The 103,520-nt window shown below is 38.9% G+C and overlaps 3 protein-coding genes across 3 annotated transcripts; 1 reads left to right on the top strand and 2 right to left on the bottom strand.

The window, feature by feature from the left end:
* Positions 1 to 26,150: 26,150 nt before the first annotated feature.
* Positions 26,151 to 101,318, top strand: LOC139721902 (breast cancer anti-estrogen resistance protein 3 homolog). Its single transcript, XM_071633229.1, has 10 exons — positions 26,151 to 26,582; positions 31,230 to 31,346; positions 64,238 to 64,341; positions 79,566 to 79,689; positions 82,227 to 82,332; positions 88,108 to 88,135; positions 88,940 to 90,418; positions 93,353 to 93,453; positions 98,114 to 98,282; positions 98,962 to 101,318. The coding sequence occupies exons 2-10, from the start codon at positions 31,328 to 31,330 to the stop codon at positions 99,505 to 99,507; spliced, it is 2,676 nt and encodes an 891-aa protein (XP_071489330.1). The 5' UTR covers positions 26,151 to 26,582; positions 31,230 to 31,327; the 3' UTR covers positions 99,508 to 101,318.
* LOC139721865 (peptidyl-prolyl cis-trans isomerase-like) lies at positions 39,903 to 40,397 on the bottom strand. The gene has a single exon (XM_071633187.1). It carries the CDS (start codon positions 40,395 to 40,397, stop codon positions 39,903 to 39,905), a length of 495 nt encoding a protein of 164 aa, XP_071489288.1.
* Positions 41,105 to 41,599, bottom strand: LOC139721866 (peptidyl-prolyl cis-trans isomerase-like). Its single transcript, XM_071633188.1, has one exon. It carries the CDS (start codon positions 41,597 to 41,599, stop codon positions 41,105 to 41,107), a length of 495 nt encoding a protein of 164 aa, XP_071489289.1.
* Positions 101,319 to 103,520: the final 2,202 nt, after the last annotated feature.

The raw sequence follows: 103,520 nt of genomic DNA on the forward strand, positions 1-103,520 counted from the left end.
GTTATTTCAGCAATTTGTTGTTGTTGTTTTAATATGTTTCTATTCTTTTTTATTTATTTATTTTTTTTTCATAAGGAAGGACAGCTGGCAGCATGGCCGAGGGAGTTTGTTCTGCACAGAAACTACAAAATTCATTATACAGCCTGTACATCAAGTCAGAACTGAGTTCTTGTGAAATGATAATGGCACCTTGAGGTGTCCTTTTTCATTTATTTTTCACCAAAATTGATTCGAGTTTTAAAAGAAAAAAAAAAATGTATTGAAAGAAAAATGTGAAAGTTAGCAATCAAGTTGTGTGAATGAATGAGTTGTATTGAGAGGCCTTTTAGTGACTTGTAAGCAATATTATCCACAATAAGTACAGTTATCAATGATAATGGCACTACTACCTCTATTAATTCTAATTCTGAAGAACATTTCATGGCCATTGCAATTATCACTGCACTTTACATTTGATGATGAAACAGACCATTGCATATCTCTACACCATGTCCTAACAGTCAATTGCAAGAATTGGGAAGAGGGGGTGGGGTGGAGTGGTGGAGGAGGGGCTGTTGTTGGTTCAAATATTATCCATCAGGCTCACCAGTGACTGAGTGAGAAGGCATCTGTCAATTTATGTCGCGAATCCATTCCGTGTCAAATTTGAGAGTGACGAATGCGCACAAACTAATTCCCCATTACCGCTGTCAGTATAAATCAGGGTGTTGCAGTGTGTGTGTTTGCATGTGAGAACCAGCATTGAGCCGGACAGTTAGGGTGCACCACACAGCTCACTGCAGTTGGTATGTTCACACTGGGACGTTGATCATATTTTCAGCAGAAATTCAGGTTTGTGTCGAAGAACTGAACGTTGCGGAAGAGTGTCATCAGGAACCAGTGAAACTTGACGGGGGGGGGGGGGGGGGGGGGGGTAGTCTGCAAACCCCACACTTTCGGTTCTTTAAAAAAATCTGAAAAAAACCCACAACAGAACAGAGCCAATGGGTCATGACGAACCACATACATAGTAGACAATATGGGCTTTACAGGGAATGCCTAACTGGCTTGTTGAGATATGAACATACTGGTAGTTACCAAGGAAGGAGGCTATGCTCTCATCGGGGTTGGTTTGTTTGTTTTTCTGTGTGCAAAACAACTCATAAAGTTGTTAACCGATTAAGAAGAAACTTACATGAAAGATTGAGAATAACACAAGGAACAGATGATTACATTTTGTCAGGAATCCACAAATTTTTATGGATTTTATGAAGGATTTTCAGTGTTTTGGTAGGTAGGGTAAATGAACTTGGGAGTTCAAGCTGCGCATTTTTTAAGGTTGACATATACGCATACCAAAGTGCATGCTAGTGCATCTAGTTTCTGCTAGGGCAAGGCACTGGGCAGCTTGAAGTGGATGACGTAATAAAAGGCTTCTAAATTGGGAAATCGGGCAATTTTCAGCATGCATATAATATTACATAACGTTATTAGTGGAAATCACTGATCTCTATGGAAGAACAAGATCAGTTGTAGAAATGAGCTGCTTGGCAGAGGTTTGTGCTCTCAGAGTGCTTCTCTATTTTGCCATTGATTTATTCTAATCACATAAACTTGATCATGTACCACACTGAGTACATGAATTGATCAAGTATGATAAAATCTAATCAGGTATATTTATCTTTGTGAGTGAAAAGGCCGGGCTCGGCCGCGGCTGAGCCCGGCCTTCATTTCACTGTAAACGCGCAAAAGGCCAAATGCGGTACCAAAATAGGCCGCTCATTTGGCCAAGCTCTGGAGGTAGGTGAGCCTGGCCTTTTCTCACTGTAAACGCAAACTGGGCCAAATGCGGTACCAAATTGCGACTAGCGGTCTCTCAATAATAGTCGTTTATTTACAAGCAGAGCGCCACTACAACAAATTTTGAAAGGCTTGAATTAAAAGCCCAGGCCGAGCCCTCCACTGTACAACGAAAACGGACAAAATTGCGGGGCCGAGTACCGCAATTGAGGCCGTGCTCAGCCTGGGTTCGGCCCGGGCTCGGCCCAGCCCTGCACTATACAAAATGTAAGCGGGGTCTACAACAGCTAAAACACTTGGAAGCTGCATTTACACAAAAGAGTAATTGGTTTTTGTATCATGATGCAAAAGTCAAGTTTATTTGCCACTGTTCACACTTAAAAAATATAAGAAATTATAAATCTCTTTGCTGCGACTGAAACACTTTGAATCTTCAGACTGCACATGCCAAAACAGTGACCACATGTCAACCCTGACCACCTGCATGTCTTTACCTACTGTGAAGAGTTGTATTTTAGAATGTAGAGGAATTACGGTTTCTTTGTGTGCCTTTCACACATGCCACACAGGGCAAATTATTGCAAGAGTTAAAAAAAAAAATCAAGCTGGACCAGTTTTCACATCATTCATATCATGAGAGTGATTAACATAACATTCTTTTTTTGTCCACACCATATATTTACAGACTTTTTCACATCATGTTGTAAAAATTGATATTACAAGTGTAAAAACCCTTTAAATCTCGGATGTGTGTGAATTGGGCCTACATTGTAGAATGTTTTAATATTGTACTTAAGTGCAGGATGCTACAAACTCGCTTGTCTGCTTTCCCAGGGGCAACTAGATCTCACTGTTGGGTAAGTGTCTGACACTTGCATAATAAATCGTATGAGACACTTACCCAAACTCCCAAGTGGGCAAGTTGGGTGTAAGTATAGTAAGCAAATAATCAACGTTGGTGAAGGTGATGGGACAAACTATCACTTCCGAGGCGATCTGGATGTAGCTATCTTTCCGAAGCGCAGCTGAGGAAAGATAGCGTACACATTCAGATCGCCGAGGAAGTGATAGTTTGTCTCATTGCCTGAAACTAAAAGTTGATCATTTGCATTATAATCCACGTCTAGGGTCCTAGAAATTCCCATTTTATTCCACATCTGAAACCATTTTAGCTGTCTTTAGGTATCCTTAGGGCTTAGGCTACGTGTGCGCGTAGATGACAAAACAATGACTTTGCTGCGCGCACCGCGCGGCACCGAAGTGAAAGTGCGTTGCACTGTGTACTATCAAATGACCTAGGTCACATGATAGTCCACAGTGCAACGTACTTTTATTTCGCGCGTACTCATCTTGCGTTAGGACTGTATGGACTGTGTGGAGATCAGCGAAACAAAAGGGACTATCAACATAGAGTGTAACGAACTTTTCTTCTCAGGTGATGTGATGGGCAAAACTACGCTTCATCACGTGATCAGCTCTGGACCAATCCTATTGCAACATTCTTAGTATGTGGAATATAATAGTAAACGTGGACATTTTCATGGTGTGGAAATTTTTGTGCATTTCGAGCAACTGGAAACTAGTGCAAAAAGAAAAGCATGCTGATATTGCTTGCTACTACAACACTACAGTATTTACCGGTAAGTCTGCAGAATTAAAAGCAAGAAAATTTCATCTGACCATGATGGCTACTTGCAGTTTTCCTCTTCATGGCTTAAGAAACGACTTGTGAGCACTTCTCTAGATTTTTATTTGAAATCATGCCTTTCTTTATATTCATATAGTGTACTTTTTTTTTTAGTGGGGGTGGGGGTCTAATACATTTGTATTTCACTGCATCTGACTAACCTATTACTTGTGTAGTGCTGTGTGCAAACAAGAAAATCTCTTAAAAAACAACAACACACACACTCACTAAAATGTGATGCCAATAGGCCTATATGGTACCAGGTACATCCGTTTCATTTTGTACAGCATTTATGTGTTCCTTTTTTTTTTGTTCCATGACAAAGGCTACTGTTCATGTAGGTATACACCTGGAAAAACATTCCCTTCAATAATAACATGCAGGCTATAATGCGAAGAGGAATTTTCAGAGTTTTGAAGCAACATGTCTTTTTTTTTTCTTTTTGAATGAAGTGTGATGATTCATGCCTGCACAAATGAATGACATTCTGTGAGGATTTGCTGCCTTTTTCACTTCTGGTCACATGCCCAATTCCAAGCAGTGCCTGACAATTTAAAATCTCCCCCCTTTTCTTCTGTGTGAGAAAAAAGGCATGGTGCTCAGCTGGCAGACAAAAGCACCATGAAATCCCCAGTGTAAACAGGACCCTGGGTGAGGCATCCAGTGTAAACAGCACCCAGAAGAGAGAGAGAGAGAGAGAGAGAGAGAGAGAGAGGGGGAAAAAGAAGCTGTACAGTCAAGGCTGTGAGGTTTGCAAAGCTGCCTGGATGACTCATTCACTCCAACGAGTTGCTGTGGAGAATGAGGGATTGCCGTGTGTGCAGGGAGAGTTGTACCTCATCCAATGCTAATTCGGGGTAAATTACATAGCGGGCGGCGTGCACTCAGCGCCCAAGCCCACCACACCAGTGTTCATCCTGCGATGTCATCTGTATAAATTACCAGCTTGGATGCGGGAGCCGTAATAAGCCGACCAGACAAGGCCCCACAGGTTGTTGTTCTTTTGATGACAAGGAATGTTGGTAAGCAATTGTTCGCTGACCCTTGAGGCAGTTTCCTTGGTTTTGCGTCTGATCAGAGTACATGCTCATTGCTATGTGTGTGTGTGTGAGTTTGCATCTCTCTTGTAAATGTGGCGGATGTAGTATACATGTGGAAAGTGGGAGGTATGGCGGTTTGCCCAACGGCCAGAGATGTTGGGAGGTAACAGATGCTAGGATGCACAGAGATCGAGTATAATAAAGCGGCATAATTTTGCAATGATGGTTCTGTCATTGTCCAGTCCACCTTCGTGTCGCGCCTGAGATACTTTTTAGCCCGCAGATCCTTTTTAGCCGGATATTACAGCCAGAGGGCGCACATACATCCTCCAGACGATGAATGTTGTATATTAAGCCTCAACACGGTATTAATTTGATGCGCAGAGATCTATGTATACATGCAATTCATTGGCATTGACATTCTCTTGCAATGGTACAGATTCGCCCTGACTGCCCATATCCAACATTGTCTGCTCAGACGTCAAAGCAAACTGTTGCTTCTCATTGTTTCATAGGGGTCTGCTGTGGCTCAGTGGATTTAAGTTAAGGCCACAAACTGTAAATCACAAAGCCCCAGGTTCGAGTCCCTTGGCTGCAGCATTTGTGCCCCTAGGCAAGGTACTGCACGCACCCTTGTTGCCACCTTTGGCAGACCTTGTAGAAGAGACTTTAAGCCATCTTGTGCATGCTTGCTTAATACAAGCACTCGTTTCCTTAGCAGCCATGTAAAACAATTCGATTCATTTCAATTTTTTTCCCATTGACCCACTGAGGATGGGCTAATGTTGCTACTACAAGCATTTCCCATGGACATTTGCCCGAGTATACTCGGGACTCGTCCTCGAATGGGTTAGCATTTGGTTGATCCACACGCACTTGACCTCATGTTAAAATTGAATGGTCCTCTCATGTAAAAACAGCATATCTGTCCAGCGGAAATGCTGTTTTGGCGCCAAAGGGATTGGGGAGATTAAAAAGAATGTTTGTAGAAAACATATTCCGTAACTTCTTATTCCATGTAAAGTTTGATGAAACTGTCGACTCTTGACCAGTCCTAAGATTAGAATCTGCATCACCATTTCATGATAGATTATTGACCTTGTTCAGGTGTACCTGATTTTTTTAAAAAAAAACAGATTTGTCCCTAGCTTGATAGTGAAACTGTCGTCTTGCCAAATTTCTTTCTACATTGTATGTGGTCATGTTTATCTCACAGACATATTTTGACAATGATTTGCATGATGATGGAAAGTAATGCCTGTTATTCAAAACAAGTTCTGTGTTTATGATAAACAGTATAATATGACTGTATTCATGCAAGCATTATTTATTTTGAATGTGTGGAATAAAGTCCATATTTCTCACATAAAAGAAGATTAGTTGTGGCGTGAAGTGGTCTCCTGATGGCAAGCTAAATTGGTTTGATATATAAAATTCATGCTTCATTAACCATGAAATAAATGCACCTCTGATGGCCAGAGATGTTTACAGCCATCAGATTTGTTTTGGACAATTTACGAATGACATCATCACCAGTCCTAGCAATATTTGGGGCAAGGAACAAAGGGAAAAAAAAATGGTTGGTATCCATATTTTAGATGTTGGAGAAATAATGCATAATTAAATTAATGATTCATCTGCCATTAAAGCTTGACAGTGATCACTCATAAGCCATTTACTGGGAACCGCAATGTTGTACTGACCCTGTGGAATTGCATTCACAGTGAATATTACAGAAGCAACTCTATACCTGTGACAGTACTAGGATGATTTAAATGCAATTTCAAAATGTTAATTGTGTTTACCAGAACCAAGAATCCATGTTAAAAACAATAACAAAAGTCCCAAAGCATAGTGAACAATATTGCAGAGATGCCATCTGTTCCCCTTTCCCCCCCCCCCCCATAGTACTTATTTTTGCAGTTACTTATTTAGCACCTTTTTAGCAAGAAATATTGCAGGTTTTGTGGAAGATACTGTCGTCTCAAATTGTATATATATTATGTCTGTAGCAGGAAAACTTAAAATACTGTTTTTCCACATGCATTTTCAGTTGTCAGATTGCTGCAATGCTGTTTGTAAGGTTGGCATCTCTGATATTGGCGTATACAACGTATGTGTACATGTAAGCCATTCAGATGGGGTAATTGATTGGATGAATACATTATAATCATGTGATTTTATAGTGGACCATTTGCAATGTTCTTCCTGGGATGAAACATTCTTGGGGATGTATGTCTTTGGGAAAACAGTTTTTTGGATAAGTTCAAGTGATAATGAAGAGAAGCAGTGCATGATAGAATCATGGCACTCAATTTTAGCTTGCACTGCGCTTGTGAGGTGATGTAAGACACTGAAGCTTGCTTCATAGTTTCCACAATACTGTAGCTATAGTTGTGTGTACATGTAGCTTGCTACTTATCCATGTCTGATGTGGGCTTGTTGATATTGCTTTGCAAATGGCTTTGTGGAAAATTCAAGCTGAAGGTACGTGTATGCATTACTCTCCAACTCCTTTGGCTACCCCACAGAGTATACAGCTGAACAGATGATAACTTCTTTTTTTGGAAATATACAGAATGTTCAAACCTCAGGATTAGAAATTATGCTGTTTGGGGAGGTTTAAGTTAAAGTCCCTCACAGGCATTCCAAACCCATAGAATGGATCAGTCTATATAATGCTCCTTTCCTTGCCATACATCATCTACTGTTACATCACATACCGTTACATCACGTACGTTACATCTTTGTACTTGTAATGACTACTAATCTAGCTCCATCCCAGCAAATGACTTCCGTACAAATGTTATCAGTACACAAAGAGAGTGAGTGAAGCATTAAATTGTGTGTTTAATAGTAGATTCCTCAACACTTTGATTATTGAACCATATTCTTTTAGTGAAAGTTTAGACCCCTCATTCATGAAGAGTGATTTACTTTAAAATGAGAACTGCAAAAATGACGGAGGTGATATGCATATTTGTAAAACAGATAATAGAACCATCATTTAACTGGGACAACTTGGGATGAAGACTTCTGTCCCAACTAAGCCACCATTCCATTTAAAAACAAAGAGGTCAGAAAATTTAAACTGTCATGTGGTGGGCTTGAGATGGTGCCAGGCTTGGCCAACTATGCCAGGGGGCTATGGGATGCAATCTGGCAATAAATTCTATTTTTATGCAGTTACAGTGATTGACAAGATTTTTTTTTCTTGTTAATTTTGGTGCTGGTTTCGTTACATGTTCCTCAAATACTTGATTGATTTTTTTTTTTGGTTTTTCTCAGAAATATTTGATGAAAGAAGATGTCTCATTAGTAAACCAATGCTTTGTCCTCTTTTTAAGTAATAATGAGTTATGTGCCTTGGAAATATTGTCATTTCACTTGTATTATCCCATAAGAGTGTTGCTGCTGTTTATGAAAGTTATGATTAAATAATTAGGGTGGTAATTCCGTATCGTACAGTTTAACCTAGTGTTGTAGCAGGTCTGAGCACAAAACTGAAGGTACAAACAATGTGTCACTCTGTGAGTCACATTTTGCAAAGTGTAATGGTTTGATTACTGTTCAAAGAATGAACAATGTTGAGGTGAAACACCGAACTGTTGCTATTTGCTCAATCACTCAAGAAGCTTCTACCATGATTACTCAAAATGAGGTACATTATAAACTCATATCTGATGGCAGAGCAGTAACAGATTTTGGGACAAATGAGAGTGATTGGTAGGGTTCAAAGGTCAAATTTCACTGCTGGCCTTTAGGAATGAAACTGAGATATTTAACTTTTCAGTATAAAAGAAAAAAAAAAGATATCATTACTGTTCTTTTTACAGATAGGCAGGTATTTGTTCCTGCTGTCTTGGCTTATCTAACAACTTAACATCTTCCCTAGATAAATGAGCATTACTTCCATTGGATCAGTGTATTGGTATTGATAAAACACATACAAATCAAAGAAGACTTTGCCATTCAATAAAGAAAATATCTGATTGAAGAACAGTCTATCATCAACCAATAATTGCAGAAAGAAGAGACACCTTCAAATACCATAAAACAAGATTTTTATTTATCTATTTTTTTATTGTGGCACGAAATTTTAGCGAATTGGAGCTGACGACCTTTTGTGGGCATGAAATTTTGGCATGTTGTCACTGGCATTCAATCCATATAGTGTAGACAAGAACTTATGCGGGCATTTTTAATTTCGTGAATCTTAGCTCACGCAAAATGTGCAAAATTGAAATGTACATGAACATTCCTCATTTTACAATATACTGGTGTATGATATTCATTCATGCTAAATGATATAGATTTTTTTTTTCAAATATAATGCGTTTTTCTTGAAATACATAGGGGAGCTGTAGATTTATGACGTGGACATTTAAGATGATTGCGTTGACCGCTCTCCCCTCTCCCTATGTCATTTTGCAGAGTAGCTTGAGATTACACAAGGACGCAACCTATAAAAAGTAAAATGGTGCCCCCATGTGATCAGTGCATCAAATAGCTCTCCGTGTTGTGAATAGAGCGGACGTGAAAATTGCGTAGAACATGTAATGAAAACTGAGTTGACGCAAGAGATAGATTTTGATTAGCGATTTTGTGCATGCGCAGAACAGGTATTTTTCCTCTGAGCATCCATGTTGCGAAAATCCAAAGCTTTCTAGTATGAAAACAGGTGGCTTTCATGATGATGGCCAAGGAAATTATTTCATTGTCAATTCTGCAGTGTGAACACACACTTTACCTAAATAATTTCACCAAGTAGAGGTACTATGCTTTTATGTAAGAATTACAGCTAATACATAATGTTTTTCCATTTTAAACAATTCTTTAATGATCTTCAAGATCAGCATTTATAAATGGATGTGACATTATATTGTAAACCCTGCTAATGTTCATGACTACCCTCGACAAAACAAAGGTTTAGTTTCAAACTAATTATATACTGTATACGCCATATATTTTGCAAGTCTAAATTTTTGCGAATCGGGAATTCCCAACGATTTCGCGAGTGGTTAAATTCGCGATCGTGGAGTCCTGCACCGAACAGAGAAACGCACATGCACACGTCACATTCACATTTGGATCAGAGTCAATATTTTCGCGTGTCTTTAATTTCGTGAATTGCACCTGATTTGCGAAATTCGCAAAAATAAAAACCTTGCAAAATATTCTGCGTATACAGTATTCTTTATACCCCCGCCAAACGAAGTTTGAAGGGGGTATATAGGAATCAGCGGACGGTCGGGCGGTCGGGCGGTCGGTCCGTTGCAAATCTTGCGTCGCGAACTACTTCCTCAGTTTTCAACCGATTCCCATAAAACTTGGCACAGATGTGTGCCTTGGGTTGTAGATGTGCAAGACGTATTTTTTGACAGTACCCAAAAGTATGTTGCCATGGTAACGGCATATTATGGGCAAAAATGGGTACAAATCTTGCGTCGCGAACTCCTCCCACAGTTTTTGATCAATTTTTATGAAATTAGGTACAGATGTTCATCTGAATATGTTCATGTGCAAGACACATATTTCCGCAGTGGCAAAAAGTGCGTTGCCATGGTAACGGCATGTTATTGGTAAAATATAGGGCAAAATGCTTCATGGCAAAACTGCTTCATCAGTGTTCTTCCAATTCTCATAGAATTCATATTGAATGTTTGTCTTAGGATATAGGTCAGCATGACACATTTCTTGACAGTGACATAAAGTATGTTGCCATGGTAACAGCTCACATATTATGAGTCAAAATGATGGAAAATTTTGTGTTGCAAAGTACTTCCTCAGTTTTTGCCCAATTTCCATGAAACTTGGTACAGATGTGTGCCTTTGGTTGTAGATGTGCAAGACGCATTTTTTGACAGTACCCGAAAGTACGTTGCCATGGTAACGGCATATTAATGGCAGAAGATCAAGGAAAGATCTTGCGGATTTGACTACTTCCTCAGTTTTTTGACCAAAGCTTATGAAATGTGGCACACACCTTGATCTTGGTGGGAAGATGTGGAAGACATATTTTTCGGACGTGTCGGAAGCTGCGTTGCCATGGTAACGGCATATAAATGGCAGAAGATCAAGGAAAGATCTTGCGGATTGAACTACTTCCTCTGTATTCGACTGAAGCTCATGAAATGTGGCACACACATTGGTCTTGGTGGGAAGATGTGCAAGACATATTTTTTGGACGTGTCGGAAGCTGCGTTGCCATGGTAACGGCATATTAATGGTGGAAGATCAAGGAAAGATCTTGTGGATTGAACTACTTCCTCAGTTTTTGACAAAAGCTTATGAAATGTGGCACACACAATAGTCTTGGTGGGAAGATGTGCAAGACATATTTTCGGACATGTCGGAAGCTGCGTTGCCATGGTAACGGCATTTAAATGGCAGAAGATCAAGGAAAGATCATTCCTTGGGTAAGACTGTCGTCACGGGGCGGGGGTATTAATCACCTTCAGTGATATTTCTAGTTTTATTCATTTTTGCTGGATCTTATCTCGTCTGTGTGTAGGTCTCTGTCTCTCCTTTCAAAATGATCACACACACGCTCTCACACACACACACACACACACACACACACACACATGTACAGAAAAGGTAAAACTAAACCTTTCAAATGCTGATTATCCGCATGCGGAACATTTACTAGTACACACTTTTTATTGATCTGCTTATACATTAACCAATTGAGGATGGGCTGATAATGCTACAAAACGCATTTCCCATAGACACCTACCTGAGTATACTTGGATCTTGTCTTCAACAAGTTTTTACATTTTATCCTGTCTTTTTCGTATAGAATTGCAATTACGCAATAAATCTCCAAGAAAATTTGATGATAATTGATATGGTATATAAAACAACACAATGACTGAGTAGATTTTAAGCAAAGACAGTTACATGTGTCAGATCAGAAGTCTAGGTCATTTTCCAAAGTGTCACTGTTTATGCAACAATGTTTGCGAGTAATTAAATATTAAACCTGTTTTATGGAATGAGTTCAACAAAAAAGGTAAAAAAAAAAAAGAACTTCCTTTATTACCACAAGAGAATTTTGAGAAAAATTGCGGAAAAGTCAGGTCATGACTACATTCATGTAATTTATGTATGCGTATAGGTAGTTCCCTCAAACTGCGTACATGCTTGAGAAGGACAGTTAGGGAATGCAGAAGCTTGGAAAGTCATAAATCTTGATGATATGTTGTGAGAGTACCATCACTTGACAAAACGAGATTAAAAGACAACACTCAAGCCTCTGATATGAACAACCTATGTAATAAGGAGAGATGCCAGGAATTCCACCTTGACACTGAAGTGCCGGAACTGAACTAATATGGTGCTAGTCAGAAAGCTGTGAAGACGCCTCAGTATTATTAAAGGGTTTTCAGAGACTGCCTGGGGGAGCGTTCACATCTGTGCCCTCAGTGAAATGTGTGTTGTGATTGTGCCAGCATCATGCAGTATACCTGCAGATATAAGAGTTTGACCATGCCAGCTTCCTGAAAATGATGGCCTGCTGAAATCTACATTGAACAAAATGCACCAATTTCTCCCAGGAACAAAGAAATTAACCATTAACTTAGCCAAAACTGCACCAAGCCCCCCCCCCCCCCCCCCCCCCCCCCCCCCCCCCCCCCCCAAAAAAAAAAAAAAAAAAAAAAAAAAAACAACAACAACAACAACAACACACAAAACTAAACAAAAACCAAACAAACAACAAAACAAAACAAAAAACAACACAAACAGAACCAAAATCCTTTAGAACATCACAGTTTTTATTTTAGACGTGGAGGATTTAGTCCTTATAATCTATTATTTATCTACAATGTAGAAATTGGAGTTATAAATAATAGTGGAGTACATGTTGTGTATTTCGAGTTACAAGTTGTATACATCGTGTATTCTTAGTTCAGTATGCATAGATTGCTATGGTTGGAATAAAAATCTTGCAAAACAAATCAAAGATGGTTGTATCAATGATGGCTGTATTATGGGAGCAAATGTGGAAGGTAATCTATGAGCATGAACTGTCAGTGCAAACATTAGACCTAGTACTGAACCAGAAGTATGTCCTGTTGTTCTATATTTTTAAACTCAATTTGCCTTTCCATGCCACCAGGAATTCAGACTAAGATGCAGAGTGTGCCAAATTCTCTGTGTCAAACACACTCTGGGTGCCTCTCTTTTAGGTGCAACTTTGCCATTGCTTTCGGCATCCCTCTGTAGAGACTGTGTGGAAGTTATCAGCCTGATATTAAAGGTTTTAATACTCTTCAGGACGCATCAATTTAAGGAAGAATTGGGTGCTTGACACAGAGTTAACCCAAATAACACAAGTGTCATAATGGGTGACATCTTTCAAAGTTACATTATCATTTATAATGTCACTTACGTAATAAATGACAAATGCGGATTAATTATGGAATGAAAAAGTATGTATTAATCTATATTTTATGAGGAATGAGAATGAATGTTAGTAGTTTGAAAGAAAGGTTTTGCCGTGCATCGCGCATAGAGGGCACTTTCACACCTTTTGAGGCAGGCTTGAGGAAGTGAGGGCATAGTGTAAACGAGCCCCTAGCTTCAACATGGCATCATGTTTGGAAAACATTCCGTGAGCAGCGTGAGAGGAGGAGGAAAATCGCTGCCTCCTGTGTGAAGTCACGCGGAGAGCCGTCGTCCCCGGGAGATGTGCTGTGCAAGCCGAGATGGGCATGCTTGAATTAGCATAGATGCAGCTCCAGGAAATAGACGGGATTGCCAATGCATGGCAACGGGAGATTAGACTGGAAGGCAGCAGTCTTGTGAGGGGAAAGCCACGGCAAGGAAAAGGTTCGACGCAAAACTTTCGAGGAGTGAGGTCATGTGATTGATGATGTCGCCGATGAATAGGACAGGGATTGAATGCCTCCTGATTGTTAGCACAAATTAAATTTGCCATAAAGGGGAACAAGGATTAAAAGCAAAAACTGATTACAAGGGGGAGGAAAAGATAGTGATTCAAAGTGAGGGTTCAAAAGGATCCATGTTCGTGTTGCTGCGTGCAGTTGTCACAGTTAATTAACTCAGATTACCTTGGAGAAGAGGATTATATTAACACTTTTGCGCTCCTTGCTGAAGCTGCTGACAGGGATGTTAAAGGACAAGTTCACCTTCATAAGCATGTGGGTTGAGTGAATGCAGCAATATTAACAGAACACATCAGTGAGAGTTTGAGGAAAATCAGACAATCCATTCAAAAGTTATGAATTTTTGAAGTTTCTGCTCAATCATGGCTGCATGAGGAGACTACTATAGCTTGTGATGTCACATGAATACAATGATATAAAGAAAGTGTAAAGAAAATTCAACATATTTTCACTTTTCTCATATAACAAAAGAACACTTGACTTCTCTCTTTCAGAAGGCAAGGGGAATAATATTAACCGTAACATATGTCAGTAACAATTCGAAGAAATAGGCACTTTATTCAAAAAGTAAAGTGTTGTGAATTCTCTTTTTAATAATTTTCCTTATATTGTTCTACGCATGTGACATCAACTCTGTAGTAGTCTTTTCATCCAGCAGTGATTGTGCAGATACTTTAAAAATTCATAACTTTTGAATGGATTGTCTGATTTGCGCCAAACTTTCACTGATGTGTACTCCTAATATTTGCTGCATTCACTCAATCCACATGTATATGAAGGTGGACTTGTCCTTTAAACTGATGCTGTAAACTGCAGATTAAATGGACTTTGGATTTTAGATTTAAAAAAAAAAGGTGGAAATCAAAGGATCAGAGACTAATGCAAGATAACCTGAAAAAATGCGTGCATTAAAAAGAATCTCAATATGAAATAAGATTATTATAATATTTACAAAAACACATTTTAGATGTCAGGTTTCTATACTTTGTCATAGAACGGGAGTCCTTTAAATCATTGTAAATATTTGTCACATGATACCATTGATAAAGACTAAGTTAGTCACGTGACTTGATCAATGACATCACCCAATTTGTCAAGTAGCTCAATCATTCACCGACTCAGGTTAATCAAACTGGGTAGAGGGTAACAGAGTAATCTAGTTTTTAGGAATTCAGTGTCATGTATAACTATGTAGCAGGGAGTGGGGTGGGGCTAGAGTTCCAAGGTCAAGAATAAGATTAGGCATATCGTGACTTAAAAGTGTATAATCTTTTACATGAAATAGTGGTGTAGGGCTTAAATTTTTTTAACTGAACAAGTAAAAGCATTTTAGACAAGGGTTCAAAGATCATGATGAAACATCTGAACCCATTGAGGATGGTTTGATTTTGCTACAACACACATTTCATATCTAGACACTTGCCTGAGTATACTCGGACTCATCCTCAGTGGGTTAAACTGGCTGAGAGGTGACTGCTTGATGTGGGCAGAAGAGAAATGCTTTAGGGGGAAAGGAAAAATTTTATAAACTGTTTATTTTGTCTTAATAAAGTTTGTAAAGAGAAATACACTGTGTATGTAACTTGTTATACCATGAATTCATGTTCTTTAATTGTTTCAGGGTGATTGTTACATTACAGTTGACAACTGCAGTGTTTCCTATGACGATTTGATGTGAAGAATTCCCAACTCTACATGATGATTGGTATATTCAGTGCTTGCTGCCCCAGTCCCAGTTCTCACATACAAGGAGTCTTTAAGAAAAGGGATTATCAAACACAGGGTCTGTACCATCAGACTAAAGGATCCTTTGTAATCTATCTATGCACATAATGTGTATGTCATATTGGAGGAGTATCTCTACTAATTCCCTATTCTCAAGGGCTATTGTTGACCAGGTGCTAATGCTATTCACACTCTCTTGTCCAAGCTCTCATCTTCTTGTCCTCCATTAGACTTGGAATCAGACTGCATTTGCAACTTTCTCTCTTGTGAGTATGTCAGTGCTTGGGAAGCTTTATGAAAGGGTGTAGATAAGCAAGAAGAGGGTACAACCGTGTAGGTGAAAATTCCACAAGGCCTACCTTTGACAGGTTTTGAAAATCCTGTGTGAACAGACGAAACCTTCAATGTCTTTAGATCCCACCACGGAGTTTCGTTTGTAGCTCCATGATCCCATGATGCATCTCGCCACACGAGGTTAGCACACTGAAGAGCCTGGGGTCACGCTCTGGTCATAATAGGCATGTGCTTTGTCAGTGGACTCACGGATTTTGAAGAAAAAAAAAAGAAAAGAAAAATGAAACCACCTCAAAATGTATGAATTATACTGCGTACCAAGCGGTGCCGACAATTATTTTATTCTGCGTCTGTCAGCGATCAAAATTTAATAAAATTATAGTAGACTTTTAATTGCGTGGATCTATGTTTTATTTAGTCTGTAAATGTATCATACTCCATATCCTGTCATTACACATACAACATAAAACATTTAGGCATGAAAAATGACAACAACTAAAAACCCAAAACAAGAATCATGATCGACATGTCATGAACTTTTGTACGTTAACATTACCCTCTGTCATTCCATATTGTGAACAGCTCCAGAAATATTATAATTGTTTTGAAGAGTTGTGAATGAAGGAATATTCAAAATGTGTGCTATGAATAGCATGGGAATTAGATCGATGCAGGCAACATTTCAGTCATGAGACCTTGATGTATGACTTGTTTTCCCCAAAGGAAGCCATGTTTTATGACTCACGCTGATATTTAAACAGCCATAAACTTTATATTTTTGTGATTTTGCTGAAATCTGCTGCTTTTCTTTGTTTGTATGTTTGTATTTGTTTCCTTGTGTTTTTTTTTCCAAACCATCACAGTTGTGAAAAGACTTCTTATTGTTGGTGACACCTTGTTGATATTATAAAAATTTTTCTCTTGTAATCATCGCTGGCTGCTTCACCCACTTTCTCACAGGGTTGGTCGAGAGATATCAACAGTGCAGGGTCTGAACATGCAAGACTAATCTATTGGTGCTCTGTGCACGCTTATAGCCTTATCTCCTCATTCATTTTACTCTTCCACCGTTCTCTTTCACTCTCCCCTCTCCCTTTGGACTCTGCATGCAGCGCTAGCTTGTGTGCACACAAGGACGAGAGCCTTCATCCCTGTTGCTACACAGAGCTCCTCTCCAGTCGGCTCACGAGTTGCAACATCCCTCCTCCTCTTCCTCCTCCTCCTCCTCCTCCGCTCTGCTCCATAGATGACACCGCAGAGCTTAGCTGAGATGAGATGACACCACTTTATCTCCCCCTTGACCTGTATGTTGCCATGACAACAGGATATCTCATCTAGAAAGCTGCACCCATACCTGGCATTCCAGTGGATAATATTTGGAGTCACCTCGTGGCCTGTGCTTACCTCCCTTATCTAGGTAAGTGTTGGATAAAGGTGTGAAGCAGTGTTGGTTTCCATCATGCATATTGCATGCTTAAATGTGTACAAAGGTGTATTACACACAAAAAAAATTGTTATAAGCTGCAAACTTTTTAGCTGTTTTCAGCTTGACAGATTTTTACTCAAGTCATTTATATTTATTTATTTATGTATTATTATTATTATTTTTTTTTTGTTAGGTAGATTGACTGTCTGAATAAAATTTGCTACAGTCACTGGAATGGAATGGGACAGTAGGAACAGTATGGGAGCAAAATATGTGAAGGATCGGTTAGCGAGCGGCAATGAGAGGATCAGATTTCGAAGATCACTCACGTGTAGTTCCCCCAGGATACAGTATGAGCTGACTCACTGATGTACACTGTACAAGCAGCCATGATTTTTGTGATCTAGTTTGTGCGATCCTGCTCAAATCTTTATTTTCACTTTGGATTCAACAGTCTGCACACCTAGGAATACTGGTACTGCATCAGAGCTCTCAAACAGCATGTTTTAATGATAATGATATTTTTTTTTCCTCCTGAAATTAGATTTGATGTGATTACTGTATACCATACAAATTTTCTATGTCTTGATAAGGGTATGACTTGTGCCTTCAAAATATTTCTTTTTTTGTTTATCATTATTTGTTGTGAATTATTATCCCTGTTATTGTAATCATCATTTTTTTTTTTTTAATCTGCAGAGGTTGGCAGCCCTGCTGTTTTTAAATATTTAAAAGCTGAGAGATAGATCCGCATGGGATGAATGAAACCACATAAAACAAAACCACAAAACAATGGTAGACAAACAGGGTGTTCAGACACAAAAAATTTATACTAGAACTGTAAAGCTATACCAAAACGGTATAGTGATACGATGAATTTATATGTCTGAACGCTGACTAATGAAACGATGTATAACAAAATGACGTATAGCGAAACGACGGTCAGAGCATCATTTCGAACTAGAACTCGATAACAAATCAGCATTCCATCGTGTCCATTGTGCGTCTGAACATATGGCGACCATAAAACGGTATAACTGGGCGGGGTTTAATGGGAGCGAGCACAAAAGGTGACCTTGTACCTGTCACTCATGACCATAACAACATGCCCAGTGAGAAACTGCACAACTATACAACGTCTTTCCGGAATGGTCGAAATTTAGAGTCTGAACGATCTGTCGGCTATACGATGATCCTTTATACGTCGTTTCTTTATTGAATTTTGGTATTAACTGGCTTTCGTCTGAACAGGGGGTTTATGTGCACAAAATATCAATCTGTGTCAGTATGGCATGGTCAGACAGTATAATTTATGTTTTGTGGTATTTATTTTCTCAATTAGCAAATGCACACACACACACACACACACACACACACACACACTGAAATAGGGAGAGAAAAAAGAAAAAAAAATGAAGGCATGATAATAATCCGTATGTTAGGCAAGGAATGTGAAGCAGTCTTGAAATGCGCTCCATCTTGTTTCTTCAAGCTTGGGTATGTGTCAGTTTGGTTCAACTGAGAATCTATCAATCGTTGCGGAAAAAAGGGAGCGGGTAATTAGAAAAAGACAAAAACTCCAAGAACACATGATGGAAATTTATGGAGAGTCTGTGTCATAACCAGGGAATATTGTCTCCAACATGTCTTTGATAATTTTTGGATTTATTCTCAAGCTGTAAATGTGTGGCAGATTACACTCGTAATCTAGACTTGTATACCAGACTTGGAATGAAAATTCATACCGTATCTGTCATGTGCTGAAAACGAAAGACCAGATGGTGATTAATGGTAGACTCAAACCATTGTGAAGTTCTTGAATAAAAGTCATTGTATACTGGGAGTGAATCAGGAAATTGTGCTTTGGAGAAATTATTCCGCGTAGACATGAAATCAAAGAGCGTCTGACATACATGTGATTGAAGTGAGAATTATTGATCTATCTAGGGTCATCAAGGATCCATCTTTTGAAAAAAAGAAAAGAAAGAAAAAAAGCCCCTGAGGTTTAACCTCTGACCCCTGATTGATTGGTGAAAGGGAGACAGACGAATGCTCTTTTCACAGTCATCAATTAAGCCAAGATATCAAAAGAATGTATTGATCCGGACTGTTGCAGTATCAATTGATTAAGGTCAGGGTATTTCAAAGGTACCTGCCTCATTCTTAAAGCTTGGGGGAGGGGCAGGGAAGTATGCACTAATATGGCCCTGCACCTTTAGGTAGATAGAGAGTGTGTGGTGGACGTTTCAAGGCATTTAAAAAACTACTGTCAGCCATGTAACATACAGCTATCAAAAGCTATTGCTTTGTACTCTTTAAGTGTACAAAAACACATCCATATTTGAGAATAGCACCAGTGGGCTAGGTACATGTACATTTACATGGAAAATGTGTGTAAGAACATGTTTTGCATAAATTTCATTATTATTTGTTTCAGACCTTGTAGAAGTGTTGTACGCTGTTTTGTTGATTTGATCAAGTTTAGAACTTCGTCAGTGATGCAGAAATTATTTTAAAAGTAAATGCAGAACTTTCAGCCAGACATTCCCTACTTGTATCCTGAATGTGCCTGTATGGTTTGCTCATGAATTCATCAGATGATAAGTTCATATTTGATGTTGGTTGCAATGGCATGGAGGGGGGGGGGGGGGAATAATTCATCCCCAAGTAGAATTATCCTACGGGTTTATGCCAGGTTTAAATATATGCGTTTGTGTCGCGCAAAGACACACTGCTATAGCTTCTGACCATTCAAGCATTGAGAATTTAGGTTTTCTGAGACCGAACGCTGAACTAGGGCTTTCTATAGCTCAGTCGGGAGAGCACCGGGCTAGCAATCTGGAGGTCTGGGGTTCAAATCCTGATGGAATCCCATTTTCTGTGCTCATTTTTCCACTAATAAATAATATTCATTTCTGGTCAGTTTTTCTGTTTGCGTTTATGATATAATCACAATACCGTCATGATACAATCACGATACCATCATGATAGTACAATCAGAGAATGATAATAAATGACAATAACACAGAAGCTTTGCATCTCATATATTCTTATCAAAAGAAAAAATAATGAAATAACATTCTTCCTTATTAGTGACTCCCTGGGAGGTGCTTCTTAATTCGTTTTCTTGATTAAATGAAATTGAACATACCAATGCACAGACAATTGTATGCACTTTTAAACATCTAGACTAGAAAATCACAATCCCATCATGAAAATGCACCCCAAAGATATGATATGCTTTCAATCACTCACTCACTCTCACTCATTCACTCACTCACTCACTCACTCACTCAATCAATCAATCAATCAATCAATCAATCAATCAATCAATCAATCAATCAATCAATCAATCAATCAATCAATCAATCAATCAATCAATCAATCAATCAATCAATCAATCAATTGATCGATCATTCATACATTCAGTCTGTCAGTCAGTCAGTCAGTCAGTCAGTCAATCGATCGATTGATCGATCGATCAAATCACACTTCAGTATTTTGTACTTGTACTGTGTCACGGCATGAATGGTAGTACCTTAACCCGTTGAGGACGAGTCCCGAATATACTCGGGCAGGTGTCTATGGGAAATGCGTGTTGTAGCAAAATCAAACCGTCCTAAACGGGGTAATGGTGATAACAAAATTTGTCAGAGTGCAGAAACTGCAACCTATGCCTGTATATTCTACTGCAAGAGCTCCTAGAGCTAATTTCTTGTATCGAATGACTAGGATAAAGTAACATTAACTAAAATGTTAATTCCAGTAGACACAGTAATCTACCATGTACCAATAGCTCAACAGAAAGAATGAATGAATTAATAAAAAGGAATAATACCATAGACTCTGCAAGAATGCATATTTGATATGAGATAAACATATATCTCATAGTGCAGATTCATTTTTTTTATTTTTCAATTCAAATCAAACTGATCTGTTCATTGGGCATATATTTGGGCCGAGAAATGGCTTCATCACAGTATAGATACAGATCTGATTGAGTTTCAGCAAGCCTCTACTGCCAGAGAGCCTGAGCTGCCCTCTTCTCAGAGTCCGTGGATGCAACACAAATCATGCGAGCTGATGATGATGAGGATGAGTGAATGCATAATTCCTCGATGAACCGTCTCATTGTGTGGGCTGCTTCGAATGCATGGCTTTCACTCGTGTGCCTGCACTTTCTCTATCCCTCCTGGCTGTGGATATAACATGGTGTTTGAGTATGAGCTGTGTCTTGAGAAACATCGTCAAAACACCACTGCGAGCTCTGGATTTTAATCCCATCTTTGATATAAGTTTTCAGCAGACTAGGCCAAATTAACCCATGATGTTGACAAAAGACTCCATCACAGGAAAAAGGAATATGGGATTGCAATGGTGGTTGGGACATCTCAGCAATGCCATCTTTGTAGAATGTATTTTTTTTTAAATCTCCATGATATAAATGTCAAAAAAGGCACAATTTTCAGGCTAAATTAGACAAACATCTTAGACGGTAGACAGAAGAACATAAAAGTGGAAATTCCACATTATTCTATGTCACACAGAACAACACATAGGATACGTTTTGCAAAACGGTACAATCAGTTTATGTCAGAATACGTAGCAAATTATATGCAAAACCTGTGATTGCTTTATTTTACAGACTTTTGTATGTGTAATGTGTGCAAGCACCAAGGCCATGGTCAAGTTAGCCTTATGTCAAGGCCCTTTCGCTGTAATGAGCGAGCTAAGCAAGCCCAGCCGAGCGCGACAGCGCGAGGGCCCAAAGAGATCTGCTTTACACATTATTATTCATAACACATGAACCCTACTGAATATTCATGTTGACAGGTGCCAGTCAACCAATGGAATGGCGTGCTCCCCACATCCTTCACCTTCAAATTCGCATGCATCACTGACCACCAGTGGAGGTCTGTGGCGTGCATTTGCTGTATGCGATTCAAGATCGGGCAGACAGACACACAGATTGGTAGACTTTTGCTCATGAAATCAGGAGCACAAGTTGGTAATTCAAAGGGCTTGCAAAAGGATGTGAAGCAGATCTCAAAAGGCCCTCGCGCAACCCCACGTGGCTGGGCTCTTTTCACCATACAGCGAGAGGGCCTTGACAAAAGGCTATGGTTAAGTTTGAACACCTGCACTTAGATTTATTGGAGCATACAGTACGTAAGCCTACATTGTACTATTACATATGTGTACATTGGCTGCTTGGCGATGTTACCATACAAAATAGTTACCAATACCATTGTAGGAAGAGCATTGACGCAGGCAGTGCCTGGCCACAATAGAGAAAAACTTCTGCAATGACCTTGATGTAAGTTCAAATACTACCGTATCATAGTAGGCCCAACCTTCAGGATGTGTATCCTTGAGGCTGCAATAGTTATACACTGTGTGTGTTCATAATGTTTTGTTTGTGTGGATATTTCTAGATATGTACCCGGTAGTGTTTGCGTGCAAGTTTGTGAAGATAGTGAGCATTAGTAGTTGCATATAATTTACAACTGAGACATATGGCATTGAAAGGTTAAATCTTATATAGTGACAGAAATTTTGGAAAAATGTATTACTTAAGAGTCATCATTATATAAGATACAAAATGATACAATATTTCATAATTCCCATTGCAACTTGGATGTTAGCAATTTAGCCTACGTATTGCAAAGTAAACAACACCAGAGAAGATTGTATTTTGCTGATTTGTGTTGGAGGGTAATAGTGAGAGTGCTAACCTAATGCTGTAGAACATTTGTTATACGATATAATATTGACTGCTTTGAAGTATTGTGTGCTGTTGTTGAGGACGAGCAGATTGTGCTACAAGCATTTCCCATAGACACCTGCGCAAGTATACTTACATGTGGGACTACCGTCAACAGATTAATGGACCAATCTGTTCTTGTGATGTCTCTTACTAATTTGAAATAGCATCTGTCATCATATGCTGCACTGTGTTCATCTAAAAAGATCTGTTTATATCTCTTTTGAATACTATTAAAATGATTGGCACTTTAATACCACTACATGTAGCAATAAGGATGAGAATTTGGATGAACTTTGTAGATTTTGGCCTAAATTAATATTTGACAGAACAACTCTAAGTAAAGCCCCCAGCAACTTATTTATCTATCATGTACAGCATTTACAACTATGTCGGTATGTGAGTATGTGCATTTATCTGTATGTCTATGTGCATATTTATTCATCTATCTATTTATCTACTTAATACTTACTTATTTACTTATTTATTTATTGAAAACTTAATTTTTGAAGAGCATTCACATTCTCTAACTTACTTGACCACAAGTTAATCAACTGATATGTATAAACATTTGAGATAAGTGAACCAAAAGTATCATGATCACATGTTTTCTAATGCTCCTTGTCATTGAAGCCTTTTTATATCATTACTTTTGACCATGACATTCCTTGTACGACCTTTCCTTCTTGTTTCTATTCACTGGACTGATGTTATCTTTTCAACTGGAAGGCTATCTTCCAGTGGCCTTTACACTAAAAAAGAGGTATAGTCAGGTCGCCTAGTGAAATTACCGTTACATGGTGGATAAAAGCACCAAATTTGGAGAGATGACCCCTCATATTTGAGTAGGATCCCGCCCTCTGCAAAATTGTTATTTTCATGGTATGAATGCTGAATTTCATTTTGAAGAAAATTTTGCGGGCATGAAACTTTCACAAATTTCGAGAGGAGCTGATATTCGCGAAAGCGAAATTCGCGCTATTCTAAACAATGCATTTGATGCTAGTGGTAATTCGCAGAAGTTTCATACTGCGAAAAAGACTGTGTGCTCCAAGTCACGAAAATTTCATGTTATCATAGATATTGTCATCATCATATCTGTATCTCATTGCAAAAATAGTCTCTTTCTTTTCATTGAAAGAAATTATGATATTGTTTTGAGTAATTGATAAGTAGTCAACCATAAGAGTTTGTGTGTTATTCTGTTTTGGGAATGCTTCCCTCCAATGAAACAGATTATTAATTATGAATGTGTGGAGGTTGATGTATCTTTTGAGTACCAATAGGCACAAACACACTCACACATGCACACATACACACACACACACAAATACTTTTATATACCCACAGTAGCTGACAAGCCATCAGAGGGCTTTATTGTTGATTTGGAAGCATGAAAAACTGTGTCACAAATTATATGCATGGCTCCTTATGAGACATAGGATAGGGACCCAAAAAGAAATATTTAGCAGCCACAGTCTACTGTGGTGTTTATATTGGGGAGGGTTCCGCGGCTGCCAAAACTTTCGGTTTCTCTAACCAAACATGTGCTTATTGAATGCAAACATGGAACAGAGTAACTCAATAGACTCGTGCATTCACTGCCTCTCAATGAGGATCTTTTGTTGTGTTTTCCAATTTTGCCTTGCGTCATGTAAGGTGCTTCGATGAATTGACATGGGGGTCTATTAGTTTGTAACTAGTATTCTAGTAGTCATACCCTATCCATGCTTAACACGTAGGGCTTCAACCAAAACCCAAAATAGCCACAGAAATGCCAGTGTTCAAGACTGATATTATGAATGACATTAGAACCACAGCGGATCATGAGAATATGGAGACATTACAATGTTATTTTTTGTTCTACATTGACAGAAAATACATTTCATGTTCATGTTTACTGTCATTGAAAGAATATACAATAGATATGCAAAAAATAGAGTTTCTTGTGATTAGTTATAGATATGAAAGTTTTAAAAGTTTCATGAAGCATAATGTTGACAGTGAGATATAGTGAACAAATTAGTTGAGGTTATGTCTGATTTCAATGAGATTTGTACTGTCACTCATTTGTGTGGTAATTTATTCTATTGGTTGAAATCAACTTGCTATTTTGCTGAAGGTAAACATTCAAACAAATTTGATGACATGTAAAGAAAGAGAAAGAGAAAGGGAGAGAAAGAAAGAGGAAGCAGGCAATGTCTTTTCTCTCCCTTCCACTTCTTCCCCAAAAATTAAAAAAAGGATAAAATTGTAGACATAAAGCATGTTGTTTGGTATTAATAACTGTTGCAGTACATACAGACAATTGAGGAAATTGAAATGTGATATTGAAATACATGTATACTTGCATTCAATGCCTTCAGGTTCAATAAAAATATCAATAGTTAAAAGTCATTAATACAAACCATGAAATAGCAACAACAACAACAACAACAACAACAACAACAACAACAACAACAACAACAACAACAACAACAACAACAACAACAACAACAACAACAACAACAAGAGTTGTTGATATCTTGTACATCAGTCAGATTTATTACATTAAAAAAAAAAAACACTTTGAAGTGCTAGGCCGATGTGTATAGCAAGCAGTGGAATTTTTGCCTAGGGCCCAAGTGAAATTAAAATATAATGGAACCCAGGTTTGTGCCAATCAATGCTTATCAAATGGGATTCCAGTTGTATGTGCTCCATACTTTGTGTCCTGTCAAATTTTGCTGATAGGGTCAAAAGTATGCTGTTACCATGGAAACTGACCTGTGAACCCATGGACTTGTTTAGAAGTATGCCTCTCTCTACCACCCTTCCCACACAACAGAAATCCCCTGAGCATTAGAGGTAGAAACTATTTTTTTTTTGAAAGCTAGAAATGAAGAAGATAGAAAAAAAAAGAGTGACGTTCACAGAGGAGAGATGCTAACACTCTAGTCTTTCGAAACAGACTGTATTTTGTACTTCATGTTGCAAACATGGTTTTCCCTTTTTGTGAATCAGAGCTGGTTTCCTGCTTGTGGATGGAATCAATGGCAAATATTACTCCCCTAATATATAATCATTGGCATTATTTGTGGAGATGCATGTAAAAAAAAAAATGTCAAAAAAGTATGATCAATAGGCTCTGTAGGCCTATATCTTTACCAACATTCACTTATTTGCTGTAAAAAAACCCATTATTTTCTTATTTGATTTTTTTTTTTCAAAGCGTGGGGCAGGATGTTATGGCCTTGAATTGCAGGAGTTATTACAATTCTAGAGGAGAGAATGGTATAACAACTGAAGAGAGTCTGTGGGTGTATTAAATCATCAATTTATGGGACCTTGACCAAGATTGGAGATGCTATAGAAACCCTTGCATTTGAGCTGGCAAGACTTGAAAGTCTCTTGGACGGTAAAGCAAGAAACATTTATGGCATGAAACTTTCAGAATTGGAACCAACTGCCTTTTTTTGTGTCATAAAATTTTCATGAAAAGCCACTGGCATTCAACACATTGTGTAAACAACACTTTCTGTAATATGCACCGTACTCTCATGAATCTTGGCTCTTTGCGAAATGAACGAAAGTTTCACACACAAGAAAATTTCTGGTTGTACAGTAGGACCTATGTCTACCAGTACCAACACCTCCCTGCAGAGACTTGGCAGTGAAAGCTGTAATATGGTCTGAAATGAAAGTCTAACCCACAAGCTGGCAGGAGAGGTAGGGCTGGAGAAAGCGAACAACAAGTTCAATTGGTGATGTGGGGTTGAAAGGGGCCTGTCACACTTTCCTGACCCTCCTGCTTCCAGCCCCAGGTTACATACACCCCATGCTCTCCAGAGGGGGAATTCTTTGGTTGGAGGACTCTCGTCTGTGGTGTACCACACAAATCCTTGAATGTTTGCATGAAGAAGGCAGTCAATGACAGGCACTGGCTCTTCTGTTTGGAAGCCTACAGTGATGCGAGGTAGGACATTTTGCTCATTTACTGTATTTTTAAGTGTACAAACTAGCTGCTATGGCATTAGATCTTAAGAAGACCTTCCACATTCATCTGAAACTGTATCACCACTACAGTTGCTCACTGGTGAAAGTTCATGGATTTGTAGCCATATTTATGGTAGGTGCTCAGTGATTATGCTGGCAATTTCTTTGGCTTCTTCAATTCTTCTTCCTTTTTTTCCCCCGTTGACAGCTGGAATGTGTGGCTGCATTCACATATTGCTTGTACTTGTAGGTCAGTCATTCAGTCATGGGCAAATTCCTGCCAGAGCTATTATAGATAGGAACCCTAACCATTCAAAGGAATCATATTTGAGACTTAGACCCCGTGTACAGTGCAGGGCTGGGCCGAGCCCATCCTCAATTGCGGTACTCGGCCCCGCAATTTTGTCCTTTGCAGTGGAGGGCTCGGCCCAGACTTTTAATTCAAACCTTTCAATACTTTGTCGTAGTGGCGCTCTGCTTGTAAACAAACAACTATTATTGGGAGCGCGCCAGTCGCAATTTGGTACCGCATATGGCCCAGTTTGCGTTTACAGTGAGAAAAGGCCGAGACTACCTCCAGAGTTCGGCCAAATGCACGGCCGATTTTGGTACAGCATTTGGCCTTTTGCGCGTTTACAGTGAAATGAAGGCCGGGCTCGGCCATCCGGCCCTTTCACTCACTGTAAACTGGGTCTTACAGGGCAGAACTTTGGAAGGTGGCAATATCACACCAGTAGGGCCATGTATGCTGTGTATCATCAGAATAAAGCATCTACATGAGAAGAACTGAAAACATACTGCATTTTGATGATGCTCGTTTTAGTTAGAAGCTTGTACTCCAAAGACAGACTCTTCTATAGTTACGTTCAGACGGCAGGCCCTAAACTCGAGGTTAGGAAACCTCGAGGTTTAGCTCTTGCCCCCTAACTATGTGTGTCCACACGACGAATCTTAACCTCGAGGTTAAGCTTCTGTCCCCCCCGTAACTACGAAAACCACGAAACCGGAAGTTTTAGCCCACACTGCTAACAAGGCGTCTATTTCTTCTTTAGTCCAACCCTGTCGGACTCGCTTACCGGTACTCTTTTCCCCACCAGTTGCACCAGCTTCCTCTGTCATGGTATGCAAAGATAGCACTGCACTGATGACTTTATGCCTAAGTTATGAAGATATTTGTCGAAAACAATTTTTTAGCGTCGGAGAAGAAAATAGAATACAGTAGCGAGTTCGACGTGTTAAGTTTCAGAGATCATGGGAAGAAAAGATGATGTTGTTGTGATGTACGTCATAGGTTTTCACCTCGCACGCACGTGTAGTGTATTTGTGGTGTATTTACGTTTGGGAGGTTGACGCGGAAGCAGAGGGAAATTGTGGGGGCTGGAGTTCACGGCGAGGTCACTCTTAACTTCGAGTTCGTGGTTTTTGTGTCCACACGGTGCTTAACTACGAATGGGGACCCCCCGCAGCTCATGGTTAGAGCGCTAACCATAAGATTTCTCGTGGCTCGAAACATCGAGCAAACCTCGAGGTTTGCTAACTACGAGTGCGTCTTCACGGTCCCTAACTACAAGCTCTAACCTCGAGGTTTCCTAACCTCGAGGTTAAGGGCTCCCGTCTGAACGTAACTATTATTGCCTAGTTAAAAGCACAGGTTCAGTAAAACCTAAAAAAAAAAAATTAACAAAAGTTGAAAAGCAGTAAAAATCACTTTGGTAGAGAAAAACTATCTAGCATGGATTCAGTACTTAGTATGTTGTTTATCATGTGTTGGTGGATTGCTCAGGTATCATTGTCATTTAATTCTCACAGACCAAGACTTGAGAACCTTTACTTCTCACATCAGACTTGTTATTTGTGATCCTGTTGAAACTCCTGACGAAGGGTTTTATTGTACGTCACATGCATACCAACATGCCAACACAGGTACAGTAAATGAAAAGTGCAGCGTGTATTTAGCGTGGTGTTGTGGCCATGACAGATCTCACAGTGAAAAACTGAGTGTTGTTGTCATGTCAGAGTTCCAGGTAAAGTTTCTGAACTATGTCTGAGGCGTACCGCTTGAAAGCTCAGTGATTCTCTCTTAAAGTTTAAAGAAACATTTCAAAAACTTGGTGTTGTCTCTTGGGCAGAAGTGTAAAAGTACAGTGTTTTCTCCAAGGCATAAGAGTTAAAAGCTCAGTGTTGTATCCACTTCAGAATTGAGAGATTAAAGCTCTGTGATGTGTCTGAGGCAGAATGAGAGGTAAAAGCTGAGTGGTGTCTTCAAACCAGGAAACACAAAAGCTCAGTGTTGTCTCTAACAAACGAGAGTTAAAAAGTTCAGTGCTATCTCCCATTCAGAAGATATAGAAACTCAGTGTTATTTCCAGTTCAGAAGAGTTTTAAAAACTCAGTGATGTCTGTGTGGTAGAAGAGATAAAAACTCAGTGTTGACTCAATTTCATGAGAAATAGAGTCAAGCAGTGTTATAATCGGCACTTTATAAGAGGCAATAGCTCATTGTTGTCTCCCATTTAAAACTAAAAGAGATAATGGCTCAACGCTATCTCCAATTTAGAAGAGGTAAAATCTCAGTGTTATTCCCAGTTCATAAGAGTTTGAAAGGCTCAATGTTGTATGAGAGTCATACACAAGGCAGCTCGTACCCAGTGTAGTTGCTGCAACGCTGATCTAAAAGTTCAGTGCTTTATCCAGGACAGAATGCATGAAAGGCAAACAAGTTAAAAGCTCACGTTAAATTTATCAAAGGCAAAGAGATGAAAGCTCAATACTAGTCTCCGAGGCAAAAGAGTTTTATAAAAGCTCAGTGTTTTTCTGTAAGGCGGATGAGTTTAAAGATCAGTGTTGTCTCATGAAGTGAAAGAGTATTGCTCAGTGTTGCCTCCCAAGGTTAGATAGTTACAATCTCATTGTCATCTCATAAGTTAAAGTGGAAGAGTTATAATCTTGGATGTCTCTCCAGGGCGGAAGAGTTCAACACTTTGTTTTGTCTCCAGTGTAAGAGTTCCAAGCTCAATGTTATTTCCAAGTAGGTGGAAGAGGTCAACGATTTGTCTTGTTTCCATGGCAAAAGAATAAGTGCAGTGTTGTCTCCAAGGCAAAGAGTTAAAAGCTCCATGTTGTCTCCATAACAAAAGAATTATGAAGTGCAGTTTTGTCTCAAAGGCAAAAGATAATAGTAGTGCTGTCTTCATAGGAAAAATTTAGTGTTGCTCTCTAAGGCAAAAGTGTTTAAAATGCCAGTGCTGACTTTAAAGGGGATGGCTAGTAACTGATCAGTGGGAATCAGTCGGAATGCTGGGGGATGATTGTTCCAATTCTTGTGGGATTCATTTTAGGAGTATATTATATATTGTTGTGTGAAAATTATTTGCTTCAGAACGGTCTCATATTAAAGTAATGTGCAGTTTATTGCCCCGTCACTGTACAGGCATGCTAACCTAGAAACATTAAACTTCACATTACTTGAATATGAGACCATTCTGAAGCACATGATTTTCACACGCCAAATGATATATAATGTACTCTTAAATGAATCCCACAAGGATTGGAACAATCATCCACCAGCATTCCCACTGATTCCCACTGATCAGTTACTAGTCATCCCCTTTAAAGGCAAAAGAGTTTGATTCATCCAGGGAGGTTTTTGCACCTCCCTGATTCATCGGTGTGAGATCCAAGGTAGAAGGATGACAACTAAATATGAAAGTGTCTGTCACAGCCAAATGTGGAAGAATTGAAACCAAAAATGTTTTTCTCAGAGATAGGTGGAAGAATTTGAGCTTGGTGTACTTGATACTTCAAAGCAGTGATAGATCTGTGAATTAATGTTATATTGGTGGCACGTGGCAATGCTTTTCATACGTTCTGTTATGGGTACTATACTAGTTCTGTTTCTTATTCTCAAGGGAATTTTGCTTCGTCCGTTCATGTAGTTTTTCAATTGAGATGATCTTATTTTTATGCGGTTACACTTTTTCTTTTTTCTTCTCTGAATTCTGCAGTGTAAATCTCTAAAAAGGATAAAATCTAGATTTTGTAGGTCTTTTGTTTTTTAGGAGGCTCTGTTCACAATCAACCTTGGCAAAGATTTCTTATAAGCAAATAAAGTTAAGAGGTGATCAGACTATTCTTGGCAATAATGTTGTCTCTTCTAGACGTCATCTCATGGATTAGTAACAGAGTTACTCAGTACACTCACATGGCAGACCGGGACCCCGTTTCATAAAATTTGTTTTCGGTGACAACTGCCACATTTCTGTAACATTATCTGCTCGTAACCAATCAGATTCAAAGATTTAATTAGCTTGTAACAACTATAGCAACTTGTCAACGATAACACGTTTTATGAAACAGGGCCCTGGACACATGGGATTGTAGTATCTGTCTGCACACCATTGACATTGACACCTACCCATTGAAGACGGTCTGATTTTGCTACAACATGCATTTCCCATAGATAGATACCTGCCTGAGTATACTCGGGACTCAACGAGTTAACACTTTATCTTCAAAGGACAATCATCTCAGATTTCAATCGTGCAAATGTAACATGAACAAAGTGTGACCTTTGTCGCTGTAGATGCTATCTCTTAAAGCATGCTTTTTTTTTCATCTGTTCTAACAGTGTGTACAGATTCAAGCATGTGACACAATCATGTGATGTGACCTTTAACCTGAGGACAATTGGATCTAAGCAAAACAAGTTTTGTACAGTCTAGCATCATGTCTTCTCCGTACCAAGGTAAGTGATGATTTGATGTTAATAGTTTGGTTCACACGCTGTTCCTAAACTTTAAGTTTAGATTGAAAACTTAAAGGGATCGTATAGTTTTGGTTGAGACCTAATTTCAGGTTTCTAACATTTTTTGGTGAGATAATGAGAAACCTCTTATAAAATATGAAAGAGCATGTAATTCTATGAGGAATTCAATGTTTATTTGATGAAAATTGGTTTTGAAATGGCTGAGATATCCAAAAAAGAGCAATTCTAATAAAGTGTGGGACCCACACTTTATTACGATCGCTTTGTTTTACTTTGTTTTTGGATGTTTCAGTCATTCCAAACCCGATTTTCATCAAATAAACTTTGAATTCCTCTCAAAATGGTATGTTCTGTACTATATCATAAGTGTTTTCTTGGTATCTCGCAAAAAGTTAAAAGCCCAATTCTCATCTCCACCAATACTGTACCATCCCTTTAACTCTGATGATTACTTTGTAGCTTTGCACCGTGTGGACGCACTCCAAAGTTTTATAGCAATCTTTGTTTAGTTCTTAGATCTTAGGGTTTACTCTCTCTCCATGAGCCACTGGGGTCCCCCCCCCCCCCCCCCCCCCCCCCGCATTTTAGGAAAGAGGTTTTTCTGCTGAAGTGGTTGAAAGGTCGCTGTGAGCTCCGCCCGGCCCTAAAAGTGTGATTTGGAGGTCAATCCATATGATTATAAAGTCTGTTTTGTTCATGATTCTGGAGAATCGTGTTTGGCACTACCTCTGGACTCTCATTTGAATGACAATTGGAATTATGATTCAAGTCACCCTCCATGATTGCAATTTGCATTCACACAGCCAAAATGCATGATTTGAATCACCATTCTAGTGATGCATCATCAGAATCGTGATTCAAATACACACTCTCGGTGCATGTAAAAACAGCCCATGACAAGAGAATGGGACACTCTCCCTGAATTCTGAATTCTAGCCTATTGAGGTCACGATATCTTTAAGTTCATTATCGCTCGTAGTTGCCTTTTTGGATTCTCTTTGTTTTTGATGTGTGAATGTTTCAAAATCTGTGTGTCTCCAAAAGTGGCAAAATTCAACCAGTTGGTCAGAAATGCCAAAAGAGTTGTACCCTACCCCTAAAGACCAGTGTTGCCATCCAAAAAAAAGCTGATGAGCTAAAGTACCAATAAGGCATTTGTCTTTACAGAGTTGTTCAAATTTTGGTTCTTACCATCATATTATGAAAAATGATTAATTCCATAATTTCCTAATGATATAATTTACCATGATCTGTAGATTGGTCTGTGTTTGACTGGCATGTGAATAAAGTTGAGAGCACTTGTAACAGCCAGTGCCTTTGCCGATTGATGACATTTTTGTTGGAAGTGGGCAGCACTTTAATTTGGTGAAGATTAAATGCAGCCAACAAGTGCCCTAAAAACATTAACTCCTCAGAGCTCTCAAAGAAAGCAGTGACTTTCCCTCTAACATTTTTTTTTTTTAAGGGGGTGGGGGTGGGGATGGGAGAGGGTAGTAGGGCTAGATGAATGTGGAATCTGGGAGCTTTCTAGCTGAAATTAGATGTGCTCATTTGAGTTGAATTCAATTTACACCCATCACTCACGCATGGAGATGGGTGACTCACTGATATGTCAATATGGCCCGATCTTTGTTGCAACTTTTGTGGCAATGTGGATCTGTCTGTACAGTGCGTGACCAGCTATTCCTCCTGTCACTGAGTATAGCTTTCATTGGAATTCACTGCTGTTTTTTTTTTTTTTTTTACCTGTTGAAGACTATAGTCCTGAGTATACCCTGGCAGGTGTCTATGAGAGATCCATGTTACAGCAAAATCAGCTTGTTCTCAACATGTTAAAGAGGTTTGACTGTCATGTGACCTTGGGATGGATTAACTGAAGAGGAATTCCGACAAAACATCCAGGGCCTATCGTAGCGCACAACCGGCCCTACATAGGTCCCTTTTTATGTTAGCTTGTAAAATAATCATTATTGCCATGGCAACAGGCATTAGCTAATGAGCTTATGCATGTTTTTTAATGATGCCACTCCATCATCCTTCAGTGTAAGGAACTACGGCATTGCCTCCTCCTGAGCGTGAAAAAATAAAATAGATAAGCATACTTTACACTTGTGAAAGGGGTGTATTCCAGCTACTCTTTTGTCATTGTGTGTAGGTCCTATTCAAAGAAAAATCATCTCCCCAATTACATCCTACTACTACAGTAGTGCAGATAAAGAATTATTTCAAGGATTTAAAAAAAAATTATAGTGAGTATTTAGTAACAAACCCCATGTAAGCCAAATTGCCAAAAAATAAAAAACCATGCAGGATGTATGATAAGATAATGACTGTTAAGAAGCCATGTAGGCGAGATGATATCTTATAGAAGGCTTATTGAAGATACACAAAATTCACTCTTTTTAATGTTGAATCTAAGGCAGTGCTCGCTGTAGGTGTAAGTTTTCAAACTCTCATTTCCTGGTACAATGTAGGCCTACATGTGTCTTGTGGTACGTTTGCCATCACATCTATCAGCCTTCAGTTGACCATTTATGATATTTGCTGATCTTGCATTCAAAGATGCAAACACAGCAACTAAGATATGGTGTTCTTGATAAATCATAAAAAGGTCAGGTGCTTTATAAAAGGTCAGTAACCCACAAGAGGAAAAGTGCCTTAGTTTTCAACAGTTACCATGGTAATGAATTTCAGCCAAAGCAAGGTTGCATCCATGGGCATTAGTCCTTTTCCTGTGTTGCCTACCTTCATTTGCATGTTGTAATAGCCACCTTAGACATGCAAATGTTATGTACACACGCTCACACACACACACACACACACTCACACACTTATGCACACACAAACAAACAGACAGACAGTCTAACAGACACATGTATATACACAAACCACTTTAAAAGAAGAATCCACTCCAAAATTTTATTAATTTCATATGAAAGAGAAAACAATTTCCTGCAGATCAGTGCAAAGATGATCAAAATCGGATAAGAAATAAGGAAGTAATGACATTTGAAAAGTCAAAATTGTTCGGAGGTCCGTAGGGATTTTTTTTCTCTTTCTTTAAGAGTTAATTTTTTTTTGGATGGATTTCCTGTTTCATAGTAGAGCGCAGCAGCTCTCTCACATGGCCCATAAAGTGTCATTTTCTGTGGAATGAATTACAGTAGACAGCCACCTGTTAGGGACTTACATATGCCCAGTGTTGTTATTGTTCCCATAATTTTTGTAAATAAGTGCATTCTCTGTATTGTTTGAAATTGATAGCATGCCATTATACTACTTAATTTGTTCCTTACAATATGTGCCATGGGTGTCCCCCCCCCCCCCCCCGAAACAAATAAAATATTAGTGTTTATGCTTCTACCACAAGTGTCTCAATAAAAGGCATTTTGTTTTCCAGTTGTCCTCTTGTTCGTCTGTCCGTAATAGATTTTGTGGACAATGTAACTTAATCACTTGAGGTATCCAAATTAAACTTCTCATGTTATATTCGTATGAGTCGATAAAGTTGAGCTTAGCAACTTTTGGGCACACATGCTTTAGGTTAAAGGTCAAAGGTCAAAGTCAAATGCTAAAATTTTACTACTTACCCCTATCTCTGCAATGCCTGAATGTTCTTTTTTTTTCACTATACATGCATTATTTACCACATTGTGATTCGCGAGGAAAACTTTTGGGTCGTAAGGTCAAAGGTTTGAGGTCAAGTGAAAAGCCTAGAATTTCACTTCAGATCTCAGTAATAGCTCATAGTGTATCTATGAAACTACAAGTGTACTTTGGTTATATGTATTGCCTGATATTAATTCTCTGTGGGATTTTGTGGTCATGAGGTCAGAGGTCAAGGATCAAAAGTTATGCCTATATTTATAATTACATATATACTGCTGTTGATGGTTGACAAATGATTATTTGACTTGCTTTGGTGCACAAAGAAATGATCAAACTGGCATCATGTATTTTGTGTTTTGTAATCATACTTTACTCTTGTTTTCACACACAGAAATAAAGATAAAAACAAACAATGAGGTTCTAAGTAGCCTGTATGGAACTTTAGACAGCATAAAAGAAACTTGATACTTGTGTGACCATCAGAGGCCACTTGCCTGCCTATACCATTTAGGAGGATCCCCAGTAAGCCACGCTTAATATTTGGGGCCTCATTAAATACACAAAGGAATAAATAAACAGTTTTAACAAACCAGCGACATACTTTATTACGGCAAACAACAAACTATTTCACACAACAAAACATTAATGGTCATGTACACAGGTGATGCTAAGAGAAAAAAGAGAAGAAAGGGATAATAATGCAGACCTCCTAACCATTCTGAATTTGGAGGAAAGAATCTGAATTCTGACCATTCCCAGCTCTTTTTTCAGTTTAGGGTTTCCTAATTTTCTTGATAATTTTACTACACACTCCTATGGGAACTGCTCTTCATTTCCTAGTTTTCAGCCAGATCATCCCTATTTTTCAATCAGAAATGTTGGGAGTTCTGATAATGGAAGATTATGAGAAAGATCGGGGAGGGGGGCTGGGGGGCATTTCATGAAGCATTTTGTCCGACAAAGTTGTCGGACAAATTTTCTTTCAGCCAATCAGATGCAAGGATTTGAGTAGCTTGTAACAGTTTGTCAGAAAAAATATCCGACCGAAACGCTTCATGAAAGGCCCCTCATGAAATTAAAATGCATCCAAAATGTTATGAACTCTCTAATCATTTTATTTCATTTCACTCAATACAAAATGAATAAAAATATTGTAGCTTTACCACTAACAAACTTTAAAATGTAATTCAACAAGTAGTGATTAAATTTCCTGTAGCAATGATTTTTGTTTTGATTGCCTAGTTACAAGAGCTCTACAATAATGTTGTGATTACATGATATACTGGTTACAGTTCATTATTGAGAAGGTTTGTTTATCCGTAAAATGAAAAAAAGTTTGACTGTTTCAGTGGTTTGATATCTGAAAGTGACATACAGCTCATAGTTCTTAAGGTTTATTGGCGTGCTCTGTCTTTACATTTTTCGGATTTACAAATGTTACTTCATTTTTTAATTAATAAACCTACATGAATGGAATAATGACCCTTCAAAAATAGAAAAGCACTCTGAGATCGCAGACCTCCATCAAGCAGTTCCTTTTCGCCGATGATCTTACTCTTCCCAAAGAGATTTTTCTCATCTCCACCACTGGGGAAAAGCTCTTTGGGCTCTTCCGTAGAGATCAGTAATTTCCACCCATAGGTATACGCGCTGAAAAATCACCCGATTTCCCAATTTTATAGAAGCTCTGTTACGTCATAAACCTTTAACTGCGCGTCGCGTGCCTCGCCCTAGCAGAAACTAAAGCACGCACTTTAGTGCGTGTTTGAAAACCTAAAAAATTCGCAGCTTGAACTCCCAAATTCATTGACCCTACCTGTCAAAATATCAAAAATCTTTCATAAATTCCCCCCAAATTTCTCGAATCACTACCAAAATTTAATCATAATTCATCACTTGTGTCATTCTCAACATTTCCTGTAAGTTTCATTAAAATCCATTAACTACTTTTAGAGTTATTTTGCACATGGACGAACAATCAAACAAACAAATAAACAAACAAACAAACAAACAAACAAACAAACAAACTAACTAACTAACTAACAAACAAACCAATGGTAACGAAAACATAACCCCCTCCCTTGGCGGAAGTATTAATGGCACAGATGTTTGGATTAACAAACCTGTTTTCATCTTTCTTTTTTATAAATGAACATCTATAGGTAAACAGAATTTGTTGCTTCAGAATAATGATCATCACTCAAGTTACCATTAAAGGTACAGTTTACCATTGGGAACAGTGATTTGAAAAATGTTTGAGTTATCACATTTGATGCATATATATTTGTATGTTAGTTGTATCACAAAACATCCTACCATACCATACCATACATATCTCCTTATTGTCCCCGCCGAACGAGTTCGAGCAGGGGACTATGAAACGGGCTCCGTATGTGTGTGTGTCCGTGTGTCCGTCCGTCCGTGTGTCCGTCCGTCCGTGTGTCCGTGTGTCCGTGTGTGCGTCCGTGTGTGATCAAAATCTTCAATTTGCTACTTCTCTGTCATTTATGAGCCAATTTTGATTCTGTTTGCTTTATATGATAGCACTACATGGGAGCTTTGAAATTTCTACACAGAATTTCAGTCGTGACCTTTGACCTTGACCTTTGACCTATATTGTACATTTTGCTACAAAATGCTACTCCTTCGCCATTTCTAACCCGATTTCGATTCCGTTTGCTTTATATGATGGCACTAGGTGAGGGCTTCAAAACTTGTACACAGAATTTTGACCTTTGACTTCTTTGACCTTTGACCTTGATTTTTGACCTATATTGTACATTTTGCTACAAAATGCTACTCCTTCGCCATTTCTAACCCGATTTCGATTCCGTTTGCTTTATGTGATGGCACTAGTTGAGGGCTTCAAAACTTCTACACAGAATTTTGACCTTTGCCTTCTTTGACCTTTGACCTTGATTTTTGACCTATATTGTACATTTTGCTACAAAATGCTACTCCTTCGCCATTTCTAACCCAATTTCGATTCCGTTTGCTTTATGTGATGGCACTAGGTGAGGACTTCAAAACTTCTACACAGAATTTTGACCTTTGCCTTCTTTGACCTTTGACCTTGATTTTTGACCTACATTGTACATTTTGCTACAAAATGCTACTCCTTCGCCATTTCTAACCCGATTTCGATTCCGTTTGCTTTATGTGATGGCACTAGGTGAGGGCTTCAAAACTTCTACACAGAATTTTGACCTTTGCCTTCTTTGACCTTTGACCTTGATTTTTGACCTGTATTGTACATTGGCTACAAAATGCTACTCCTTCGCCATTTCTAACCCGATTTCGATTCCGTTTGCTTTATGTGATGGCACTAGGTGAGGGCTTCAAAACTTTACACAGAATTTTGACCTTTGCCTTCTTTGACCTTTGACCTTGATTTTTTACCTGCATTGTACATTGGCTATAAAATGCTACTCCTTTCGCCATTTCTAACCCGATTTCGATTCCGTTTGCTTTATGTGATGGCACTAGGTGAGGGCTTCAAAACTTTTACACAGAATTTTGACCTTTGACTTCTTTGACCTTTGACCTTGATTTTTTACCTATATTGCACATTTTGCTACAAAATGCTACTTCCGGCGGGGACATATATTACGCACCGCGTAATTTCTACTTTTCCTTGTATTTTAGAAATATAAGGAGATGTCAGTACTTTTTTCAATGAACCATAACTGTAGATGGTTTAGTCCAGAAACAATTTCATCATTGTATTGTTCACATTTTGTATGTTATTTAAAAGTAGGGTACTTAGCATTGATTCTGCAGATTCAAATTGTGGATTGAGTGAATGCAGCAATATCACATCAGTGAAAGTTCGAGAAAAATTGGAAAATCTGTTCAAAAGTCATGACTTTGTGAAATTTGGTGTGAAACTGCTGGATAAGAAGAATACTGTAGATCAAAACATCATATGTATTATGATATAAAAAATGTAAAGAAAAGTACCAGTACACAAAATATCATTTCATATGAAAATACATATTTTCTGGTTTTGTCCCGGTCATGTCAAGGGTGATATAAACCCCTGCTTTTCATTACTATGCTAGAAATATGGATAAAAAGACTGAATTTTCTTTAGTGATACTGCATAATGTGATGTCATGATCTGTAGAACTCATCTAATCCAGTGGTCTCTTTACCAAATCTTCAAAAATCCATAGCTTTCGAACTGATATTAGATTTTCCTGAAACTTTCACTAAAAATATATTCTCGTAATATTGCAGCATTCACTCAATTAAATTTTTTTTTTGTTTCATTCAAAGAAAATGATGTTTTACGCGCTGCCACATTAAATGATAGCTTTGCCACTGAGATCAAACCCAGAGTTAAGGTGCTCAGAAATGTAATCCTTGGATGATAGAGTAGCTGTTTCATAACTTGTTATAGCCAGCTGAAGTCACTCAAATTTTCCCATGTGTCAGTATGATCTGTGTGAATTTTGTTCCACATGATCACTGATTTTAAAGGGATGGTATAGTATTGGTGGAGATGGGAAGTGGGCTTTAACTTTTTGCAAGATATCAAGAAACCACTTATGAAACCACTTATGAACTAGTACATACAGACCATACCATTCTAAGAGGAATTCAAAGCTTATTTGATGAAAATCAGTTTTGGGCCAGTTGGGCCTGCTAGGGCCTGCTTTTGGTGAGCAGTATAAGGAGACAAGAGGCTACTTTTTCAGAGCAGGCTTTCAAACTTTCTTGGGGAGGCTCTGAAACCAGCTCGCAGTAAGTAAACGGGATATCAGTAATGTTCATTTTTCATGGAGTGAATCTACAGTCACTTCTCTACGCAGATGTAATACCGCAGTACAAATCACCTTCTCAGACATATATTGAGACCTTGCATGTGATCTTGATGGGATGAGATGACTTTTGCTGAAGGTTGACGACTGAAGACTTGGCTTTCTACAGCTGACCACAGTGTTCGATTGTGATCTTCTTGGAAGTTTTGCCACTCATGCTGCCATAGGACTCCATTTCCTTGATGACCTCCATTCCTTGGAGTACAGATCCGAACACAACATGCTTTCCATCCAACCAGTCTGTTATGACGGTGCTAATGAAGAACTGGGATCCATTGGTGTCGGCACCATGGTTGGCCATGGACAAGATTCCAGCCTTAGTGTGCTTGAGGTTGAAGTTCTCGTCAGCAAACATCTTGCCATATATGCTCTTTCCACCAGTTCCGTCATGGTTGGTGAAATCGCCTCCCTGACACATGAAGTCCTTAATGACACGGTGGAAGGTGGAGCCCTTGTAGCCAAAGCCCTTCTCACCGGTGCAGAGTGCACGGAAGTTCTCGGCTGTCTTTGGCACAACGTCAGCACGCAGCTGCATGACTACTCTACCCAGGGGCTTGCCATCAGCAGAAATATCAAAGAAAACAAGGGGCCCAGCCATGGTTATTTTTGCTATTAAAATGGCGTTGTCAGATGCTAAAAATTGCAATCCCGGCTTTGTCTGTTGGACTACAGTTCATGACCACGGTATGAGTTATGAAAGGAATATAGATAGAAATCAAGCAGCACCATTCTCTCCTTGTGTATCTCAAAGCAATATTGTTTTTGTGCAGTGATCCAATTACCTGACTTTTCTCAAAACATTGATACACGGCCAATCACTAACTGGTGCTAAGTGGTCCAAAGAGTGACGTTGTTATATCCTCACCCACACAATGTTTGTATTGGGGTATTTTAGGCCAAGTAAAAAACAGAATGAGGGAGATGGCACTTGCTTGTTGTAGTTTGTGATTAAGTAGTTTCATTACGGGCTAAGTTTAAATGTTTTAACCAAAACTAGCTTAGCTTGAAAGCAAATTTAATGCAATTGGCAATCAAACTTAAGTGTTGCTTTGTCTGTCCACTTTTTGATCAATCAAGTCACTTGTATAAAATTGTACATAAGTATACAATCAAAATTTGTCACCTTGGACATTTAGTTACATGTGTTTTTCACCAAGTGAATCTACAGAGACTTGTCTTGAAGGTCAACTAGCAAACATAGTACCACAATACAAATTACCTCCTCCATCATATGGAGACCTTACTACCAGGTACCAGTCTTGATAGGATCAAATGACTGACCCTTTTATGAAAAGTGTGGGCTTTCTATAGTTGGCCACAGTCTTCGATTGTAATCTTCTTGGAGGTTTTGCCACTCTGGCTACCATAGGTCTCAATTTTGCTGATGACTTCCATTCCGCCAAGTACAGATCCGAATACAACATGCTTTCCATCCAACCAATCTGTTATCACGAAGGAGATGAAGAACTGGGATCCATTGGTATTGGCACCACTGTTGGCCATGGACAAGATTCCAGCCTTAGTGTGCTTGAGGTTGAAGTTCTCGTCAGCAAACCTCCTGCCGTAGATGCTCTTTCCACCAGTTCCGTCATGGTTGGTGAAATCGCCTCCCTGGCACATGAAGCCAGGAATGACACGGTGGAAGGTGGAACCCTTGTAGCCAAAGCCCTTCTCACCGGTGCAGAGTGCACGAAAGTTTTCGGCTGTCTTTGGCACAACGTCAGCATGCAGCTCCATGACTACTCTACCCAGGGGCTCGTCACCAGCAGAAATATCAAAGAAGACTCGGGGGCGGACCATAATTATTGTTGCTAAATGGGGTTAACGTGTTCTATTTGCTAAAAATCACAATTTTGCCTTGCCAAGCAGGGGTCGCACTTAACTTTTTTTTGAACTAGCCAGGCGGACTACTTAGAATCAATTTTGACACTGTAGCAATATTTTGGCTAGCCAGACGGACTAGTAACTTCAGAATTTTATGATTTTTGGCTAGTCCGACGTGATTTTGGGTGGCCAATGGCCAGCGGACCATCGCCAATTTCGAACCCTGCTTGCCTGATGTCAATCAGAGGTCACGGCCAATTTACAAGGAGTAGTGTGAGAGATCTGTCTGTCTTTGGATGCTTGTAGAAGGGAGTGCTTTTGTGCAGCGATCTGATTTCCTGACGCTGTTTCATTGTAGCACGCACACAGACAATCGCTGACTGGTGTAAAGTATTCCAAAAAGTGGCTCATTGTTGCTACTGATTAGCATTGGAAGACACACCTTGATTTTCAGGAAGGCAGTGTTTTCATAATGTATGTTCATGTGCATGTATTTGTATGAGTATGCATATTAAGGTGTGTACGATGCGTGTCTTCTTGTTTTTTCATGGTGCTTGTGTGTTCGTACTTTATGTGTGCTTACTTATGTGTGTATGTACTTTTTTTTTTTGGGGGGGGGGGATATGTTGCATGTGAGTATATTATTATGTAAACGTTTGATTTGTGTGTGCATGATATGCAGTGCTGCAAAGTTTCCCTTTTACTTCAGGAGGCTTTTTGATAATGTCAAAATCGTGTCGTGTCTGAATAAGAAAATATTAAAATCTTTCTGATTTGGGAATTATTTTTGCCCATTGAGTTGCCTTATATCAATTAACACAGGTATCTCCCTGGTTGCTCTGTGCAGTCTCCCTGATTTGGATGTGGGAATATTGGCAGCCCTGCTGTATCAGAGCAATTACCCCCCCCCCCCCCCTATTTACTGGTTAGTGATAAGGTTAGAGTAAAGATTAGGGTTAGGTTTAGGGTTCGGAGTTTGGGTTAGGGTTAGGATTAGGTTCAGGATTAGGATTAGGGTTAGGGTCAGGGGAATGCCTGTGTGTATGTGTGTTTTTGTTATTTGTTTGTCTGGCGCATTTGTGTGTGTGTATGTTTGTGTGTTTGTGACATGCATATATGCTCTTTAATATGTGTATGTGCATATTTGGATACATATGTTGCATCTGTGTGTGTTTGTGTGCATGTTTGTGGATAAGAGTGTGTTTCTAGTGCTTGTGGGTATGAGAACACGAAATAAAGGCTGGATTTTGGATGAATTTTCATCAGCTCCTAAAGGTTTTGTTTGACTGGACTTGTGCCTTGTGTGTGTGTGTTTTTTTTTTTTTTACTTCCTTACTTACAGTTTACATAAATTCCTCATATTGGTACTACTATTTGAAGGAAGTAGTCCTTGAAAGAGGCAAATGGACACCATGCTTTGTACCATATTATCGGTGGAATTTGTCTGCCTTCTCTATTTGATTAGTTTTTTTTTTTTTGTCCATAGGATATGATATACTGTATAAGCTGTTATTTTCGTTAGGGTTTTATTTTCGCGAATTCCGAGAATCACAGTTGGATCGCGAATTTAAAGGGGAAGTCCGGACGATTATCAGCCGTTTCGTGTGTAAAGAACAATATTTCATGAACCTATTACCCTTTTCCCGACGAGAAAAGACCATCAGATACATTTACTATGATTTTTTTTTAAAATAAGGTAATTCTTCATGTTCGAATCCGTCGCGAGCTGCCCTTCGTACTATCTGTCCCAGGATGCATTGCGCGTGACGTATCGGGCGCAGTTTCCTCTGCTGAGAGCACCGCGAGCGATGCCCAGCTACGCATCGATCTCCCATTGCACTGCTGACTGCGGGCGGTATCTGCATGCCTGCATAGGTGTGCCTTGTCGGCGCTACTGCAGGAGACCGTACACCGATTTAGGAGTGCTGTTGCCAAACTCTGTATTCCTTTATTCAAATAATCTTCCTTATATATCTATATAAAATCTTCAAAGATTAATGTAAAATAGTTGCAATGGTATAACATTTTCGTTTAAATTGAAATATGTATGTATTATAATACTGCCGTACTTATTAGTGGTCCACCCCATCACTTACAATGCATTAGCTGTTGTGGGCTGTGCAGGCATACATTTACGTCTGCTGCTGCCAAGTGCTATCACAATCCGCGATCGTTTTTTCGACTTCTGAGTGTGAACAATCTGAAATCAGTCTGTCAATGTCAGAATTATTGCCTCTTTTGTTGTCCGAGACTGTTGAAAAGTGTGTCTGACGGTGATAAAATACGACAGTATACATGTAACTTGAACCGCGGAAGAAACGCCAGCGCCAGCTTGGTACCGCCGCCGCGCTGCGCCGGTAACTACGACCAGCAGCCCAATACACACAGCGTAATCGGGCTGCGTGTTGTAGCATTCAGGATCATGTAAAGGTAGTATCGTGGATAGATATCAATTTAAAATCGAAATATTTTTTTCAATTTGAAGACTTACTAGTAAAGTTGAAGTATTGACAACACCCTAACACTTGACACATCGGCATTTTTTTAATGAAGCAATAGATCATGCCGCGTGCATCCGCTGTGTGGTCAGAGACTGTTGAGCGGTACGCTACTACTGCTTGCTTGGCCCGTATCACCGTTGCTCAAGCAGGGCTCCCCCGAGCCAGCTGACGCTCCAAGCAAAAGCAATGTGAGGATGAAACGTCACGCTGTCACGTGATCTTTCTCGCCGGCGTACAGAAATCGAACGGTTACGATTCAAAATTAGTGATGCTAAAAAATCGATTGTGGCGAGTTGGGAGGGTCTTTTTCAATGAAACTTAGTCATTATGGTCCTTTATTTATGTAGATTTTGGTTATTTTTTTTCAAAATCGTCCGGACTTCTCCTTTAACAACATGCGAAAATGTCGCCAGACGCTCTAGAGTAATAGTGCATTTAAATTACCGTAGGTGTCAATTCGCGAAAAAATCTGTAACCTCCTCATTCGCAAAAATATCTGTACGCGAAAATAACAGCGTATACAGTAGGCCTATGCTGTATGTGTGTTGTGAATATATGATTGTAAATATGACATACAGGTCAAAATTGAACAGAATATGTAATACCTGCTTGGATTTTTTGTAAACTCTTGACCCAAAAATGGGGATTACATAGATGAAATTTCTTAGCACTTTTGTGTGATAAAATAAGGCACTCTTTCGGCATTGTTGAATGTAATGCTGCAAAAATTATCTGTCCACAATGTTCATTTGTGTCAGTGCCATAACAGCTTTAAAGGCATAGTTTACCATTTGCAGATGAAACAAATATCCAGCATTAGTACTTTAAAATAGTTCTAAAATGTGAGTTAGGGATAGAAGCAACCACTGTTAAAATTTGAATCCGTAAAACGATGTTAAGTATCGTTAGATATACAAAACGTGAACAATAGTTATAATAAAAATGTTTCCGGACTAAACATCTACAGTTACTGTTTATTGAGAAAAATACAGATATCTTTCTATGTTTTAGGCTTTATCGCTAAAAGATTTATGTGATAGGATGTTTTGTGGCACAACAGACCTACACATACCAGGGAGGTGCCACACCTCCCTGCACATATGCATTAAATATCGTATCTTGAAATTTTTTAAAATCACTGTTCCCAAAGGTGAACTGGACCTTTAAGGACCTCCCACTCCTAGCATTGGACACACCTACACAAAAGTCATGCATTATTCATGATTGAGCTTTTAACACCACCCATTGGACCATGCACACTTGTGTGCTGTGATGTGTCAGTGCCATAAAAGGTGTGAGGACCTCCCACTCCTAGCATTGGACACACCCACATAAAAATCATGCATTATTCATGATTGAGCTTTGAACACCACCCTTTGGACCATGCACACTTGTGTGCTGTGAAGTGTCAGATCAGTGCCATAACAGGTTTAGCACCTCCCACTCCCAGCATTGCACACACCCACACAAAAGTCATGCATTATTCATGATTGAGCCTCTTAATACCACACATTGGACCATGCACACTTGTGTGCTGTGACGTGTCAGTGCCATAACAGGTTTAAGGACCTCCCACTCCTAGCATTGGACACATCCACACAAAAGTCATGCATTATTCATGATTGAGCCCTTAATACCACCCATTGGACCATGCACACTTGTGTGCTGTGACGTACGTTAGCCGTGACTGAAGCCAACTTTTGTGTAACCTTTTCTTCTCTCTCTCTTAGTCATAGCAGGTGTATTTAAATGTGTGCAATTATCCCTGCAGCTAAGAGAACAACATTAACTTAAGAGCAAACCCAGCATGAGAGAGAGAGAGAGGAGGGGAAAAAAGCTACAATAACCTGAACTCCATAAAGCCGATGATTATATGTACTGTATGCTTAGCCATTTACAGCCCCTTGGGTAGAGAGGCCAAGGTAAATAATTCAGGCCAGTCTGAGCACACAGTGTTGCCCTCCATTGATAGAGTAGACAGTTGTTTTGGTGCTGCTAAGGGGGGCGACCCACCAAAATTGCATGGGTGAGCACGCTCTTTTGTGGGCACGCATTCGTCATCCCCCTCCAAACTTGAACCGTGATTTACCGCGCTCTGCCCGGCACGCTCGGCATTGGAAGATTAGACCACAACACCAGAAGGGGCATTTGTCGCAGACAGCCGCATTGTTGCTACTTCCAAGTCAGCAACTGTGACATCAGCAGGGGGTCAGCCTTTATTCTCTGGAACTTTTATTCTTGCCGGATGTCCTTCTCAGAGAAGGTTGTGTGCCCCATTGTTCAGGTTTTACTGAGATTTTACTGAAGAAACTCAAAACGCATGTTTGCATTGGGCAGTTTACCCCATGTTCTCAAGGAATAGATCTCTAGCAAAGCGTCTTCTCCGCATCAATATATAATTCTAATTGTTGCTTTTTTCCTTCACAAAAGCTCTAATTCGTGAGTGAGACCAGTGCTGTGCATTCTTTAATCTTGTCTGTTCTCAGCATAATATCTGATGGAGTAAATGTTGTAGACTCTGACCAGTTTGTTTTGCTATTGACCGAAACTGTCAAATTTTGTTGGTATTAAATCACAAACATTGAGTGATAATCGTACAAGAGAAGTGTCCGTCACCTCCTGCATCGGTGACTCTTGCTGTTCATAGACTGTCTCCAAGACGCCTTGCTCTCTCAATATCAAGGATGCCTGGCTCATTGTGCTAGCTCCAGCCAAGAGGATTACTCAATCAAAATCGGATCGAGCAAATTTCCAGAGGATCGCAGTTTTCTCCCGTCAACTACCAGGAGATTCTGTTACCATGGAGATGAGTGACTAGTGCAGGTAAAATCTGCAACCTCTGAGGAATTTTAAAGAGAAATCCTTGTACAAAGAAGAAGAAAAAAAAAGGATTCTGCGAGACATTCTTCACGATGTACAGGGAAGGGACAATGACGTTGGGGCGTGTGAAGGGACGGAGAACGCATGCCGACTACAGCAGCTACGTGGTTCAATCCAAACCACCCGGCAGCCCACGGCTCTATGGTAAGGTTGCTGTTTGTACTACAATGCCTCTGACCATTTCATTATGGGTTGTGTCCAACTTTTCTCCATCAGCTCCATCATGTCATCCCACTTCCCACATTGTTACATCAACTTGATCGCCAATGATTAGCTCAAACCGCTGTATGTTTTTTTTTGTAGGCTGAAATGATACAGCCCACATTGTTTAGAGCTCTAGTTTATTTATTTTTTTTTTTTGCATGTTTGTCTGTGACAGAACAACATGTGGGTACAACAGATTTTTTTTTTTTCCATAAAGGCCTGTACAAATATTCTTACCTTGCAGCTATTGCTATGGTATATTTGATGCTAGTTACAATAGATGCTAAATTGGAAATTGCCTGTGTTCCTAATATTATATTGTATTCTAATTCCCTAATACTAGAGATTTTTGCTCTCAGAAGAAAAAAAAAACAGGAGTTGTATCTGGAAATAGAACATACCATGTTCAAATTAAAGTCATCTCAGCAGTGCTATAGTTGTATGTAGACAATGGAAAAAATGGCAATGTATAAAGTGATTGATAGTATAGGCATGAGAGCGATGTCAAATTTAAATTGTGAAGGGAACATAAGCATGGGGCAGGGAGGATTGCATGCAAAGACTGTTGTTGGTATTGTTGCTGAGTGGTGCTAGAACCCAGCTCACCTTTTGCTGTGGAGATGCATTTCATATAGATACACCTGCTAAGCTGAGTCTTCAGATGTCAGGGCCCCATTCACACTGAAAAGTAAGACCAATCTTGAGTGTAAGTCGTACCACTCGTACAAAGGTGGGGTTTGCTGACGTGCACTGCTTCTGAGGTTTTTCCCCCAATATGCAGTGCTAAAAGTTGCATTGCATTCCAAATCGATCTCCAGCTTGGCAGTTGACTGATGCTGTCGTAGCAACGAGTCGGCATGGCATCACAGTGGCGGGAAGAATTGCAAAAAGGGAAGCTTGCCGGTGTAATGTGTGCCTGGATGGCTGTCTTTATAGCAGTATTGATTAGAAATCAATGTGAATCGGGCCCCAGTCTAGAATCACGGTTCAATCTTGCCCAGGGTAATGGGCAAGATCCAGTCCCAAAGGCTCCAGCTCACATTAGCAATGTACAGGTACTGCCTGTGCATAGCCTACACTCTTCCCTTTCCTATGTGTTATGCCATAATACTTGCTGATGCAGAATTAGTTGAGCTTTTGAAACCGGATCTATGGGGCGTACATTGTAATGTGGAGTGAGATGCCTTTGATATATATGTCCATATGGCTTGTGTAAGTTGCCCTTGATATAATCCTTGGAATGTTTCGTCAAGTATGCATGGTACTTGTTATTGGTCGTTACATCTTTCACTGGTTATCAGCTGTCTTCAAACTGAATGTCTTACTGTGTATGATGATTCACAAATGTTCTCCAGGGAAAATTTTGTCTGATTGGAATTACTTGAACTACATATCAGAATGTGTATGATCAAACAAACTTTTTAGTTTGCTGTCTTTGTCCATTATATGAAGGAAAGAAGACTTTTTGTAACATGAACACAGGGGAAGTTTTGACAGGAATGCCAGATGATAATATCTCTGTTTCACAACTCTCAATGGCTTGCATACAGGACTTCTACCATCAATTTGATTATTACCAACAATGATACAAAGAATGTAGGCATATCTACGAAAGTACGGTGTTGGCCTATATTCAGGCCTACTGTATATGCTGAATATTTCGTGAGGTTTTTGTTTTTGCGAATTTTGCGAGTCGGGTGTTGTTTGCAAAATTAAAGACAAGCGAAAATATTGACTCTGATCCCGATGTGGATGTGAGGTACGCGTAGGTACATTTTCTACTCCGTTCAGTACAGGACTCCATGATCGCGAATTTAACCACTCGCGAAATCGTTGGGAATTCCCGCTTCACAAAAATTTAGACTCGTGAAATATATGGCGTATACATACAGTACACTACAATGGAGGAAGTGAATGGAAGATGAACTACATGTGTCTTAACCCATTGAGGAAGAGCTGATTTTGCTACAACATACATTTCCCCTTGACACTTGCCCGAACATACTCAGGACTAGTCTTCAATAGGATTTATGTGCTTGGAGTACTGAGCTTGGAGTTCCTGAGCTTATTAACCCTCTGAAGACTAGTTCTGAGTATACTCGGGCAAGTGCTTGTGGGAAATGCGTGTTGTAGTAAAGTCAGCCGGTCCTCAACGGGTTTAAACGTGCCAGCCTTTTTCATTGGCATTTCCATCCAAACTTGACCTAGTTGTAAAGTTAGCAAGCCCACTCAGGTGTAACATTGTGCCTCAGTCCTACAGGAAGGCAATGGTGACACCATAGGGATTAGGAGGATTAGGGGGATGAGGGGGATTAGGTAATCTCCATTAATTGACAGTTATTTCCAGATATCTGTGCTGGGTGCCAATCAACAAAGGAAGTGCAGTAATGCTTTAGAGGTCAGAGTGTTGAGACTACAACTGAGCAACTGTAATCAAGCAACGCTCGATTTGAAGACATCTCTTGACCCTGATTAGCCAAACACGATTTTAGAAACATGATTGCTAGGTACCTGGTTCCTTGCTTTCAGACTTGGGAAAATGATTAGACCAGCATGCAATGTATTTCTTTATCAGTTACTCAAATAAGTTTTTTTTTTGAAAGTCTGAAACAGCTGCAAGGGAGAACCACCACTACCCGTGCAGTGAATACAAATGTACAGCAGGTTTGGATAAGAAAATGGGAGCAGTTGAACTTGCTGTCAGAGAAAAACTCTGGAATAATGGTTGCCACTAAAAGGTTAAAGTCATTGTACTCCATACCTCTAGGGTACATTTTCTTTGGTCCTTTCTTTTCCTTACATTTTTTTTTTTTACTTTCTAGAGAGTCCATGCAACATAAAGCTCTTTTGTCAATATTGGATTTTTCCCATTTTCCTTCCATGGCTTCAGCGTAGAAGCTGCTGTGGATTTTCTACTTTTTTTCTTTTGAGGGGTGGGGGGGGGGGGGGAGGGTTTAAATTCATGTTGAAAAAGTGTCGTTGGTATTTCTCATGGCTTGCTCCTGCACTGAACAGATTGCTGTGCGGTTTAACAGAAGGGCACAAGGCGGAAGTCTCGACTCTGCAACAAGCATGCAGTGGGAGCTAATTCAATTAGTGTTCTGCAACGGTTGCTTGATTATGACATCAGCGTTACCTTGATCTGACAGAGATTAACCACAGGGTTATGATAGAAGCTCCAAAAACTGTCAGTCAAAGTTCCGAGAAATCGATTTTGGGTCAATATTTGAGCACCCTTCTGCCAGCTGCATCTCACCCTCTCTCAATCGTATGTCAATTATGACATCACCGCAGACAACTTGCTCTTACACATTCAGTTGTTACATTCACACGGTGCTCCTAAACTTAAAAATGCTAGTCCCACAAAAAGTTGTAAACTTTCTTGCGTATCTTTTAGTTTAGTACCATGTAGATGCACTCGAAAGTCAACTTATTTTCTTCATTTTATTACAAATCATTTAAGGTGAATATGACCTTTGAATGTTGAGCAATGTATCATTCTATTCCTTGGGCACCTAAAAAGAAAAGTGATTTCGTTACATGATTGTTGAGTCAGTCATCGCGTATATTAAATTCCTTCACTTCCTCCCTGGCAAAGGAAGTTCATTCTTTGATACGGCTTTATGCATGCAACATATACCACCAAATAAGATAAAAGTTATCATGGTCATCACACAAAGATGGCTATTTCGGGCTTTTCGAATGGCAGCGTAATAGGTGACTCACTGATATTTGAACTGTCACATCATTCAAGTAATTCATCCAGTGTCGTTCGACTTTTCCGTACCTTGTGCATCAATTTTGCCGCCTCTGTAACAGGTTCCTTATTTGAGGTGAATTCCTCCATTGATGCTAGCATTTTTAAAAGAGCCATTATGTGGCATTTTATCACAGAGAGGAAGTCTAGTGTGCACTGACACTTGAATTGATGTTAAAAAAGATATCTTCAGTTATTTTGTGCGGTGCACTTTGCATCTAGTTGGAAAATTGTATGCACATTATTAAATCCTACTTCACTATGAACTTAGACCTTGTCAATGTTTGCATTGCTCCTGAGGTTATTTGTGCAGGTAGAAAAGAAAAGAAGAAAACTTAGCAAACCAACAAATGCTATAAACACTCACCCATTTTACATGAGATATAGATGTCTGCCAACATTCTCACATATAGTTATGAAATTGATAACAGTACAAATATTGTGTCCTGTAACAGAGGTACAATGTAGATTATCTCCAAGATGGGAAGTAGTGTACTTTCTCTTAAATGTGATAGATAATAATATGTGCTTCTCATTTCATTCCACAAGTTCTTTATTTGTGAATTCAACCACTAGAGGAATCGGGTCATTAGTCCAGAGTCACAAAATGTTATGCCTCTGAATAGAATTATGATATATGCAGGGATAAACCCACTTCTTTGTCCTGCTTGTCAATTTCTAATGTAGTGCGTCTATTATATGCTACATTCCAAATTGATGGATGCATATTATGCATTTTTTCTTTATTATTTTCATCTTATTTGTTGTTTTACCTGTTATTTGCTATTTACGAAGATATTTTCAGCTATGAAAGGATGTAAACCTTTTACTGTAGAAATGGAAATTTTCTTGTCAGTAATTTTTCGCACTCAGTTGGTTGAAATGAATTGTTAGTGTGTTTGTGATTCAAAGATAAATGAATATATTTTATGAATAAATGAATAAATACAATTTTACTTATTACAAGCAAAAAGGTTTGAGCAATTTCATCATCACACTAATTAAATGATGCGAGACATGTGAGAAAATTTCCACACTGATAATTTCCACATTTCTTTACAGTAATTCCAATGTGCAGTGAAATTTGGGGAATAGCAGCAACTGGCCGAATAAAGTCCTTTTTATATTACTAAGTGATCTTAAATAAACTGTTGAAAAGAAACAAAACAATAACATGCTTTGAAAGCTGCTCCATGCCTTTCAAGCTCTTGGCCCTGCCGTTGCGCAGAATTTCCGTTGGTATCCTGAGCGGAGAGAGACCTTTATCCTGTTTCATTACTTTCTTAATATTCTGGAGACACGGCAGACTCTTTTTCTTGAGACACATATAACAAGCCCTGCTAGCTGTAAGCCGGGGGACCATCTGACATTTAGAGACAAAATGACAAAATCTATTTGGATTGCCACCAGCTACAAGATGGATTTTTTGGAGAGATGCCCTCTCTCCTCTTCTATCCCTCCCTCTTCATCTCTTTTTTTTTTCGATCTCGATTTTTGTTCATGTTTCTTGTCATCTCAGATTTGCTCTTCATTTTCCAGACTGTCTGCAGGCAAATTCATTCTGCTTTTTACAAATTTTTCCTCTCGGTTTGTTGTGTTACCGATGTTTTTAAAAAATATTTTTATCATTGTTTTATATGCACCGAAAGATGTGATGAAGGCCATGATATGGCTGATCCTGTAGGTTTGCATTTTTGTTTGTTTGTTTGTGTGTGTGCATGCTATGTATGGTTATGTATGTGCATGCTATGTGTTGTTGTGTGTGTTTGTGTTATGTGTGGTTGTTTGTGTTTGTGTTTGTGTGTGTGTATCATTACGTGTATGTGTGCTTTTAGGTGAGGGACCCTGGAGGATCCACTCTCATGGCCTGATTTCAAACATTCAAGGAGATTGAAAATGGTATTTGAGCTATTGTTATCACAACTATAACTTTTTAAATAGCATTACTGAGAATCTTGAAACATATTGCAACATTGTACAACATTTCTGCAGTTACCATGCTGTCCCTATCTGTGAAAGGAATAGTATAGTTTTTGTTGAGATTGGGCTTCAGATTTTTATCTTTTTGTGAGGTAATTAAAAATCTTATATGAAATATGAAATAGTATACAATTCTGAGAGGAATTCAAAGTTTAATTGATGAAATTAGTTATAGGATGGCAGTGATATCCAAAAGCAAAGAGAGGTCCAAATAAAAGATGGGACCCACCTGTTATTAGGACCACTTTGCTATACCTTATTTTGGAATATCTCATCCATCTTAAAATGGATTTTCATTCATTAAACTTTGAATTTTTCGTAGAATTTTATGTTTTTTTTTTCATATTTCATAAGTGGTTTCTAATTATCTTGCTCAAAGTTAAAAATGTGAATCCCAACCTCAACCAAAACTTCACCATCCCTTTAAGGAAAAAGAGGGGGAGAATAGAATCAACTGAATGGCAAACTGGGATTGGACCATTTAAAAAAGAAAATGGTCCTAACTATGAGAGACCGAAGAGTGAGACAGAGAATAAAAGATAAACAGTGCTATGTCAGTAAGTAATGAATCAAAGATAGGATATTGGCTTCTTATTGGCTACTCTTCAACGAGAAAAAAAGAGTGAGGGAGAGAGAGAGAGAGAGTAAAGGACGTATTTTTTTCTGTACTCGACTGAATTAAAGATAGGTATGGACTGCTTTCTTGTCTTAAAGGTAGGGAATCCCATTTGCATGCCTTAAATGAAGAGTTGTATAAATACAGTGGTATGTTGAAGAGAGTATCATTTTAGAAACTCCCATAAAGTATTGAAAGTGGAAGGTAACATTTAGTACATTTTTATTGACCGTTAGATTTTGAATTGAATTTTTTTCGGGGCTCACCGTAAATTCCAGTACATTACTAGGCTACCTTTGCAGACCCATGCACTGCATGTGTGTCCATCATGTATATTTTGTAAAGAAAGTTCATCAAAACATTTCTATATACATTCTTGCCACGCACTCTATATGTCATTACATCAGCTTTTATACTTTTAGATTTGTGTTTATAGATAAAGAATATAGAAGACTACAACAAAAAGGCTTAAGTGTGGCTGACACACAGAACTACTGAGTAGTTGAGTTTTGTGCATTATTCAAATTGTAGATAACTGTTGACTTCCAAATTTCTCAGCAGTGGCCTAAACAAGTCCCCTGAGGTTCATATTTAATGTTTTGCTGCATTTTGGGAGGTCTGTAAAAGGTATCCCCTACCTTTAATGGTCGTAACTATTTGCCTTTGTGCTGTAATTGAGGATATTGTCGATGGACTTACCCTTGAGTTCGCCTTTGTGGAGTTCTATGAGTCACTGATTAACTGGTGCTCTGCTGGGCAAGACAGGTGATAAAAGACCATCCCCCTAGGTCCAGGCGGTTTCCTTCCCCCTTCACCTCAATACAAAGCAAACAGATTTGCATCCCAAGATATTGGAATTAGGAGACCCCATTTGTTGGAGTCTGCCCGTTTGGGGAAAGTGTGTTGCCCCCTCCCCCAAAAATGACCGACTTCCTGAAATGCATCGGGTGATTTGTAGGGGGTTATCATGCGGGGAATTGATTACTCAGAAATTAACTCGATTTCGGGCGGTGATGAGAAACCATATTCCCCTACCTGAAGTGGGAGAGACAGTTGGCGGCTTGGTGTGTTCTGACTGGGATGGGGGTAGGTGTAGAGGTTTTTTGTTTTTTAACATTTTAATTTTTTAATGTTTGATGTATTTAGCAGCAAATGCTCAAGAAGCTGCCGAATCTGGAGGATGAGTCACACCTACAATCTGTGATTGCAATGTAATTTACACCTATTTGTTCTCGGTCTCTTTTTTTTTCTTCTTCTTCTTCTCTTCTCCTTATTATATTTCCCACAACTGCATTTTCTTCAACTGTATCATTTTGCCTTGCTCTTAATTTGAGTACTGTGGTAGAATAAAACAGCTTTGTGTGCAAATAACCCACAGGGAAGACAAGCAGGGGGGTAGATGTCCGTCCCCCCCCCCCCCCCCCCCCCCCCCCCCCCCACTGGGTGAAGCGCAGCCATCATTCCATCATTCCATCACACCAGCGCTTAGGGCTGTTGATCCCTCTCCCTTCCTTTCTCTCCTGACCCACAACCCCCCCACCACAAATAGGCAGTTTTAAAGGCATTATTTACCATTTGCAGATGAAAAAAGCCCCAGTTTTTTGTGCTTCAAAATAGTTCCAAAATGTGAGTTAGGGATAGCAGCAACCAATGTAAAACCGTTATTAATCAGTATTAATCAGTATTAATCAATAATAAGTATTTTTAGATATATGCAAATTTGAACAATAGTTAGAATTAAATTGTTTCTAGAGTAAACCATTTACAGGTATGGTTCATTGCGAAAAATGGTGATATCTTCTTATATCGTCTTTAGAGAATGATAAGGGCGTTAAGTTGCCACAAAACCCATAGTGTTCACGACCACTTAACGCCCTTCTCATTCTCAACAGACGATATCATTTAGGCATTATTGCAAAATTTTTATATGTATAGGATGTTTGTAATACAATTAACCTACACATGCATCAAATGCGATGGGATAACAAAACAAGAACATTTTTTTAAAGATTACTGCTCCCAATGGTAAGCAATACCACATCACAGTCAAATTGCCTTTAATACAGATAGTTAAAATAGAGGGATGATGATATGTTTTGTCATAAATCGTAATTTCTGTAAAATTAGTAGGTGTTAGAATTTTAAAGTTGCACATGCAACATGTAAAATTGGCAGAGGTTGGCCTACACATTTATAAGTCTTTTAACACTAAATATACCAAAAGAAAACTCCCAGTTCTGAGGACTTTGTTATAATGGGAGTCCCGACTGGCTGTGATCAATATCATGATAGAACAGTTGAAAAAAGTTGAAACATTCATATTCATATCATTAAAAAAAAATGGTCCTAATAGTCATGGCCTGTCACATTTTATTAGGATCGCTCTGTTTAGATGTATCTCAGTCATGTAAAGACCAATTTTCATCAAATAAACATTATTTTAAATTCCTCTGGGAATTACATATTCTTTCATATTTCATAAGAGGTTTCTCATTATCTCACAAACATACAAAAACGAAAGTTGGAAACCGGCTGTCCCAACTGAGCCCAAACTGTATCATCCCTTTAAAGGGTATGTACAGTTCTGGTTGAGGTGAGGGTTTAGCTTTTAACGTTTTGCGAGATATTCAGAAACCACTCTATGAGATGTCAAAGAGCATGCAATTCTAAGGGGTATCAAAAGTTTATTTGATGAAAATTGGTTTTATATCCAAAAACAAGGTGAAACAAAGAGATCCTAATAAAAGACGTGGCCTGTCGCCTTTTATTATTATCACTATTTTGGATATCTCAGCCATTTGAAAACCAATTTTCATCAAATAAACGTTGAATCCTTCTTAAAATTATATGCTCTTTCATATTTCATAAGAGGTTTCTCATTATCTCACTTAGGAATGTTCAAAACATGAATCCCCACCTCAACCAGTACTGTACAGTCCCTTTAAATGATGTCCTGCAGGCAGGGAAGAAAGTGTGAGGGGGGAGAAAGAGTGAGAGGCATGTTGTGGCAGAAAGGTTTCTCCCAAAATGAGGAAGCAGAACCGAGCCCCAACTACCAGAGTTGTTTTTCTTTTTTCTTTTTTTTGTCTCACTCCAAACATTATGCATGCTGTATGATGTCTTATATATATGCGGCATCTACCACTCAGCTAATTACCACACAAAAATGAGAGACAGAGTGAGCCGGTGCGATCGTGGAACGATGAAGTGAGAGTTTTGTTGGATAATTTACACCTCGTTAATCATCAGATAGAGATTGATGATGAATGACTAATTGCTTTCACACAGATTGGAATATATACCGTCCAAATACATCTTCCAAATTTTGTCACATATCGTGGAAAAGATACAGGTCTGTTTTCGTAGGGGCTGATAATATTATGTTGAATATGCCTTTATTATTCTAATTTAAGCTGTTTTGATTAACTTTCATCTAATCTATGTTTATTCCCCTTTTCCCTTTCTTGTCCTGATGAAATGTAACCTTTCTGCTTTTTCATTTTTTTTTTTTTTTTTTTTTTGGGGGGGGGGGGGGGGGGGGTTAGGCGTGTATTTCTCCTGGTTTTTGCCCCTAGACTTTATGGTGGGAATTTAGATATCATTTTAAGATTTTCTGTATATATTCACTGCAGTCGTGCTGAAAGATTTGAAGAATGGCAAATATGTATGTAACAGTGGATCAACTTTTCTTGTCACATAACCTGTAATTTTTATTATGTCTCCGCCACGAAGTGGTGCCGGAGGCATTATGTTTTCGGGTTGTCCGTCCGTCCGTCCGTCCGTCCGTCCGTACGTCCGTACGTCTGTACGTCCGTACGTCCGTCCGCTTTCGTTTACGCGATAACTTGAGTAATATTTACTGGAATTTTACCAAACTTGGTCCAAGTATGAATTATGATGGGGCAATGATTTGATTAGATTTTGGGTGAAATCGGCTAAAGGTCAAAGGTCAAAGGTCACGGTCAAATCATGAAATTGCATCCGTTTACGCGATAACCCAAGACTGGATGGAGCAAATTTCACCAAACTTTGTTGGAGGATGATGTATGATAGGACAATTACTTGATAAGTTTTTGAGTGAAATCGGACAGAGGTCAAAGGTCAAAGATCAAGGTCAAATCCTAAAATTTATCTGTTTACGTGATAACTCAAAACTGGATGAAGCAGCTTTCACCAAACTTGGTCCAAGGATGATGTATGATGGGACAATTAGTTGAGTAGATTTTAGTGACATTGGCAAGAGGTCAAAGGTCAAAAGGTCAAGGTCAAATGCTAAAAATGTTGCTATTTCCCCCATATCTATGCAATGCCCGCAGTTATTTTCTTGAAACTTAGTGTAGACATGTACTACTGCGTAAAGATTCCCCAGAGAGAGTTTCATGTCATAAGGTCAAAGGTCAAAGGTTAGGTGAAAATGTTGCAATATCACTTTTCTCGCAAATGGTTCAATGTATCTTCATGGAACTTGGTACATATGCATGTACTGACTGGCAGAGATTATCTAGGAAATTTAGGGGTCATGGGTCAATCGTCAGGGGGTCAAAGGTCAAGGTCAACTCCTCGAAATGTTACTATTTCCCTCATACACTAGTTTATGCAATGATTGCATTATTAGTTTTAAAATTCAATATATGTACATGTATTACTTAATTGAGATTCTCTTGGAAATTTCCAGCCAGAAGGTCAAAGGTCAAAGCTTAAGGGTCAAAGGTCAGGTTTAAATGAAAAAAAAAGATATATTTTGTACTGTAATTACACTCTTTCTTCATACCTTTGAAATCATACTCAATGCATAAACTTATGATAAGGTCGGTCAGAAGTCGAGTAAAAATTTTCAATTCCCCAAATATGTGTACCTGCACTCTTTAATAGACAATTAGAGCAAACCCAGATCATGGAAAGTGAACATTCAAGATATTTCTGACAAACCTGTCATTTCAATATTTTGCCAGTTATGTGAAACTGTCATCACACATTGTGAAGACATTGTACTATACACCTATTGGGAGAATCATGCATTATGGCGGAGGCATCAGTCGCCATAGCGACATTTCTAGTTCTTGATGAAGTGAAGGTTGGATAAATTGTCTGAATCCTAATGAAAGAGCATGGAAAGTTAGCGGAATTTTAGCTAAAGAGCTTTAGTGCATAAAAGGTCAAACAAAAGTCTTCTGTCTAGTGGGCTTGTGTGTATATTTGCATGCTGAACGGGGCTTTTTGTGCTGGTGATTCATTTCATCAAGGTCATCTACAATTGTACATGTAGGCCTACCTCTGTGGGTGATTTCTCATTTTTAAGTTATGATTATGACTAATGGAACCATCTTGGTCCTGCAGTTGTCTGTAGGTCCTATGTTAAATTTGGGCCAGATTTTTCTGGCTTTAACACAACTTTGATTTCACAAATCATGTATAGGTTGTTGTTTTCTTCTTTATCATTTTGAGCTGGATTTCCCTGTAATGATGCTGTCAGAGTTCGATAAACTAAATTGATCGATGATGGTGATGATGCTTTGTTCCCGTGCGTAGTTTGAAGCCACTTGAGCTCCTCCTGTATATGACATTATGGTTACAGCTCGTTATTCCGAAGGTTCGTTATTCCGATGGCTCTTCAGCCCGAAGATTCGTTATTCCGAAGGTTTGTTATTCCGAATTTCATTTTCGGATTAACAAATCTTCGGAATAACGAACCTTCGGAATAACGCCACAGATGTTAGGATTAACGAACCCTTTTTCATTTTCGGATTAACGAACCTCTAGGTATAGGGAATTTGTGTGTTTCGGATTAACGAACCTTTGGAATAGTGAACCTTCGGAATAACGAACAGCACCTGATATTATGTAGAATCACTTGAAGGATTTTCTGTGTAAGCTTCATAGTGTTATCCTGTAGATAAAAGGCCACTTGCAGTGTTTACTACATTTCATGGGAGCATTTTCAAGTACATTTCCTCCCTAACCTCCATGTTACCTTTGGTGTATTTGCACCCCCAGCTGGGCCCAGGGATGTGCAACATGACCCCCTGATGGGTCCTGTTTGCTAAGCGGGCACCCATGCCTGGTGTGAAGAATTGGGGAGTGTTGGGTGACAATTCTCCTCCACTGGAATGAATGAGAGGAGTTTGAACCATTGAACCCTTTCCCCATGATGTTTTTATGGTACATTTACTCTATTGTTGGGTACAAGAACCCCCCGCAGCTATTGATGATACAAAGAAGGTGCCATTGGGGTGAAAACAAGCCAGAGAAGGTTTTAGGACCAATTTGAGCGAAAACCAAAACAGTAAGTCTTACTTTGTGCTTCCCCCTCCCTCACCTTGTTTTCAAGTTATACACTAGCAATATCACGGAATGAAGATCTTTATACCACTCTATCACCTGTTCCTGCTCCCATCACCCCACCCCCACACCCCCCCCCCCCCAATCCAACTGGGGTAAAATAAAACAGCCAGAGTAGGTTTTTAGAACCGTTTGGGCAATAATCAAAACAGAAAGGCGTTAAAGACATAATTTACCATTTGTAAATGAAACAAAAACCCAGTGTTACTGCTTTAAAATAGTTCTAAAATGTGAGTTAGGGATAGAAACAGCCAATGTAAAAAATTGAACCAGTATAATCAATGTTAAGTATTGTTAAATATATTATACAAACTTTAAACAGTAGTTTTAATAAAAGATGCTTCCAGACTAAACCATCTACAGTTATGGTTTGATGAGAAAAATAGTGATATCTCCTTATATTTTAGGCTTTATTGTAAAAAAAATATATATATATGGTTGGATGTTTTGTGATACAACTGACCTACACATATGCATCAAAAGTGATATCTTGAACATTTTTTTTTTTAAATCACTGCTCCCAAAGGTAACAGGACCTTTAAAGTCTTTCTTTCTGCATCCTGAACCCCTTATCCCACTCACCTTGTTTTCAAGTTCTACACTAGCAACATCACAGAATGAATAAGGATAGTAGGACTCATCCCCTGTCTCTACTCCCACCCCACCCTATAAACAACCCCCTCCCCCTCCCCATTATCATTACCCCAGTGGTTGTAGTACACTAGAATTACAGTAGCTCTTTCTCAACCCCCCCCCCCCCCAACCCCTCCATACTGGCCATTATTAACCCTGTCACAGCCACTTGCAAGTGTTCAACACGAGATGTCAATGGTATTTGACAGCAGTGGCTGGGTCAGAAAAGGTTCATCGGGATATCACTAACTTTATGAAGAGGCGCAGTGGTCTGAAATGGTCACTGTGTACCCAGTATGTACCATGATATTCCATTGGGTTATTTTTTCTCACGAATTTCTCTAGTTGGGTGCTATATGTGAGTGTAACAACATGTGAAAGTATCAATTCCGGCCACAACATGAAGAGGCTTCCATACTGTACATTTCTCTATCCATTGCTGTACCCCACAATCGCAAATGTTATAATTCATAAAATTGGTAGGAAGTCTAAATTCACAAAAGAAAAAAGAAAAAAAAATTAGACTCACCAAATATATGACATACATGTACAATGCATTTGTATAATAGTACTGTATAATAGACTAAAGGTAGATTAGGTCTTGAAATGAGGGAAAAAAGATGAGATGATAAATTCAATTGGTGTTACATTCATCAAGATCCATCGAATCCAAGGTCAGATCCTAGTGTACTGTATGCTGGGCATAATGAGATGCGTGACTTTCTGGAATAGAATGATTGCATGTGCGCAGCTGAATGCAAAATGGTGAGGGGGGAATTAGATTTTGGAGCTAAGAAGGGTGAAGTGAAGGTTGTGATTTATTCATGATGCTCCATTATCCCTGGCTTGATCGTCAAGCGAGTTTGAATACTTTGAAAGCAGCCGCTGAGGCGGCACGGATTGCCTAATCACCGGTAAAAGTCTGGATAAAGACGGCCATATCATTATTGTGGATACACTCCCAAGACATACCCGTGATTTATGCATTGACATTTCTCCAAATGCCCTGCATAATTTTAATGTGACTATATATACGGATACATCAGCGCAACCTTTGTACACATCTAGGTATTTTAATTTTGATAGTTTTGTCGGTAGATTTGGTACATTCAGCTGTAATCTTCTCACTTTTTCACCTTGAATCATTATTCTTTGTGAATTAAATATATATCAATCATTTTAAGAAAACCTTGCGGTGAGGTCTGAATTCTCTCAGAGAATCTAAGAAATTAGATGTTGTTTGTGCTTTTAAATACTTTATTTTGTTTATTTGAATATTTTGTTTTGCTAATTTTCTGTTGTTCTGTTGTGATGATGTGGTATTCTAGGAAATGAAGTGAAATGAATCTAGATGAATAGCTAGCTACATTTAGCTAGACAGATGTACATAGAAAGGTCGATTAAAAGATGGATCAATAGATAACCAAATAAAAACACAAATGAATGTATGAATGAATAGATTGATAAAGGGAGTAGCCGCCGTGGACGTGGAATCCTTATTTGCATGAAACATAGAAAGTGGAATCAAGGAGATATGACAAACTTTTTGTTCCTTGTCTCCTTAGTGGAATTTAGTGACTTTCATCCAACAGGTGTCCATGGCAATGGAATTGATGTGAATGTTGTTAGCAGTAGCACTGCTAAAGCTATGCATACCAGCTGCTAGTTGTACATTTCCACTGGCACAAGTCAATGTAGCGGAATTCCGCGATGCATAGGCATACCGTTTATTGTCTGACAGTCTTCGGTTCATGCGGCATCGCTGCACAGTTACCTTGGTTTCTCGCTGCATGAATTCACATTTACGGTGAAATACCTCGCTGCATTTTGCATAGTGATTCGCAAGGGTAATGTGAATACACTACAAAATACATTACAAAATATCAAAGATATTTAAGGTTACGATTCAAACATTGCCCAAAATAGGCATGACAGATTTGAGAGTGAATTTTGTTGCAGAATACCACCGATTGAACAGCAGTATTTCGCTAACCTGATTTAACACTCTTTCTGTCCTCCCAGCACAGGAGATGTGCACATGCGTAGTGCTTTGGTACCTCAGAGAAGTTTACTCTCACACCAGATTTATACTGTATTGTACCGTTGTACAGTAAAACCAGGAATGTTCATATGCATTGTTTTTTTTCGCTAATTTCGCGAGACAAGATTCGCAAAATTAAAATGCATGTTAACATTCTTGTCTACACTATGCATTGAACGATAGTGACAATTCACAAAAATTTCATGCCACAAAAAAGGCTCTTGGCTCCCGTTCTCTAAAATTTCATTCCGCGAAAATATCTTGCTTACAGTACGTTGCTATAATGAGAGCAGTACCGACTGAATTACAGCGGTATCTATTACGTGGTAATTTGCCAGTGAGATTGCTGCAAACAACTTCCTGTGGTATTTTATACCACAGTAATTCAAATCTGAATTCACCTTCTGTCAACCATTGAAGTCAATTTGCATTTTTATTTTTTTGCATTACCCAGCTCTGAAGCTCGCGACTCAGTTGGAAACACTCTGATCACGAAATCCAAACAGATGAAATAACCCCTTGTTTTTTCTGTGTGCCGCTTCTGTTTACGCGGTGCAAATAATGCTGCCCCCAGGGAATGAGCAACGGCCCTACATCAGATCAGGGACGCACAAACACAAACACACAGACCAACCGATGATATAAAGATTTAGGAAACTCTGGATACGATATGTGCATAGTGCATCATACGTCCTTGTTTTTCAGATGAGTCATGGCAAAACTTTGTTTTCCTCTCGGTTTTGAAAAGAAGAAAACAAGAAGATTAGGAGAGAAAAAGGATTTGAAGGTATCCTGGCTCTCTGACTCACTTGGTTAATCCCCCTTCAAAGGCTTGTAATCCCAGGCTAACTAGGGATCGGATTATCTACAAGCACTTTTCAAACCAGACCAGCTCTCTTGCAACCCCCCCCCCCCCCCCCCTAATTTTCAGCATTGGCTTTTCAAAATGGCTTTCTTTACAGACGTGGATTTTGTGGTCTGGAGTTTGCTATTGAGTAAGAGTGATTTAGAACTCTTCACCTCAAGCCATTTGAAACCCGAGAAATGCATTTTGATTGAAATCCTGTTTTGATGGAAACTAGCAGACAGTTTATTGTTTACTTTATAAAATGTGATTATTCATGAGATATTGAAGTTGGAAAAGCCAACTGCTGAAGACCATTTCAGTCGTAGACGGTGAACATGTACATACTGGTAGGCACGTAGGAAAAGTACAATTGTTTACTTGTTTTGTGGATAAAAATTTGGCTGGCAAAACTTGTACTGTAATTGATTTCTTCGATGTTGTTTCCAGATTTGTCTTGAGCATGGATATCAAATGTAAGATCATTTTGCGATCCTACAAGAAAAGAGTTTGAGGTGAATTTTATGATATATTTATGATATGTTTGGGTGTTTTTAGCTTAAAATGTACTGGTCCATTAAATAGAAACAGGACTTCAGTGTTGAGGACCAGTTGCATGGAACTATTTGATCAATAATGGTCCTTTTCCTTGTCTGAGTTGATTCAAGCATCATTGTGGGTATCATTCTCCTGTGATGGTAATGAAATAAGTCGGAACTGTTACGCACCGAGGAATTTATCCAAGTGCCATCTGGGTTTCTGAGTACGAGATGACGGAATCTAACATTGTGATCTGTTTGTCTCCTTTTGTTGCTACAGGAAGTCCTACCAGAATGAACTTTCATCTGGAGATCTCCGTCTGGCTCCAGAAGTTGGAGCTGGAGGAATACGCGCATCTTTTCAAGAGTGTGGCAACCGTCCAGGTAAGGAGATGCATGTTGAACTGCCTTGAGCTCTACAGACTTAAGGGGGGTGGGTGGGGCTAGGGGGAGCATTGCTGGTCCTTTAGTTTGCAAAATGAAGTGTTGGGCCAATAATGTTTGTCATAATAAGGCCAGCAAGTAGCCTCTTATCGTCTGTGTGTTTTTGTGTGGTTGTATCTGTGTCTTCTTGTGGTACCCTAATATGTATGTTTCTTGTCTGTATCCAAGCATTTTGAATATTAGACCCAGACTGGTGTAATCAACAAGTGATATTGATCAGAAAGATCTCGAGATTTCAATATTGATTATTTTTGTAAGTAGCATTAATTTTTGCTTGCTGTCTGTTTGTTTGTTTATTTGTTTCCTTGTTGTGGGAAAGGGTAGAGTATACTCTGGTAAAAGACACAACTATCTGATGCCATTTTAAAATTTCTGCTAGGGTGGAAGTCTACGAATACTGCATCACTCAAGCAATTACTGATTTGTTATGTTATTGAAATCAATTTAGTTTTTGTTTAGCTATTAGTTTCACTTATCATCAGTTAGTGATATCCTAAAATGAGAGAAAAGCCACCGTTTCAAAGAAATAATCTCTGAAAGAAAATTATCAAAGCCCACACTGTTCGGCGGCAACATGGCGTCATGCTGCCTGCTCCCTTTAACCTTCCGCCAGAGCGATATCGAATGCTCCCAGGCCGATGACGACGCACATTCGGGCGTTCAAATGTCACCGCCAGTCCGGCTCATGCCGAGGAGATGAGGCAAGCATCCCGATTTGGGCGATGCACTTCGCCTCCTTGGAGAACCGGTCTTTCGCCCTCTCTCCCTTTCCATCTCTCCCACTCAAGATGTCTCTCTCATTTTTCTTTTCTCTTCTGGGCCATAATGTGTCTGCACTTTGGTGACAATCCCTTGTATCCCACAAGCCTCGCCATTATTCATGTAAAGCGAACAGCTCGGGCGTAATGGATTTTTTGTTGCGGGGAGGTCTTTAGTGACAGATGACTTGTGTGTAGAACTTCAAGATGCAAATTAGCACTCAACTCGGAGGACATGCAGGTAGTTGTCGACCTCCATGTAATATCGTGTGTCTCACATACAATGTACATACGTATATGCATACTGCACACTGCTTAAGTTTCAATACCACACAATTTTTGTGGTCATTTTTAGTTCCTGATCAAAGACAGAGAATGCATCGTACATTGCAGGATTTAAGTTAGTCTTGATTGATTCAATGAAAATCAAACGGAGTGATAAAGGTAAGGATGATCACTGTTATGAATAATTGTTCAATGTCTTTTATTTGTGGTATTTTCTCTCCATTCAGTAAATTGCTAAATTGAGGAGTTTTGTGGTGAATCTTTCATTCTCTGGTTGCAAGTATTTTGGTACTGTAAAGTAAGATGTTTTTGTGGCATGAACTTTGCTGTGTTGAGAGCGGCTCTATCTTTCACCTTGTGCGAAATCTTGTACCATTGCATTTGTGACCATTCCACAATGTGTATGATAGAAATGTCATTCAAATTAGACATGAATTAGCAATGAAAGGAATTTCTGAATTCTGCATTTCTTTTTTTCACAGAGCATTGATGCGAGTTGCAATCACATAAATGCGGTAGGCCTATGTCCTACATTAAAGTGTGGACAATTGATATGATATCACCCTCTCACAATTCTTCCATTGGCTTTTACTACATTTCCATTTCTAGAATGATTTCAAAAGTGTTATGCAGGTGACTCTCATATTGAATAACACAGTCCTCGGGACTGGTAGTTTTCTTTTGTTATATTGAAATTTAGTTATAACCAACAGTAAAGTATATAAAGAGATATACATGATAATATTATTCTCACTTGAATTTTTACTTTGTTGTTACAAGAATTTCATTTTAACTGTATTAATAATAAACGGGATAGATCTAGGCCTATGTCCATGATTGACTAGACTTCCTTTCTTCCTCTACCTTTCTTTCTCCCATCTCTTATTCTCTGTACATTAAGGATGGATATGTGTGTGTGTGTGTGTGTGTGTCTGCCAACAAGTTAAGCTAAGGTATGTCTTTATTACATTATTGATATAAATGATTTGCATCTGATGATTTTTTTGAAGAAACAAAATAAAACAACAGACGCTTTAAATCTGTCATATTTGGTATTTTATTCTCACATGAAATAAGACATACACTGCTGTCTGCTTTTATGCAGCATCAACTTTAACCTAAGTTGGTAATTGCTACCGTTAAGGCATCCTTTAAAGGGATGGTACAGTTTTGGCTGAGATCTAATTTCAGGTTTCTAACATTCTTCGTTGAGTTAATGAGAAACCTCTTATGAAATATGAAAGAGCATGTAATTCTACGAGGAATTCAACGTTTATTTGATGAAAATTGTTTCTGAAATGGCTGAGATATCAAAAAAGGGCTATTCTAATAAAGTGTGGGACCCACACTTTATTACGATCGCTTTGTTTTACTTTGTTTTTTTTTTATGTTTCAGTCATTCCAAACCCTATTTTCATCAAATAAACTTTGAATTCCTCTTAAAATGGTATGCTCTGTACTATTTCATAAGTGTTTTCTTGGTATCTCGCAAAAAGTTAAAAGCCAAATTATCATCTCCACCAATACTGTACCATCCCTTTAAAGGACAAGTTCACCTTCATAAGCATATGGATTGAGAAAATGCAACAATATTAGTAGAACACATCAGTGAAAGTTTGAGAAAAATTGGACAATCGATGCAAAAGTTATGAATGTTTTAAATTTTTGTGTTGGAACCGCTGGATGAGGAGACTACTACAGCTTGTGAGTCATATGCGTACAACAGTATAAAGAAAATGTAAAAGAAAATTCAACATATTTTCACTTTTTTCGCATAATAAAAGAGCACTTGACTTACCTCTTTCTAAAGGCAGGGGGAATAATATTACCCATAATATTTGTCGGTAACGAGTCAGGGGAATGTGTACTTTTTTCAACAAGATGGAATTTTGTGAAATTCTCCTTATATTTTCCTTATATTGTTGTACGCATGTGACATCTAAGTTATTCATACACTGCAGTAGTCTTCTCATCCAGCGGGTACTGTACAAAAACTTCAAAAATTCATAACTTTTGAATGGATTGTCTGATTTTCCTCAAACTTTCAATGATGTGTTCTACTAATATTGCTACATTCTCTCAATCCTTATGTTTATGAAGGTGAACTTGTCCTTTAAGGTATTCGACAATAGAATTTCATGGATCCAAGCTTTTTTTTTCTTTCTCTCTCTCTCTCTCCTCCTGCATCCCAGCCCCGCCCTGGTCGTATTTGCCACACGGTCACTCTCAAGGGGAAGTCATGCCCAAATTAGGAAGCTTGGTAGACAGAAATACCACAACTTCCCTTTAAGGGGGTTTACAGGGAGAGAAAAGGTCCCCCTCCTCTTCTTACAATCATCTCTCTGCATATCTCTTGTATTCTTATTGAAACGGTATAGAAATGGTAGTCATCTTATTTGGGTCTTCCCTCAATGTCCTCCAAATTTGGTCCTGGGACAAGCTTCGCATGCATGTGTGAAATTAGGGTGAAATTACTAACAGGCGTAGCTAAAGTAATGAGAAAAGCAAAGTGCCTTGCCTTATGACAAGACTATGTCTGTCCTCTGTAATCTTGGGATGTGGTGTTGAGGTGTACGTAGTGCTTCATTATGTTCCAGAACGTTCATCCGGCCAGTAGTGTTATGAGGACATGAGATGTAGACACCAAGGAAAGTGGATGAAAGTAGGCTTTAAATACAGGATATGTGCAATGTTGACATGATGAATCCTGAGGACATTGTACTGTGACAGACAGTTTAATATAGGTGCTTTCAGTGGACTAGACCCTGAGACAATAATTCCGAGGTCTGTCTTGTAGAGAAAAAAAATGTGATTTTTGAGTCATAGGGGGGATGACTTCATTCAACATTTTATTCTCCAAGGTAAAGCCAACTGCCATCATTTCAGTGCCCTGTTTTATCAAAAGATACAATCGATTATAAATTTCCCTACCACAAAGGCTGCCATACTTGCCATAGAAATGAACTATATATAATCAATTATAACTCTTCATAAAGCAGGGCCCAGAGGTGCCAAAAAGCACTTGGATGGACAAAATCAACAGACAGGCACAATTGCATTGTAACAATGTGCAAAAGTTCACAAGAGACAGGGAGGGCACTATTGATGAAAGAAGTAACCAGCCTCTGGCAGTGTGTGGCATTTGATGGTGCACATGGCCATGTTGATAACGATGATAACAATGATAACAATGATGGTGATGATGAAGATGATGATGATGATGATAACGATGATAACGATGATGGTGATGATGAAGATGATGATGATGATGATAACGATGAAGACGATGATAACGATGACGACGATGATGATGATGATGATAATGATGATGATGAAGATTTCATTATGGTTTGCCTGCCAACTCTTTCACAATCAGCTTGAAGTCACAAAATTTATGCAATTCTCAATGTTTCACTCTGAACCCCTCCCCCCCGAAAAAAAAATGAAAACAAAAGAAATTGTGTCCAAAATCCCTCACATTCTGAACATTTGATATGCCCAATCCCAATTTTCAAGATATTTTGACAGGTGCACCCACTCTATGGACATTGTATATATTAAAATCTTGAGAATAAGTATGTACCAGATTACACTATAATCAAAGTGTAAGATTGTCAAAGCTCCTTACCATGAAAAAAGGGAAAACCCCTTTCCACCCCCCCCCCCCCCCCCCCCCCCCGCTCCATCAGGCTTTGTTGCTCTGCTCCCTCACAGTGTCTCGCTCCAAACTCTAGCTCAAGTTAAAGGGAACCCAAATCCAAAGAGCATTGTGGATTGAGTAAGAGTAGCAACATTAGTAGAACACATCAGTAAAAATTTGAGGAAAATCACACAATTGATGCAAAAGTTATGAATTTGTAAAGTTTTGGTGTTGGAACTGCTGGATGAGGAGACTACTAGAGGTTATGACATATGAGACACAACAATAGAAAGAAAATATAAAGAAAATTCCACGAAATTCATTTTTCATGAGAAATTACACATTCCATCAAGTTGATAGTGACATATGTTAAGGCTAGCAATTATTCCCCCTGCTTTCTGAAAACTAATTTTTAAAGTTTTGTGCTCTTTCATAATACAAGAATAGTTAATTTTTGTGGAATTTTCTTTATATTTTCTGTATGTTGTTGTCCACTCATACGTCATAACCTCTAGTAGTCTTCTCATCCAGCGGTTCCAACACCAAAACTTTAAAAATTCATAACTGTAGCATCGATTGTCTGATTTTCCTCAAACTTTCACTGATGTGTTCTACTAATATTGCTGCTTTCACTCAATCCAAATTGCTCTGTGGGTTTGGGTTCCCTTTAAGCAGCCCTGTCATGGTGCTCTCATTCAAAATGATCTGATTTCAAGATACAAACATACAAATGTAGAAATGATTAGTATAGCATATTTCTTGAAACAGTTCTGTCATAATCTGAATTTCCCAAGCTGCTTCATCGTCATGACAAATGTTTCTTTTTTTTTGTGTGTGTTTTTTGAGAGAAATCTTGCAAAATCATTGGAGTTGAAGAAGCATTGGTCATCAGCACCTTTTTTTTTTCAAGATAAGAGGCCCATAGTTTTGTTTTCCCTAGATTGTGAGGTTATTTTTAAAAATATTTTTCAGTTTAGCTCCTCTCAAAGTTCATACAGTATACTAAACTATCAAATTTTCAGCTTATTCATGTAAACAGAAAGTCTATACCAAGTTTTTGCATGCAAGTCATGTGATTGTCTTTCTTTTTTTTCAGTTTATCATGTGACTTGTTAGCATCGGATTGGAGCTAATCCATCTGAAAATGAAGCAAGTGCCAATAGTGTGAAGTAAGGTGATGGGATGGGGGAATAGGAGGGTTGTGGCTGCAGTAGGGCTTTGCAAGAGTGTCTGATGCTTTGATTTCTAGCTGTGTAATCTTTGTGCGTTGTGATGATTATTATGATATGATCTATAGTATATTTTTTCTTTCTTTAAATTTTACCAGTTTGGTACTGTAATCAGATCAAATCGATGGTTATTGCACTAGCATGCCAGGTGTGCAAGAAAGGAAATACATGAAGGGCTTCTAGTAACCTTTCTTATATCCACAATCAAATGGGGGGAGGCACCCAATGATGCTAGCGAGTTGACACTCGCTCGGCATTGCTAAATTGAAAGCTTTCGGTTCTGTTTCATACGCACTTTGAGATCAGACTTGTGTAAATATGGGTTCAGTGACTGGGTGACCGCCAAACACGCTGCGATGATTTCAACAAAATATTGCCATTGTGACTGAACCACTGAGGTGGGCCAATGAAGCCATTCCCTGCGCAAATTTGACAGTCCTTGACTTCCAGAGAAATCGCTAAATGGCGGAGGTGTTGACAAACAAAGATAAATCGATCATCCAGATGAAATCCTTGCTTTGCTATTATTCTTCCACAGCGGTAGAAATGCAAAGTCAGAAAAAAAAATTATGAAAAGGATTTTTTTTTAAAGGTCAAATATTGTAGTGAGGCCAAACAGAGGAAGGGTGTCACTGAAAAGCTGTACTTATTCTTTGTGGAATGGCAAAGCAATAAACATCAACTTTGCCTGCAAATGTTGTTTTGGACTTTGGACGTACTGGTATAGTCAAGTCTTAAAAATCAAAGAACCTGAAAGCATCCAAATCTCTGAATTGCTGCTGAAGTAATTAGTAAAAAGAACAAAACGGAATAAGTACATCTAGATGAATTGGAAAGAATTGAAAATGACTGACTGAATGAATAGTAAGTGAATACTGTCAATGATTTAATTGATAAATTAATATGTGATTAAACCCCAAGATGATGATTTCCTCTTGAAACAGTGCCTACAGTTTGTGTTTGAGGAAGCGATTGTGCTGCAAAAGTGGGTTTTCATCTGAAGATGTTGAAAAGGATTCATGGAACCAGCCTGATATAGGTGAACTAATATTAATTCACTCTGCAAGCTGTCATTACAGATTGTAATAGTCAGTGGAACACAATTGAGTGGACTTTCGTCATTTAAAAAAACAAAAAACTTTTGACCAGTGAAATCACCTCTAGTATCCGATATATCAAAGGTTGGTTTGATCAGGGCTTGGAAAACGATAATAATCCAGAAAAATATGTAACTTTTGGCCATCAAGAGTGATTTTGTCATAGGTTTTCCTTCTGATGAGGACTTTCAATCGTGTGTTAAATTGGTGAAGATGATCCAATTTTAACATAATATAATTTTTATATCTTTTTAAAGCTTAGAGCTTACTCTTTTAAATCATGTAGGAAAGAGGAAATCAATTTTGACCTACTTCTCTCATGAATTTTGAGCTGGGTGGTCACATTTGCCATCTGAAAACGCTCTAAGGAGACAAAACGAACGCCTCATCCTCCCCCCACCCACCCCCTCCTGCCTGGCAGAGTCTAGATAGAAACTGGGATGAGCCCCTGGTGATGAGGGCAAGGAGTAGACAGCATCCCCGTCTGTCTAAACAGATCAATTACTGGGTGAGATGGTAGAGATCTGTTTAGGGCTCCTCAAGATCCATTAAAGTCTCTGCCTGCCAGTGTTATTTGGCGACAAAGTGTTGACCGTCCAGTCTCTCTCGGAGACCTTTAAGTGCTGGTTTGCTTCATATTTTATTACAAAAAAAAAATGTAATAAAAAAAAGCTAATGAAACTTTTCCTCCCTTCCTTAACTATTACCCCATCTGCCCTTTTTTATTCTACTCTACTCTTTTTTTCTATCTGTCAGTCCGTCAGTCAGTTTGTCTGTCTGTCTGTCTCTCGCACTGCTCTATATTTCTTCCACTCCCTTATTGATAGTCTGGTTTTGAACTGGACTGAGGACAAGGCCCTTGTGGTTGTCAGACCACAATATGGTGTGCTTCTCTCTCTCCCCTCCCCTCCCCTCCCCCTCCCCAAAACCTCATTTTCTCATGTACAGGAGAGTGCTTAACCCATTGAGGATGAGTCCCTAGTAAACTCAGGCAGGTGTCTATGGTAAATGCGTGTTGTAGCAATATCAAACCGTCCTCAACTGGTTAATTTGAAGCACAGTAATGAGGCATTACTAGAATCGTGATTCAAATTAAGCACTCTTGACGTATGAATGCAAACTGGAATCATGGAGGCTGATTTGAATCGTACTTTCAATTTTGTTTCAAATAATGGTCCGGAGGCATTTTCCAATCACAATTCGTCAGAATTACATAATGAAATAGTCATGTGATGGGATTGGTCTTAAAAAATCATGTTTTGGGGGGCAGAGCTTACGGTGACCTTTCAACTGCTTCCAACATAGAAAATGCACTCCTCAAGTGCTCACACTGCAGTCAAAGCGCAGGCTACTTTCTGCTCAAGAGTGATGAATGGGAACTTGGAAAGAAGTCTGAACGCCCCTCCTTGCTCTGAAATTCAAAACTGCAGAATCCGCGAAGCCTTCCTTAGTTGTATGAATGGACAATAACTTGAACCATAATTATAATTCTGCTTGTAATTCAGCATTATAATCAGGGACGGATCAAGGAATTCTGTAAGGAGAGGGGGGTGCAGCTAATATTTCTGGGGCCACTTCCGGGTTTCATTTCATTTTTAAAACATTATTATTATTTTTTATTTTTTAGTGAAAAATAAAGGGGGGGGGGGGGTGTGTGTGCCGGTTGCGCCCCCCTCTGGATCCGCCACAGTTATAGTTACCTTTCTCAATAGGTGTGAAAACGACTTAGATCTTCAACAGAGCATCGTGAAGTATTTTGGAGTTAAAGGTCTGTTTCTGCAGACAAGGGAACGGCAACAGTTAACATTAAAACACTAGTGATTGATAACATGGTAATCATTACCCTGTGTTGATTGTGATTTGTTCTGCTCGAAATGGTATTAGTGCCAGGATGTTATGAATTCGACTTTACTTGCATTCATGGATTTAATGATGCCTGACAAGCAAGAGGCTGACAAATCGTAGCTGTAATGAACAAACCTCAAATATTTTGTGCTCTAGTATCCTGACATTAACCCGTTGAGGACAGGCTAATTTTGCTACAGCACACATTATTCCCATGGACACCTGCCCAAGTATACCCATGTACAAATGTACTTGGGACTCATCCTCAACAGGTTAATTTTCCCTGTGGAGCCTACCAGAATACTGTACAAGCATATGATCCTTTTGATATGGTAATTTTTTTTTATTTAGTTTTTTCATTATGCACTGCATTGTTTAAAACCTACAAGGTGTACTTGTAAACATAAAGTGTGAATAAAGCTCAATCCACTGTTAACTCACTGAATCTGACTATTTCTATTAAGTCACTGTTCTCAGTGATTCTTACACAGAGATCAGTAGTGTTGGCAGATGGGCAGGAGATCTCCAGCGCTGAGGGTAGATATCACTTGACCAAACACTAGAATAAAACTGGTGAGCCAGGATGACAAGCATTTACACTGGCCTATAAAAACCCCAAAACAACAACAACAAACAAATGGACAAACAAACAAAACTCCCAAACACCAACCCTGAATAAAACTTCTGAGTGTTCAAAGATGTCTTTTCTTCGGAGAATTTGCAATTTTTGCTCACATACCAGTTGTTTTATACTTGGAACTTTTAACGAAAAAACAGAATGTGCAGAAAAGCTGTGGTTTTTTGATGGCAGTGTGAGTTAATGCTCCAATTGTTACAACATGTCTCTTGGTGATTGCCTTATGGAAGTAAACCAAAAATCTGTTGGGTAGAAAGGTTTGCTCATATCATTGTGCCTTTGATATTGAAATCGAAGTACAAGTACTCTGCTTATAGCCTCTGTGACTGTGGGCTGTAAGTGTCCCCAGACTTTCCTCAGTGGTGGAGAAAAACTGGTTAGTCAGTTTGTTGGGAGTATCAATGTCTAGCACTGTGCATGTAAACAATATGCAGCAGTGTGCCTCGGAGCGTGCTGCTTGCGTACTTCCGCAAGTATTTGTCAACAACTCGCAACTGCACTTTATAGCGTGAATTGCCAATAACGGATTAATTGAATTATTTATACTGCCTCCTTTCCACATAGTACACGCACACAGATCTACAATGCAGTGATTCATATGACAGCTCACAAACCACAATGTGGATGCTTTGTTTCTTGTGAAATCTACTGCGAATGTGATGCAATATTGACTGAACGTAACAGGAGTTGCATATTATACAGTATTTATGCAGTTTTTTCTCCCTTCTATCAATGATTTTTCCGGATGCTGGGGCATTCATGCTCCACAATGGTGCTGTATTGAACGGTACTGCAAAGCTGCTAATGATTGAAGAAGCAGCATCAACTAGGCATGTCTTACCAGACAATATTATATGTACTTAAAGAAGAAATCCTAAAACTAGTAAAAGGGCATTCCCATCAGGGGGACCAAAAAGAGTAGAATGCCTTGAAAGCTAGTATCCTGCAGCACAAGATAATAGTATGAATCAGAAAAAAAGAAGGTGTGGTGTCTTTTTCTTTTTCATTTGTACTTGCAAAGTGGATTTTTTTTAAAATAACTTTTTGACAAGAGTTTGTTGTGTGGTTCTAGGAATGACGCTGTGATTATCAACTTAGCACATATTTAAGGAGTGGCCACTGGCAGTTGATTGCCTGTGAAACATATGAACTCAGTAAGTTGACTGAAGAATTCATTCCTCAGAGTAAGAAATGAATTGCAACCTCATACTTCGGGGGGGGGGGGGGGGAGGGGGGGATGAATTAAAACCTCACATGAATGTTTGCTTTTCTACTGGCAAACATTCTTCATGGTTAAAGGTGAACCTATTCATTTCTTTTTAAATGAAAAGCACACATTCTCTGAGGCCGATGTCAATCTCCATGCATTCTAGAAGATCAAGGTCAAGTGCCCTGGAAGCATTGAGGAAAAGTTTTGTGTAATTCCTGTTTTATTTCGTTGATGTTGTTCTAGATATTTATTGTGACATCACAAATGTTGTAAGGAGAGATCCCACCAGAGAGGGTAGTGAGTGGAATTCACCAAACTCTAAAAGTTCACAATTTTTGAAGGGATTGTGTGATGTTTTCCTCAGTTTTTTTGCCTCCTGAAGTGTTTTAGCTAGTGATTGTGCATTTTTTTCCCTGAGTCCACATGCATACAAATATTTTGGAAGGACTTGCCTCAAAATTGACTATCATACATTGTGAAAAACAGAAAGATATTTAATGAAATGAAATGTACAAGATTTGTAAATTAAAATATTTTTGTACATTTAAAACAAAGAACCACCTTTTCAACTAGACAATACATGGGTGATCACAGTTGCCAGTTTGTATGAAAAATTCGTAATGACTGGAAGAAAAAAAATAGTCTCTGTGTTCAGCCCACTTTGTGGAAGCATCTGGATCATCCATGAAGGATAATCTGACCAGTGGATGTTGGATTGACTTAAAAATTCATTTTTTTAGTGATTTGATGGTAATTATGGCAATGAGTAACAAAGGAAGTCATCACCACAACCTTGTAAGGATATTTCCTCTCTCCCATAAATAATGTTACCTTGATATCAATGGCCTTTCAAAAACAAAGGAAATTGCATTGTATATTAGCAGATATTGTATGTTATAAACATAACAATCCTTGTTTCTCATATTCTTTATTCTTTTATAATAAAGGACATGCTAATGATCCTGCTATTTCATAGTTTTGTTTTCTTTTTCATTAGCTCTGTATACTTTTTTTCCAAATCACTAAATTGAGTTATGAATACTTCCAGTGTAATGATTTTTTTATCCCTCTCTTCTTGTTATCCAACAATTTGTTGCTGACGTTATATTTTGTTCTTTATTGAAGGGTAATTGGATTGTTTTTTGTTTTTTTTTTCAAGGGAATAAAAGTACAGTAGGGTTTAATTTATTAGCTGTTATGAACAGTGTTTGCATGTGTGATCTCTGCAGTGAGATGAAAAAAAAATCAGAAACCGAGGACTGTTTTAGTGACATTTAGTAGAAAAGGTCCAGCTTTTAATACAGACATGGGCCATGTACCCACTTTGTGCTGGTTCTGATATGTTGATATGTGGCATCAACGAGGCACTAAAGTTTTTTTTTTCTTGTATTTTTTTTTCATTCAATTTGTGGGTGTGGGTATACGAAATTCTCAAGGAGATTCACTGCCCCGTGATTTGTTCTGTTTGTGGAATGGATATTATTGTGGTTAAATCGAGTCAATCAAAACAATTTGCAGCTGGGCAGATTCTCCAAATTAGGTAAAAAAGCAGCGGTTTTTGAGAGCTCAACGTAAATGCAGCCACAAACCAAGTGATGTCACAGCTACGTCATCCTTTAGTCAATGATTAGCTTACCTTTCAATGCTCACATAACAGAGAGAATTGTCTGATTGATTTGTGGTTTCTCTAGTAGCCGTCCATTTTTATTTGTGTACATTTCCTGGGGGGGGGGGGGGAGGGCAGTGGTTTGTTGTTTATCAGTTCCATTTTTTTCTGTTTTTTTTTTTTGGGGGGGGGGTGGGGTGGATGTCCTCCTTTTATAGTCACGAGCATGCAAGCTTCACCATGTTATCTGATTAGAGTATGTCATATGAATGCAATGAGTCCAGATTTCTTTGCGTCTATGTTCTGTTTTTCTCCTTCAAATGCCAAGATCTAACAACTGTTAGCCCACGACAGTTGTGACATTAGCTCATCATCTCTATCTGCAGCGGTGATCAATGACGATATGCATAGTATCGTCGTGACCGATCTATTTCGAATGAGATTTAATAGTGGAACCCTCCGCTGCTGATGTCATCCTTCGTAATGAGCCTGTATCACAACACTTATTCACAATAGCATGTATTGTCCACAGACATTCCGAGAAGAGTGCTGGTAGTATGCTAAATAGTCTCAGTGTATTGATTATCAGCGATGAGTCCTTACTTATTGAAGCATACCAGCCACCCCACCCCCCTGCCTTCTTTAGTCTCATTCCCAGACCATTTCTGTTTTATTCACATAAAGGATGCATGATATATTTAGTGCTATGAAAGCATACCATCATGCAGAATGGATTCCTCTCCATTGTTGTAGCCGTAGTCAGTTTAAAGACTAAATACATGTTAGGATGGCATGTATTTAATCCAAGGATATGACAAATAGCCCTGTCTAGTGTTTGTAAGAAGACTAGCACTTAACTTTTAAGGCAGAAGAGAACCTATCCGTGCATAAAGAGGTGAGATAGAATAGAGGATTCTGTTGAGACAATTGGAAGGACGATTACGCAAACTGAGAGCTGGACATTAAAAGGCTTTAAAGCCTTGCAGTATGCTTCTTAACTGGAAGTGGAATACTGAATTAAGGACGTACGTCTTACATAGCTCAAGCCCAGGCATTGGATTTTGATGTGTAGTCTTCCATCCAGAACGTGAGCTTTTTACAGTGGGACGGAGTCCTGTCGTTCCAGCACGCACGGCTAGAGCAAACGGATGTTGAAACAGTCGAGCGGATCTGTAAACTTGGAAGTCATTTTCTGAGGGGTGAGGTGCACTTGCAGGAAAAAGAAGAAAAAAAAAAAGAGAAGGGGGCAAAATTCCCCAAATATTTTATGTCTGGGGTGAAAAAAAAATTGTTCAAACATGCCAAACAGGGTATTGAGGAATATGATACAAAGCCTTAAATGGCCTCTTTACGTATGCTGCAAAGTCAGTGATCTGAGACACTGATCCTATGGAGTTTGTTTGCATACGCTGATGTCATTATATTTTCATGCCGTATGATTTACATGATCTCTGTGTGTGTAGGTGTGTGAAATATCTCTTGTGAGATCCAAGTCCTGTATAGTGCACTTGTGGTCATGGTTCAAAGAATTGTGATGTACAAGGTTGGAAGGGTAGCAGGAAGTTTTGGCGAATCAATATGTTGCACTTGGAAGAGAGCTGCGCGAATCTTTGTGGGTGGTCTACGGGAGGCAAATACCCAATGTAGCCTTCGATAATGACAAATACTTGAGAGATGAACATATGTATCATACATAATTGGATTATTAAATCATCATATTAAACGTACATGTGTAAGTATTTTAACAAGAGAAATTTGATGCTGATATGGTTAGGTGGATGAAAGGCTCAAGTGAGCTGTTGCAATCGCTTTTCTTCCGTCGTGCATTGTGCGTAAACTTTTCACATTTTCATCTTCTTCTTGAAAACGTCATGACTGATTTTCACCAAACTTGGCAGGCAGCATTCCTAGGGGAAAGGGATCTCAATTTGCTTAAATGGGTACCTTGCTTTCCTTGGGGGCCCCAGGGGCCCAAACCTCCCAAATTAAGGAATATTCAATAATATTATTCTCTAGAATCAGAAGTGATAGAGCTCTAGGTCTCTTTTTTTTTTTCGAACTGCATTGTCAAACTTTCTATGTACAGTGTATTTGGCAACTATTTGTACGAGTGTGATGGAATATGCAAATGGACACCATGTCCCCAGCTCTCAAAGTTACATTCACCCCCCTCCCCCCCCCCAAGTTTGCAATGTTCTGAAGTAAGAGTCTGCATGAATGCGTGGAAGGTGAACTTGCGATACACGGGTGAACGCAAGACCCCTAGGTGGGCCCTAGGTGGGATCTTGTTTTCAGGTGTGATGTGAATACAATGCAGTTTTGATTATATATGTTTGTTTGTCCTTGCAGATCTGTCTGCTTGACTCTTTGACAGTATCAAATACTTTTGTGTGAAGGAATGTATACAGCATGCAAACTAATGTGTAATCTCTGCCCCATATCTGTGTGTTCCAGAAGATTAACTGTTTTCCAGAAGGCAGCAGTCTAAAGTGCATTCCTACACAAGTACCTCTGTCTAGCCTTACCCAACACTGCAAACAATGAAGGGATTTTCAAAGGGCTCACAATAGAAAGGCCAGATGAGTGTAACAATGCTGTTTTGCATTGCAGTGGTCCTTGGTATGGTGGTATAGGGGTAAAATGTGCTTTAGTAACTGTCAGTCGAAATCTGTGTTCTGGTTGAGCTGCATGATGTATGGATGTTGTCACAGCTCGGTGTTATTTATATAATTTTCTAGTCAAAGCTCAGCACTGTTTATGAATTATTCTGGTCAGCCACTAGAGCCGAGTGACATTTGCGTAATTTTGGGCCCTATTCTGATTGTGTGTGTTTGTATGCTGCCCCTCGTCTGTACAGGATTTACTGCACTGGAGCGAGAAAGATCTGCTGGACATTGGAATACGCAATGGTGCGCACCGCGCCAGATTGGCATCCAACCTCGTCTTCATTCGGGAAAAGCTGAAAAGGACCAGCGTAGCTGGTAAGGAAAGCACACATATGTACATACTGCTGTATTTACTGTATGAATGAGAGTATATAAACAACAAGGTGTATATTTAGGGGCGCAATTCATGGTAGAAGTTACAAAGTTTTGAGATTTCACATTTCTGTACAACGTGAGTAATCTTCTCCTTCAGGAACTTGTTTATAGACTAAAATTCTGTTTCCCCTTCCCCGCTTGGAGAAGCTGAGTACTGTCAAAGAAACATGCTTTTCCTCAATTATCAAAAGTATGTATCTACATGGTAGAAAGCATACATAATGATTAAATGAAGATCAGATGCACTGAATTATCTTTAACAGACATTTTACCTTGTCTGCATCCTTAGAGAGGATATTCGGAAAAGCGTGGGATGATTTGTTTGATGAACACCAGATCTTCCGAAGGAGAAGACGTCTCAACGCAGTGGTCAAATTGAGAGAAAGCCCGTAAAAGATTAATCAACTGATTAAACAATATTATAAAAATTGAGAAGTCACAACAAAGTCACAACTATAAACAGAGCTTATTTATGTCTGACTTGATGAAAGTCAATTTGCCTGTCAGTTGCTATAAAAACGACTCGACAGTAGAATTCATTAATTTGAAAATATTACATCTGTTTTGATATATCAGGAAGCTATCGTTTTTATCATCACTCCAAGCCTTTTGTTAATCTAGATATGACTTTTATGTCATTTTCATGTCTTCACGAAAGAAACACATTCTTTACAATTCAGCTTAAATTTGATGAAGAAAACTTCTCTATTAGTATTACTTTATTTTTTTCAGACAAAGTGAGAATAAGGAAAATTCATGTCATATAGTACAATATATTGATGTATATATAATCCTTTTGTGTTATCTTAGCCTGCAAAACATGGGAGGAGTAAGATGCAGAAGAGGCAGTATAGTTTAATTGAGCTTTTAGTAGGATCAACAAGGAGGACAAATACTAGTTGGAATCAATCATGCATTGTAATGCACATACCAATATTTTTGCAGCAGTATTGCTGGTATGTGCCAATTTGGTGTTGATATTCTCCAAGGCGTGAAAAGGCTGTCTGTCCTTAACCCGTTGAGGATGAGTCCCGTGTAAACTCGGGCAAGCATCTATGGGAAATGCGTGTTGTAGGAAAATCAGCCCATCCTCAACGGGTGTATTAAAGATGGTAGGCATCTTTGTATGCCTGAGTGGAGAGGTTATTACAGGTTCCTCCTGTCTCTCGTCCTACAAGGGTGTCAGGATGTAGCAGGACATTTCTTCGGGTAAACGGTCCCCGGGGTTTCCAAGTAACCCCCTTGAAGATTTAGGGAGATTATGCTCTCTGCTCCCTCGTGGCTTCAATGACAGGCTCAGATGTGGAGAGAGAACATGCAGGCCAGCTTCCCCAGTCTCAGGGCAAATTATTTTGGATGCTGAGCAAATTGCCTCAGAGGAAATTTGGCCGTAAAGGGATTCAATAGTCACCAAACTCATCTAATAAGTCCCTTCACTATAGAGGTTTATCATGTTGGTTTTCCTTCTAATGCACTGAAAGAATTTATCATAGTATTCAAGGTAGAAGACATCTCTTAGCATATCATTCTTATGGAGGATGGTGTAAATTAAAAAATTGATTCATTCGCCGGTGTCAAAAACAAATAGATTTTATTTCATCGTCTCGGTTTGAGATTACAAGCTAATATCAAGGAGAACCTGCTGATAGGCATGAGTTTTGTTAATGCCAATGTGTGAGATTGCAAAATGACTGATTTATGGTATTAGATTCAGAGTGAGGGTTTTGATCAATAAGAATTGATTCATTGCCAGTAAAAATCACAAAATATGCAGGTAACATTACAGTTTCATTTGAGATTTTGTGTGGACCATTCTCATGATTGAGTAAGAACTCTAGCCCTGTGTGCTGACTTCGGCTGTGTTTATGTATAAATGTGTCTGTCTTGAAAACTGTGACTTAATGCAGTGTTAACGCTGACATCACCACCAGCGAGTTATTGGCATGTATTGTCCATGGCATTTTACAGTGGTGGTTCTGAGAGGATGAAGTTGGTCATTACTGTAGAGGCAAAATGGAACTTCTCATATTTCTTGAATTCTGAGTAGTTTGTGAAATATTGCACAGGAATTAGAGGACAGATTAGATATGAACCAATGTGTGTGTGTGTGCGCTTACCCATTGTGGAAAATGAGGACATACACACAAAGTTTACATTTAAACCGAGGACACCCAGCGAACAGAGGATGTCCTCGCATTACAGACCATTCCAGACCATTCCAGACGGTCTGCTTTTGCATTTAGGGGTACATGTTTGTTGGTCCTCGGTTGTATGGTAATATATACAAATGAGTCCTCGGTTGACAAGATTCCTACTTACACACAGGTCCTTGGTTATGTGGTGAAATTCTTGTGGGTAAAACATGTCCTCGATTTCCACCATAGACGCGTATGTATATGTATATGTGTGTGTATGTGTGTGTGTTTCACAACAGTTTGACAACTGTGTTAATTTCTTTCATTCAAATCTCTTTCCAGGTGCTGCTCTTCCGCCTCTGTCGTCCACCCCACCGCGATCACCCAGGAGTATAGTGACCTCCGCTAGCCAGTTACCTCCGTCCCCGTCTAGGCTCTGCCGATACAGGTTAGCGTTTGACCACTGATAAGAAGACAGTAGATTTCAGCAAAGAGTCTGGCCAAAAATTAAAAAAGAAGTTGTGCCCATTCGAATAACAGTGACAGTTAATCCGTTTTAAGGTGTCAAAGTACACTGTAATATGTACCTCCTTTTAGAATCATCTAAATGATAATAATAATGATAATATTAATAATAATAATGATAATAATAATAATGATAATAATAATGATAATAATAATAATAATGATAATAATAATAACAATAATAATAATAGTAATAATGATAATGATAATAATAATAATAATGATAATAATAATAACAGTAATAATAATGATATTATCTTTTTATTATTATATTATTACCATTATTATTGTGATCACTTAGCATCACCATTATTGTTGTCATCACCATCATTGAATATACAGTACATGTAATTACTATCAATATGCAAACTGTTAGTTGCTTGTCATTTTGATTAGTCATTGATGAGTATTCATTGCAGTATAATAAACAGAGATTGTATCAGTAGAAAGTTTCTCAGTTCACTGGTCATTGAGGTGTTAGTGGCATTTCTTGAGTCATGTGATAAACTTTATTGTGATGAGAAATTTGGTATCATGTGTCTGAAACCAGTCGGCTTTTAAATAATGTCTGCCAAATGCTGCGCTGTGTTGGTGGCATTTCTCGAGTCATGTGATAAACTTTATTCTGATTAGGAATTTTGTGTCATGTGTCTGAAACCAGTCAACGTTTACATAATGTCTGCCAAATGCTGTGCTACTTTGGTTGCGAGGGAAAAATATTTGTGGGATAAATTCTCCTCCAGGGTTGGTTTTTCGCGAACGACAATGATCAATTAGTTCCGCTACTTCATGTTATGATGAGTGTGACTAATGACTAGTCCCTGTGGTCTTCCAGCATTTCTGCCAGGACGTAGGGGGATTCTTTGATTGATTTTGCTTACAGTTAAAATCTCTTTAAATCACCCCCCCCCCCCATTCTTTGATGGATGGCAACTTGTTTTCCTTGTGTTTTGCTGTTTGAATAGTTTAAAGGGGAACATGAGAGAAAAACAAAATTATGGTAGGCTGTAATAACTGCATATTTACACCGTGCCAATGACAGTATTGAATCTTCAAACAGGGATAAAAAACCAAAAAAAACCAATCTTCCCTTTTCCTTTCACAGAAGGACAGTCGCAGACTTGTGCATAGATTGATGACATCAAAAGTAGGCTGATTTTTCATGCTGCTGGTGTAATATGCTCTTAATGACAAAAGAAAGGAGAAAAAGACAAGAAAGGAAATAGGAACACACCGCATAATATGTTATATCCCCTGCAAATAAGTTTGCATGTTTGATATATATGTAGTCTAATACTCTCTTTCCTAATCTACCCAATATTTAGTGTTATATCCATGGGATGGTCTTTTACCTAGGAAATTGTCAAACCTCAACCATCTGGTCACATCTGCATTGCAGACAGAATGAACATATGATTGTAACCCCTGTCTTTGTCACACCATTCATTCACACAATTCATGCCTTATCTCTCATTTTGAGGAAGCATATATATTTTTTTTCCATTAATTTGATTTAGGCTTATAAAAGAGGGACACCTCTGCATTGATCTAAAGAAGATTTGACGTCACTTCAGTGGAACAAACACACTGAACCTCTTTTGTTTACCCCTCTGTCATTCTTTAGTCTCAAACTACTCTGAACTTGTCTAGTTTGACCCCAAAACTTGAATCAATCAATGACCTTTCGACTTGGGAGGTATTATTTGACTTGATTGATTGATTTATCTTCTCTGAAGTTCTTGAACTGAAACCGATAAAATGAAAGAAAATGAAACACAGTGAATTGAGAGCAGTGTCCCTAACAGGTATAGATAATTTTCTAGTCTTATCTTTCTCGCTCAGGTCCATACTGGAGCACATTTTATTACTTTAGAATAGAACACACCCTTTATCGATTTCTTAGAAACATGGGTGCTCAATTGTAAATACACTCTTATATTGTATAGAGATGTGATGGTATGCAAGAGGGTTCGTTCTCATTTCGTGTTGTTTCTGTCTCCGTTTGTGGTGGCTTGTATTGGATAACCACAAATGTGACCTCATGATACTGCAACAGCTTTTCATGGTGAAAATACTCAATGAGATGAAGGTTTGAACATTGACTGTAGGGGGCCTCGGGAGATACATCAGCTGGAAGATTGAAGAGGGATGCCATCATAGTGGCCACACCTATTGTATCAAGATAACCTTGTATGTGTTTGTCGGTAGCAATTTCACAGGACTCCTACATGTAGGTGTAAAATCTAGTTATTTTGATCAATGGAGTCACTTTAACACGTCGTGGTTATGAATAAAGAAATTACAAAGTAGTAAATAAGATACACCAATATCCTAATGCAACGTAGGTCTGAATGCTCCCACTGAAGTGGTTTGTACAGTATATGTCAAACTTGTGTTTAGTTTTATGTCATCTTTTACCCTTTACTGACAGATGGTGCCTTCTGCCATTCAGTTTAGTACTATAATGGAGAATTCTGAAATAATTGTTTTGAACAGTATTTTCATGTTGTCATACGGGATGTTGTTCTCTTAAATTCACTAGGCTCTGTTCCATCTACTCTCTAGAAAAAAATGAGTGAAAATTTTCACTCTTGAAGGAGTGAATACAAAAAAGAGTGAATTTAGAGAGAAATTGGAGCGAATTTCGAGTGAAAATGTTCGTTTCACTCGTTTTAGAGTGACGTCAGGGATCACTCCAAAATCTTCGAGTGATCCCTGAGGTCACTCCAAAATGAGTGAAAATGAACATTTTCACTCAAAATTCACTCCAATTTCACTCAAAATTCACTCTTTTATGTATTCACTCCTTTAAGAGTGAAAATTTTCACTCGATTTTTTAAAGAGAGTATGGCTGCTTTGCTGCAAAGGGCTCAAGGCTTTTGTAGTGGAGGATTACAGCAATGAAAATACCCTGTTCTAGTCTGTGGTGAAAAAGGAGCGGAAAAGAGAGACGGGGATGGAAGGGAGGATGAGAAGAATATGAAACAAATCTTAACCTTCCCTTGTTCCCCAACACCACTTCCATCTCCCTGTTGTAAATTTATTGCTGTTTATGTGTAAATGTTAAACAACTGTGATGATTCTATTTGATTCAAATCAATTCAATTTATTTATTTTTTTTATATCTGTTTATGTGTAAATGTTTAACAAATTCAATTCATTTTTTATTTCTGTTTAAAGTATGTAAATGTTATTAAAACAACTGAGATGATTCTATTCTATTCAATTCAATTCAATATATTTTTTTATTTCTGCAGAAAAAAACATACAGAAAATTCAAAATGATCTTGAGTACACAACGAAAAAATAACATGAATAAAGTAACAAAATATTATACAAAATGATCTTGAGTACTCAATAGTGAACAGTACGATGGAATCAGTGGTTGATTAATGATGTGTTAGGGGTTAATAAAATGTCTTATGTAGCCATTCAATTAAGCTTTGTTTTTGTTTTGAAGAAAAAGGACTGCGTAATTGCAGACTTATGATACCATTGTCTGCTGATAATTGGTGCAGTGAAGTAAAAAAGAAAGAAAGAAAAAAAAGATTATGACCATTATCATATTTGGGTATGGAGAAAAGACTAGACTTCTACGTTTTTTGTTCTTTTTTACCGGAAGAGGAAATATGGATAACTTTGTGGTTATGTTAAAATGGAAGTTGAATGTAGGAGTGTAATGATTTATTTGTTTTGCATTGTTTGTGTGTACAGTAGGCTGGTCGTACAAAGTCCATAATTTTGCAGTATTGCCCCTCATTGACACAATTTTAGGTTGTTATATGTTATGAGGGTGCGCGTGGGTGAAGTGCTATTTGACCTGCTGTGGCTGTTCGTAGAAGTAATAGTGAAAGCAAGCAAACTTAAAGTTTTGTGGAGATTGTCTCTGTAGTATTGGAGACTGTTCCAGATATGACCAAAGATAGCTGATTATGATGTTTCCGAGAGAGAATCAAATTGCTTGTGATGAAGCCACTGTAAGAAGAGATCATTTCCATTGCAAAAACACCAGTTGAGAAGTAGTAACTTAGCAGTAGTAGCAGTACTAGAAGTACTAGATTATTGAAGTAGTTGCATACGATCTGTAAAAGTGGTAGAGTTAGAACTATCACTATTAGTAGAAGTGGCAAAAGTATTTGTAGTAGTTGTAGTAGAATTAGTCATCATAGTTTTAGCGAAAAAATTAGTAAGCATAATGATGGTCAACTAAATACCTGCCAGTCCAATCTCTTTGAAGCTGTGGAAATGTGGAACTGGTATCACCTCTTCCATATGAATCAAATAACATATATTTTGACCAATCATATCAGAGGGAAACCAATTCATGATCCGTTTCTCCGTTTTGTCGTCGGTCTCTGTGACACAAACAGACTTCCTTTAAGTTGGCAATCGGAATGCAACTCTGTGGGTCGCTCACAGGGAGTCGGCATTCCGGATCTGTGATAGTTGTCCTATTTACAGGTGTAATGGCAGGGGAGATCGTGGAAGTATTACGTACTTCCACTTTGTACAGCTAGTCTTGTTGGTCTGCACTGCATGCTCCCCAATGGCGTGGATATGTCTTAGGTTTTTGGGGTTGTTGTTTTGGTCTTAAGTGATGCCGTTGTGTATCTCTCTGTACCTCTGCAGCTTCTGACCAAGTTATGACAAGTGCATTGTTATTTAAGCTCTGTTGCAACAGGAACACAATTTTTAATTTGTTTTAAGACATTAAGAGATTTGCATGTATTGCTTGATGCATTGAAGGAGATTTCCTGTGTCCTTATCATTGATCCTGTCATATCAGCCTTCAGTTTCGTTCTTTTTATTTTGCTGAATTCTGCATGTAGGCCCCATGTGTACTGGTATTGCTTGTGTTAGGATCATCAATAGTGTTGCCATAGCAACTGTAGCCATGACATCTGCAAGCTTTTGCATGATCAGAGGAGATAAACGGGTTAGAGGAGTTAGGTCCACCAAGACTAGCCAGTAAAGGGGGGAAAGATTGATCCTGCTGAGACAAGGTCATACCACCAGCAACGATCGATGACTGTTGTGGTGTTTCTCTTAACGGGACGAGCCGAGCTGAGTCACAGGCCAGACTCAAGTTCATCTGATCACCAGTGCTGCGTGGTATTGACTGACTACTACTGGCTTCCACCAAATCAGATGCACGTGTGTGTGTGTGTGTGGCATCCCGTTAGCTCTGGAGCACCAAGCTCTCACAAGGAGGGACGAGATTGTGAGTTTTAGTCGGCTGTCTGGGTTTATCGTCTTGGCTCTCGTGTTTCTCAGGGTCTCATGATTTGGACCTCGTGTCATAGATGTGACTCTTTTTGCCAGAAACGGCCAGATATACCTATACCTGTGGATGTTCTCTCCTCTCCCATTTTTTTCCCCTTTGATTCTGTTTTGTTGGGATTGAAATGCAGATGTCATTTTGAGTTCCCATAGTGTTTCTAGTGTTTTGATGTTTACCAGAGTTGGAATGGGAAGAGGAACAGCGCACATCTGCAAATCTGATCTTGGCAAGTGAGCTGTTTGCTGATGTCCTAGCCATGAATGTCTTGCAGTCACGTATGCTTTCCTGTCGCAGGTAACTTGGTAGACATCGATTATTAGTTTGTGTGCAGCAATTTGTATAGCATTTGGTCCTCAACACCTACAGTAACTCATTTTCTCTCTCTCTTTCCTCTCTTCCATGCACTTTTGTCTGCAGCTCAATACCAGAAGACCAACTCAGTAGGGTGAGTTTCTAATCAGTCCTTTTCTACGGTGTCTTTGTTATGCTCCAGTGACCATTATCTGGGGAATTTCCTTTATATGACTTTAAACCACTGATATTTTGGTTCAGCTGTCCAGAGTAATTCAAGAGTCTTTAGGAGATGACTAATCTCTCTTTTGTGATCCCTTCTGTAACATGTTTTTTTTTAATAATATGCAACATATTTCAGAAAACAAGCATACATTGAGAGATAATTCACTAAAATGTGAGATTTTTATTTCATCTTTGAAGTACTTCTGTGATATAGCAGCTCTCATTTCTTTACACCATCTTTGCACTGGTTGTGGTTGTCATTGCAGAGTAGCCAAGTCTCGCTGAAAAAAACAAAAAGGAAGAAAAGGAGTATATTTCCACATCCTGACAAAGGAATAGTAAAGTTTCCGGACTTTGGAAGTAGTTCTGCCAAATGAGATGCATGTACATAAAATAACTGTGATTTTGACGTGTGAGTAATGTCAGCCCAGGCAATGTACTTGGGATATAACTGCTTTACCCACATTTTCTTAAGGACTATAGAGAAGTGAAGTGATTATGTCAGTCTTTTGTTATAGTTTGGGTTGGAACTAAGTGTCAACATAAACACTTTGGCCAGGTGACATAGTGTAGAACTAGTTTCCATGGTGATAATTGGCTAAAGCACCACACTTTGATACTCTGTGAGTACTTTATACATTTATCACATGCATTTATTAGGAAATACTGAACTCATTCTGCTTCGCGTCTTTCCATTCTTTCTCATTCATACGTTCTTGCTGGTTTTCCTCAGACCCCGCCCTCACCCATCCGATCCAAGATGAGTCTGCAGGACCTGTCCCCGGAAGACCTCCGCAAGCAGCTGGAAGAGGAGTTCAAGCTCCCGAGCCATGACATCCGGAGCCACGCCTGGTTCCATGGCGGCATCAGCCGTGACAAGGCGGAGAAGCTGATCTGCGAGAACGGGGACTTCCTTGTGAGGGACTCCATCTCGAAGCCAGGGAACTTTGTGCTCACTGTTCGGTGGAAGGACGCCCCCATGCACTTTGTGATCAACAAGGTGGTCCACAAGGCCCACTCACCCTATGCAAGTGTTCAGTACCAGTTTGAGAAAGAGTGCTTTGACACTATACCATCACTCATTAAATTTTATGTAGGGAGTGGTAAGCCTGTGTCGTTGGCATCGGGAGCCGTGAGCCAACGACCCATCAACAGGACTCAACCCCTCAGTTACACGGACAGCCGGTATGCTGCAACGAACAAACTGCCGGCATCATACATCTATGGTACATTGCAAAAGAAAGTTGTGACCCCGCGCAGGGGGTCCATGAATGGGAGCGACCCCCTGCGGCAGAGGTCGGGGAGCAACCCCGCCTCGCTGCATATCGTTAATGGTGGTGGGGAGAAGCAGAGTGTGAATCGTGCTGACAGCCAGCCTTTGCTTGGACGGACTTCGCCCACGCACAGGCCAGGCCCCACTCACACGATGCGAGACCATGTGATCCACGTCAGGACGGGCAGCGAGCCCATCTTGAGTCCCAGCAGAGATTACGCTCCCATCGAGAGCGATTATGCGGAGACCCGCCCGTGTCTGAACACCTCTGCCTCTGATGAAGAGGGGACTATGCCAGGGGTGAGCAATGACACCTCTCCCGGCACACCTTCAACAGGGAAAGTGCCAGGTGTTGTGGACGGACTGGAACCCAGTGTGCCAACAGAAGAGTCTCCTGTGACAGACTCCCGGGTAAGGGATATGCCACCATCAGGGACGCTTGCACCTTTGCAGACGAACACCCTTATGAAGCCACCCATCAGAGAACACATCTACAGCGAGATTGATGCTCTTGATGACGTGGAGGAGAGACCCACTCCGGTCCGCTTCACCATGCTCCATGACGAGGACTCCAAACCCATCCCGGCTGAAATCATCCAACCCCCAGTCTCGACAGACACGGTGGACGGAGAGAGCCTGGATGTCAAGCCCCGCAAAAAAGTGGTATCCGGGACGCGATTCTCCGTGCTGGACAGCGACTATTCCCGCGTGGCCCAGCGTGTGTCTCCAAACCACCTTGAGAAGATCCCGGACACGCTGCAAACAATCCTGCCAGTCAGGGAGACGGAGTCGGTGTTCCAGCCCCAGGATTTTACCAGTTCACTGCTGGAAGCGGAAAGCAAACCCCTGGACAAGACCTGTATGGACACTGTCAGGCGCATGCTCCTTGAGCTGAATCCACTTGCACTGGCGAGGCATCTCACTCTGGTTGACACACAGGTAAATGAACCATCTATCCTTGCTAAATGACAATGGTAAGATATTCCATCACTTCCCTTTGGCCTCTTCTCTGTTCACAATAGATCAGGATGCAAATACAGAAGTATGAGAAAAATTGCTGATAGCTTTCTAAATGGTGCAGAGTATAGCGTGTTTATTAAGAAGTTTGTACTGGATTATAAAATTCAGTACAAATCAGCGGATTTATTGAGATTGTCTGGGGTCCAACCAAGTTGACCCTTGTGAGCAATTTTACTGTTGTGGTGGCTCTTCTTCTTGATCTTCTTCTTTGTGTAATACCAATAAAGAGATGTATTTCCTGTATATGTGTGCCAGAGTCTAGAGTTACCACAAGTAGGCCCTGGGCAACCCTGTTTGGCAAACACGCTGAATAGACACACCTGCTTCTAGTTATCCCTGACAAGGGTACAAACCACGGAACAGGAATTCAACAGAGCATTCTTGTATGAAAACAGGGAAGTCATTTCTCAGTAGACAAGTCATAGGATCTTGGGACTTTACTGAGTGAATACTGTATGGAAATCTCCAGTGGATGGAATTTAATTATATACAGATAATAAAAGAACCTACATAATTCATTGACAAATAATAAGGAGCACACTTGACCAATGCTTTGATCTTCAATTTATGCTATAAACTCATGTCCTTGTGTACGTTGCAAATGTGTATGAGTCCTGACGGGTCTTGCATAGACTAAGAGATACAAAAAGTTTTAGCTTTAATGTCTGTTTTCATGTCTTGATTTGTGCAAGAATGAATTTAATATCATGTTTGGTGTAAATGACTATCTCCTCCTTCCCACATTTTGAGTGGTATTAACCCATCTCCTTTAGGAACTTGTTGGTTCCTGTACAAAGTCTCTGAGAACTTCAAGTTTGTGGGGATTAGGTCAAAGACGTTTCATGCTTCCTTCACCTTGTATGGTGGGACATAAAGATGCACCGGATATATTTACACTCTATTAACACAGAGTTTTATATCTGGCAAAAGCTTCAGATACAAAGTAGTGATAATACTTACCTGTAGTAATAATGATAAGTTAAGTTCATGTGTGGCTAGAAACCCACTAAATGAATATAAAAAGTAACATTTATGATGTGTGTCTGTGTGTGTATATGTGCCAGCGGATGTGTGAGACATTGCGTGTTTAATAATCAAATTAATGAACATGTGTACACAGGACTTTGTGTTGTTGTTGAGCTGTGAAGTAGACACCATGTTTGCCCGAGAGCTCTTAAATACATTTGCATTGTACCAGGCTAAACATTACTGCTGCAGCAGACTTGGCAAACAGCCTTAGTGAAACGTAAGGTGGCACCTTCCTTACCATCTATGGTGTTTGTAAATAGCCCCATTGTGAAGGAAATGTTTGAACAAGGATGAACCCTTTTGGTTGTGCGCATCAGCGCAAGAGTCAGACAATGTAGAAGCCCCATTTAGAGCATACATTTTTTGTAACTGCAGGCCCAATGAGACTGCGCCAGTTTGTAAACATCCATTCGCTCAAATTGGGATCAGAAATTATTTGTAATCAGAGACCTGATTCTTTGTGAATTCCTATGTTCCTAACACAAGCAGATGCTCGTCTTTTGTTTGTTTGTTTTTTTCTTCTGCTTCTTCTCCTTTTTTGGGCTGCTACATTTCTCTGCAGCAAATGTGTAAAATGACATTTTCTGTGGGGGAAGCAATGCAGGAGAGCTTGTGAAAGTGACCTCATGATCAAAGTTCTATGACCCAGGCAGTCAGTTTGAAGTGCTATAGGTGTTTGATAGTCTACTACCAGCCATTACAAAAGTCTTGTGACATTTTGTAATTCATCCTGATACATTGTATTTTGCCAATTTATTGTGGAATGTTAAGTTGTAAATTTTCAAAAAGTGAAATGATTACTTTTGGAGTATAAAACCTCTGCCTCACTTGACTCTAACCGACTCTGCAAGATTCAAAGTTTGTGGAATGAATGAATATGAGAATGATTAAAAACACTCTTGATACCAGTGATTGCTTTTGGGCCTTCAAAGATCCCTACATAGATTCATCAAAGTAACGTGTGTCATGATTTTGGATACATATTACATCTATAGACTGCATATACATAGACTGTTTGATCTTTGTGATATGAGTGTTCATGTGTGTGTACAATGTATTTCAACTGATAGAATGACCTTATAAAGCTTTTGAAGATTTGTTACAAGTCCCATTCTGCAGATATCTGGTAACCTTCTGTATAATCTGAGATTCTGTGTGATCAGTTGGTGGAAATTCCAAAATTTCATGCTCTCTGTTCAATGCATGAAAAAAAAAATAATTTCACAAATTCTCGATCAGGAGGAAGAACAGGGAGTGGTACTTGAAAAAAATCCAAAGTTTAATTCTTCTATATTGCAAATTATTCATATCATGAACTAAATGTCTGTATTTAAATGTAAACCAAATAATTTTTGTCACACCAGTAAATATGAAGGTTGGTTATTTAAAACTCTAATTTTTTTGTAACAATTACAAGAAGCTCCAAATTTTGTGTCGTGATACAATATATTATCTTTCCCCAAGTTATAAAGGTTTTCTATGTCAAGAATGCAACTTCTCTAGCTGTTGAAAATTGTGAATTCAAAATTGAGTTACATGCAACTCTTATTAGGAGCATGTCCATACATGTGTACATGAAGAGGAAGGACATGTTTGCTGTTATATGAAAACGATTATAAGAAAAAAAAAAACACACCACATACTATACAAATGGCTGCTAATCATGAAAACTTCAGAACTGATTGTACAGGCTGCATAATATTTATTGTGAAGATGGTGTGACTTGATAGTCCCACGTATAGGCCTAGATGCTTGCAGGAACCGGAATGCTGGAAAATTCATTTTCCTGTAACCAGTGTACAACAATTACCCTTTTCTCGGCAGGTGTGTAGGATAGGTCATGGCAGTAACAACAACCAAATGCCTGGTTTGGAGCTTCTCTGCTTGCCGCACGGAACGAGATTCCGACAGGACATCCTGGAACGGTCAGTGAATGGATTCAACTCTTATAGACTTAATATTAAGTTCATATCTCTGAGAGAACAGCCAAGACTTCCTTGCAAAACCAATATCAGAAAGAGGAAGTAAAAAACAAGGAACAAAACATGGGCTCCTTGTAGTTTTAAATCATACCTTCTGTCTGCATACTGTGTGATGTTTGTTTTATTTGTTTGTTTTCACTCATATTCACTGTATTGCAGTTATTAACTTTTTGTATCAAGGCTTTCTGGGTTGAGAATAGGAGTGGCCAGGTTCTTTTTAAAATAAACTGGATAAATAAGAAAATGAATAAAAGCAGTAATAGCAATCTGTTTGCAATGATAAAGGCCTTGTAATGGTCAAAATTTCACTGGTAAGTTTTCCCATGGTCGGTGTATTGTATATCAAGTCAATTAATAGATTCTCCCCTATTAAAAGTAAATAGATAAAAGCAGTAATTGCAGTCAATTTGCAATGATGAAGGCCTTGTGATGGTCAGAATTTTCACTGGAAGTTTTCCCATGGTCTGTGTATTGTATCAAGTCAATTATTAGATTCTCCCCTAAGTAGGTAGATAAAGGCAGTAATAACAGTCAATTTGTAATGATGAAGGCCTTGTAATGATTGGAATTTTCACTGGAAGTTTTCCCATGGTTTGTGTATTGTTATCAAGTCAACTCTTGGATTCTCCCCTCTCTTAATAGCACTATAGGTATCACTTTGTATGCAGTGTTCTACAGCCAAGGCATCTATGTGTTAAAATCCATGGGCTGTCCTCGACAAATTCTCCTCCCTTTTTTATGCCCATGAAAATTTTATGGGGTCTCGGTGTTAAAGTGGCCTTGCCCCAGAAAAAATGGTATTGGTAATAATGTGAATAGATGAAGATCATCAAGCGTCAAGAGCTAGTCTTACTTTCAGCCTGCTGGCTGATTCTGTGCCTTCTACATCATCAGTTTAGAGACATGTAGAAGGGCCACAATAGGGTAGTGCAATTATCCATATACTCTTGATCAAAGATTGTGACCATGCCCAAGTCCTACACATTAAAAAAAAAAATACATATATATATATGATGCTTCAGAAGTAACATACTGTTTTAATGTCTCTGAACATATACTCAGTATCATTTGGATGCAGCAAATACAACAGTATATCATGCGAAACACTCAGTGAAAGTTTGAGGACAAGCGCTTGAAGATTTTTGAACTTTTGAAAGTTTTAGACAATTCCATGTGCCACCTTTTCTAGATGGGAGCTCTAAAACAATATTTGTGCTGTCACTGTACAATAATGATCACGCTGTTAGAATAAAAATATCAAAATCTCTGCAGATGTATGTTGGACAATGAACAAGCTTTGCAATCTTTCTTCTCCAGAAGTCATGGAGAATAATGTTTGCCTTATTAGGTTTCAGAAGAAAACATCAAGAAAATGTGTAATTTGCATGAAATTTGAAAATGTTTAGACTTTTCTAAAATGTTTTTACATTCTTCTCTTTTGAGTATTAATTATCTTTCTATATCTATCTAGAGTCAAAAGGGGCCTGAGCTTTCGATCCTAGCAGAATCTTCATCAGAGGCAAAATGACAAGCAAGATGGGAAAGCAATCTATCTATCTATCTACTCTATTTTTTTTGGGGGGGGGGGGTGGAGAGGGGAACTCCTCTTTAAAGTATGAAACAAACAAAGCAATCTACTAGAAAATGCAGCTAGCTTATCTTGATTCTTCAGGGGGTCAGCACTGTTTTTATGTTGTGGTCATCATTTCTCAAACATTACACTTTGGTGATTTATTGGGTCAATGCTCGAGGGTGGAGCTTTTTTAGGGTGATGTTAAAACAATCATTGACTTCCTGGGCATTGCCTCCACAGAGAGGCAGGCTGGAGAGCAGTTATAGTTAAAGGGATGGTACAAGTATTGGTGGAAATGAAAATTGGGCTTTAACTTTTTCGCGAGATACCAAGAAAACGCTTATGAAATAGTACAGAGCATGCCATTTTAAGAGGAATTCAAAGTTTATTTGATGAAAATTGGGTTTAGAATAGCTGAAACATTGAAAAACCAAGTAAAACAAAATGATTGTAATAAAATGTGGGTCCCACACTTTATTAGGATCACTCTGTTTTGGATATGTCCGCCGTCTCAAAATCAATTTTCATCAAATAAACGTTGAAATCCTCATGGAATTACATGCTTTTTCATATTTCATAAGAGGTTTCTCACTATCTCACCAAAAAAAATAAAAACCTGAAGTTAAGTCTCAACCAAAACTATATGATCCCTTTACAGACCAGGTAGCATGGGGCTGGCCTGATGGAATTGATCTTCTTTTGCTACCCACTCCACACCATTACCCTCAAACTTCACTGATGTGTTCTACTGATATTACTGCATTTGCTCAATCTAGACATTTCATTCCCTTGAAGTTCACTGTAGGGAATTTTTGTTTACATGAATTTTCAGGTCTTAATGGCCAATGTTAGTAAATCAAGAGAATGTGGAAACTTTTTGGACTTCAGTAAACAAGGTAGCAACAGCGCTTCAAGTCTTTCTTTAGCCCCTGTGGGTTTATGCTACCAACTTCCCCATAGCTGTCTCACATGCAATGATATAGGTGATCTGTACACTACACATGCCCTTGCTGATGTGCATTGTTTGTATAATATTATCAGATCTTTGCCTGTTTTTGTTTCCTGGATGTGATTCATTATGATGCATGGCGCAAATGCTGAAACGATAACGCTGAAATTGATTTATGACCTTGTTTAGTAGGAAGTAGAATAATATGGTCCATTATGTGCAGTTTTAGTGTTCACATGCCGTGTCACGATACAGCCGCCTGAACATCCATTGTGAAGAAATAATTATTCCTTTCCTCATGATGATAACCTGTGACCTTCATGAAACCTGGCATAGATTCTGTTGAAATGCTGACTTCTTCATGAACCTTCCAGTCCAGCCAAATCTATCCAAGTTGTGAAGGAAAAAGGAGCGATGTTATGTCCTCATAAGTGGATTTGTCATGCACATAGCACATGTACATGTACACCTGTATGTACTGCATGATTCATCACAATGCAATGCATTACATACTTCCAAGATTACCAGGCTCCCTGTAATAACAGCGTTGAAATCTTTAAAAAAAAAAATTATACTTGTGGGTTTTTTGTTGCGAACTTTTTTTCCGCCAAAACCCACCCAACCATTGCGATGGTGAGAATCGTGTGGATTTACATGTCTTGTTTTAATAAATCATTCATTTTTGTTCAGAAGGGAATTTTCTATGCTCTTCCTCTACAGTTTTACAAAGTGACTTTTATTGTGAGCTGGAAGCATTTCGTTTAGATAAAAAAGAACAGAAAATAAGATAACTCCAAAGTATTGTTAATTGAAGTATTCAGTAAAACGCCACTCTCGCTTCTTTGTGGCTTCTAAAGAATTCAATTTCTTTTATTGTTCTATGTGTACGTCAGCCAATTACATCCTGTTACCTGAGACTTACATGGTGATTATGATGGAAAATAAAGTTGGTTAGGTATCAAAGTAGTGCATATTGATTTCTCAAAGCCCTTGCTGATAATCAGCAATAAAAGTAATTGATGGAAGAAGTCTTGTTTTCTCTGCACAACTGAGAGTTAATGTGAATAAGTCTAAAATGTGGTGGGTCATCCGTCTATCAGCAGAACTCAAAGTTACTGAAGATGGTATGTGATATGTTTTTCGAAGAAGTATTATTGCATGCATATAGAACAAATGCATATATATTGGTGTGATTTATCTTTCTTTTTGGATTATTATCATTTTTATTTGTCGCTATAGCTGTTTGATAATCAGTTTCAGAAAATATGTGTATATTTCATTTGTCGCCAGTCGGTGATCTTTTACCAAGCCCAACATTTTAGTTGCCTTCTTCTAGACTTCTGTGATATGAAAGGAGTTTAGTGTGCAATGATTTTTGGGGATGGTGTTACCAGCCTTCTATTTCTTTTGTGTCTGAGCAGGCCTGTAGGTTATAATGTAAATCCTTTCCCAAAGTGATGGCCATATCACAAATCTGTTCTATGATTTCTTTGATGTGGAGGAATCCTGGAGAATTTGAGATGTTGCCAAGGCACAGACATTGGAGATCACAGAAATGATCATTCCTTTGCCATCATGGCATGTTGAATAAATCCCTTTTTTATCAGCATTTTATTTTTTATTCAATGTTATTTCCACATCTGATAAAAAGCTCGTAGGAAGAATATACAGACTTCGCCATCATGGCATGTTGAACAAATCCATTTTTGATCATCATTTTATCTCAGTTTCATTTCATTTCCACATCTGATAAAAAGCCATAAAGAATATATAATTTATACAAACCATGCCTAGAACAAAGGAACAATACAGGAAAAAGATACTATAACATTTTGACAGAACACAACATGAAAACAAATATTTTTGATACTATGTGGGAGGATCAGCATTGACCATTGGTCTTTCTGTGGCCAATCACAAGATTTACAACTAAATATGCTTACATGTACATTAATGCAATACTAAAAACTATAAAAGAAACCAGAAAGAATGTGTAAGTCTGTGTGGTGAGGTACATATACATTGAATGCAACTAAGTTTTTTTTTTTTCTCTCTCTCTGTTTATTTTGTATGTGCTACAGACATAACTGCCTAAAGATGTTCTGCATGGCAACCCTTTTGACCTGTGATGACCTGGAGGTCAGAGTTCACGTGCTGCATCAGTGGCTCCAGCTCGCGGAGACGTTGCGGGGTTCCCTAGGCAACCTCTTCAGCTTCGCCACCATCATGGACGCCCTTGCTTCAAAGCAGGTATTTTCTCCCTCTCTCCTACAACGTGTAGTACCTTTCTCCTCTAATTTAAACCCTTTTCCAGTCCTCACTATTGTTTATTCTTGATTGTCAAACATCAGGCTTTGTATTTAAAAGTAAGCTGCACAAAAGTGCAGATTTTTCATCCATTTGATTTTTTTTTTAATTAGGCAACTTAGTTCAGGAATTTCAGTTCAATATTTGAAATGTGCAATAGGAGTTTGATAATTATATGATAATCGCAGGGATGTTGATCAATATACATGCTTGTGTGAATTGTTGTGAGATATTGTCATGCGCTGTAAATCTGTATGTCCATTCTCTTTAGTTATAGTTATCAAATCCATGAATTTTGTGTTAGTTTATCTTATGACTGTTCATGTCATCATGCGTACTTTATAAGCTTTCTGTACAATTTTTGTGAGGGTTTAATATTCGCAAATTTCGCAAATTACCTTTGGACAGTGAATTTAGCAACATGCGAAAATGTCGCCATGCACTTGGGAAATAGTGTGCTCTAATATCATGATAACCTCGGTGTCAATTCGTGAAAATAACATCTTGCGAAAATGTCTGTATCCTCCTCATTCACGAATATATCTGTAAAATAAATAACAGCTTATACAGTATTTGATGCATTCATCCAATGTGACCTTTTTTTTGCATGTTTTGTTTCCAGATTGTCTACCTGCGCAACACCTGGGACCTCCTACGCTCTCGCTTCACAAACACCGCGGTCAACTACGACACCAAGCTGCGGTCTCTGCTCAAGTCGCTGAACGCCGGTGAGAACGTGGTGCCCCTCACGAAGACCAGCCTCCCCCACATACTGCCCATCATTCTACTCCTGGAGCGGGACTGGTCCTCGGCCCTGGACCGGGACTGGTCCCAGACGCCCACCAAGGAGGTCCTGGACTCGATTCCCAGCGGGGAACCCTGGGAAGAATCAGCTGCTTCCTACGGACTGGACATTTTGATTGGCCACTTACAGAACGCCCACATGCTTGCCCAGCAGACCAACTTGTACCGCATCAACGCCCACTCCAAGCTGGCCAAGCATCCACCAGAAGAGGGTGCCCTGGATATCTTCAGGGCTGAGCTGCACTTGCGGCTGCTGTGGGGGAGCCGTGCCACCACCGAGAACGCCACGGAGCGCTACACCCTGTTAGAACAGGTCCTGAGCATCATGGCTCAGAAACTGGAGTTCAGTCAAAACAGTGTGTGATGTTGCCACTTGGAGTTCCAGGAACAGCTATGTCGATATACAAAGCATGCAAATTTGGCTGTGCTGTGTGATTCATCGAGGTGTTCATATGTTTCTTTACAACACACTTTTTAGGATTTTTTCAGCCGTTTCAAATTTTGTAGCACTCTGACAGTGATGTCAAAAATCTTTCTTCATACGGTGTCGAGAATGTTTTAGTATAAGTTTGTATTCTTGCAGATGGGTCTCTTTCATGTTGATGGTTGGTCTGCCCAAAAATTCAGAGGTGGGTCAAAGGTTCTTTTGGAACAGCTTGCGACTCTGATGATCGTTTGAACGATCTGCCCAGTCTGCATGTATAGGATTCCACAGAGTGTCTTAGGCATGTTGATGGATTAGCAATAAGTTGGAAAAGATTTTTCTCTTACTTTCCAAGCGTGTTTGTTGGTTCTGGGCTGAACTAATCTCAAAATGCCAAGTGACAAAACCTTTGGCCGCATTGTACTGGTACTTTTCTTCACTTCAATAGTTACTATGCGGTATATTTTGTTCTGATTTCAAGCATATTTCTCTGTGTAAATGTATGTACAAAGAAATGACAAAGTATTCAGCTAAGAGTGGTCGAAATAAAGCATCCTATGCATGTAATATAGTGTACAAAGAAAAGAAATAAATTGGTTTAAAAAAAGTCTTATGCCTAGGAAAGTACCATTGCATGCACTTGCTCATTTGCTATCACAGCTACAGCTTACAGTTCTTAAAGCTCTGCCCTATCCAAAGAGAAGGAAGAAGTAAGAGTTACATTACTCACTTTGCACTTAAAGCCATACACATTTCTCCAATGTTCTCGTTGTAGTGGAATTTTATTTATTTTTTTTTAATTTTATTTTGTGTGTGTGTGTGTGTGTGTGCATTTTTTTTCCTTCGTAGGGTAAATTTTAAAGGGATCGTATAGTTTTGGTTGAGACCTTATTTGAGGTTTCTAACATTTTTTGGTGAGATAATGAGAAACCTCTTATGACATATACTGAAAGAGCATGTAATTCTCTGAGGAATTCCAACGTTTATTTGATGAAAATTGGTTTTGAAATGGCTGAGATATCCAAAAAAGAGCAATTCTAATAAAGTGTGGGACCCACACTTTATTACGATCGCTTTGTTTTACTTTGTTTTTGGATGTTTCAGCCATTCCAAACCCGATTTTCATCAAATAAACTTTGAATTCCTCTTAAAATGGTATGCTCTGCACTATTTTATAAGTGTTTTCTTGGTATCTCGCAAAAAGTTAAAAGCCCAATTCTCATCTCCACCAATACTGTACCATCCCTTTATTAATGTGAGCTGATTAATTTCCAGCACCTCACATTCAGCGTAATAGTGAAGTTTGTAGTTGCTGCATCCAGTCAATTTGCATTACTGCTTCCCTGTGGGGAAAAAACAAACAAACAAATATCATGAGATGTTCATCTAGTGTGTTTTAATTCTCTGTGTCGAGTTGAATGAAAAGTGCATCCAAGCATCGTGTGTCCAGCAGAAGGGCATAAGTGCATATTTCGATGCAAAATGGACTTTGGTAGATGAGTAGGTCAATCAAATTTTCAAAGCACTGGGTTCTGTTGCGTAATGTTATCATAAGAACTGTCAGCACTACAGGGACATTATACTCATCTGTTCAGTGTCAGTAGTGTAGAGGGTTGGTTTGTTTGCAAGTGGACATTGAAGCACTTGTTATTGCTGTACTCTGTAGGGGACTTTGAGTGTTTGTTGTAGTGTGACTACCCAGTTCAAAACCCATTAAAAGTTGCAGATTAGGATTCTCCGTATGTATGCTATTTGGGTTGTCCGACTCAAATTTCCTTATCTTTAACCCTTTCCATGCCACTGAGTTATTTGTACACAAATTTCATGCACAAAGCTATGGATAGGAAGTTAGTGTGGCACACAGAGGGTAAAATCCTAATTTCTCCCTTTTTAAATAAAAATAAACTTTTTGAATAGGTTAGGATGGTCCAATTCTCACAAGTTATGTTTATATCATTTCAAAGTGTAGAGCTTATTCTTTTTAACTTTGCGGACAAGTGGAAATTCATCTCGGCCTACTTTTTGTGTGTTTTGAGCTGGGCAGTCACAACTTTGTGACTGGTGCATGGCAACTAAAATCATGCCAGCAGTGGTTTTGAGAAGTTTGTATTTTGTGAATCCAGTAATCTAGAAACTGTAGGTTACTTCACAAGTGAGCTCCTGTTCATTTAGCTTGCTTGTATTTCTTTTTTTTTTGTATGGAGCTTCAGCGTTATATTTGCTGTAATTAGAACACAGAATTCATTTATCTTGCCAAAGGTTTTTGCCCTCCTTGTTTAATATTTTGCTTTTCCTGTTTCTCTGAGGTATAGATGGTGCTGCTTTTTGTTTTCATAAAGAATTTGACTTGATATAACCATAACAGTTTTGTATTCAAAATTTAGATGTTGATTGATTATGACAGAAAATTGCATTTCCTTTGTATCTAGGTTTGCTGCAAAATGTAAAATTCCAGTTTGAGCGTGTTCAACTTGATGTGACCACATAATTTAATTCAAAGTTGCTGCGGTATTGGGGTTCGATTTTTACTTTATATCGTTTTTAGGTGTTAGACAAGCTTTAACTGTTGTGTTTTATCCGTGTATGCTTAATCCTATTTCTGGTGGTGGACTGTGAGTTGTGTAAAGCGTGTCCATGCACCAATAGTGTAGGATGATGTTGCCTTGTTAAGGTTTTGTAAAAAATGATTATGTGATGACCCATGATTGCGAGTTTTCGGCAATCATTAAATTGATATTTCTCTGATGCACTTTGAATGCTATTTTCCAAGTGTTTCTTACCCCGCTGTGTTCAGAGACCTTGTTGCTCCTGTATAATGTATATTGGCATTTCAGAGTGTGGGAGGATTGGGGTTATGTCTGACTACATCGCCCTTGTATGTCAGAAGTACACTATGCTGATGTTACTGCTACATCTGTTAATCTCTACTATGTTTTGTATGTGAAGTGGGCCATGTCCATCTCGTACTGTGGTGTCTTTTTTTCCCACTGATAAGCAAAGATCACTGAGAATTTACTACAAGTGAATAGGGCTTGCATAATTGTTACCCTCACTGAGGAAGGAGGTTATGTTTTTGTTTGTGTTGGTTTGTCTGTTTGCAAAATAACTCAAAAAGTTGTGAATTAATTTGAATGAAACTTACAGGAAAAGTCAAAATGACACAAGGAACAGAGAATTTAATTTTGGTAGTGATCCAGGAATTTTTATGGATTTTTGAAGGATTTTTTGATCTTTTGACAGATGGGATCAATAAACTTGGTAGTTCAAGCTTCACATAATTGAGGCTTGCATATATGCACTGCAAAGTGTGTGCTCTGCTCGGGCAAGGCCCCATGTTGCTGGAAGCTGATGACGTAAAGCCAAATGATTCCATATTGGGAAATTGGGCGATTTTCAATAGGAAGCATGTATAGTCAGTGGAAATGAGCTGCTTGGCGAAGGTCTGCGCTATACAAATGCTTTTGTTGTTTAATCAATATGTTTGGTATCAGTGGGGATTCTGTGAGGAGTGGGACTTTCACATTGTACATCCTGCTTTCTATAGAGTGTTGCAACCTGATGTAAAAATTGACAAGTGCTGAGGGGAGAATCATGAGAATGCCAGTAGGCATGATCTCCCCCCAAGAAGTCCTACAAGTGTGAAAGGGGCCACTTTGACAGAAGAGGGAATATGGGCTACCTGATTAGATAGTGTTGACCCTACCCAGCAGAACCAAGCAGCAAACTTAGCAGTATGAATGGGGCTACTTTGTCAGTAAAGAGTGTGGTCAGAGCAGAATACCTGATCAACTTGAGTCAACCTTACCTAAGGAACCAAGGAAACATTTGGAAGTCCCAAGTAGAAAAGGTGCTACAGTTGTTGATGAGAGCGAGGTCATCTGTTTATATAACCAATAAACAAAGCTTGGGAGTAAGACTCATTTTCATGTTTGATGTACTGAGCCAATATACAT

This window comes from Diadema antillarum, unplaced genomic scaffold (assembly GCF_040938485.1).
Source record: "Diadema antillarum isolate AM-2024a unplaced genomic scaffold, OU_Dant_1.0 scf00000151, whole genome shotgun sequence".
Lineage (NCBI taxonomy): Eukaryota > Metazoa > Echinodermata > Echinoidea > Diadematoida > Diadematidae > Diadema > Diadema antillarum.

Excerpts from the sequence above, each read along its gene's own strand:
- LOC139721902 (XM_071633229.1), top strand. Across the intron at positions 64,342-79,565 it reads AGAGTGTGGCAACCGTCCAG|GATTTACTGCACTGGAGCGA; the intron begins GTAAGGAGATGC and ends TCGTCTGTACAG. Across the intron at positions 88,136-88,939 it reads CAGAAGACCAACTCAGTAGG|ACCCCGCCCTCACCCATCCG; the intron begins GTGAGTTTCTAA and ends GGTTTTCCTCAG.
- LOC139721865 (XM_071633187.1), bottom strand. The coding sequence starts at position 40,397 with ATGGCTGGGCCCCTTGTTTTCTTTGATATTTCTGCTGATGGCAAGCCC.
- LOC139721866 (XM_071633188.1), bottom strand. The coding sequence starts at position 41,599 with ATGGTCCGCCCCCGAGTCTTCTTTGATATTTCTGCTGGTGACGAGCCC.